At 40.3% G+C, this 138,593-nt stretch overlaps 11 protein-coding genes across 15 annotated transcripts in view; 9 read left to right on the forward strand and 2 right to left on the reverse strand.

The window, feature by feature from the left end:
- Nucleotides 1-292: 292 nt before the first annotated feature.
- sparcl2 (SPARC-like 2) lies at nt 293-8,394 on the forward strand. The gene is made up of 9 exons (XM_056396109.1): nt 293-573; nt 1,058-1,165; nt 3,771-3,843; nt 4,473-4,584; nt 4,863-4,981; nt 5,070-5,224; nt 6,219-6,331; nt 7,299-7,393; nt 8,205-8,394. Exons 2-9 carry the CDS (start codon nt 1,103-1,105, stop codon nt 8,258-8,260), a joined length of 786 nt encoding a protein of 261 aa, XP_056252084.1. The 5' UTR covers nt 293-573; nt 1,058-1,102; the 3' UTR covers nt 8,261-8,394.
- Nucleotides 8,395-13,024: 4,630 nt separating this feature from the next.
- ndnfl (neuron-derived neurotrophic factor, like) lies at nt 13,025-22,686 on the forward strand. Its single transcript, XM_056394641.1, has 4 exons — nt 13,025-13,668; nt 16,353-16,605; nt 18,431-18,555; nt 20,571-22,686. The coding sequence occupies exons 2-4, from the start codon at nt 16,427-16,429 to the stop codon at nt 22,019-22,021; spliced, it is 1,755 nt and encodes a 584-aa protein (XP_056250616.1). The 5' UTR covers nt 13,025-13,668; nt 16,353-16,426; the 3' UTR covers nt 22,022-22,686.
- A 1,117-nt stretch (nt 22,687-23,803) lies between these two features.
- On the forward strand, nt 23,804-26,893 carry LOC130181630 (dnaJ homolog subfamily C member 9-like). The gene is made up of 5 exons (XM_056395988.1): nt 23,804-24,139; nt 25,336-25,476; nt 25,834-26,088; nt 26,354-26,440; nt 26,529-26,893. The coding sequence occupies exons 1-5, from the start codon at nt 23,966-23,968 to the stop codon at nt 26,628-26,630; spliced, it is 759 nt and encodes a 252-aa protein (XP_056251963.1). The 5' UTR covers nt 23,804-23,965; the 3' UTR covers nt 26,631-26,893.
- Nucleotides 26,894-27,293: 400 nt separating this feature from the next.
- fam149b1 (family with sequence similarity 149 member B1) lies at nt 27,294-37,821 on the reverse strand. 3 transcript variants are annotated; one of them, XM_056395986.1, is made up of 16 exons: nt 37,306-37,819; nt 36,006-36,122; nt 35,282-35,426; nt 34,406-34,554; nt 34,089-34,232; nt 33,127-33,288; nt 32,823-33,004; nt 32,573-32,715; nt 31,657-31,725; nt 30,966-31,078; nt 30,413-30,637; nt 29,596-29,719; nt 29,236-29,361; nt 28,995-29,076; nt 28,185-28,322; nt 27,294-28,007 (listed from the first exon to the last, which is right to left on the reverse strand). In XM_056395986.1, exons 1-16 carry the CDS (start codon nt 37,350-37,352, stop codon nt 27,925-27,927), a joined length of 2,049 nt encoding a protein of 682 aa, XP_056251961.1. In that variant the 5' UTR covers nt 37,353-37,819; the 3' UTR covers nt 27,294-27,924. The 3 variants fall into 3 exon arrangements, 2 of the variants coding, with proteins under 2 accessions (XP_056251961.1, XP_056251962.1); XR_008829613.1 differs by lacking the exon at nt 28,995-29,076 and having other exon boundaries at nt 37,306-37,821; XM_056395987.1 differs by lacking the exon at nt 31,657-31,725.
- Nucleotides 37,822-38,172: 351 nt separating this feature from the next.
- ecd (ecdysoneless homolog (Drosophila)) lies at nt 38,173-43,375 on the forward strand. Its single transcript, XM_056396315.1, has 13 exons — nt 38,173-38,542; nt 38,647-38,764; nt 38,909-38,996; nt 39,323-39,501; nt 39,858-40,050; nt 40,171-40,299; nt 40,430-40,555; nt 40,664-40,749; nt 40,832-40,935; nt 41,322-41,580; nt 41,742-41,809; nt 41,913-42,127; nt 42,309-43,375. Exons 1-13 carry the CDS (start codon nt 38,338-38,340, stop codon nt 42,543-42,545), a joined length of 2,007 nt encoding a protein of 668 aa, XP_056252290.1. The 5' UTR covers nt 38,173-38,337; the 3' UTR covers nt 42,546-43,375.
- si:ch211-248a14.8 (uncharacterized) lies at nt 43,373-48,168 on the reverse strand. 2 transcript variants are annotated; one of them, XM_056396316.1, is made up of 5 exons: nt 47,904-48,168; nt 47,384-47,442; nt 46,916-47,117; nt 45,014-45,314; nt 43,373-44,921 (listed from the first exon to the last, which is right to left on the reverse strand). In XM_056396316.1, the coding sequence occupies exons 2-5, from the start codon at nt 47,428-47,430 to the stop codon at nt 44,515-44,517; spliced, it is 957 nt and encodes a 318-aa protein (XP_056252291.1). In that variant the 5' UTR covers nt 47,431-47,442; nt 47,904-48,168; the 3' UTR covers nt 43,373-44,514. The 2 variants fall into 2 exon arrangements, with proteins under 2 accessions (XP_056252291.1, XP_056252292.1); XM_056396317.1 differs by lacking the exon at nt 47,384-47,442 and having other exon boundaries at nt 47,904-48,161.
- A 1,065-nt stretch (nt 48,169-49,233) lies between these two features.
- LOC130181539 (serine/threonine/tyrosine-interacting-like protein 1) lies at nt 49,234-53,569 on the forward strand. The gene is made up of 6 exons (XM_056395805.1): nt 49,234-49,865; nt 50,664-50,727; nt 50,889-51,019; nt 51,138-51,306; nt 51,994-52,130; nt 52,541-53,569. Exons 2-6 carry the CDS (start codon nt 50,681-50,683, stop codon nt 53,191-53,193), a joined length of 1,137 nt encoding a protein of 378 aa, XP_056251780.1. The 5' UTR covers nt 49,234-49,865; nt 50,664-50,680; the 3' UTR covers nt 53,194-53,569.
- Nucleotides 53,570-54,248: 679 nt separating this feature from the next.
- On the forward strand, nt 54,249-68,420 carry p4ha1b (prolyl 4-hydroxylase, alpha polypeptide I b). 2 transcript variants are annotated; one of them, XM_056395873.1, is made up of 15 exons: nt 54,249-54,482; nt 58,488-58,570; nt 58,779-58,875; nt 59,014-59,165; nt 59,786-59,923; nt 60,173-60,412; nt 61,392-61,609; nt 61,711-61,887; nt 62,998-63,068; nt 64,784-64,883; nt 65,024-65,077; nt 65,176-65,241; nt 65,991-66,059; nt 66,601-66,697; nt 66,954-68,420. In XM_056395873.1, the coding sequence occupies exons 1-15, from the start codon at nt 54,469-54,471 to the stop codon at nt 67,022-67,024; spliced, it is 1,647 nt and encodes a 548-aa protein (XP_056251848.1). In that variant the 5' UTR covers nt 54,249-54,468; the 3' UTR covers nt 67,025-68,420. The 2 variants fall into 2 exon arrangements, with proteins under 2 accessions (XP_056251848.1, XP_056251847.1); XM_056395872.1 differs by lacking the exon at nt 62,998-63,068 and adding an exon at nt 62,150-62,220 and having other exon boundaries at nt 54,250-54,482.
- Nucleotides 68,421-68,550: 130 nt separating this feature from the next.
- actn2b (actinin, alpha 2b) lies at nt 68,551-87,717 on the forward strand. The gene is made up of 21 exons (XM_056396157.1): nt 68,551-68,851; nt 72,358-72,472; nt 72,674-72,793; nt 72,919-73,005; nt 73,237-73,324; nt 73,761-73,839; nt 76,769-76,850; nt 77,216-77,301; nt 77,545-77,637; nt 77,945-78,175; nt 78,508-78,655; nt 79,055-79,205; nt 81,499-81,607; nt 82,465-82,605; nt 82,849-83,031; nt 83,365-83,499; nt 83,859-84,038; nt 84,302-84,448; nt 85,419-85,484; nt 85,603-85,761; nt 85,983-87,717. Exons 1-21 carry the CDS (start codon nt 68,723-68,725, stop codon nt 86,139-86,141), a joined length of 2,688 nt encoding a protein of 895 aa, XP_056252132.1. The 5' UTR covers nt 68,551-68,722; the 3' UTR covers nt 86,142-87,717.
- On the forward strand, nt 79,713-80,914 carry LOC130181755 (uncharacterized). Its single transcript, XM_056396158.1, has 3 exons — nt 79,713-79,745; nt 79,841-79,899; nt 80,021-80,914. The coding sequence occupies exons 1-3, from the start codon at nt 79,723-79,725 to the stop codon at nt 80,785-80,787; spliced, it is 849 nt and encodes a 282-aa protein (XP_056252133.1). The 5' UTR covers nt 79,713-79,722; the 3' UTR covers nt 80,788-80,914.
- Nucleotides 87,718-90,813: 3,096 nt separating the features above from the next.
- ryr2b (ryanodine receptor 2b (cardiac)) overlaps nt 90,814-138,593 on the forward strand; it is a 63,120-nt gene continuing 15,340 nt past the window's right edge. Inside the window, exons 1-85 of the mRNA XM_056396050.1 lie at nt 90,814-90,861; nt 93,431-93,550; nt 94,209-94,344; nt 94,981-95,057; nt 95,189-95,267; nt 95,443-95,555; nt 95,928-96,051; nt 96,399-96,495; nt 96,585-96,659; nt 97,055-97,211; nt 97,384-97,548; nt 97,701-97,822; nt 98,698-98,881; nt 98,969-99,104; nt 99,348-99,443; nt 99,714-99,832; nt 100,166-100,299; nt 102,468-102,709; nt 103,653-103,845; nt 104,048-104,267; nt 104,427-104,531; nt 104,704-104,807; nt 104,979-105,062; nt 105,191-105,350; nt 105,440-105,587; nt 106,204-106,412; nt 107,188-107,362; nt 107,561-107,769; nt 107,928-108,114; nt 108,426-108,558; nt 108,811-108,925; nt 109,239-109,399; nt 109,603-109,762; nt 109,973-110,059; nt 110,298-110,524; nt 110,830-111,043; nt 111,143-111,772; nt 111,860-112,060; nt 112,199-112,310; nt 112,431-112,571; nt 112,910-113,186; nt 113,333-113,447; nt 113,670-113,802; nt 114,263-114,366; nt 114,781-114,916; nt 115,649-115,835; nt 116,741-116,849; nt 117,803-117,923; nt 118,116-118,285; nt 118,866-119,086; nt 119,714-119,804; nt 119,912-120,052; nt 121,067-121,230; nt 121,485-121,563; nt 121,810-121,899; nt 122,252-122,395; nt 122,545-122,622; nt 123,089-123,164; nt 123,250-123,373; nt 123,723-123,838; nt 124,246-124,322; nt 125,119-125,240; nt 125,484-125,533; nt 125,675-125,735; nt 126,229-126,476; nt 126,924-127,005; nt 127,390-127,520; nt 127,656-127,976; nt 128,098-128,335; nt 128,639-128,726; nt 128,839-128,938; nt 129,069-129,259; nt 129,400-129,462; nt 130,509-130,637; nt 131,551-131,663; nt 133,177-133,273; nt 134,282-134,394; nt 135,306-135,357; nt 135,853-135,906; nt 136,136-136,235; nt 136,547-136,626; nt 137,252-137,328; nt 137,559-137,632; nt 137,926-138,006; nt 138,322-138,410. Of these exons, the coding sequence (XP_056252025.1) occupies nt 90,814-90,861; nt 93,431-93,550; nt 94,209-94,344; nt 94,981-95,057; nt 95,189-95,267; nt 95,443-95,555; nt 95,928-96,051; nt 96,399-96,495; nt 96,585-96,659; nt 97,055-97,211; nt 97,384-97,548; nt 97,701-97,822; nt 98,698-98,881; nt 98,969-99,104; nt 99,348-99,443; nt 99,714-99,832; nt 100,166-100,299; nt 102,468-102,709; nt 103,653-103,845; nt 104,048-104,267; nt 104,427-104,531; nt 104,704-104,807; nt 104,979-105,062; nt 105,191-105,350; nt 105,440-105,587; nt 106,204-106,412; nt 107,188-107,362; nt 107,561-107,769; nt 107,928-108,114; nt 108,426-108,558; nt 108,811-108,925; nt 109,239-109,399; nt 109,603-109,762; nt 109,973-110,059; nt 110,298-110,524; nt 110,830-111,043; nt 111,143-111,772; nt 111,860-112,060; nt 112,199-112,310; nt 112,431-112,571; nt 112,910-113,186; nt 113,333-113,447; nt 113,670-113,802; nt 114,263-114,366; nt 114,781-114,916; nt 115,649-115,835; nt 116,741-116,849; nt 117,803-117,923; nt 118,116-118,285; nt 118,866-119,086; nt 119,714-119,804; nt 119,912-120,052; nt 121,067-121,230; nt 121,485-121,563; nt 121,810-121,899; nt 122,252-122,395; nt 122,545-122,622; nt 123,089-123,164; nt 123,250-123,373; nt 123,723-123,838; nt 124,246-124,322; nt 125,119-125,240; nt 125,484-125,533; nt 125,675-125,735; nt 126,229-126,476; nt 126,924-127,005; nt 127,390-127,520; nt 127,656-127,976; nt 128,098-128,335; nt 128,639-128,726; nt 128,839-128,938; nt 129,069-129,259; nt 129,400-129,462; nt 130,509-130,637; nt 131,551-131,663; nt 133,177-133,273; nt 134,282-134,394; nt 135,306-135,357; nt 135,853-135,906; nt 136,136-136,235; nt 136,547-136,626; nt 137,252-137,328; nt 137,559-137,632; nt 137,926-138,006; nt 138,322-138,410 (11,706 nt within the window). The remainder of the gene's footprint in view (nt 90,862-93,430; nt 93,551-94,208; nt 94,345-94,980; nt 95,058-95,188; nt 95,268-95,442; nt 95,556-95,927; nt 96,052-96,398; nt 96,496-96,584; nt 96,660-97,054; nt 97,212-97,383; nt 97,549-97,700; nt 97,823-98,697; nt 98,882-98,968; nt 99,105-99,347; nt 99,444-99,713; nt 99,833-100,165; nt 100,300-102,467; nt 102,710-103,652; nt 103,846-104,047; nt 104,268-104,426; nt 104,532-104,703; nt 104,808-104,978; nt 105,063-105,190; nt 105,351-105,439; nt 105,588-106,203; nt 106,413-107,187; nt 107,363-107,560; nt 107,770-107,927; nt 108,115-108,425; nt 108,559-108,810; nt 108,926-109,238; nt 109,400-109,602; nt 109,763-109,972; nt 110,060-110,297; nt 110,525-110,829; nt 111,044-111,142; nt 111,773-111,859; nt 112,061-112,198; nt 112,311-112,430; nt 112,572-112,909; nt 113,187-113,332; nt 113,448-113,669; nt 113,803-114,262; nt 114,367-114,780; nt 114,917-115,648; nt 115,836-116,740; nt 116,850-117,802; nt 117,924-118,115; nt 118,286-118,865; nt 119,087-119,713; nt 119,805-119,911; nt 120,053-121,066; nt 121,231-121,484; nt 121,564-121,809; nt 121,900-122,251; nt 122,396-122,544; nt 122,623-123,088; nt 123,165-123,249; nt 123,374-123,722; nt 123,839-124,245; nt 124,323-125,118; nt 125,241-125,483; nt 125,534-125,674; nt 125,736-126,228; nt 126,477-126,923; nt 127,006-127,389; nt 127,521-127,655; nt 127,977-128,097; nt 128,336-128,638; nt 128,727-128,838; nt 128,939-129,068; nt 129,260-129,399; nt 129,463-130,508; nt 130,638-131,550; nt 131,664-133,176; nt 133,274-134,281; nt 134,395-135,305; nt 135,358-135,852; nt 135,907-136,135; nt 136,236-136,546; nt 136,627-137,251; nt 137,329-137,558; nt 137,633-137,925; nt 138,007-138,321; nt 138,411-138,593) is intronic.

Below are 138,593 nucleotides of genomic sequence, written 5' to 3' on the forward strand. Positions count from 1 at the left end.
CCATTGCAGTTAATGTTTGCTGTTGCTTGCTCTCCTATGTCTGAAATACAAAGGGAGTTAGAGAGAAAGCGAGAGAGAGAGAAAAGGAGGGAGAGGGAGAGGGAGATAGAGAGATGTGAGTGTAAGAGGAAGAAGTGTGACCATATGTTCTCTCTGGCTTGTAAATCTGTCTCTGCCAACTTCAATGAAAGCCACCGCACTTGCCCCCGAAAAACATCCTTTCTCTCTCTCTCTCTCACCCTCTATCACTTTCTCAGTAGGCACAGCTTTGAACTGCACAATGTCTTAAACTAACACTGAGTTCAGGTACCTGTGCACTTACCTGCAATCAACAAGGAACTAACGTGAGAGGGAGAAAGTCTGACAGACAGGGAAAATCAGAGAGGAGGGGTTAGATAAGGCAAGAATGTAAAAATAGATGGATCAAATGAAAAGAGAAAGTACAGACAGCTGAAGAGGGCCGTAAAAAGAATACAGCCTCACGGTGAGAGTGAGACAGAAAGAAAAGGGTGTCTGGAAACAAGGAAAGAAGGATACAAGGGAATAACAACAGAAGAAAGGACAGAGGCCCCGGTAAGATGGTTTTTCTTTTCAAGCAGTCAGGGGGATAGAAAATTACTTGTTAGACTGTAACAACTTCCTCAACTGAAAGCTGAATGTCCTCTCCGTGTAATCCAACCCTCTGTTTCCTCTGTGATGGAAAATGATTGTTTTCTTGAGACTCAATGAGGTGCATTGTTTCCTGCTGCATTATGAAAATGACTGGAAATAGAGTAATAGTCAGTAAATGACACCACAGAAGAAAGTACAGGGAGAAAATGAAGAAAGAGTGCTTCTATTAACAGAGCTTGATCTCAGCAAATTGATAGTTCTCCAGCGCTAATTATTTTTCTGAGTTAACCTCAAATGTAATTTATATCAAGAAATGCAAATGTAGAGTGATGATGCTGCTAGAAATAAATACAAAATGGCAATGATTTTTCATACTGTATACTCTAGATAGCAACCATGTGATATGAAGATCAGAGTGATATAGTGAAGTATTTTTCTCCTGCAGGAAAATCTGTCAATTTCCTCGTGTATCCTACTGGAAGTCTCAACTATGAACCTGAGCTTGACCTTCGCCTTGTTTCTGCTCCTCAGTCTTCACTCTTGTACAACCATGGTGAGTCTATAACTTCTGTCTAAACTTGCTGTCAAATTTTGATGCGGCTATAAGAACAATAATGCTACAAACCTTAATAAAGGATAATCATATTATTGTTTTATGATCTGAGAAAACGGGCAACTTTAAAGAACTGGATCACACGGCTATTTGGTAGAATATTTAGTGCACACAATCTCTCCTCACCTGTTGTTTTGCTAGTTATCGGGGGGGCTGCTTTGTAATATGTTAAATGGTAATTCATGTATCAAGAAAGTGTTGCTCCAGTTTTTTGGGTCAGCAGTGCACCTGTTTCCCATCTGATCTTGGAGGACTTTGGGGGCAGATGTGGACCTGGCACAGACTACAAAGTTTTTGGAAATAGAAGTTTTCACTGTGGTTCCATTCTTTATTGTTTTTTTTAATTGTACAGTATAATTCATTTATAGTACACTGACTTCAAAATAATTTTTTGATGATTTATATTAGAGGTAGATAAAAAGCTTCTTCACCTGTGAAGAATCTTCATCAGAGCTGATGATGAACAAAGTTGATGTAAACATGGTTTTGATCAGTATGAACCATGAACATACAAAATTCAACACAGAAAAGTCTACGATGAAAGAGAAGTTTATACCTGAGTTTAGTGCGTGCCTCTGAAATTACATGGTAACATTGGAACCTTTCATCCTCTCCCTAGAACATGACAGGGAGCTTCAGAAAACTATGTCCATGTGTGGCTACATGGGCAGTGGCAGTGTGGAGACACAATGCAGGGTGCACTATATACAGTAAAGTTACACATATATACAGCCACCTCTATGTTGCAGCAAAATATTAGCCGGTCATAGCTTTCCATGACATAAGTCCCTGCTTCTTTATCTCTGGAGATCAGGAGATCTGCACGAGATTGGTTTTTGATGCTCCCGGTACAGAGAACAGGCAGGATACAAACCTTCACACTGGGAGCTTCTCTCTGAGAATTTTTCAGTCTCCTCTTTGGGTGTTGAACCTCAAAATTCACTGAGCCTCAGAAGGATCTAACTCACATCCTCAAATCATCCAATAAATCCTCTGACACCGTGAGCTACTTGGTCATATCATTAGCCTCTAATTTCCTTGAGCCTTTGAGTGCTGAAGTGTTGAACTTCAAAATTCACTGCAAAGCCTAAGGATCAAACCCAAGACCTCAAATCTCCAGAGTAGTCCTCTGTTTCCCTCTGCTATCTGAACAGAGACACTTGAGCTTTATTTCTTGGAGATGTTGACTTTTTCTATTGAACATTGGACTTAAAAATTCAATGCATCTCATAGGCATCAAAACCACAACCCAAAAGCTACCAAACAGTCTTCTAACTCCCTGAGCTATCTCACCAGAAGAGCTTGCTCTATTTCTTAAAGTATTCAAGTCTTTCCTCTGGGTGCGGGCGTTGAAAGTACAACAAGTTGCCAGAGGATCAAACCCACAACCTAAAAACTGACCTAAAAACCTCTGAATAGTCCTGTTGCTCCAATGCCTTTCAACTTGTCTACCGTGAGCTGCCAAAGGTGGTCCCAAGTTTTCCTTTGGACAGCACTCAAAGGAAAGAGTCAAAAGCTCTAAGAAAAAGTCAGTCCGTAACTAAATAGCTCAATATGTTACAGGACTGCTTTGAAGTTCTGAGGTTCAATATTTATGAGACTCAGTGAATTTTATAATCCAACACCCAAATGAAGACGCAAAGACTCTAAGTAATAAGTAGTGTCTGCTCATATGGCTCAGGGTCTTAGAGGGCTGTTGCGGACCTTTGAGCTTGTGGGTTCAAGCCTCAGTTAACCAAGTGAATTTTGAAGCCTGACTTCCAAAGGATAGACACAAAAGGTCTGACAAACACTGCTCAAATGGTCATGACAAGAGACCAAAGATTGTTGAGAAGTCCAAAGTCAGAGGCTCAAGGAAATGTTCAACAGTGCCCAGTCAAATGGTTCAGGAGGGCCATGTGTAAGTTTTGAAATCTTGGGTTTGAAATCTAAGGTTCAATCCCCTGCTCTGCTGCACATTTTGAAGTCCAACTGGAAATGTTTTCCAATTATGATAAAACATTAGACGCTAATGATCACTGCATCCATTATAAGTTTTTACGAAATGCATAGCCTACATTAATGGTTTAGATAGTCGTGCCTTTTGACCACTCTGCTAAAAGAGTTCAGCAATACATTAGCAATTCTAGTCTTACATACAATAGTTAGTGGTAATGGAGTGCAACAAGTGTCTATTTTCAAGATATTTGTCAAAGCAAAATGTTTAAATGTTAAAAAATAATATAATCAAAAGATTAAGTTTTGAAAGACAGCAAGTCTTTATATGTCTTCATGTCCCAGTCTGTGTTCACCACTGACAGCCCCGCCTCAGGCTATGGAGGTCCCCTCTTTGTTATGTAGACATTGGCCAGAGTTGCAAGCCCGCTTTGACGACTTTTAAAAGAAAATTACAAAATCAATTTTGCGCTTATATTATGATGAGGAAAGACCATAGCATTGCATTTTTGTTTTTTTCAAAATTACTAGAAATAATGGTCCACTTTTGGTCGAGCCAAATAATTCACTGTTGATAAGGTAGAAATGCATGTGTGTTTGTGTGTGTCAGGGAGGCAGAGCCCAGCGCAGACAGAGACAAGCCGAGGAGAGGCTGAGACCATATATTGGCAGAGTAGAGCCAGGTAAGACTGTAATGTACAATGAGACAAGTGCAAGACACGTCTGCATTGTTTGTTCGAACAACAGTAACTTATAATCCATATAAATATGACCATTATTTTATATTTAAATGTTTAATGAAAAGAATAAACAGAGCAGAAGTGATCTATACAGATATTATATTTGTATGAATCTGCAATTTTGGCTGTAAAGAAAATGGGACATTTGGTGACAAACACAGTCCCATTCCAAGGAAAGAGAATTTGACCAAAACACTTGTTTGAACCAGTTGATAAGATCAGTAAATCTATAATAAACAATTTCAAAGATATGTCTCCTACTGCATGTCTTTCTATTTTGGTGATGCATGTGTACAGCATGGTATTTTGGCCCAAGAATTTAATGCATAGCAATGATTAAAAGTCAGGCAATCAAATCATTAATTTCCCTGCCCTCATTCCTGTACTTTACTTTCTCTTGCTCCAACTTACTAAATTTTCCGCCCATCACTCAATGACATTTTTATCCTTCAAACAGACCCTCATATTATATGATTCTCTCATTCTAAACACCTTTAATCAGTACTTAAAGCTGAACTGGTGGAAACAGAACAGAAATTATGCATTCACAAGGTTGTCTCTTCATGTTTCAGAAAAGCTTTGTGAGTTGCTGAAATGCCATAGTCCAGTGGGATCTTGGTGCCAGGTGGTTCAGGAAAATGGAGTCCTGATCCCCAAGTGTGTTTGTCCTCAGTCCTGTCCACGGTAATTGCCTCATGGCATTTAAAACCTATCAACATTTGTGCTTTTGATCATTTTTTTGTTTTTTACCAGTAAATGTATTCAAATGTTTGCACACATGTGTGAAGTTAATCATTCACTGCCTTTGGATTTGTAAATGATACTCGTATAAAACCAAAAAAGGGTGTAGAATTTGGGATGAAATCATAAAATACAGGTGTTTATTTAATCCAGCTGTGCACAAAGAATGAGATCCATCCTCACATAAGGTTTTGCATGTGTGCACTGGCTCATGTAATCAGGCAGAGGGCACCAGTGTGCAGTGTTCTGGGAAAAACCTATGGGAATGAATGTTTGCTGCATAAAGAAGCCTGCAGAAAGAGACGCCGCACTGGACTGGCTCACATAGGACCCTGTCTGGGTAAACACACACAGCATTAGATATTACACACAAATCTCCACTGTGCACTGCAGTCTTCAAAACTAACTCTGTTATTTTTCTCGATCAGTCCCCAAGGCTAAATGCACTGAGGAGGAGTTAGGCCAGTTTCCATATCGCCTCATGGACTGGTTTCTGCTCCTGAGTCGTATGGGGGAGTCGTACACACCTGGTGCCCCGCCCCAGAGCTGCCTCAGCCACACCCAGAGGACACAACTAGCGCAGGTATCTGAAATGTCAGGCTTCAAGTGGGGGTACACAGAAGACTGACAGACACCACAAGTCTGTGTCCAAGGGGAGATGATGATTGGAGAGTAGTAAACATGATTTATGATCTGTGATCTCAGCTAATGATGATGCAAAAAGAGAAACTATAGACAGAAGAAAAACAAAAACATCACTGTCACTCCCCCGTGCAACTTAACACTGAACATAAAGTTGTTTTTGACACCAGACACCATCATCGCGCTAATAGACAAACTGTGCTTCATGAATTATCTGGAGAGAAATCGATGTTAACAACTTACTGTAAGTGGCAAGCTCTTGTGTTGCTCGTGATGTGGTCATCCAAAGAATGAGACAGCGGCTCTCAAGAAAACCATGTATAAATAGGATTTGGTCAATAGTCACTAAATTATTCAATAAGATGGCGAATGGAGGGATAACTTAATATCCTCCCGCCAGCCACCTTGACCTCCTGGCCTCAAATGAATTAAAAGAAAAAGCTGTGCATTATTTTGATGATAGGAAAAATGATACACTGTATTTTGGAATAAAACTCTTTGTAGTACTTCTTTTGTCCACCAATTGTAAAACACCAAATGAAGAATGTACAACCATGTTAACATGCTCACAATGGCAATACTAATACTATGGTGATGTTTAGCAGATGTAATGTTTACTATGTTCACTATCTTAGTTTAGCTTAGTTAGTTCTGACATTTGCTAATTAGCATGAAACCCAACAACAACGTACAGTTGAGGCTAATCTGGCGCTGGAAGGATCACCAAAGTTATTTGCTGCAGGGGACACAAATGTCTACATCAAATTTCATGTCAATCCTTCCAGTAATTGTCCAGACGTTAGAGAAGTGCCGCTAGCATGGCTAACAATGCATGTTTATGTATGTTTACATTTATTGCAATAGAAATGAAAGAAATGTTGTAAAGCTGAACAGTTTGCACCATTACTTTCATGTCTCTTCCTCTGTCTCTATAGCAAAGATTTACCTTGTTGGACAAGAACAAAGATGGCAAGTTGAGCCACAGGGACCTGAGGAAGCTGCGTTACAAGAGGATGCCGCTGGAGCACTGCGCTACACCCTTCTTTCAGTCAGTTCCACCTGCAGGAAATTATATGATGACTAATTTAGTTGAAAAACTTACTACGCGGTTACTATGAGGTGACTAAGTGGTCAGTAAGATAGGGACTATGTCCGTAACAGCATCATCATCATGTCACACAAAGTTTCATGATGTGAACCTTTTTGTCTCTTGCAACATGTTATATCTCAGCTAATTACTGAAACACCAAGGGTTAAAAATGTCACACTGAGATGCTTTTCGCCCCCGCTCTGTGACCACGTTGCACCTCCCACCATGCTGTTCTCTCTGCATGCCATCTATTCATTCATTCACCATGCCAATCCCCACTTCCTGTGTCCTCCTCCCCTCCCATTTCATGACCACACCATCTCTCCATCACCATACTCCTCCTCCATGTTGAAGCATTTCTTCTCCCCTTCTGTGCTTCCTACTTTCCTTTCATCTCTCCCATAAATTGACTTATCCTCAGCCTCCTCCCTCTCTGTCAATCCCTCTTTCGTTTTCACTCTTCTCTCATTCTTGCACTCTTCCATCTCTTATCCTCTCTCTACCATCCCTACTCCCACCCAACCTCCCATTTCTCTGTCAATCTGCAGTGACAGGTTTTGTGGGAGTTGGGCAAGCTGTGTCAATGTCAAGCCATTCCCAGCAATGATAATGTTTATTACCCACTGTGTCTCCCGCTGCCCATGGATTAACACAAATTGAAGGAGTACCCTTCAGAGATAATACTGCAGGGTGAAATGAAAGACAACGGCTGTTGAGGAACCCCAGTGCAGCTGTTTCTATACCTATGGATATGTCTGTATACCATCTCTGTGCATCTATACAAATCTATCATGTTGTGTTCACCTGCAATGAGTGCATGGGTTCATAAAAGTATGAGTGAACGCATCTGTTTTTGCAGTTGCTCTGTCGTCTGTCGGTGCCACGTTGTGAGGTCATCGTGTGTTGCACTGTGCTGTGTTTGCAGGTCATGTGACCGTAACAGGAACAGGAAGGTGACCCTGCGAGAGTGGACGAGCTGTCTGGTGGATCGCTCTGAGGCCTGGTTCTACCATTTCATGTGTTAGTTGCATCGTTTGCCCGATCTTGCAGTAAATCCACATGGTCACATATAGGAGTTGATAAAGGTTATAGACCACACAAAGCCCCTTTTACTGTAATTGAAAGCCAAGATTAAAAGTAGTCCTTGTAAAAGTAGTAGATTGTATTTTATGCAGTTGAAGAAGAGCAAAGATTCCCAACCAGCTTGAAAAGATTTGATGACGGGTTTTTTCTGTAATCATTCCATACATTTTGCTTCAAGTTTTACCCCAAATTTAGATCTAAAACGTGACCATTCTCCTTACAAATTTTCAATAAAGGGACAATTTAGTAATTTTATAAAATTGTTGGACTTATGAGAGCTAGATAATTAAATAAGAATAATGATCAAAATAGATGCAGTAGAGGCCCAGATATTCTGATATTCTGACTTGTATTGACGTCAGGGAAATGAACCCTGATGACATTATCATTTATATCATGATCAGATATGAATTGCTTATCTTAAATTTTAGTGTCTGATTGGTCAAACTGGGCAATCTTGGCTTGAATTTTTTGAGCCCAATTTGGCTTACTGAATTTGAACAACTTAAATTTGAGAAGATTTAATATAGCTTCTGAATACTGAGGACATTTGCACTTTGAATTTTTGAATCCTAATAAAACTGCATGAATTCAGATAGATGTTTTTCAATGTTAAATATTTCAGTGCTTTAATTTCAATTTTTCATTTGTTTTCATGATGTAATTAAAAAAAATTAAGTCAAATGTATCTGATTTATATCACAGACTATTCCAAACCAAAATGTTTTTTGTTTGTTTTTATCCACAGCAATGAGTATGGGTTCCCGCAAGCTGTGTCCTAGAATCAAAGAGAAAAACTTTTGACATTAGAAAAATGGCCATGAACTCCTGCTGTAAAGAACTTGCTGAAGACAACATCATCACACTTACCTGATTTAAAAGCTGCAGGATGGCATCGCTGCACACTGGTCACTCCGCTGTTTCACTCTGTATGGCAACTTGTAATATAGGGATTTATTGTGTCATTAAATTTCAAAGTCTGCTGGTTGTCTGTGCGTTCATGTGCGGATGAAATAAATGTCTGGACAGACTGACCGCTAGTATTGTTAATTACATCAGCTGACATTTGTACATTGGTGTTGTAAAAGAGCGGAGACAATAGGCAGTATTAAATCCCAATTACATGGCATGCTTTGAATAACCAATTAAAGGGGAGGATGACAGTAATGCAGACAGACGCCGTGATGTACAGAGAATGACAAACTAGGGGGAAATAAAGATAAGGGGGAAAGAAGCGCTTAGTATGAGATGACGTGACCGGAGAAGAGACAAAGAGATAATAAAGCGGGTGAAGGGGAGAAGTGGAGGAAAGTGTCATAATGCACTGGAGGAGAGCGAGGGAGGGAAGGAGCAAAGCAAAGTGACTGAAGGAAACAGAGAGAAGTACAAAGTGTGTTTGTGAAAGATGGGAGGAGGTAATGCACTGTAAATGGGAGTTGAGAGTAATGGAGTAATGCATAAAAAATGGATCAGAAATGAGGGAAAGACTGAGAATGGAGAGTGAGAGGGGGAAGGGATGGCTGAGGAAGCGGGAGTAACTGAGGAGAAGAGGAATTGCAAGAAAAAAGGTTTTGATGCTGCAAAACATTTCCTTTACACTCGGCTCTGTAAATAGCATCTTGGAGCATGATGCAGAATATCTGGCTCACTTGACCTCTGTCAAGGTAAAAAAAACTTGCATAAAGCAAGCTCGCTGATTTTTGTAGGTATGCACCATCTATCATACATAATGCTCTAAATACTCTTGTTGCTTCTTATTTGTTTGCTTCTGTTTTGTGTGTGAATTTGTGGGTGGTTGTGCTTGTTTTGGTGCTATAAGATCAATAGGAGGATGTGTGTGTGTGTGGCCTGGGGTGGGCTGTTTGGTATGACTGGTTTCTCTGGACTAATTAGCCTTCAAATTTACCATGCCTGAAGGATGGGGGGGAGAAAGACACTGGGAAGAAGATGACGAAAGGGGGAGAGATTTCAGTGCTCAACTTGAGATGCAGATTCAGTGCAGATGCGAGGCAAACAAGGACTGAGGACTGCTTCCTCTAAATGTGGTGCAAAAAGAAAGCGCATCATCATAGATGTCAAAACAAGATGTTTTCATTCCATTGAAACTTTTGGTGAAGTGGAGTGGACCGGTGGAGGGCTGCAGCTTTGGCATACACAGTGAAAAACAAGCGTAAACTTGGGGGGGGGGGGCAGACGTGAAGACAGAACAAAAGCGGAGAGATTAACTGTACTGAATTGAAATGAAAGTGTATTTGCTAATGATGAGTGACCTGCGGAACGGCTAGCTGTTGGTCCTGTCTATCTGAATACAAAGTCCACCCCCACCCCCACCCCAACTACCTCCACCAAAATACATCTCTCCTGAATTGCTCCCTTCTTCCCGAGGGACTATTGCCTTAATCCGGCGGGGGGAAAAAAAAAAGTTGTTGGGGCCACCCCTGGAGGTCCGGCATAGACTACACACCTCCTCCTCTTCTTCACCGCTGTTCTTTCTTTGTGTTTCCTCATATCCCCCCTGCCTCTGTGTTAATAGATTCCCTTTCATTACCTCCGGACCACCGTCTCCACCTCCTTCCATCCCCCCATCCAAACACAGAGAGGGCATCTGTAGATTGATCCACCTAATACTACTACACACACACACACACACACACACACCGTTCACCTCCACTCCTACTGTCCTCACCCTTCCTGTCACACCCCATTTGATATTAGAGGAGAGAGAGATCTGTGTGCCACCCACCTCTCTAACCTTGTCCTTTCCCCTCCTCCTTCTTTGAGTACTGATCAGTGATCTGATCTGTGATGGCTTGCTTGCATCTCCCTCTTTCTCCCTCTCCCTCACACATTTACACACACTCCCAAGGGACTCTGACAGCACAGGAGCAGATGGGCGGCTGGTGATGACATGTTGTTAAAAATAAAGATTCCTGTTAACCCGTTGTCAGCTAGCACACCTCCCTCCCTCCCTCCCTCATGTCCCCCCATTTCATCTCATCTCTCTCTGTCAATCTCCCTCTATCGCTTTCTCTCACTATCAAGCCCTCTCTCTCTCTTTGCTGTCCTTGCAGGCTATTACATGGTAAAAAAAAAAAAACCCAACTAACTGTGGCACTTAAAGCATGCAGCCCAAGACCCCCCGACCCCAGAACATGATATTTAATACATGGTTGTCATAAAGACGGCCCCCTGCATTATGCATGGCTTGTAAGCACAAATCAATAATAGATGAAAAGGCCGGTTTTGCAGCTTCTTTTCATGCAGTTATGCCAAATGAAATTTTTACTCTCACTTTCTGTCGCTTTCTCTGCGGATGGAGTTTGTCCAGTGACTGTATGACGGTAAATTATTAAAGGGCAACACAAGGAGTGGGTTGGGTGGGCGGGTGGGTGGGTGGGTGGGCTGTGGGATCAAAAGACATATTCAGGCCAGTCATGATGGCGGGGGAAACAGAGAGAGGATGTGTGTGTGTGTGTGTGTGTGTGTGTGTGTGTGTGTGTGTGTGACACCCAAGCCTGCGCATCAATTCCAGGTTGGACAGATGTCCAACAGATGTCCAGAGTGTTAGAAAAACAGACTACAATGTCATTTTCAAATCTAATCCCCCCTCCCTGAAAAAAACAGCATAAAAGTTGTCAGAACGCAGCTCATACACAAAGTTGTATGTGCGCAATAATCTCTCTAAGGTTAATCACCATCCAATCTTCAAAAGCAGCCGCCGTATCGTGCTCTGCCAGACTGCCGACTTTCAGAACTTCTTAGGGACTGTAAAGTGGGCCAGCGAATGGAGAGGGATACAGAGAGGAAGACTGGTGGCTTTGAAAGAGAGTCCAGCCGCAGCAAAGGGTCCTCGCTCGAAAAAAAAAAAAGACCAGTTGTGGCCACTGAAGTGATACATTTATTTATAGCGCTCATGTGCCACATCTTTTATTCTTCTTTGAAGTGATGTTGCAGGCCGAGACGGGCAGACAGAGACAGAGAGGAAGGAATAGAGGTGGGGTCTCTCAGGTTTTAGCCTGTGGTCAGACAATATTCCCTCTGGGTGGAGTGGGTCCCATTCAGAGCGACCTCAATAGCCCTACACTGAAGTACCTGGTGAATGAGTGAGAAAAGGCCCCATCACAGAATGGAAAAGTGGGAGTTAGCACACAATGTGGCGGGCCTCCTTCTCTTTTCCTGATGATATTGATTAAAGAGCTGAGGAGAGAGAGCACGGTACATGAGGCCCACCATTGTGTGGAGACGAGAGGGCTGGGTGGGGTTGGAGAGGCACTGATATGAATGCACCCCCAGTCCTCTGAGATCTACACTTGACCCATAGGTGGTGGACATAAAGCCTTCAATATGTCTGTCCTGTATACACGCTGTATAAATAGTCTCCGTCGGGTAGATTTTCAGTTCATTACACTGTGCACTGTAACACGCAAGGGTGCAGGTTTTTAATTTCAACTCCATGGGCCAGTGGATTCACTCTGGATCAAGTACTAGCTACTGAGGATAGCTGACAAAATGCAACAATTTCCCCTAACTTCAGCAAGACTGAAATCAATTATATAAAGATTCATCTCAAAAAGTTTGCAGAGACTTACAGATTAACAGGAATAGTTTGACCTTTTAGGAAATAAACTCATTTCCCTTTTTGCTGAGAGTTAGAGTCATGCCTGAACAATAAATATGAAGCTAGTGATGGTTAGCATAGCTTAGCACAAAAACCAGAAACAGGGGGAAACTGCCAGCCTAACTCTGTCACTTCCAAATATAGTCTGATGCAGAACCCCCCATAAAAACACAACTTGTCTTTTCTTCCTTTGAAGCTAGAAGACCTGAACCCCAAATCCAGGGAACCTCATATGTAAAGTAATGAAAAGTAAAGAAATTGAATCCAACCAACACCCTAAAATCCAATGAAATCCCATAGGGATCACCTGTCCACATTTGATAGTATCTAGTATCTAAAACCTGTAGCTAAAATCTATACCCTACATATGAGCTCTGTTTAAGGATACAATAAAGGATATGATATAGTAACACAAATGAGCAATGAAGAAACACAAGCTGTACTGTGGACCCTCCTTTTCATTGTTTTCAATTTTATATCTTTAGAAAAAGCTATTCTATTAATATAATTTAAAAAAATAAAGGTCAAATTAAAATGTTTTGTTGCACAAAAAAAATTTAAGTTTTAGAAACATGTCAATAGTCCAGTTTTCCTCTTTATATTTAACACGGTACTGTTATTTGTTTTAAAGCCAGCGAGCACATAAATCCATTAAGTGGCTGAAAGGCCATTCTTCCATTTAAACATGTTCATTTCGAGGCAGTCTATTCACCTGATTGAACAAGAGATAGGGGCACAAAGACAGCACAACCTCTAGCATGCTGTCTGAAGCCTTCTCCTAATACAGATGTTATCAGAGCAGCCAGAGAATGGTTAATGTATTTAACTATAACATCACCTCCCCTTTACACTCTCTCTCTCCCTCACTCTCTCTCTCTCTCTGTCCTCATCTCCACCCCCATTCAGCAACCTCCCCGTCAGCCCCCTCACACTCACCCACTTGCTCCCTCACTCTCAGATTGCACATACAGATACACAAACACACACAATCACACATGAGCCCATTTGAATTGCAAGTGAGATCTGTTCACTACCAGAGGAGGTAAACAGAGGGAACAAGTGAAAAGAGCAGGAGGCAGAAAAAGAGTGACAACAGAGGCCAAACAAGAAGAGAAGAGAAGAGAAGAGAAGAGAAGAGAAGAGAAGAGAAGAGAAGAGAAGAGAAGAGAAGAGAAGAGAAGAGAAGAGAAGAGAAGAGAAGAGAAGAGAAGAGAAGAGAAGATCCAGGCTTCACTGACCGAATGACATTCACACGGTGTTTAGCAGGACAAGCCTCCAGATGTGAAGGACTGAGAGACTGAGAGAAAGAGTGAGAGAGCCTGGGAAGCTTTGCACCACACCAGGGCACACAGCAGCTGGGACAGCCCTAAAGGGACACCTGAGCCCTGAAGAGACACCTCCTGAAGTCGGGAGTGAGCAGCACCCCATGGGAGAAGGAGTCAGTGGAACACCCGACAACAACCTGCTGTCGCTCCTCCTCTCTTCGCAACCGGCTCTCATCCCCCTCTCCTCCTCCTCCATCCTCACTCCCTCTCTCATTTGATCCCATCCCTCACTCCCTGCACCGGAGAGGGAGAGCGTGCACTGAGAGAAGGTAAGGATGCATGCATGCTTGTTGTTTTCCTTGCAGAGCATGTGTGTGTGTGTGTGTGTGTGTGTGTGTGTGAGTGCGTCAGCATCTCAAATTTCAACAGGATGTGTAAGTCAGCAACTTGTTTCTTTGGATCAGTTCTTTTTTGAGTGAGAGCGTGTGTTGGTCTCTGGAGGGTTTTTAAAAAGCCGAGACTGATGCACGGTACTTTTCATTTGTTGCAGGATGGTTTTCATCTTGACAGTGTCACATTTTTGCACGTTTGACGGCTGTGTTAATCTGTTACCTGTGTATTTTATCGCTCACTGTGTCTGTGTATTCTCTCTGACAACCACAAATTCCCTTCTCATTTGAAAAGAAAAGTATGACTGTGCAGTGGGGCAGTGATCACAGAGAGAGAGTAGACATAAAGTATGTATCAAGAAAGGGCAGGATACTGTATAAAAGTGTGTGAGGGAGAAACAGGAGAATGAGAGATGCAGGCACAAAGGGACACTGAAAGTAAGGAAGACAGGAGAAGGGTTAATATATTTGAATATACATGCAGCGTGGTGGAAAATCAGCCGTAAAATCCTATCAAGTGCCATGGTCATTGCATGTTACCCTGCCATCATCTCATCAACCCCCACCATGAACCACAGGCCAGTTCTTTGCCCACAGTAGTTTGGGGGGACAACGGATCCTGCAGGGACCACCCCATGCCATTTAATCTGTCCCTGCCCGCAGATAACAGAAGGCAGATGGTCCTGCCAGAGCACAGGGAGATAGAAGATAGCTAATACAATGTGCGGACAGATAACACACAGCACTCAACCTGTCCCTCTGAAACTGAGCCTGCATCAACTTCTAAATAAGGCGGCCAAAAGAAGTGAAAAGCAGACGGGAAAAGAAGGGCAGAGAAAGAAAGAGAAAGGAAAATAGAGCAGGGTTGAAGTATCTTTAATTAATACCCAAACAGTATCCAAAAAAATGCAGTCAGTTGACTGTCTGGGATAAACATAACAGACATAGAAAACTCATCTAAAAGAAAAAAAAAGCTGAGCAGATAGTGAGCGGGACCATCAAAGTCATGAGCTCCTGTGTTTAAAGGGGAGTGTGTATTTATTTATTGAGGGCGGTAGTTAAGTTCACTAAGCTCCCTCTCTCTGTAAGACCCAGTCTCTTTTGCCTTATGAAAATTCAATTGGCCGTAATTTGCTGAAGAGCTGTATGCATATTTTATCAGCAGTTGCATTTTGAAGAAACAAGCCCGCCAAGCTTTTTTGTTTCTTCATCTTTATCAAGTTTGAAATAGGGGGAGTTGGGGGGGGGGTGAAAGGGTCTGCGAGACTGTGCTGCTGCCTGGTAATATGTGGCACATTAGAACCCATTCGACACGGGGGCTAAAGTAAACACCAATCAGCTTCATGTGTCTGGCTAAAACAGAAACAAATTCATTGCAACCATTTTGCATAGCAATGTTTCTTTTTTTCTCTGATTCCAGCTCTCTTCTCTTCTTTCTCCTCTTTTTCACTCTCTGTCTCCTTCCCTCTAATTACTCTAGGATCCAACATCCTCCTCTTCTTGCTCTCCATTTCCACAGCCCTCCCTTCCTCAGCCTCCCCTTCCTCCCTCCCTCCCATTTCAATCTGCCTCTCTCCCACTGCATGTCTCTCAGTTAAAGCTTTATGGGTCGTTCACTCCCCTCTTTCTGTGCAAGGATAATGAGCAGGCGCCTCTGTGTGACTTTGTAGCTGTGCAACGGTTTGCGAGTTTGGATCTCAGAGCGTCCCGGGGCCCAAAAGACTCAGATGTACCTTCTGTAGACGCCTCCATGGTTCCACTGTGATTGTCATCTGATCTATAGGGCGCAGCGCTGACATAATACACCTTGTTAGAGGCAAGCGGGGAGTGTGTTTGTGAAGACTGTGACTTTGAACAAATGTGTTTTCTCTGGGGAGAAAGAAGAACACTGAGACCTGTAGTTATTCTGTTTACTATCATTAAATCACCACCACACACACAATCACACACCCATATACAAGTACATGCATGAAAAAAGACGGGAAACACTAATAGAGTGTGAAAGAAATAAAATAAAAGACAGGATGAAAGAGAGATACAGACAAAATCTGATACAAGTCCCTCTTGTTAGACTTTGCATTTATGTATGCTGATTGGATTTGACTGCATCAGAGCACCTCCAGGTGTTGTTTGTGTAACTCTCCCCACATCAGTATGGCGTCCCTTTCTCCTGATAAAGTAGCGTTAATACCCATGATGAAAGATATTTGGAGAACAGACCCATTTGAACTCCCCCAACTAAAAATAGAAATGTAGATGTAAAGGCATCGACTTCAGAGTGATATTAGCAACCCACTTCACACTTTGAAAAGTGGTGCGATGGGTGATTTTTTACAGTGAGTGTCAAGCTGTGCTACACACACATCCCAGAGTAATATAGCATGGCAATTTCTTTTCCCCTGCATGAATAATTCTGTCTGAATAGGATAGGATGTTTCTTCATATCAATGAATCATCAGCTGCTACAGCTCTTTAGTGTCTGTGTGAATGGTACTGTCGAAATTTAACTAAGTGTGTTTGAGTGCATTACAGTGTGTGTGTGTGTGTGTGTGTGTGTGTATGTGTGTGTGTGTTGCCGATGGGCTCTGATTGATGTTCTTGACCTTTCCACCATGCGTTTACAGAGCCTGGGAGACATCCAAGACGTGGTGACTGAGGAAAGTCAAAGAGTGAAAGAGACGGAAAGCAAGAACCCGCGATGGCACTAATGTCCCTGTCCTGGTGTCTCGGCACAGCCTTGGCGCTGCTTTGTGGCTCATCGTGGCCCCAGGTGCATTCATCTCTGGCACCTGAGAATGAGGTACCACTTCGCCCCACCACATGGTTACCAGAAGGAAAGATCACCTCTATAACCCTCCCCAAAGGACGAACTCGCAGGTAGGGTTACAGATGGGACAGGGGGATGAAGCAATAAGCATTTATGTGGGCTGCTTTTTGCCATTAGAGTTGCAACCACTGATTATTTTCAATATCGATTAATCTGTTGATTATTTTTTCATCTGGTTGATTAATTGTCTAGTTTAGTGACTTCCAATTAGGAAAAACACACACACACACACACACACACACACACACACACACACACACACACACAAAACAAAAAAAACACTAACCTCAGTCACCTGTAACACCTGACCATGATGTGCCATGATCAATGATGGAAAAAAGTACCCAGAGCTTGTATCACAGTGTAGAAATACTCTGTTACAAGTAAAAGTCATCAAGTCAAAATTTCACCGAAGCAGATGTACAAAAGTACAAGAGCTTCAAAATATACTTTATGAACTGTCAGTAAAAGGTAAAAAGGATGACAGGGTACTCATCTGACAGGCCTGTGAGTCTTATGGACAGAAAAGGTTGGGGACCACTCTTGACTATATAAAGTCGGATAATAATGAATAATACCTACCACAATTTACCTTAGCCCGAGGTCTTCAAATGGTTGGTTCTGTCTGACCAGCAGCCTCAAATCCAGAGATATGAAAACAAACAGAGAAAATCAGCGGAGCCGGCACAAAATCATCCCAACAGGAAATTCTCGAAACAGTTCGCTTTGCTGACTTCTGGTGCTAGATTAAATAATTTTGTAAAACTCAACATGGCACTACATGACTCCTTCACATAAAAGAAGTATAGATTTGTCCTCATTTGCAGTTCATTGAAGACCCGTGAATACATCTTGAGGCCTGCTCATCAATTCTGCCCTTGTTTGCACTTCAATAACAAGTCACCAGCCATCCCCCAACCACCTTTTTTTGGAGACAGGGGCTGATTCCAGCACCACTGTAGAGAGAGTGAGAGGAAGTGAAGCCCATTTGGCCTGAACCCGACACGACAGTGCCAGCGCTTCCTTTCTGAAACTGGGAGCTGAAAATTGCGAAATGCAATCTCCCTGTGTGCCGCAGTCTGTCCACCGGTGCAGTCATGCAGAACCGCACGGCAAATAATGGAGAGAAAACACTGATTCAGAAATTAATCACTCTATTAAATAAGCCGCAAAGCGCCCTTGAGAATGACAGTGTCGCACATCTGTTTGGAAACAACCACCATCTGCACAGAATCATGAATAATGGTGTTGGTATGGAAGGAGAACAAATATTTATTAACAAAAAACCACGCACTTACTTCATTTTCTTGAAGGGTAATTAACTGTGAAGAAATGACATTTTACAGTTTAGGTTAAAAGAGACAGACGTGTTCTATTCAGGCATCTTTGTGGTTGTAAACAGCTTAACATTGACTTAAAAGTTAAAGAACAGTGATTATTTGAATCTGATCACATCACAGTGAGGGACATAATAGTTTCTATGCTAAGCACGATCCCAGATAGTTACAGCAAACAGGCAGATATCCATCTGAAGCTGTCAATGCAGCCTTATCATCTGATGCTCAGGTCACCTCTCATGATCTGCTATCAAATGACTGATCAGCATGTAGGCAAACGGAAAGACAGCATTTGGCAAATGTTTGAAACAGCTGCAACGTTGAAATTGCCAGGCTTTAGGAAAGAAAATTATAACCAGCCCACCGTATCTGCGAATCATCCAGCAAAATGAAAGAATGTTGCACAGTATGCACCGGAAGATATCTTGTCTTCTCATCCATCACCTTGCAGCTGAATGGAAACAGGATGTTATCTTTTTGACTTTCCCTGTGAGGAATCAAACAGCTTCTTGCGGTTATCTCCGGTGTTTCTCCGCAGGCTATACTTCACACTGAGGAAGAAGGCCCCGGCGCTGTCGGTGACCGTCAGCCCCTGTGACCTGCCCATCGAATGGAGCTTGGCTGCCCGCACCCTGAAGGACAAACCCCTCAAGAGTCCGCAGTGTGAGTGGACCAAAAGACCACAACCTGCACCTTCAGACACCCTGATGATCACCACTGCATCTGACTAAGCCAACACAATTAATAAGATATTATCATCACTACATCACAGATAGGGAATTAGAGGAGGACAAACACTCTAATCTGACTAAACTTTGTATTTGTAGAAGAGAGTTTACTTTCTGGAACAGCTTTATAGCCAGAACTGGGAATACATATCATAGGTGAGGATTATCAAACTATTGCATGACTAAAAGGAAAACATTTTCTGATAGTTTTTGTATTGTTTGTTTGACTTTGGATATTTGCAGCCTGGAGGTCATAGCTTTAATTTACCACTACCATTTTATCACATTTATAGAACAATAAACTAACTCTATAATATCACTGCTGAGGCCCCTGTATTTTGAAAAGCACCTAGTGGTCACCAAATTTCTTTATCACAAATTCTCAGGCAGATTAAAACAGATATTATTTTTTACCCCACATCTTCTTATCAGCACGCTCTATCCATTTGCTCAAGTTCAAAGCATGGAAAGAAGCTATATATTTTTCTAAATACCACCTACTATCTCTGACAAGGACACGAACAGTGAATGTTATCATATCTGGCTGTCATATTGTCATAAATTTTCTATGAGGATTTGGATTTTAAAATCTCGTAAAACACGCACACACATAAAGATAAAAATGACCGCCAACTCTTGATTCAAACATTGAATAAACAATAAAATCCAACTGCGCTCTTAGTCTGCAGTATTTTGTGCTTAGCAAACCAAACTAATCAGATGAACTCAGAGGAACCACAGCACAGCAACATTACATAGTGGTTTTAAACTAAAGTCGGGGCAGTAAAGTAAAGCTCAAAGTGATCAAATTTCAGGCGCAGATTTCTGGATAACCAAATACGTCTTGGAGTTTTTCATGAGCTCTTTTTCCAGGTTAAACAAGCTCCCCTACATGGTAAAATAACATTATGAAGTTATAAAATGACACATGAATCATTCAGACCCTGAGCTCATGGGTCCCCATTGCCAGCCTGAATTATTCACTTTGATTCTGTAACATTTGGTCTCATTTGAGGAGCGATTTCTCATGTGGAGCAGAGATGAACAGTGGAGACGAGTGGTGACGGGTTTTTTTTTTCGTGTTTATTTGCCAGTTGCGTCATTCAAGTGAAGAGTGTGTACTTCAGAATGAAAACACTTTAGGTATGAATGAAAATACTGGCAACCATATTTTGAAGTGGCAGTTGACATTTTATTTATTTAACTGTTCATTCATTAGCTGCTCAGTATTTTTTTTATTACAGCCAGGTTTGGTGTGCTGGGTAGCTTTGTTTATTGTTTAAGTACTTTATGCAATGTGTCCTTCAACCCCCAAAATCTGAAAAATGAAATACCTTGTGTACTTCTACACAATTATGATGCTGCTCTACATTACAGAACTGTGTTCACATCTCACACATCCACACTATAATTAATAAACTGTTTTCCCAGTGACATTGTATATAAATGTAATTTCTAGGAGACAGGATTGGTGTCCACTGGTAGCCTGACAACCTCATGGTAACGACAAGAATCCAGCAAGTTTTTATGCTAATCTAAATTAATTCCCTCCAAGTGTGGTGTTGATCTTCTCATCTAATTCTTAGAAGACAGTTCATGCGTTTTTTCCATAATGTCAAATAGTTCCTTTAAGATGAGCAATTAAGAGCCTGGTGTGGGATGATTCATTCTTTTGTGATATCATTAAAGAGCCCCCCAGACATATTTTATAACATATGAAAGTTTTCTGCTTTTAATGATAATTTGTGTCTGGTTTGCCTGAAGTTTCCACAAAAAACTTCAATTCACTTGTTAAAATTTGTAAAATCAACATCTGGCCTAATCATTCTTCCTAATTTAAAAATCCAGAATCTATAGAGATGCAAATATGTTTCTATCAAAAGTATAACTGCTGGTTGCACTGAAAAGTCCATTCTCAGAGTTTTCTTCTCTTTTTTCCTTTCTTCACAGGGAGCACCAAAAAGAGCATGCCTGAGGTGTGGTGGCGAGGTCCTGGGACTGAGGAGAAAATACACAGCTTCACCGGCAATGTAGTAGACACCTACAGGGGTCCCTCCCATCCACATGCTTCCATCTACATCCTGAGGCTGCGCTCCAAACAGCAGAACACCAGAGCTACAGTGTACCTCCACGAAGGCCTGGGACCCTCAGGCACCTTCCCCCTGCTCCCAGCTGACCCTCGAGTTCACACATTAGGAGTAGGCATGACCAGTGTCACCCTCAGCTGGCCGCCCAGCGCCTCCATTACCGGCCTGCCACACGCAGAGAAAAGTTATGATTACTGCGTCCTCGTCAACTCTCAGAAAAACTACCCCAGCCTTTGTGCTGCCAGAGAGAGCATGAGGAAAGAGAAAGACCAGAGACAGGAAAAGAAAGAGAGGAGGAGGAGAGTGACAGTGTGGCCAATTTTGAAAGAGTGGTGGTGGCAGCAGTGGGACACTTATCCTGAACCCCAGAGTCCAACTTCATCCATCACTGATGAGTATGCTGATCTGCAGTGTGTGTGTCAGGGGACAGAGAGTGTTTGCACTGTCTCTGAGCTCCTGCCTGACACCCAGTATTACTTTGACGTCTTTGTGATGGACAGGCTGAACGGGACCAACATGGCGTACAAGGGGACATTTGCTCGGACACATGAGGAGGCTCGGCCGGCGATCATCACGCTAAGAGAAGGGGAGCTGAGGTGGGTGACTTTCCATGACAGAGGCTCTAACTCAGAGCAGTTCTTCACTTTCCGTCCTCGGGGCTGGCAGCAGAGTGGTCTCCTTACCTTGCAGAGCTGCGGTGGGGGTGAAAAGGTCAAGGTCACTGTGTCCAGCAAAGGTCAGGTGTTGACCTCGCAGGCTGTGGGGGGAGATTTAGTGCACATTTGGCTCCAGGGAAGTCCTTCCTATCTTATCCACTTAGAAAGAGAAGGAACTACCACAAGCCAGATCCCTGCTGCTACAGATCTAGCTCTGCCAGGAGGTCTGATGGCTTCAGTCAAAATGCAGACCTCCTCGGCTTACCACCGCAGAGGGGTCCCATCTCTGCCCTCCACCTTGCAGATAAAATCTTTCAACCGGTTGCGTGGTTGCAACAGTGTCACACTGGCCTGGATGGGCACAGAAGAAAGAAGTCTGTACTGTGTGTACCGCAGAAAGCTGGGAAACCGTGAAGCAGAGGCCGGGGGAGTATCAGCTCTAACTGCGCCCTGTCTGGGACCAGAGTCCCGCTCTGACACCGAAAGGGTTCTCTGCAAGTATTTCCAGGAGCTGAATCCTCGGCGGGCCGTCACTACGGCTGTGATTGGGGGCCTGGAGCCAGGGATGGCCTATGTGTTTGATGTCTATCTAATGAGACGCTGGGGGATCCCTATCAAGTACGCCAGCAAGATGGTGAAGACCAGAAAGGAATGCTGAGCTGCCGCCCCCTGCAGGAGGTTTTTAGACTGTCCCAGTTTAAGGGAAAATGCCATGGACATGCTGTAAAGACTGACCATGAGAACGAAGCCATTTGACTGTTGTGGAGAGACTGTTATCATAACAAAGAAATCTTCCCTGGAGGAGCAATGGTTATATTCAAACTCCACTTGCATTACACATGCAAGTGGATGGAAAGCATATGAGAAGGATCTGCACACCAGCAAAAGTTCATAACATTTACAATACAACTCTCGTGCTTTTGTCATTTTGTTTTTCATTGTTGATCATGATGATGATGTGCCAGTTGTCCAAGTGCTTATTTTGTGTCTGAGTACAAAGGACAGATGAGGTTTGTGATGACAGAAAGTCAATACAAAAACAACAACAGAGACTGTGCCAAATATGCAACAGAAACAGATGGGGCAATAATTGGATAACATCTGAGACAGGGGGGTTTTCAGTGTATATCTGCAGTGCTGCATATTGTACAGGCTTATAAACACAGATGGGTGCAATTTACAGATGCTTAGTTCAAAGTCAATGTGTATCGTTGTGTTCTGCTTTCGCATGAAGCAGTGAAAAATACTTAGTGACTTGCCTCATTGTCTTTGATGTATTCTTGTGCTGCTTCGAACGCACCAATAAATACTAGGGTATCTGTATGTTCTTGACTGAGTGATGCATGTATTTAAGCTGGACTGTCAAATTAGATTTTCTTGCTAAAAATTGTTTTCAGATAGCTACCACGTTTACTGTAATAGATGAGGCCTTGCACAGTTCAGTGCCATACTAATTTGTGACATTTCTGTCTAAATGGTGTTGAATTAGAAAGACTCAGGTTAAAATATTACTGCTAAAATATTCTTCCAAACTGAATGACTGTGGCTTGGAGTGGCCCTGCCTCATCAGTTCATTATCTGTACTTCAGCTGCCAAGTAATTACTTATTTATACTCACTAAGTAGTGAATAAAGCCCCATAAGACAGTGGTTAAAGTGCATCAGTATAAAGTCAAAGGAAATGCAGCTGATTATAATGACACTGTAAGGTGTTAAACTATATTCAGTTAAGTTCGGTTAAACATAGGTTTAGGATTAAGAGTGTGAGTTTAAAATGGAGTCAGGATCAGGTTTTTAAAAAACATAATAATTAATATTATCAATTAATAATTAGAAGTAGCATTATCAGAGTCAAGAGGAATGCTTATACCTATATATCTCAAAAAAGATTGGTAAATAAAAAATAGATGGAGAAGAGTTGCAAAACAATTTAGTAATTCGATTTTTCCAGAGACCAAATTCTATATCTGTTTTACAATAAAGTTTTGAAAGTTATTTTCCCCCAAAATCCTTTTTTTAATCAAGTAATAATAAAGAATTTTTTTTATTTTTTTTTAAGTGATAAACATTGTGAGAGAAATTACAATCAAGTCTTATGGAAAGGAAAAGCAAAATAGAAATGACAAGAACAACAAAAACTAAATTAAAGAAGAATAAAATAAAATACATTAAATTAATGAATACAATAAGCTATATTAAAGGCAGATTGATTTTTAAGTGTTTTCAAAGGTGTATAAATTATTGTGCATATAGCTACTCTCTTTGTCTTACATTACAATCATCGCATTTACAATAAAATCGATCTTAGGATCTTTAAATTCAAAATATATGAAAATAACATCCGTCGCAGGAAGTCCGCATTACATAGTCTGACGTATTCAATATTGGGAACCAATAAGAGGCCGTCTGTGTTTGTTACGTAAGCACGTCTCTCTACGTACGGATGTGCAGGAACAGACCAGCGCGCCAAATCAACACAGAGAAAGCAAAACACGAGAGTTCTGGATAATAAACCAATAAATTCGGCTGTTAAAACGTCTTCTAGACGCTTGAGAGAAAATACTTTACCGGATAAAAACTCTAATTAACGTACTTCGGTCGAAATGGGTTTCCTCGAGAAGTGCCAAGAGCTCTTCAAGACCTCAAACCTGTACGAGGTGCTGGGCATCAAGAAAGAGGCCACCGAGGCAGAGATCCGGAGGAGTTACTACAAAGTGTCGCTGAAAGTCCATCCTGACCGGGCTCCCGAAGACCCGCTGGCCACAGAGAAATTTCAGGTGAGCTGTCAAGCAGCGCACACACTTAAAAGTACCACTACACTAATGTAACATACTCCATTACAAGTAAAAGTCCTGCACTCAGATGCTACTGAAGTAAATGTACAGAAGTGGTATCAATGGTAAAAAAAAAAAAAAAAAAATGGCCGCTGTCAGTGATTATTATTGTTATTATTCTATGTGACATTTTAGATAACTGAGGCACAAATTAAGCATGCAGCATTTTACTGTTTATGTTGAACTGGTTTTAACTACCTTATAGTCACCTGACTGTATATAAAGGAGTTCAGGCTCCTACTAAATTATATTATCTAAGATTATTATATGTAACAATAAGTAATAAATAACGAGGAACTATATATCAGTATAAAGTACAATACTTACCGTTGAAATGAAACAGACTCAAAGTATAAAGTAAGAAATACTCAGTTTAAGTGCAAGTTCCTCAAAATTGTACTTAAGTACTTAAGTAAATGTACATATTTACTTTCCACTTCTGATTCTGCATTTGTGACATTTGTGTGGAGTGCAGAGAATGCAGAGATGTTTTTGAACATTGTTTTCCCACTAATAAATCAGCCAAAGCCCATGATTATGGGCATTTTGGATGAAAGCTGCAAGTATTTATTATTTTTCTGTTGACCAGCTTATCAGCTTATCGTTTCAGCTCTAAACCAAATAAAAATCAGAGAAAGGTCATATTGATAACATCTTTTGTAATTTTAATAGTAATTTCATATCACAATATTGATATATTATACTGTATATTGTGGTATGCCACATTTTCTTTAAAAACAACTGAGAAACTGTATAGATCTGTGACTTTTGGCGTATCCAATGAATTAAATACCCGAGAGATAGCACTGAGGCGGCAATCTCGTTTATCTGCTATTGCGAGGTAAAAATTGCTGATAGATGACAGCACTGCCCATAATGTGCTAACACAACCACGGATGTGGATCAATGTTTTTTTTTCTTTTAAAAAATTTGTATAAAAAAGTTATGGCAAAATTTGGCCATTGACTAATTTCTAATGTACCACAGTATATATTGTCACCTAAACATAACATATATGCGGCTTTTAAAAGCTTATGATAACTAATGCCCTCAGTGCACCATTGGTGCAGCATCTCCACATCAGTGAGCGATGCAGATGTGTGAAAAATTGATTCTCACCTGACTCTTTCCCCCTCCAGGTGTTGGGGAAGCTGTATGCGGTGCTGAGCGATAAGGAGCAGAGGGCTGTTTATGATGAGCAGGGAGTGGTGGATGAAGAGTCTGACACCCTGAGCCAAGACCGCTGCTGGGAAGACTACTGGAGGCTGCTCTTCCCTAAGGTATCAGAGCACAACAGGGGTTTTCTTTTCTTTTTTTTTTAACTAATGTGACTCAATAATGAGCCAAACATATTTCTTTGTCTTCACTGTTTGTGTTTTTCTGGGGATTTTATGTTAGATGATATACAGTACTATAAATGGGGATCAAGGTTATTGAGTTATTGCATGATAAAACAAATGTGAAATGTACACAGGGTTAACGGTGGATTGACACAAACATAATATTTTTTTGCTAGTTTTATCTGTTGTAGTATCATAGAACTACACATTTACATGATTTTATAGCCTTGACCAGCAACTGTCACACACCTTTTATTTGTCTTGACAACCTGCTTTGCCTCTGCATCCATGTCCTAGATTACAGTGCAGGACATCCTTGAATTTGAGAAGAAATATAAGGGCTCTGATGAAGAGCAGCAGGATGTGATCCAGCTGTATGTGCAGCACCAGGGAGATATGGACGCCATCACAGCCTCGGCTCTGTGCTGCTCCCAGGAAGACGAGCCCAGGCTCTGCAGCATCATCCAGGCTGCCATCGAGAGCGGAGAGGTCACAGCGTTCCCAGCGTTTACTCAGGAGACTGAAAAGAAGAAGAGGTCTCGTAGGAAGAGGGTGTGAAGCCACAAAATTTATTTTTCACAATTTTCTCTCATGTGATTGTTGGATGGCCCAAAGATGCCACTAAAACCTTAACATCTTATATTGTTCAGTAACAAGATTACTCTATTGATTCAAATGTAAATATAGCATGAGGCAGTGAGAAGATGTATACCTGCACCAGTCAAGCGTACGCTCACACACAGTATCTACACACAAAGCACTTGGCTCTAATATCTTTCAGCTTTGTCCAGTAATGTGATTGCATTTGACCTTCCAGGCTGACAGAGAGCGACAAGAAGCAGAAGAAATGCAGAAAGAGATGGGGCTCGGCGATGAGGATGACAGTCTTGTGATGATGCTCAAGGTAACAAATGCATGTACACATGTATGTAATTGACAGCGGGTTGTTTGTTTTTCTTCTCAATAACTGTCCCTTGTTTCTTATATTCCAGCAAAGACAGCAGTCCAGAGAGAACAACTTTAACAGTTTCCTGTCTGACCTGGAAGCCAAATACTCAAAAAAAAGTGGGAAATCTAAAAGAGGCAAAAAGTGAACAGCGTAGCGTACAGGCTCTGGTTGTAGCAGATAAAATGTGTGTAAATTGCAGCAGATATCGTTCAAACAAACAAAAGAAAAACTTACGCCTGCGCTTACTGCTCACTTTTGTGTACCTCCTCATGAAACTGTCCTTTATTTGGCCTCAGTAGCTTTTTTTGCCACGTCTATTAAAATGTAATTGCATCTTTTATGTATTGTCATTTTGTCTTTTGTTGTCAATCTTCATAAACACAAATAAATTCATATTTATATACATAAGTTGTACACGGCTTTTTATTCTCTTGTATAAAATGGAATCAAAGAAAATGCATTGAAGAAAAACTTTGATTTTCAAGCTTTGTCACCTTTGTAGCATGGCTGTCGGATATATTATTTTAATAATAATGAATGAAGGGAAAACTACCCTTTGTGCAGTAACCCTGATGTTACGTGTCAAAGCATCCCCTCTTGGCTTTACTCAGGTCATAAAGATACATTTACATCAAACAGTATTCTGTACAGATGAGGAATGAATTCCCTCAGGTATTTACAAACTGTTTCATGTACCTGCCTCTTGTGTTCATACATTATCTTGAAGTGTAGTAGCAAAAACGTGGGCTGCAGAGATGTTCTGCCAGTGCTTCTATTCATCCACCACATTCCCTCTTCTGGTTTATGATTGGAGCTGAGCCTTCATGGAGAGAAAGGCAACCACAAACTTTCCAGGTGGCTCCTCTTGTTCTCTTCCCTGTGTGCAATGATATGCAATTTAAGAGGCTCTGGGTTAATCTGGGTCTTCTTTTTTTTTTTTTAAACAGGGTGGTTGAAAATTGTGTCCTTATAAAAGATACAGTACCAAACTCTCTGATGTAGCATCAGAGAGGAAAAAAGTGCTTTTTTTATCTTCTCTATCCCTGTTTGGATTGATGTGTTATTCCCTGCATAGTCATTTACCAGTACAACACACCGCAGAGGATAATATACAGTACATTCACATATAAATATATATACACAATCACATCGTACATTATCAGATCATACATTGTATAAATATCTACACGTACAGCTCATGCTGTACATGTAGATGGATATACTGTTGACAGTTATTTGTGTTTGGCAGCCACATAAGCTGATTTCTGAAATACAAAAATAGGCCTCTAACAAAAACTTCACAAAGCAGCATAATATGACAAAAATATGCTACTTGAGTTAGACAAAAAATGTTTAGTGGGCACAGATGCTGCAGAGCGTTGCACTTTGTCGTGCTGTATAAAGATGAATGGCTGGAAGATGTGGAGGTTGGGGGCAAACTACAAGCCGGGTCTGCTGGCTCTGGACGCGATGCCTCCCCGAGTGTAAGACCGAGGATGGACTGACACAGGCACCAGTGGAGCTGTAGGAAATAGGAAGGAATAAAAATTTAAAAAAAAAGTTGATGAACATCCTGACTTTAAAACATTTTACCAGTACGTAAATCGTACTTGAAGTCAGCTGCTGCAACCTCTCACATTCATAGTTTATCTGAGGCCTAAGTGTGGAAGAATTTCATCAGCCGCTTTAATCTACTGACCTGAGACAGGGGCCTGTGGGTCTGGCTCATCTTCGTCTTTGATAGGCGAGTGCCCCAAGGGGTGGTGGGAAAACGAGTCCAAGAAAGATGAGCTGCTGATGCCAAGACTGACGCCGGTCACACCGATTCCAAGAGAGTCTGGTGGAATGAACACATGAATAAATACATATGTGATCAAGTGATGCGCTAAAAAAATCCCTCTTACACAGACACTGGGTACATACAGTACAAGCACAGGCAAAAAATTAAGTAACACAACACTGACATAAAAAAACAGGGGTCTCGGTACACAGTATCATTCATTTGATCAAATAGAAATGACAAGTTAATTAAAAAATACATCCAAATAGTGAGTCAGCTATAATACCTAAATATACATATTGTGACTAAATGTGAGTGAAAACTGTTGTACTGTCTGAAATAGATAAACAGGTACATGAATGAATAAATTGATTGAAATAGCTATTAGCAATGGAAAAGCAGTTGAATACTTGGCTAAAAGTAAAGGATAAATGGTTGAAACATGCAGCCTCTGCCACTCAATTTAACTAAACGTAACTACACCAACCTAAACACTGGCAGTTCAAACAAATTTATAACATCCACTATTAAATTGAGTTTGAAATCGGCTTAAATGAACACATTTTGAATGTGAGAGGCGGCGTTGATGATGCAATGCTTTAGTTAATCTGACAGGGCTTTGGGCTGTGGGCGTATGTCTGATGAAAAAAGGTTGGGAACCATTACAGTATATCACATCCTTTTTAACAGCAACATTTTTTATTCGACTATTCAAGTTGAATTTCTGACCTGTGCCCACAGATGCTCTGCCTGGCCGCCCCTGACCAATGTTGTCCAATACTGTGAAAGAACGACGGTACGGAGTGTCCGACTAAAAAGAAAGCCAACGGTCAAACATCCTGTCATACTGATTGTACAATTCGTAACATCAACCACACCAGCTGATGACTTGGAATTATACAAGCCCTGTTGCTAAAGACCTTAACCTGATAATGGGAAAAATAAGTGTGACAATATGACAGTATCTTACCCTGTATGTGTGAGTGGTGTTGGGACGAGAGAAGACGTCCAGAAGGTGGTGACGATCCCTTGGTATTGAACTGCCAGCTTCGTCATTTATAGCACTGTGGGCGCGGTTGGATGGGCCTTTCTGACGCTGGACAGATGGACAATATGGACAAATACATAGGTTTTATGCAGTTGGTCACAGGAGTTTTACTACATTTAAAAAATTGACAATACATTTAATAAATGCTACTGTAAATGTTTTTTAGGCTGTACACATATACTTTCTATATTTTGGGATTACTGGTAGCTCTATTTAGAAAACTTTCATTTAACTGTAATGAGTCTTCATTGTCAATACAGTTGTGTTTCAGTGCTGTTATACCTGTGCAGGTTTGGACTGCTGCCCTGAGTGAGATGAATCTGGGTCCCCAGTGCTGATTGGGGGAAGGAGTGTGTTTCTGCTCAGAGGCAACAGCGGAGATGTTAGGCGGTCACTGGCCGTGGGTCTGTGGAAGAACAAACAAGTAAAGAAACTAAATAAATTCAAGTACAGATACTGTATGTCACTAACATATATTTATTTCTGAAAAGAAATAGACTGTGGGAGGTCTGTGAAAATGCACAGCTTGGATGTAAGGATAAAAAAAATCAAAGTTAGAATTCTGCTTGATAAGATACTTTTAGAAAATAAAGAACAGTTATATCTCGTTTGTTTGAACCGTATAAAAAGAAGTTTCCTCTGGTTGTCACAGTGGTGACAATCAAGTAAATGTTTGAAAATGTTTTTGTACTTCAGTCTTTGATTTTCTCATTTAACTATTTGCAAGAAAGTGAATAAGGGTATTTCCTAAAATTTCTAACTGTACCTTTAAAGAATCTTACCAGTAGATATTAAGATACAGTAGCTGCTGAATTTTACAGAAAACTTTACTTTACATGATTACTCTTTTACTAACCTAACAGATGAACTTGTCATGAACCGTAGTTCATGACAAGTTCATCTGTTAGGTTAGTATCACACATGAAACTTCTGTCACCTCCCACCCTCATTATTCCACCACACACAGCCATAAGGCACAAGTTGAAAGGGAGTATGTTTTCAAAGTAATCTCACTCTGTCTCTCCACAAGGAGCGAGGAGAGTGTAAAAAGTAAGATAGGAGTTGGGGTGGGGAAAGCTCCTGTGATGCTAAAACTCACAGACGTGTCCCGCGAATGACCTCATCCATGGATCCTGCTGTGCTGGACTGGCTCAGGCTGGGAACCAGTGGCAGGAGAGTCCGAGGAGGAGGGTTTCTGCGCCGAGCTGACTGCGCAGGGCGCAACAGCGAGGAAGAGCTCTGCTCCAGGGTTCGGCGAGGGCGAGGTTTGCTGGAGGGAACCACGCTGGAGCCTGGTCTGTGGGATGCCCGCTCCTCTGGCTCCCTGTGTAGGAGATAGTGAGAGGAACACAATTGATGAATGATGCATTTCCACCTGCTGCCAACTGGCTGTGTACTCTGCCAAACAAGGTGTTAAAATCAGGGACAAAAACATTACATCAGTCCATTTCGTTTTGCAAAATGCAATGTGTTTACCTGTAAATGGGAAACTAGAATTACCAGACATCATTGCCTTTTTTCCTTCCATTTCAAAGATTTAAATCACATATTAGGAATATGCAAATGTGTGGTGGATGTGTCATCTTTTTTGCTTTCATTTTTTCATTTTGGCACCAGTGTTCACTGGTTACAAGAATAAAATGTGTCCATACTGGTTTCTATCCAGCACAACCAGGTTCCTCTGCTGCAGGGAGATGCTGTGGATCACGATGAGGTCGTTCAGGTTGTGCTGAGTCGCCACTGCTCCAACTGGGACCCTTCCAGCCTAGGGAATGGTGTGAGATTAGGGGGAGAAAGTAATGAGACAGAAGGAAGGTGGGGGAGGGTAAGGGAGAGAGATGAAAGGTAACAGATACAAAAACACAGGAATGATTAAGGGGTCAAGGACAGAGAGAGGTAAGAGGAGACGAGACATAATATAGGAGTAAAGGCAGGTTACATAAAAAGAATTTATCTTATGAATTTGGTTAGTTATTTCCATATGTACAATACAGTATAATGTCCAAGAAACTGGTTATTTATCATGCAGTGATGTCAGGAGGGCCCCACATCTGCTATGCCACCAACCAAAACTAGTCACAACACTTAAAATGCAACAAAAGCAATAACTAGCAAAACAAAGCATTCCAACATTCTCATTGTAAAAGAAAAGGAAGATCTAAAGAAAATCAGAGTAGTTCATGTTGAAAACAAGTTGCAGTTAATTAAAAGGATAAAAGGTGGCGATGCTTTTGTGTTAATCAACAGGCACAAGCACATTTACTCTAGAGATAAAGAGAATGAGCCGCCGTGGACGGCATGCACACAACACGCCACCATTTTGGCTCTAAGTGAGTTACATACAGTGGAGGGTCTTTTCTGCTTTTTGGATTTCCGTCTGGACTTGTGCTTTGAGCCCCTTGACTTTGTATTCTTTAAGGGGAAAAAAGGCATGACCAAAGGAAGAGAGTGGATATAGAGGAAGGGAAGGAAAAATGTAAAGAACATAAAGGGAGATGAAGACAGAAATAAAAACAAAGAGAAAGAACAAAAACGAACGAACAAAAGGAAAGAAAGGAAAACAGACAAAAGAAACAAAAGGTTCACGGAACACATTGGCAAGGTGAAGGGCGAGAGAGTAAAGAGGGAAGGAAAGAAAACAGTAATACAAGTTAATGAACCAGAAGCACTGAAAGACTGAAAGAGAAACAGGCAGGAGTGAAAAACAGGTGACAATCAGGTGTGGACTGTGGAACACAAACGACTCTGAAGTCTTCAAAGACCTCACAGTTAGGATTGCTGAGCAAATGTTGTATACTCTTATCAGGCCTAAAATGATTCACCTTCAAGGTCAATTACAGTAAGATATCTCTTCTACTACAAACAGGTTTAAAATCAGGATTGCTTAAACCTGACGACAATCTATCTTTTTGTTTTGATCTACAGTGGTAATGTCTTTCACACTCTATGTGCCAGCTTGGTTTTATATTCAATTTTTTTTTTTTACAATTATCGTCATTTTCTTTTCATGTTACATATTGCAGCCATTATTAAAGTGAAGGTAAAATGTAAAGCTTTCCTTGAAATGTGCTGTCATATGTAAAAGTTCACTATAATCATCATTATTGAATGTTTTATCGCATCTGTTAAAAGCCCAAATAGGCTAATTTTTTAATTGACCTCCTGAACTGCTGACAGTGATGATAATGAAATGGGGCTCTCAGTCTACTCCCCCAGACATACCCTGGTGCCTCTCGGCCCCCCACCTCAAACCACTGACCTGGTACTGCAGGCCAGCTGTGAGCGGGGGCACCCTGCTCTGGCCAAGTTTGGGCAGCATCGTGGGCAGCGTAGCGAGCAGCATGAAGGGATTCTGGGTGTCTTGCTGCACAGGGCTCAAGTTCCCAGAAATCTTTTCATCATCTGCCAATCACACATGTATAGTCACATCCAAATACTGTGCATAAGAATGGACATTCTATAATGTATGTTAGGTCAAATGCATGTAAAATAATCAAATTCAGTTCTACTTGAGGTGCAGCATTCCCAGTGGCGTTGAACTAGCTCTTTCATCCAGCCAACCAGCTGGTGCCACACGTCATCAAACAGCAGGTCAAGAACAGCTTGGCGGCGACAGCGGTATGGCGAGATGGGGGGCATAGAGTGATGCCTCCGACCCGACTCTGAACAATCCTGCTCCCACTCGTCTTCCCTGACAGATTGACAGACAGTAAATCATTATAACCAAACAGAACAACACGTGGATGGAAGCTGAGGTTTAGATTTAGTATCTGGGAAAAGTACTGGGTAGCATGAAGAAAGTGAGTAACTCACAAGTCCCTGCTATCAAAAGCCAGGTATTCCTCCATCAGACCCTCCATTTCAATCACCTTCGGCTTGTAATGACTGCTTGAACCACTGGAGATGCCAGGAGGCCCATCCAACTCTGCTGAGGAGGACCTGATCAGTGCTGCTCTCCTTCCCTGTACATTCAACCTTTCCACCCAGACAAGAGAACACATAGTTAAGCACCTTAATAACAGAAACAAGCCCACACATTTTGTATATTCTAAATAAATAATAAATAAACTATAATCCATCTGACAACTACAAAAAGCACACAAGGAAAATCCTGGCTCAAACAAAGCTCACACTAATACACTGCATAGTGGGTGCTAACAAAATGGCCTACACATATGACTTTTCTTTTTACTCCAACTTTGTCATCTCATTTTTGAGTAGTGAGGCAGTGGCAATGCCTTCTTACAACCAGTCTACCATGGCAGCCCTAGAAGCTACTTATCTCAGCTCGCCAACACGACTTTGTCCCACAAATTTAATTAACAAGCCAGAGAATCTAGGTCACAAAACCACAGTTGGCCAGGACTCCTTTATAATTGATGCACCAACACCAGTCATCTAGACAGCCAGTCAATAGTCACTCAAATTTCTTTAAGTAATAAAAGCAACATACAGACCATAGTTTCAAACAGAAACGTCTCTCTGGGTGGAATTTTCTTAATATCAATAGGTTACAGGAGATAAACTTGACCTAAACTGTTTCTAAGCAATGACGTTCCAATGACCAATTGATGCTTATATGTTTAACATCACCATACAGAATGATATTACTATCATAAAATGCATTCTGCCTTTGTATCTCCTTAGACAGAGGTTTCACATCACAAACAAATTATCTTTAAGACCTAGCATTAATCAGGCAGTACTATAGGTTTAAAAAAAATTAAGGGAAATATACTTTGAATCTTATGTCAGCCAATGCAGTTAAGACTTACTCTGTGCCACCTCTGTCTTTCTCCTGGGACTTCACAATGCTCTCTTTGCCTGCTGATGGGCTGCTGGCAGAGCTGCCTTTCTCTGATGTACCGTACCACTGGAAGCCATCATCACTGGGATATACCAGCTGAGTTCCCAGGATCCTTAGTGACACATATACAATGAATAAATAAGTAAAATAATTATGTTTTTGTGCAAGAGTGGAATATTTTTTTTCAGGTTAGTCTCCACACTGAGCTTTAACCTTTGATCCCACCTTTGCCCTGTTAAACAAAAAGGTCAACTAAAGTTTGGTAGGAAACGGTGGATAAAATACCGAAGATGTGGGAAACGTGTGGCCCACTGCTGGCATTCATCCTGCAGCCCCTGGAGTATCCCGCCTCCGCTGCCTCTCCCCTCATACAGCTCTTTGTCAATCTCCTCAAACATTTGCTGCACCTGTCGTGACGCTGCCTTGTCGAACTCCTGTGGGACAGAAAAACAGAGAGAAAGAAACGCAGGAAGGAAAGCTAGTCATTCCTCTGTTCTCATACACCAGCTCTGTGATTGAAAGCTGCTGCTGTTACTGGCAACACGCCACCATTCTTTTTTTTTTTTTTTTTTTTTTAAATCTCACAGCAAGCTTCAACATGCATAATAATTAGCTCCCACAGCCCCATGGGATGTGTGCAGCTGTTTGCGGTCAAGCTGGATTGTTCATATGCTATAACCAAAATAACTAAAGAGAGAGACGGCGAGAAAGAGGGGAGTTGGGAGTGAGTTAGTTTGTGTAACAGAATTCTTTTTTTCTAAGAAGCAGCTTGAGGACAACAAACTAAATAAATCATTGAGTCCTGGAAAAGTTTTGTAGGACCAGCTGAGGCTAGAAAGCACAGCATAATAACAAACCAATACCCAGTGGAATCAGGCTTCGCATATACAAAGAAATAGCAGACAATCACGGAATCAACCATATGATACAGTGACTGGCTGTATGTTGTTCTATGGTTTACCACTGGCTTGTCAAAAGGTGACAACTGTTGGTAAGTAAATCAAAATCTGCCATTCAACCAAACATTAAGTATGTTTGTGGAGACTTTGCAACAGAATAACAAAGAGGATGGAAAAATTCTCGAGAACAAAACAATGTCAGACAGAGCAAGGCTAGCATCATTACTTCACATTAAGATTGTTTTCTCAGGAGTGGACTTACATCGTAGCCCCAGGAGAAAACAGAGCTCCTCTCTGTGGATATACCAGTGCCTGTGGAGCTGTGGATACCTGACCAGGACTGGTTGGAGTCTACTGAGATGACGGTGGGACAGTCAGAGTGGCCTGAGGCAGCAGACGTCTCTGAGCTACACCAACAGAATGAGAAAGTTGTGAGGTTCATGTACAGTTTGAAAAGTAATGTGTCAACATATTTCATGTTGGGGATACAGTTTCCAATCCCCCCACTTCCCACAACAAACTATCACACATACCCAGTGAATTTAACAAGTATATTCAAACAACTTTACTCTCTATGTCATAATATAAACCAGGTTTCTGTTATGAGGCTGAGGAAATCTTACTGGTGGTGGTTGCTGACATAATCGTGGGCAAGGTTTCAAAGTGGAAAATAAAGAGCAAATGTCAAAGTAATTGAATATTCTAACAGCCCGCCTCATTATTTATTCTTTTAATTGCACATCTGAAGGAGGCAATGTGATATCAATTAATCTACTGCTTCTGGGTGTCTTGTTTCACATAGTGAGATCCTTGAGAATCAGTTGTCCACTCAAGATGGTGTAACATTACAAAACACACAGGAAAGACTATGTGTATATACCAGTTGCAAGAAGTTTCATGCTGGCCTTACTCTGGTTTGCAAAGGTTTGTGTCTCTGCAGAACAACCCAGGCCTGTCTGGCTGTAGAAAGACCAGGATTCAGTTACCTGTTGTGAGTTGAAATAGCTTCCTGGAGGTCATGGAGGTAGCGCTGTGGGGTTTGGTTATCGTCTGCTTCCTCTGGGAGAGGGTGGTGGTCAAGGCTGCTTCGAGATAACCCACGACTGCACAAGAGACAGATAAAAAAAAAAAAAACATTAATAAGAAATGTGAACGTGTAATCACAGTTTGGTGGAGGACACGAGTGATGTATTTAACATCAGTGATGGCCTTACTGTTGCAATAACAACACACTATCATATAAATATCAAGCATGATGCTTAGTTTCTTCTGACTGAAACAGCAGACTGTGAAAACAGAGTGAATGTCCAAATGATATTAAAGATATGATGATGATGATGATGTTCTATATACCTCTGGTCTTTTTTCATCTTTATTATAATCCTTGTTGATGTATCAGTTCAATAGACCATATTGGTGGTTTTGCATGTCATAGCCTTTTTAATACAAATAATGTATACCTCACTTTACTGCTCACCATTTTCGAAAGCATGATATCATGAAAACAAGGAAAGGCTGTTCCTTCAAATAACAAAGAGAGTTGGTAATTTAAAAAACTAAAGTTGAATTGCTGAGATCATCATGCAGCCGGACTAATAAAAATATTATTTTACTCTGACATTCAATAGTCTGGGTTTCTGCAGGGTTCACCAAGTTAAATTGAATATTTTTAAAGAGGTGTTTAATAGCAGATTTGCAATTTAATACCAGTCACAGTGGCCAGTCATACTGGTCATGGTATGAAAGATATTAAGGAAAACCAGCAGGGTCAAAATGGCAACCAAGCGCAAGAATGTATTAACATTTTTGTCAGTATTCCCAAGCAGTATATAACAACAGTGTCTTATAATATCATTCATTAACCATTAAACACCACCTTGACCTGGATAAGCAGCAGAAACTGGATGGATGAATGGATAGATTCATTGACCAATTATAATATAAAATAACTAATTAGTCAACAACAAACTAATTAAAATCTACACATAAATGTTATATAGGAGGTCATGTCAGAGGTCTGGGACAGTAGTGCTGGGAATTTTCCAGCCTTTTTTCTTTTTTCATGTTATAACTAAGATTACTCACTATAATTCACTGGAAAAATGATTTAATTGATATTTGTAAATAAAAGACTATTGGAGGCCTTTGGGGGAAAACTGACTCACTTTCCCCAGTGTAGAATAACAGTATTCAGGCTGACAGCTACAAGAAAAGCTCGATGCTCAGCTGGTAGAGTAGGAAATCCAGTTCACTGGAGAGCCTTAATCTTTCATATTTGGTACTCACATCTCAAGTTTGTGCGATACAGGTCTTCTGTTGTATCGTGAAATCATCCTCCTTTGTCCTGGTTTTATAGGCTCAAGCCCTCGTCTGTCCTTCTTGCCTCCGCTTCCAGGACTCGCTGCGAACAGTTTGGAAGGAGGGCTGACATTTCCTCTAGTCGGCAGATAAATACACTTAGTGCAAGAAAGCTGGACAGGGCTCTGGCTACAGATGCTAACGTCGTTTATTAAACTATTTAAGTTAATGTTAGGAGGAGACTACGTCCAAAAACACGCTAGCTAACGTTAAATAGGCTGACAGATAAAACATCAAAAAGGCACGAAAAGCAATGTATAATTCCTCAAAACACATTTCCACGTAGATAAATCTTGCTACACTAAAAATGGCATCTTATGTTATGGTGCAGCAGTGTCCTATCGAGGTTCTTCTCTTAAAATAAATGAGTGTGTAACGTTAGTACAGCTAGCTACCGTCACCTCAGAGGATTTTCTTTGCTAATGTTAGCACCGCCAACAACAATAACACGGCTGTCATGGATACGCAGCTTCGTTCTCCCGTGGTCTCACGGGAAATAGATTTCGGACTAGCCTGGACAACCCCAAAATAACCGCTACACCATAAACTGTCTCACAACAACTCCCAGAACTCTTTGCGACAACGTGATTGCGTTTCTGAAATGTTTCCGCTTGTCATTTGTGGACTAAAATCAAAGTAAGCATTATGATATAAATGATTGGATTTTTATTAAATTCATAAGCGATTCATGCGAATTTTCTATTATGTTGGTTGTTTTATCTGAACAGTGAAAATTGGTTAATATGAAGAGTAGGAACTCTTATTTGTTGTACGATGTGGTAGTCGAATGGAATTTGCAGTAGGACCTAAACAGTGACAGATGGCGTGGTAGCAACGTACGTAGAAATGAGAAAAGTTTTATTCATCTCACATTGATATAAGATAAAATTTAATAACAGGACAAGGTAAGGTTCACTGACACTACCATCAGGATATCTCGGAGTAAGCCCTCTTACTAAAATGGACGCCCTGCAGAGGAGAGTGATTCAGGAGGACATGGTCCAATACAAACTCTTCTTGATCCAGCCAGACGGTTCATCTTCACAGCAAACTGAGGAACATCTCTCTCAACTTGTAGAGGAGATTTTGGCAAAGGTCGCCCCACTCTTGATCCAATACATCTGGCAGCATCAGCCGTTCAACCTCAAGTATCATCCTGAGAAAGGTATAGTCTTGTCAACACCCCAGAGATGAATTGACTGAAGTTGATGCAGTTATTGGTAATGTTACCCACACTAAAGACTGATGTGGGGGTTTTTTTATAAACAGGAAGTGTCCCTGCTCACATTGGAGGTAGCACTCAGTTTGGTGACAATGTGGAGGATGAGTGGTTTATCGTTTACCTCCTGCAGCAAATCACAGAGGCCTTCCCAGATCTCGCAGCCAGGTGAGATAGAAAGTGCTCTGAGTTGATGTTTTTAAACAAAAAGATGAATGATTTGATTACCATATTACAATGCTTAAACTCGGATCCCTTTCAGTAATTTGTCATTCATGTGCATCTCTCTTTCTTTCATGTTTGTGTGTGCAGAGTTGAGGACAATGATGGGGAGTTTCTTCTGATTGAAGCAGCAGATTATCTTCCCAAGTGGCTGAATCCAGACACCAGTGAACTGAGGGTGAGTTGTCCAGATGAGATGGCAAATATGATGGTATTCCATGGATTTATTAATATTTTAACACAATTCTTTGATTGATGTGTCTGTTTAAAGGACCATAATGGGGGGTTTGAATGCGTTAGCCTTTTAAAGTCAAATCACATAATACTTTTACTACTACTTTGAGAAAAATACATGTCAATACATGTTCTCTTTATTAACATATGTGGCTAATTAAGCAAAGCATACAAAACTGGTATGACCCTTTTGAATATCTTACTCTTGACTATCATCTGTGATTTCTATAAGTAAATAGCCTTCATTGTTCCACTCAATTTCTTTTGCAGATCTTCCTCTATAGGGGAGAACTGCATATCCTGCCCTGCCCCTCCAAATCCAGTCCAGTAGGCATAGCAAAGGATGTCGTACCCAGTGTGGCACAAGCTCTTGCACTGCTCTCCACCCACCCAGACGCCTGTCGGGCAAGTCCCAAGATCTGTTCAGTCCTAAGGAAACGACTTGAGGGGTGAGAGGACGTCTTTTCATGAAAAACAGTCAAATTCAGTGTCGTTGACAAATTTATTTGCTTTCCACTAGGGATGTTATTGAATAGATCATATCAACTAGAAAATTGAGATTCAGACAGCGTCTGTGCAGCCTGCTGTAAAGAGAAGTGACAACATCACCTGCCTGTTGTCATATAAGCTCAATTTAAAAAAAAAAAAAAAAAAAATTAAATGTCCGAATGCAACGTTTGAAGGTGCAGAATTAATGTTGGATACTAAGATTTACTACAAACTGTATAAAACTCGCAGATGCATAAGAATGTCTTATTAACGGCCAAAAATGAAAAAATCGCATCAATCTCTACTTTCCCCTTAGGTATCCAAAGAAGATTGAAACAGGTCTCCACCGTGCCCACTGCTTCATACCTGCAGGTATTGCCAAGTTGTTGGCACAGCGACCAGACCTAATCGCCCCTGCAGTGTCAGCTTTCTACCTGCGGGATCCAGTAGATCTGCAGGCGTGCCGAAGCTTCAAGACCTTTCCTCCTGATACAAGAGTTCTCACCTCGGTAAACACACTTAAAAATTCATTATTGTAGTGGTTTAGACAAAGAGAAGAGGTTGACCTTGTTTTAAAGGAGGTATTTTTATTTTAAAACATTGCTTCTGTTTTATTTTTATATTTCCAGGTGACATTCACCCGTTGCCTGTATGCCCAGCTGCAGCAGCAACAGTTCACCCCAGACCGGAGGAGCGGCTTCACGTTGCCTCCTCTCTCTCATCCCCAGTACAAAGCTCATGAGCTTGGCATGAAACTGGTGAGCCAATATTAGTGTTTACTCTTCCTTCTGATTTGTCTTTTGGCTGAATAAAATGATCCTATATTATGTATTTAATTTCGTTATTGGTTTAATATCTGAATCTGTCTATGTGTGACCCTGCCCCCAGGCACATGGCTTTGAGATCCTGTGCTCTAAGTGCAGGCTGCCGTCATCAGAGCCTGATGCCCCCATCAGTTGTAACCCTCAGTGGAAAGGCTTCATGGACAGTCTGAAAAGGAACGGCTACTTCCGGGTTAGTTATTTAGCGACACAAGGGATACTAGGTTAAATGTAAAATCAATATACTAGAATTTCTCAACTGTATAAAGTTAGTTTTTAATTTTATTGCTGTCAAACGCAGGGAGAGCTGGAGGGTTCGGCTCGTTTCAGCGAACTGACAAGATCTGCAGAAAACTTCTTCAAGCAGTCTGTGACCTCAAAATCGAGGTGAGGACTGCACTGTGTGATTATGCATGCCTGTAACATCCAATTGTGTGTGTCTGAATATAGATGTTGTGTGTGTTGTCAGTGCTTTGTCCCCAGGTGAGGAGGTTCTCCAGCTGCTGCACAGCTGCAGTTCCTTCAACATAGAGGAGCTGAAGAAACAAGAGTCACAGCTCCCCCAAGAGGACAGTGAGTTGACATGCATCTTTTCTTTTTTTTTTACTATGAAACACTCATTTGTAAAAAGGTTTTTAGGTTCATCCTTTAAGAGCACCTTGAATTTGTCTCAGTTACAGTACAACTGGGTCAGATTATGACAAATGACCTTGACCTTCACCCATGTCCTAATGCTGAGTAGTGTCTTTTTGTGAATATGTGCGTTTTGCTTACTCTAAATTATGTTTTTGAAGGTTTATATGACTTTGAATTGCCTTTGTCTGTCTCTGCCACCTGGGATTTTCTACTTCCTGCCAGTTCCTTTCAGTTTCTCTCCATTTGGTATACATCCTCCATTCTCTACCCTTCTCTCTTTCAACCATTTCCCATAATTGATTTTTCTTTGTGTCTGTCTCCAGGTGACAGTTGGCTGGATATCACAGCTCAGGATTTGGAGCGTATGTTGCAGGAAAGGAGTGGGGGGAGGGCTGATGTTGGAAGCCAAAACTCCAGTTCCACCAAACAGACGCAGCGTGTCACGGGTGCAGAGGAGAGGAGAAGGGAGACGGAGGATGACAAGGAGGAAGAGGAGGCCGGTTACAGCCTGGTAGCAGTCAGTCAGGGGATGAAGAACTTCCTCAGCGCCATGTCGTCGCATGAGGGTGCTGAACTGCCCTGGTGAGACAGAGTGACTGTACAATATTTATTCAAGATCATCAAAGACACATTTGAGTCAATGAATAAAATGGTTTTACATCCAGATCTAGCTAATTCATTTAGATGTCTTGCCTCACCAACAGCTTTTCAGTTCAGGTTTCATATTTTTCTTCATATTCCAGGAGCAGCTCATCTCAGCCTTTTAGTTTCGAGCCTGTGTCCATGGCCAACGCACTGGACAGACTGCTGGGTAAGTGGAAGTTATGAAAGATGTGCAACAGTAAAAATAACTTGCGGACACCTGACACAACTCCTTCTCTTCACTGAATGTGTCTGTCTTTTCATTTTTATAGGAAGTAAAGACGAAGAGCTAGATTCAGACGATCTAGGTGATGATGATGATGATGAGGATGAGGATGAGGATGAAGAGGAAGAAGAGAAAGAAGAGGTGTCTTCTGGCCATGTAGAGATGAACGGGTCGGAAACCTTGGACAGTCTGAGACAATACATGGACCAAATGGATCTGGAGCTGATGAGCACTAACATAGGAAAAAGCTTCAATCAAACTGTAAGATCATGATTGTGATTGCAGCCTCTGCATAGCACATGCGTCCATCTGCACAGACTCAAGCTCAAGATATTATTTACTGTCAAGAAATATGCACTAAAAATAAGTGAAATAATGCAAATATATCATCCTGAATGTAGTTAGGAAAACGTTTGTTTTACTTTATTTGTCCTTTCTGCAGAATTACAGCAAAGCAGACTTGGACAGTGGCTCTACTCATCCCTCTGCCACGGGCAGTCCCCCAAGGGAGGGAGGGGTGGAGGACACAGAGGAGGAGATCCAGCCTCTTGACGTGGACTTCAACCTGGTCACAAACCTGCTGGAGTCCCTCAGCTGCCAGGACGGGTTGGCCGGACCGGCCTCCAACCTGCTGCAGAGCCTCGGCTTACACCTACCGCCCAACTCTGATTCCTCATGACAATTCCTCATCTCCCTTCAGAATGAAAGGTAATAAATAACACCCAACAAGGAGCAGCACCGACAGCTGTTAGCAGAGTGCCTTCATTACATTGACGGTACTTCTGTTGCCGAAGATCTCATCTGTGTTAAGTTTGTTCTGTGGAGTTTTCATTGTAACCAAATGTGGCTTTGTTTAGATTCACTCATTGTGTTCACTATAAAACTGTGTTCTTTAGGACTAACAGACACACTTGTAATACACATTTGTAAAAATCTTTTTAAATGTTTTGAAACCCGAATTGTTTGCTGTACAAAAGGACAAGGAAGCTCTTGTATGTCAATTAAATGTACACATAACACACCATAATAACAATAGAATTATTTATAGGATTTTACAAAATGTTTTGATAGCTCTGTTCGGTTTGTATAAGTGAGCAAATTTTGCTCAAAACATACATTTCCAATTGATGTCCACATCAATTATCTATGATGGGGTCATAATTATGGCAATGTAAAAAGTAAAGCATCTAATCTCAGTTTTGGTTGCAATGTACATATAGATATTCATGTCTGTGTTACCGTGACTTGTTTTTTCTCTTTTCATGTTACTTAATCGTGGAAACCAACTCTCCCTCACAGTCTAGTCTCTGAAATCCATGTTTGTTTGAAGGGACAATAAACTAGACAGAGAAATATTCTACAGCAAATTCTGATGTACTATTTTGATCAAGTTTACAGGGGATTTTAACACATGCTGCTAATGTTGGGATTGATGTCTCAGTGGTGGTTTTCAACAGCACTTGCATTCAGTTGCGAGAAACAGAATAAATATTTTTGCAAATAAACTTATTTCTGTCATTTCAGTTTATTCAGTGTATACAGATTCTCTCCGGTGCACCATCACCACAGCTCAACATTATTCATTATTATTTTTCTTTAAATGTAATACTTCAGTACACATTTTGAAAAAGCTGATAATTATTACCTTATTCTTAAATTAAGACATACTATGTCTTCTGATAATAACTTACAAGAGACTGAAAGAAAATGGTGTCGGCACCATTTAACTCTTTCCTCATCGTGACCCCTTTTCATTTGACATACATTAGCAGTCAAATTCATTCAAGGGCAACTTTCTCTGGTTAAAAATTAATTCAGTCAAGATCTGAGTTTAGGTATTTTTAACACAAAATGTAATAGGTGGGCTCAACTGTCTGTGTCCAGTACAAACAACCTCACTGTTGTCCCTTCTCATCTGAAAAAAGTGTCCAGAGTCATTCAAGGACAACTCCCACAAAGCTGTGGTTGCAAATTAATTGAGTGAAACATGAGAAGTTAAACCTCTTAAATACTGTTAAGTAAATTACATCACATGTACAATAGGCTCCAAAAGTCTGTTTTCACTATAAAAAAAATCTCAGTTTTTGTCTCGATATTATTCACAGTTCTCCTCAAATGTCTGCAGATTTTCATGGATATACATGTTGATATTTGCTTGATAAGGCAGAATCACCTTCAGCTCTAAATGAAAACTTGAATTGTTTGACCAATGCAGCTTAGTTGTACTTGTTCCACTGTCAAAGAGCTGGTTTTGAAACTGCTACTGTACTATTAAGGCCATGCTCTGTCTTAAACTAATGTAATGGGAGTCTTTGTTTAGGTGGTTTGGTACGCTGCATCCTGTCCTGTCCTGAGGCTGGTGCTCTGTTACAACACGCTGCTGGCATTAATACAATAACTGGTCTTAGTGTGTAAATAATTAGCTTGCTATGTGTTTGTAATATTCTGTCATGGTTTCAATCACTTAATGTAAGCTGCTTCTCTGCTGCATTTTATGTACGTGCCTCAGTAGTACAGGTCATGATGCTGTGAAAGGGAGAAAGTCGAAAGGTAACTTGTTATTCTACACAGAATAAAAAAAAAAAACACTGTTGTTAATGATTGAATGAATTGCATATGTCTCACTGCTACAGTCCTTTGAAGTGAAACTACAGAAGCTGGAAGAATGGCTGCACCGCCTGCCTTGCTGAATGGAGCAGTGCAGCAGAAAGCGGCGAGACACACAGAGCCGATATACCAACTAGGAAGTTCAACGCCACCCCCAGCAGGAGAATAGCAAGCAGGTATCCATGAAAGAGCAGGCTTTGCCAGCTGCCCTGACTCAACACCTGCCAGGGACTGTCCGGGTGCAGCAGCCACAGGAGGCCCAGCACCCAGCTCTGGTTGACCAGTTGGGTGTAGTAGATGTCAAAAATGGAGGCCTGGGCATCAGGGGAGTGGCGGCACTCAGCGTCAGACACTTTAGCCAGCCAGGTTAGAGAGAGACTGTGGAGGATTAAAGCCAGAGGTGCATAAATGTACTCCAGAGGTTCAATACCTGACGGACCCTTGGAGGCTGCAGAGAGACAGAGGAAATTCATTAGAGGTGAATTTGTTCTGAGGTGACAAACCATCGTTTTCACCACTACATGACATCCTAAGGTTTACCTGAGATGACAATAGATGTCCCACTCACGATGGAAATCAGAACAGAGATGTGGATAGGTGGCGGCGATGCCAGCTTCAGTGTGAAACTAAAGCCAACAGTTAACAGGGGCAGCAGAGGCAGGGTGAGGGCGAAGAGGCCGGCGTACGAGCTGCTGGCTTTGGCCCACATGGCCAGCACATCATGGATGCTGTTACAGATAGCAGGCACCAGCACCCTCTCACCCAGGGACCTGGAGTAATGCTTCAGAGGCACCAGATCCAGGACATGCAGGAGATTTAAGACTAACAAGGAGATCAGAACCTGGAAAAGATCAGTCAATGTTATTATAAAGTGTTACAGTATGTACAGTATATATAAAAAGTCTCAAGTTCTATATACTATACTTGTTTCTACAACCTAAGTGGACAGTGGGGAGTGAAGAGCATTAAGTATAGCAACATCTGCATCTCTCTATGAAACAGAGATTTCTCTGGAGCACCCATTGTACACAAAGCGTGTACAATTTATACAAAGAGTTTTTTTTTTGACATTGGTTTTGAATTAAATGATGCAAACCAATAATATGCTAACTCGTCTATTTTGCTGAAATGATTAGTTCATTAAATTGATCAGTCAAATCATAATTCACTGAATTTATCATTAATAATTCAATCATTTATATAATTTATCAAGCAAATATGCGAAACATTTGCAGGCTCTAGCTTCTCCTACTGTTGTAAAAAACAAGCAATTTGAAGACATCACTTTGAGAGCTGAGAAATTCTGATGTCAGATTAATCAGATTAATCAAATTCATCAGATTAATCAGATTAATCAGATTCATCAGATCCATCGATAATGAAAATAATTGTTGGTTGCAGCCCTAATCTGTGTCACTGCACCATTTTCTATAAATTTATCACGTTATATTATGTTGAGACTTGATTTTGTGACAATGACATTCTGCCACACTGCCACACATACCACACTCATTCATGTCCTATTGTTCTGAAGGATAATGTAGCTTTCATTACAGAAAATAAACACATACATAAATTGAGGACTAAAATACAGGATGCTGAATATGAAGAAGAACATACCAGTGCCACGCCTGTGATCCACCGATGTTATGAGCAATAGTTCACAGTCGATATGTTAAGAGTGTGTGTTGCCTTGTTGAGTGTGAAACCATTTGAATGTTTTGTTTACCATAGTGCAATGTACAAACTATGTTATGTCAGAAATCAGAAACATTTTCCATATACCATATACTACATTATACCCACTAAAGGTCACTCTGTACACAACTGTCACTCACAAATTTCAGTTATTAGCGACTTCCACGCTTTAGACAGGGGGTCACATTTATATGTCTGTCATTTGGTCAGCCATTTAGTTAAACATCTATTCTGCCCAAGTGTTTTATCAGCACTAAAGCCCTTCTGTGACTCCCCAGCACCACATACCTTGTCCTTCACACTGGCTCACACACACCAAATACTGTCAGAGTTAGTTAGTAGTCAGCAGTCTGCACTTCATTGAACAGGTGTGACGTTAACTGCAGTAACGATTAACAACAAACCACTAAAAAACAGTTTTTAGTAGCTGTTGCTTATTTAAAATCACTATTTTTCACATAAATGTGCTTTTTCAAAATAAATATGTGTAGTTCTTGAGCATCACTATGCTGCATGTGTATACTGCACATTTTCCCTATATGTTGGGTGATAAATGTAATTGCAGCATAAGCGAATGCCCTGCTGTCAGGACACACAGCAGTCTGTGTAAACAAAATAGCAGGTAGGCCATAGCGTTCACTGTTGTCACACTTGCTGGTGGAAAGCAATGCATTACATTTTGATTGCTTGATTTTGATCAAAGAGTAAACTATCCGTAGAGACGAGCGGGAAGCAGGCACCAACCTGTGCAAAGCAGAGAGCCACAGCATACGGGTAATGGTACTGAGGGATGAAGATGCCAGACACAAAGTTTCTGAGTTTATCAGCCAGGCCATATATCACCACGACCACCAGGCAGAGGGTGGGGACCAGGGGCTTTAGTGCATGATTAGATGAAAGACTGTTCACCGCTGAGGTGCACCATCCTCTCCTCCACCTCCCTGAACTGCACAAAGGAACAGACATGAATCATAACGAATGCATAACGTCTCACATTACATAGCTGTGAATGTAGTTTAGTAAGAGTAGAGTTTGTAGTTTAAATAAAAAGACTATTTTACCAGGCCAGGAAATTAAATTGAGAGAACTTATTTTTTTCCACAGAAAAATTCAAAACCAGCTAGCCCATTTTCGCTGTAATAAATCTAACATCAATATACTGTATACTGTACTCCAGCTATTAAATTGCACCAATTTTGACATGGAAATTACCTGTTTATTATTGTTTCCTGTTTTTGCAGAGCTGCCAAATGTCTCATGCGGAACTAAACCTAGTTGATTATGAATCAGAAAATGTAGGATTTTATTTTCAAAAAATCAGAAATCAAAATATTGGACATTTTTATTGAAATTTCATGAGGTGTAGGCTTATTATAATATCTATATTGGCAAATTGAAACTATCATTTTTTTTAAATTAAGACATTTTTAGAAATTGCACAAAAGTCACCGGCAAAAGGACAAACATTTAAACGCTGTATTGGTGGGTCGACTCGCTTATTGTACAATATGTTATTCTCATATAAATTCTCAGGATAATAACAACAGGAAAGCCATATGGCATGTCATTAAGTTAACTGCTGGTAAAACTAAATGCTGCTTAAAAAAGAAATATAGCTATTCACTGACTAAAACAACACACATTTAAATAGGCCTATATGCCAAAAACACAGTATGTGCCCCTTTATTTTGGACAGAGGCAAGAAAATATGAAAAGAGAAACATGAACTCACCATCTGGAATTCCTCATGAAGTCATATTTCATCATTTCAAAGTCCAATTATTCCATTTGAGTGACTGTAAACACCATTCATTACCACTGCTAATAATAGTATAGTACATTTAAAATAACATTAATAATTCACCTTCTTAGCAAACGTCTCTCTCCCTATAATTTTGCTGAACACGCCACTGTCCACCTGCTCTCTGTGCTGCGGGCAGTCACCTCATTTGTTTTCTCACTGTGTCCAGATGGACTTTGGTCTCGGTCTGTTTGTCTCACCATAATTAAAGAAGCAATCTAGGTGGACAGTTAGTAAAGTGATTTTCTCCAAAGATACACAGAAATAGAGCAGACATCTGTGGAATCCATTAAGATCCGTTTGCTGACACATTTTATTACACGATGTGTGATACTGAGAGACAGCGGCATCACTCAGCCTCATGGGAGGAATGTGTTTTATTTTGCGATCATGTTATATATCTAGAAATTGATTTTAGATTTTTAACTTTGATGATATGCCTTCTCCTGAGAGTTATGGTTAGGATGAGGAGAGACTAAACCCTGGCTGTTTGTTTCCAGCTTTGACACCTGTTTGTGACATTCCTGACACTCCTTCCCAAGCTTTACCTTCCCTACCCCCCACCCTCTGTCTGGATCCCTCTAGCTGTATAGGCCATCATGACATCATGGAGTCCATGAACCACATGGCTACATGAGTGAGGGTCTGTTTAAGTAAACAGACTCATCAGACTGAGCGGGTGAAGGTCTGTGCACTCTGGAGCTCAGACAAACACAGTAGCAGCATGAGCGCCCTGACTGATCCAGAGTACTATAGCAACAGGCCTGTGAGCTTCAGGGGGCTTTCAGTCATGGATCTGTGTGTCATTTAGGCTGGTTGAATATTGCAAAGCAGCAACAATAAAAAAGAGGATGGTGACTGATCGTGTGTGTAAATATTACATGTGTGCACGCTGGGACACTGATACAGTATGTGGAAACGTGTGCACAAACTTGTGTGTACACTGATATGAGTCATATACTGTACATGTATGTGTAAACTGACGTGTGTACAGATTCTTCACTGACCCTTCACAAAGTGTAGAGAAGGTCGTTTCAGTACACTCACTCAGGAGCACAACAGGGGGCAGTCACAGTCTGTTTGGATGTTAGCAGCTTCCAGCTTTCTTCTCTCACTCCCAAGCTTTGGACACATTTGTAGGAATAACAACTATCAGGTAAATAAAAATATGACAACAGGCATTTAGTAAACCACAACTTTCCAAAATAAGTCAGTTTGATATATATATTGATAGATATATATATTTCATCAATACAAACAGCTAAATACATTTACTGAGTTTAGGTATATTTTTGGATGACCTGTACTGTTTTTATTTTTTTTTTTTATTATTATTATTATTATTATTAAAATTTTACTAGTAAAATTATTTTTAGTGTGGTATTAGTGAAAAGATGCAAATACTTCCAACACTTCCATAAACATGCATTTATACTTATCTACCCCTTCTAGTGTCCTAACAATGTTTGTTGTTGTGATTTATGTGTAATCTACACTAGTGGTATTGGCAGTAGTAGCCGAGTACATTTATTGTCTTTAAAGGAAACTGGGTCGCAGTGTGCCACATCTGGAATGGAAAACTGAAATAGAAATAACTAAAACAAATGAGAGTACCAACAATGGACATGGTCATGGAAAAAGGCATTAGCAGGAGCGTTGACCAGCTGCGTTGAGTTTAATTAGGTGTGTTTGTTGACATATAACAATACAGATGAAGGACTGTTGACTCACAGGCTGGTGTCAAGGACCTATAACTGTGTGTGTGTGTGTGTGTGTGTGTGTGTGTGTGTGTGTGTGTGTGTGTGTGAAGGGTGCTGTGAGGAAGATGGGGTTAACAGGGAGGTGGCGTGAAGGTGCTGAGATTGTCAACTGAGGGGCACAGGAACACGTACAGTAAGATTCAAAATTTAAATAGTTCAATGAAGCAACCAAGATGAGGTTTGGAGGAGACATGTGACAGTGGATATTGGGCATACATAGTTCATTGTGTTTTATGTTTTTTAAGATAAATGAATGTGTCCTTGGTGGAGCCATATTTTACTGAGGGATCCCTTCACTCGGCGTATATTCTCTGCTAACATAAGGTTGTTTTGTCTTGATCTTTTCTAATTAACAGTTGGCTGCTATCAAGCAAGCTATATAAAGAATGTGATTTGTCTATTCAGTGTTTTCATGTGGCAACCTCAAACGTACTTTTGTTTGTGCAAAGATTTATTAACCATTGATATAAAAACAAATGTGTTTTATAGTAAGTAGTACCCTGAAATGTGGACTTTTATGTATCGTCTGTTATTTCTTCTTTCTGTGTCTCATCCAAATACTGCCTTGATCTCTGTATGGTTGTAAGATCAACTTGGAACCTCGTCCCTTATCATGTACACTGCAAGTATTGGGAGTTAATTTGGGTGAAGTAGGACTCCTATCCACGTCACCTGTCACAGCCAGCTACCATGTGGCCCTCTAGGGCACTTAACCGTTACTGTGTTTCCAAGACCACCAGCTAAATCAAGGGCAAGGTTGAAGCGGGGCTGAGTAAGAATCACAGCAACAACAAATAGTGCAGAGTGGATTTTTTTCAATCTTTTTACCTTGTTATTTACTGTTGGCATTCTGAGAGAATAAGAGAACAATTTTTCAATGTTTTTAACATTATATATTTGTTTCTTGGTGTATCATGTTCTTCTAATGAAGGGCTGTGGGAACAGCTGATGCATCTGCCAAATGACTTAAACGAGATGGGCGTAGTACTGTCCAGGTAAAGATGTCTGCTGTTTTTTTTTTCACTTTTAAAAGTCTAAAACGATGTATTTTTAAATAATCATAACTGACTTTGTGTTTAGTCTCCTATAATTGTAACATATAATCTGTTTTGATATTGTGCTTCTCTGTGTGTATGTGCCACTGTTTATGTGTCAGAGTGAATAACAGTTGTAGAGCGGCCTCCAGAGAGCCTGTCAACACATTCCAAACAGTGAGCAGCATCTCTGACAGAGAAGCTAATAGTACAGACAGTGACCATTCCTCCATCATACCTATCCAGAGCAAAGGTAAAGGCTGTAAATTACTTCCAACTCTCGCTGTTTTTACACACATAAAATGCATGCACACACAACTACACACATACAGACACAGTGTACTCTTTGTATTTCTTCTGCCTGCAAGCAGCGTGTGAGCCAGAAGAGGTGCTAGTTCCTGCTCTTCCAGAAACAGCTTGTGTAGAGCGAGGCTACATTACCCCACAGCAAGTGTACAACCTGCTGAATGCAGAAGAAGGCCAGCCCGCCTTGTATGATCCATACTATATGCTCATCCTGGACTGTCGCAGTGCAGCGAGGTGGGTGCTGCACGGATACACCAGGGCTCTTCACAAGCACAAGCTCAGCCTTGTATAAAGAAACCATACATGAGCAGAAAAATCACATCAAATTAACAATCTGGCCTCAAAAATTACCAGCTTTGAGTCAACACATCTACTTCAACAAAGAACTGGACATTACAAACTTCACAAAGACAGTATTAATGCAGGACTATGTGACTTTTTTCAAGATTGCATTACTTGCTATAACAGTTGCTTTGTTTGGCTAAACATGTACAAATATTACTATTTTAAAGGATAGGTTTGGTGATCTTCTGTACTTTTCTTATTGTCAATAAGTCCCATGAAAATATGAAAACCAACAATGAATTGATTTGACCAATAAATATTGTCTGTGTATCCAAACGTATGTGCCATATGGCTCCATTGTTGTCCAAAAACTATTAGAAACACATCAGTGAGCCACACTGTTACACTGGTTGACATACTCTTTCATTATAATAAACGTGGATGCTGTAATTAACCTGTCCTCCCGGCAGAGTTACTTGCTAGAGCACCAAATACATATTAATCAGCTGCTAGAAAACTAGACTTTTCATGGAGTTTGTTTACACTTAACAAAACTATATTTGCAGAATATCACCAGCCTCATCCTCACGTTATGTTAAATGTGCGTGCATATGATGAATGAATGTGTGTGTTAAGGTACAAGGATAGCCACGTGGTGACAGCGCGGGCCGCTGTGACGGTGATCCACCCCGAGCTGGGCTGTCTAATCAGCTGTATAGAGCTGCAGAAGTATTCTATAATACTGCTGTATGCAGAGGAAGGATGCAGCCCAGGTCAGCAAACCATAATCATGCACTCTCACAAACAGACATGCACACATGCAGAAGAGCATACTGGACAACATGAGTTGCCACTAACCCATCATAATCATGTTTTAATTATGCCAGCAGCATGGCTCTGTAGATGAGAATGTCAGTCTGCTGGTCCAGAGTCAAATATTTCAACTAAGATGGTGAACATGGTATCACTATATCTGCTTAGCATGAGCTTAGCATTGTTATAGCGGGCATGTTAGCATGTTGATATTAGCATCCTGCTCAAGGTAGCACTGTCCAAGGTACAGCTTCACAGTGCCGCTAACACGGCTCTAGGCTTGTCCTGTTGAAATTACCTGGCTGTCTGATTGTATTGTATTCATTTATTCTCTAGTCTGTCACTGTAATTGTATTTGTACAAATTTCAGTGGGCAGTGTGAAGGCCAGGGCAGACTCCCCAGGCCTGCAGCGCTGTTTCTTCCAGCTCAGTGCACTGGGAATGGACCCTGTCATCCTGTTGGGGGGATTCTCAGCCTTCCATTCCCTCTATCCTTTCCTGTGCACACCAAGTATGGTCCTGCTTGAACCTGAGCGGCACACCCTCACCATATACCCCTCAGAGATCCTGGAGGGAGCTCTCTACCAGGGCTCTGCCTCCCAGGCCTCTGACTACCGCATCATCAAGAATCTACACATCACACATGTGGTCAATGCCACTGCCAACTGTCCTGATGCTTTCCCCAACATGTTGTGCTACCTGCAGCTGCGTCTGAGCGATGATGCCCAGCAGGACCTGGTGGAGGCTCTGCCGCTGGCATCCAGGTTCATCAACACAGCGTTGAAGGCCGAGCCAGCTGGCCGTGTTCTGGTCCACTGTAGTATGGGCAGGAGTCGCAGCTCAGCACTCACACTGGCCTTCCTCATGGAACACCAGCGATGGTCACTGCTTCATGCCCTGCGATGGCTGAAGGAGAGGAGGGCATGCACAGCACCCAACGTGAACTTCCTGCGTCAGCTGCTGACTTACGAGGAGCAGCTGTTTGGGAGCAGACTCACCACCCTAGACGACATCCGCCGATGACTGGAATAAGAAGGGGAATGGAAAGAGGGATATGTGGGATGTTTTTTTTTTTTGCTACAGTTCAGATTGAGAGAAAGTGTATAATATTTTTTTCCCACACTTCACATTGAGAAAAGGTGTAAAATAAGATGAGACTGGGCAAACAGAGGTGGAATTTTTACTGCAAGAAAGACTCTCAAAGACTGGATAGGAGTATTTTTCCCATGAGTTTGAGAAGCCGCACGCAGTGCTATGCCTAAATAACAACAGTAATCATACAGATGTTTAATTTTGTGACCTCTGTATGACTCAGTATAATATAATCCCTGTTATGAGATATTGCTTGGTGATAGTTGATAGAAAAAGTACAATAATAAAGTGTATGTATTACATTTTACATTAGGATGTTTTTTTTTCTTCAGTTTTATCCCTTGAAGTGATGATATTCTATCGAAATCATCTAGATTTATCCATCTGGAAATATTGCAGTCAATTTGACAGCTTCTGCTACTCTTGCTGCTCTTTCTCTCTCTCTCTCCCTCTCTCTCTAACACACACACACACACACACACACACACACACACACACACACACACACACACACACACACACACACACACACACAGCTCCACCCTGCTGAACTCAACATGCAGCAGGAATTCCCTCCCTCCAAACACACTTTTAGGTTGGGAGGAAGGAATTTTCTGGAATGTGGGAGAAGTGAGAGGAGAAAAGACTGCAGTGATAAACTAAAGAATACACACACATAACCTCACAAACCATCACTTTGATTGGGGCTATTGAGATTAGGTCGTAAATACCATGTCAAATAGAGTTATGCAGTGATTTTTCATTCAGAGAATTAGAAGTAAACTCCCCTGACTTTGCATTACATTTTCAACACGTGGCGAAAGGGTGACCCCGAGTTTTATTTATTATGTGTTTATTTATTTCTTTTTAAATTAAAACGGTAAATACTGATCCGTGGCTGTTTTACTACGGCTCAAGACAACTATAGACACCTCCCCTAGCAATTTACAAACGACGGCCCCCCCAAATCTAGTAGTAGGAGGCTGTCTGCATGTGAGAATCTGCACGTAGCATTCAGACTCGGACTTGTAGAAATCCAGCCCTAACCACCAGATGGCCAACAGTGCACCGAAACATCACAAATAGGACGAACCAGCAGACTGACACCGTGTTCATCCTCTTACCGTTAACTGCACCGGGTCAGTTTGAGCTGATTCCTCAGAGGACGCAGCGACCGGGGGGGACACAGTTCTGCTAACTCACTGGATGCTCTCGCTTAGGTAAATATCGACTCCTCTCCTTGCAGCCATTTCAGGTAGTTTGACAACCGTACAGTTATGGACTGTCCATTTCACCGTATTTTCTGTTTACAACTTTTATTTATGTTTCCATCATTAGGTTAGCTAGCTAGCTGAAAACTAGCTAAACCTGGATGAAACTTTGGTATTTGTGATAGTTCTCGGCAGCAGCGACTAATATGATAAGCGTTAACTGATTGAGGCGGACTGAAATGAGCCAAGCTCAGTTAAAGCACGGCAAAAGTAGCGATTAAAGAAAACCAAGTCTGGGTTTTCACCATGAAACTAGCGTTAATGTTGAATTCCGATGCAATGCAGCGTGGGATGCTTCTGCCGTCACTCTGCTCTGTGTTGCATGCATTCATTTTTCATTTTAACGGCATACACCTGATTTTATCTGTTTTCTAGCCAACATTTTACACATTAACAGTCACGCAGGCTACTATATGACACACTGCAGTGAGGGGATAAAAGCTAATGTTCAATGGAAGCTTTTTTTGTTTGTAGGCTAATTACTTTAAGCCTACCTCCTAACTCGTTTGGGAGTAAACAAACAACCCTAGCTGCAGTCTAGGAGTTAAAAGCCTCTCTGTGGTGAGTCAGTTTGCAGGAGTTATTGACGGGTTATAACAGGTAAAATAATTCAGTCAGACTCCATTGGGCAGTGTGCAGTCCTCACATGAGTTTCCCCGGCGGGGAGGGGCGAAGACGTGGCAGTCCTCTTCCATCCACATCCTGTGTTATCTGACTCCACAGCTTCACTCCCAGTAAAACTTGGAGACGACAGTCGTGATGCTGGAAGTTTCTCAGTGAAGAAGATACTTTAAGATACTGTAATATACTGAGAAGAGAAGTCAAATATTTGTTCAAAAGTACAGCAACTACAGTGAGGCTTAAAAAATGTATTGGGAAATTCACGTCATGACAATACCTTGGAATACTTGAAAGGTGAATGGTACTCTAGGTATTAGCCCTATTTTATGATATAATTTGGTCATTTTGTCTTGGAGATAGTAAAAAAAAATGTATACAACACTGATGTAAAACCATAAAATCATTATAAACCATACATTAATACTTTTAAGGAAACAATATTGATTATTTTATTAATGGTTCTTTGCTGTGTGATTTTTACCCACTGGAGGAACAATTTCCCTGCAGATACTGTGGATGTGAAATTCCAAGAGCAAGGCTTCCTCAGGCATTCACCATTTTGCATTTTGAGTTTTTAAGATGATAAGTCGAGGAGAAAATCACTTGCAGAGGAGGTAGAAATACCAATATATGCACCAACAGCTTTTACTTAAGCTATTTCTCCCTCTTACATTTAAAATCCACAAGTGTGAGCACTAGGAGCAACTGCTTATGGCACTGTGATATATCCTCATTTCCTTTAATTAGCATGAAGCTTTGAGGCGAAAAAGAGTCTCCTAATGAGCATGTTCAAACACAATGCTGCTGCCCAGTTTACGCATAGTTTGAAAGGTCAGAAAAAAAAAACCTTTTAAGCCAAATTTATACAAATGAGTGTCCTGTGTTCTGTCTAAACAAGTGGCTCTGCAGTGGTCTGGCAGGTGTTGTTAAATGGTTTATGTGCTGTCAGGAATGTTTTGGTTTCTGTGTGCATACAAGCATGTATGCATAAAATCACTTGCAGAGGAGGTAGAAATACCAATTTATGCACCAACAGCTTTTACTTTAGCTATTTCTCCCTCTTACATTTAAAATCCACAAGTGTGAGCACTAGGAGCAACTGCTTATGGCACTGTGATATATCCTTATTTCAAGTAGCATGAAGCATACAAGCATGTATGCACACAGACACTTTCACTACCACTCACTCTCATGTGTGGCCTGACATATGGATCTAAATTATACCTGTTACACTTACAGCTTTAATCTTGATATTACACTTCTAAACTATTATAACAAGAGAGACACAGTAGCTGTCACCCTGTCATTACAATAATTACATTCTACTGAGTTTTTATCCTGGTGGAAATCTAAGTGGCAAAGGCACATTTATGCTATTCTGGACTGAGTGGCTCCACAGATTCTGGAAAAACAACAGTAACAGTTAAGGATAATTGCATTTTGCCACTTTTTCTACTTAAATATCCAGAGAATATTTGAATTTAATGAAGTTTAATTTTGATTTAATTGACTAAGTTGAGTTCTGACAGACCTCTATGCTGCCTGCTGCTGACCTAAATTGAAATCCCATGTGAAGTTATTCTTGTATTTTCACTGAAGGCTTGTTTTTGTGGCAAAGTCAGAACCTGCCTGAGCCTGTTGTCTGCTGTCAGTGAGAGGCACAGATACATGGCTCATGCATGACCTTTACTTTGCCCACCAGGCGTATGTGTGTACATGTGTGTGTGTAACAAGGATGAACATGAGTTTGCTTCACCATTTACAGTTAAATGAGCTTCACGTCATTGCAAACCAATGCCTTGGAGTGTGAGAATTTAATTGTTAATGACTTTATCATACGCCTTTTGCCTTTGTTATGTCTGACATAGAAATAGTTTTGCTTAAGTTCACAAACAACATGGTGCTGTCTCTAGTAGGGCAGAGTTTTCAAGAAGTAAGAGACGAGCTGCGCTCAGCTTATTATCTTACTTGTGTTGCATATAACTACATAATCCATGAAAACACCCAGAGGTCATAGTTTCACTGGTGATTTGGTAACAAACCCAGTGTCCGTACTTGTTTAACATGCCCCAAGAGAGAATAAATACCAAAGTCTGTATACACAGCTTCAGACTTGTGTTGTATAGTTTTGGGAAATCATGATTCTGTTGGAATCGTTTCTCTCTAACAAATTCCTTCAAGGCTAATTCGTTTTTTATCAGTTGCATTGGAAGCATTTTTGTCACAATGTGCTGCACAGAAGCACAACACGGTTTGGCCTTGGGTACATTACCAGTCCTATATGTTTGTTTGATATTATGATATCTCAAAAACATGTTAACACATCTAAGTTAAGTGTGGTGGAAGGGAAGAAGCCATGTGTTTTGGATTTAGAGCTAGATACTGGTTTGGATCCAAGAGGGATTTTTTTAAGATTCATGTCCACAGATACGAACCTTGCCATGTGCAAACGTGACTTCCTGCTAGTCTGTCTGTGTTCTCTTTTTGTCTGTATGGGTAGAGAGATCACAGTGCCACTCCTAACAGACCAAAAACCCAGTGGTAGTTATGGCTGTGCCAATGGCAAAGCCAAACCAGACACAGTGACAGCAACCACAGACTTATATTTGGCTTTGTGTGGTGGGTAGGAGGCTGCACTGTGTGTGCACAGCTCTGTGTTTCCTAAATGGTCAGTTCAGCCTAATCACTGAAAACTTATGTTCCCACTTACCTAAAGTAATATTTATCTATGCAGATAGTTTTTGTTTTATCTTTTCCAGATAACTGCTTCTAAGACTTCTGCTCACTCAACAGCAACATCTCTTTCCAGAAACAATAACCAAGTTGCTCTGGACAATCCACAGACTTTGCTGCCAATAGTTTTCACTGGGAACAATTTTCTACTGAAGAATGAAATAAAGCTAAACTGCCCAAAGTAGGTTTGTGGATTATCCAGTTTTAAACTGAGTTAACGACCAGGTTTTGAAATCGGTAGGAGCAGCACTGTAGTTAGTAATGGAAGGCAACAATATGGGAAACAGTGGGGGAAGCAGTAAATTCTGGATTGGTTGTAAGGGCTGGAATGTTTGATGTGGCTCACTCGGAGTAAACTAAAGTAACCCAGTCAGTAGACGACTAAAACTTGAAAAAGGAGCTTCTAACATCTTTGTGATTTTAGGGATATTAGAGTGTGACAGCTTGCAGTAGTAAGTCGTGGCTATAATATGGGTCTGACATGACAGTCAGTTGTCAATTCTACCTTGATGACATTATTTTTGATGACATTATTTTTTAAAGTATGACTCAATTTTCAAGATAATTTGTTGAACAAGGTATCTCTCACTCTTTTGTCAGGATGGAGCTACCGTGCTGGTGCTTACTGTTGCTGAGCTGCCTGAAGTCGCTCTCAGCCCACAATGACTTCTTCACCTCCATAGGTAAAACCATCAAACAACATATGGTACTCATGTTGTAAAATGGTCCCTCTGCTGACCTCCCTGCATATGGTTTCTAATTTTTCATGTTTTACCACATATATGTAAGCAGAGTTTATAGTAAGATGCTGTAATGATCGTATTAATGATTCCCTGTGTATATTATCAGTACAGTATTGATGGTGAAGTGTTTCTGATTTGTGTTCCTCAGGCCATATGACAGATCTGTTATACACAGAAAAAGACCTTGTCACCTCTTTAAAGGACTACATCAGAGCAGAGGAGAACAAGCTTGAGCAGGTTAAACGGTAAGTTTGTGGACATAAAGTTACACACATGGATTGATACACAAACATACGTACGTGTACACAAGCATATAATATGATGCACATGTGGATTCAATTGTGTGCAATGCATCTAACTCTGTATTACCTTCTCTGTAATAGATGGGCTGATAAGTTGGACTCATTGACAGCCACAGCCACTCAAGACCCCGAGGGATTCCTGGGGCACCCTGTGAATGCCTTCAAACTGATGAAGAGGCTGAACACAGAGTGGGGGGACCTGGAGAGCCTTGTCCTCAGTGACACCACTGATGGTATGGATAAGGAAAACCTGGATCAAATCAGCAATAAATCAGTATGCTGATACTGTCTAGTGGGTTGGTGTTTGGCAGATGCTACGTTAAGTGCCAGAAGTTTAGAAAATCACGGGAAATTGCTTGAGTTTAATTAGTTTATATCACTGCAATGAGCTTACCTTTTGCACTGAATTTCAGAGAATGATCCCCAACACTATTTGACGCTGGTCTGTTCCAGACATAAACACTGACTGGACATGGAACCGACTAGTGCAACAGATTGTCTCCAGGGTGCAGGAATGTTTTTTGTTTGTTTACCATTACAGCCAAAAAAAAAAAAAAAAAGGACCTTTAGAAGACACATATTTATCCAGGGGAAAAAGCTGTGTATCTTTGCTTGTTTGTGTTGTCCCGCACAATCACACTTGATATATTTTAGTAGCAGTTACTGAGGTAAACGAGAACATTATTTAGCCAATTTCCCCACATCTGGCTTAATGTAACTATAATTCTCACTCAAGATCAGAGTCACATCAAGCAGCCTCCCTTACCATTAAGAGAGCATTCATTTTCCACTGTTATGGATCCCATACAGAATCATCTTACTATACCTTGTCTGTCCTTTCCTATCCTCTCAGGATTTATTTCCAACCTGACCATCCAGAGACAGCACTTCCCCACAGATGAGGACCAGACTGGGGCTGCTAAAGCTCTGCTCCGGTTACAAGACACATACAGACTGGATGCCAACACCATCTCTATCGGAGATCTACCTGGTACGGACCTTGAATCAGTGCATACCTCACCTACGTGGTACAAAGTTTGTGTACCCACAAATCACTTTTTCAGAGGAAGCAGTCAAATAACAGACATAGACAAGATTGAATGACATCAAAGACACAGTAAATAGCGGACCATGTGGGGATAGAAGGTTTTGCTTGGTTTCCGTGTGATTTGCAACATGAATGAGGTGATTCTGTTTTCCTCTATGTAAATGTTTCCTTCCTGTATCCTCTGTATACTAGGAGTGAAACACAAGAGCCTTATGACAGTGGAGGACTGTTACGAGCTTGGGAAAATCGCCTACTCTGATGTTGATTACTACCACACAGAGCTGTGGATGGCCCAGGCCCTGAAACAGCTTGATCAGGGAGAGGAGTCCACTTTAGATAAGGTGACAGTGCTCGACTACCTCAGCTATGCCATCTACCAGCAGGGGGAGATTGATCGAGCCCTGGAGTACACCAAGAAGTTGCTTGAACTGGGTGAGTCTCTCCACACTAGAAAGTATTTTTCCAATTTTGAAAAGTACATACAGGTGTGTTTTGCGATGTGAAGCGATATTTTCCCATTGAAGGTCAGATAGGCTAGAACTTTTCTCATCAGTTTTTGCCCAGACTTGCACAGTTACTATATTGTATCTTGTTTAATTAGATAAGACTATACACAACGACAGTACTAAGAAAGAAAAGCACTTAAGCAATAAACAAAACAAATGAGAACTTTACTTTGGTTTGAATTGAATGACATACTAAACAGAGGTGAACCAGAGGCCAACACTTTCAAGCTGTACTGACATAAATAGTACAGACCATTACCATGGTTGGGCCTAAACAACCATGCCATTACCATTCTGTTGAGTTTTGTCTGTAAACAATACTGTTTTTACCACCTATATTCCTCTATTGGTCTGATTCAAATCTAATTGAATGTTTTTTTTGGATGTTTGTAGATTTACCGTTTAACAAAACAGTCTTCTCTGCAGGACCATTCAGAGATGTGGATAGAGCTTCTTAGAGAAGACCTGCTCTTTACTGTTAACTATTTAAGGGTAATCACAGAATAGTTGGTTTATTTGTTATAATCATTTGACTGTGAATTATTGTAGAACTCCAACCTGCAGTCCACTACTTCCATTTGCTCTTGACTAATGCACTTGATAGTGAATGCCGTGATACATTTCACGACATTGTGTTGTTTTGGTATCATGAATTTGAAACAATATTCTGATGAAGCTTTGGTGGTGAGCTGGTTGTCGTATGTTTTCTTCCAAAAGAGCAGACGAATTGGTTGGTCCTGTTTTTAGCGCTTGTTTCTCAGAAATGGATAAAGCCAGACTGAACAAATTGCATATTGTTATGTCATGTTGGAAGCTCAGTTATTTTGATTGCAGGCAGTGTGATATTTTTAGATGACATTTCTGCAGTCATCACTATTTGTTGGTCTTGAATTTTTCTATTTCAGACCCGGAGCACCAGCGTGCCAATGGCAACCTGAAGTACTTTGAGTTCCAGTTGGAGAAGCAGAGAAAGGCTGCGGAGGCTGAAGGTGAAAAACAGAAGGAGCGAGGGAAAAGAGAAACAAGTGAAAAAAAGAAGAAGCCCAAAAAGAAGGCATCAATTCAGCTGATCCCAGAGAGGAAGAAGTATGAGATGCTTTGTCGTGGGGAGGGCATCAGAATGGTGAGGAAGACAAAGAGATACCCAAAAAGAATTTATAACTTAAAAATACAAAAACTCTGTTTTAACTCTTTTGTCTCCTGCTTTGCTTTCCTCTCAATCAGACCCCCCGAAGGGAGAGCCGACTGTTCTGTCGTTACTATGACAACAATCGCAATCCCATGTATGTACTGGCACCTGTCAGACAGCAAGATGAGTGGGACCGCCCCTACATTGTCCGTTTCCTTGACATCATCTCCGACAAAGAAATCGAGAGGGTCAAGCAGCTTGCAAAGCCAAGAGTAAGTGATTTCTCAGAAGTTTTCTGTGCTGCTATATGATGCACATATGAAGCGGTATTGGTCGCTACAGCTTATTGTGATCTAGTGAGAGATTTGTTAGGCTTTTTCAATTTCTGTTTTGAGGTTTAATATTGTTCAGGGGTGGGAGGTCAAAGCTGTGAGGCTGGATGATGTGATGCTACTAGTTTGACAAGCACACAGGCACACACATCTTTGTATGTGTGTGTCTGTGTGTGGGTAAATCGTGTCCCTGGCTTCACAGCTACGCAGGGCCACCATCTCCAACCCCATCACAGGAGTGCTGGAGACTGCTCCATACCGGATCAGCAAGAGGTAAGGCAGAGCCAGGATCCACCAAGAACAGAGGATATAAGAGAGAGTTGAGGGAGAAAGTGAGGTTCTCTCCCTCTTTTTCCCTCAAAAACTGATTCTATTTCTCTTCTGTATTCCCGTCCGTCCATAATAGCATTTCTCCGCCCTGCCAAAGCTTCAGGGCTCTTGAGCTGAAGCACACAATCCAGCTGAGAATGATCAGAGATTTTAAACAGCATAGAAATATTTATAGACAAATTTTTGTTGTATAAAGGATGTTTCAAAATATTCAAAAATATTATCTCATGATGCTTTCATTAATGACACAGAAATGAGAGAAAAAAAGGAAAAGAATGAAGATATTTTGTTCTATTTGGATTATGCTGCTGTTTTTTAAGGATCTGTTGTGGATATGATTCTGCTCAGGAGTCTGTTATAGAAAGGTAACACGAGAAAATAGAGGGAGGAAAAGTGTTACTTCTTCTATTAGATATTAACATAGTTGCTTTTTGTGAGCCAGGGGATGTATCAGAGGCATTAATTCCCTACTGATAAATTTTCTTATTTTGAAACAGAAATTTGGTCTCTAGTCTTGCCTCGTGGAACATTCTCTTGGCCCTACTGAAGAATAACATTGACAATTAGTGACCAGATCTGCCTTTCTTTTCTCTCTCTCTTTCCTCTTACTTTTCACTCATCTTCCCGTGTGAATCACATTCCATTGTCCTTTTTTTCCTTTTCCTTTGTTATTTTCTTTTCCTCGACCTCCGTGCCCTTGTGCTGTGGGAACTACTGTAGTTAAGGCGAGCCACGGTGCATGACCCTCAAACTGGGAAACTTACTACGGCCCAATACAGAGTCTCCAAGAGGTAAGGGGTCACAGGTCACCAGGAGGGCCACAACACCTTCCCCTCCTCCTAATCCAATTCATCTTTATGTCTGCGCCACTAATTCAGCCCTGCACCAAGCAAGCACCATGGAAAGAACAATGAAAATGTTTAGCTACACCTGGCAAACTAACACTAGAGGAGGTTTTTAATTTGGTTTAAGTGAAAAACTTTTCTGCCTAAAACATCATTTAAACCAATTAAACAGGCCTCTGTTGTTGTTGTTTTTTTGGTGTAGATGAAGTTTTCTTTGTCCTTTCATTTGACTGAATGATTCAGGCATGTTCATGGAACTGCATAGTTTTGACAAGCTGTTCTCTTTCCCCTAGAAGTCCTCCCGAGGTTATTTGAGATCCAGAAGACTGAATCTCTGTTCCCCATTGCATTTTCCAGGAATGAATCTGCATCACATTCTCATAAAAGCTCATTACAGTTGCTGTGGTTCTACTATGCTTCTTCCACTTCCATATCCATATCAGCAAGAAACAAGAAAAAGCCTGAGTCATGATGCACATACTCAAATACACAGAAGTACTGCAAACAAGTTTAAATGTAGTTTAATTTTTACAGATTGAATTGTTAGTCGAAGTTGCAACCCACCCTGAAAATACCATGTTTGGCAGCCCACCAAAACCCCCAAGTTTCTTTGGTTTTACTGTTCTTGGTAATTAATGTGTTTGTGTGAGTGTGTGGCATTCCTTTGGTGTTTTGTATGTGTACGTGCTAGTTGGCATGTATTTCCAAATTCAGTGCACATCTAGTGATGGAACAGTCGGGACAGATGGGTGAACTCAGAAGAGTCTGACCTGTGCTTGAACTGGCTGTAAGAGACATGAGGAAAGAATTTGTTGGCTCACATTTGGTCCCGCCTCCCAACAAAAATGTAATTTATTATCAACACAAACTCTGAATAAAAAATGATGACTCATCCCACTGTCTCTCATACACACACACATGCACACATTTCCAAGTAGATCTGCAGAAATTCCCCAAAACACCTCCAAGAGGCGCTGGGAGTTGTCTCATGGGCTTTGTGTCTTAAAAAGTCCTCTAAATTTGAGAGAGTGGTGGAAATTGGAATTCATTCTACCTTTATCTCATGGGATGATGACTTAATAGCAATTACATATTACAAAATACCCTGTGTGGTTGGACAGTTTTCTATCTGGATAACAGATAAACTGCCAATTTAAACTTTACAATGTGATCTGCAGAACTAGAGTTTTGTCAGGTTTTAATAGTTCACCAGACAGAGTCCACTGCCATGATTCATCACGAGCTTATTTTATTAGGGGCCTTCTCTTAGATTGGGGTGTGGGAGTGAGCATGAAAGGCAGTTAGTGTCAAGAGAGTGAAAACTTTTTACCATAATCCTCAACCAGGCTCTAATGCAAAAATGCTCACCAGACTCAAGTGCAGAGTCAGATCAGAACAACCCTGTACCCTGAGCTGATTGGAGATTCTGAATCCTGGGCAGTTTTCCAATTTTACATCTTCTCCACTTCCTTTCTATCATCTGATTGCACAACTTTTTTTGAGCTTTTCACGGCAATTTTTCTGCATGACGTCGCTTAGTCATTTCTATCTCAGAAGAAATCTTTACTGCCATCTAGTGGACAAATATGTGTCTTTCTGACTTATAGTGAAATAAGTTCCCCTTCTTTCTCAACTGGTCTGCTTTCCCTCCTGTATTCCAGTGCTTGGCTCACTGGCTATGAAGACCCCATGATTGAAAAGATCAACCAGAGAATTGAAGATCTCACGGGGCTGGAAATGGACACTGCAGAAGAGCTGCAGGTAAAAAGTTGGTTAATAATTTCAAAGTCTTGGACATTCAACCAAGACAAGGTAAAACCCAACTTTGTATATATCTTTCTGTTGGATAATCTGAATTGTACAGTTGTGAGACTTATATCTTATTTTGTTGATCTCTGTAGGTTGCAAATTATGGTGTTGGAGGTCAATATGAACCTCACTTTGACTTTGGAAGGGTAAGAACCTTTGTGATTCCCACAAATTAAATATTTCAGAATGTAAAGTAGTGTTAATATGGCAGGACATTAAACCTGATGTTGACTCCTCTCCACAGAAAGATGAGCCTGATGCCTTTAAAGAACTGGGCACTGGCAACCGCATAGCAACATGGCTTTTCTATGTGAGTAAACTCTCCTAAATACACTACACAAAGTTCCTATCCTAGCTCTGTATCAATATTATACAGTTAGCAGCCATTATTTACATGTATGTACATTTTAAATAGTGTGGGCAATGTAAAGCATATGCAAGAATACAAGAAAAAAGATGCAGCCATTATTAAGATGATATACAACATTATGGATGAAAAGCAGATAATTCCAAATTAGAACTGAACTAAAGGAATCTCATTAGGTTTAACTTAACAAAGTTGAGGGTAGATTTGATAAGAGGACCTCACTCCATATTGTCTTGAGTAAAATTTATTTCCTGTGATTAGAAAAGCTTGTATAAATGGAGCAGTCCCATATTTGTCGATGAAACAGCAAAGCTCACTATGAATTGAGGGTGACGCCCTGGTATTATACATCAAGGACTGTCTGATTATGAGCTGTGCTAGTGTGCTAAGTCTTTGCTGTTATCAAAGTAACATCTGAGTTAAAGTAGGTCCTACTCTGCTGATGCAATAAGGAGGAAGTTGTATTTTCTGGGACTCGGAAAGAGATGAGGAAAAACTGTTTTCAGAATTCATTTAGCGGGTCTAAAAATCAACTTTGAATACCATTAAATGTTCATTTTAAATATTAAAATACAGTACATGCAACTACTGAAGCCCTATGACCCCTGACCATGGTTTCATATATTAAGACCTGCAGAATTATTTGATTTGACTGATAAACCCTGACCTCTGCCTCTCTGTCACTGTTGTAGATGAGCGATGTGGCAGCAGGTGGAGCCACAGTATTTCCAGATGTTGGTGCAGCAGTTTGGCCCCAAAAGGTAACCAACCACTCATGCTACACCACTTACTAACATCCATTATTACTGACTCCATAGTCGTGTCTGAATCGGTCAACTAAATGCTAAATCAATGTAACTAATTGTACCACACACACAAATAAAAAATGTGCAAAATGCTGTGCCTGTTGTTTTTGCTATTCAGCGAGGAACAGTACCAATTAGTCGGCACATTCAGTACACTTATTCACACACTATCTCTGTCACACACACTCAACAAAATCCTCTAAAAGTCTAACAGTTCCATGCAAAATAGGATCATTTATTATAAGCAATTGCCTATTTGTTCATTCCTGTCACCGAGAGAAAGTTTTCTCAAGTCCCATACACTCTAACAATCACACAGTAGCAGATGCACACAAACATGTATTTAATTTTTTCTTTCTGATTGTTATTTCACCCATTACAAAATCTCTGGGAATTAATTTAAGAGACTGAGACTGACTCTGTGAGATTGCTGGCTATACCTGGAGGGTTCGCACTACTGCTAACCTCTGATGCCTGTCCTTTGTGTGTATTCCAGGGTACTGCAGTGTTCTGGTACAATTTGTTTCCCAGTGGGGAGGGAGACTACAGCACCAGACATGCAGCTTGCCCAGTGTTGGTGGGCAACAAGTGGGGTGAGCTCCTCTTTGTCCAGTTCCCAATAAAAACATTTATAAGACTGGAGTCAATATGTCTTATGAGACCACAGTCTTTGCTGAAGAGAATGTTTATTTTTAAAAGCAATTTAACCCAGTGTCATAACCAAGAGTCGGATGTGGTCTTGAGCTTATAGCACAAGAAGGGTAAACATTTGTACTGTGTCTAAATTAATCAAAAGCTTATGTTAAGGATATGATTATTCTATTTTTTATCCTTTCTTTCTGTATTTAGTATCAAACAAATGGATCCATGAACGAGGCCAGGAGTGGCGACGACCTTGTGCCCTTAATGAAACTGAATGATGAAAAAAGAAATCTCATCACGTCCCTGCCCCTCTCTCCCCTTCCTTGTTACCAAAGAACGCTGCTGCGGATCACAGATGATACACATGGAAACACAGAGTCCAAATGGCTCACTCTCTCTCTACAAACACTCCTGTTTTTCTCAGCTGTTATGCTCTGAGCCCAGAGATTGTTTGGGTTAATGTGGAGCCCCTGGACAGTATTAGCATTGCTGTGACTGATAACTTGTTCTTAAGATTGTTGTATGGTTCTGAGAAACACTCATGCCCTCTTTCACTCCCAGGTTCTTTCTTTGCACTCTGTATGAACTCTAGCTCTGTGGTGAGGTTATCCTTCATTAGTCAGTATAGGGACCAGCTTCCTACCTGTCATAAAGGGACAAAGGGATAACCTTAAAAGGACGGGTCACATTTTCACAGGCCTGTCTGATTCATTGAATTTCTTTCATTTAGTTAACAGAACACATGGACCTGTGATTTTTATGAAAATGAAAAGATTTTTTAAACAGTATAAATCAATAAAAATTCACAGTGATTGTAAACCATTTATTTGCAAAATTACATGCTCCACTTCAAAGCAGTGAAGTCATTTTTTCAAACTATTCTGAGGAACGTTTCCAAGCGTATAACTTTGTAATGAACTGGTGTACAATAGGTTCACAGATTTTCTGTCTTAATTTACATGGGGTATCAATCTCTGCTTCCAATAACTTAGTATTAAAAACCAACATATGGGCTATGTGGAGGGACTGAAAGGACTCACAGCACATAAGAAAATGGTAAAGAAAAAAAAAGAAAGAAAATCTGACCGAAGTCCAGAGTAGTAATTTTGGTGAAAAAAAATGCTACATCTATGCAGCACATTATCACATATCATACACCTTGTTAGGCTGCCTCAAGGCCATACTGTTTTTTTAATCATTTGAATGATTACACTATGACATATTTACAGATTTGTTGTACTTGAACATACCATGTGTACAAATGCATGGGCACACTTACACCTGGATGTAGACACAGTTACATACATCCAATATGCTGCATAGAATTTAGTGTTATATTTCACAAACTTCAGTTGGTATTTGTTCATCCTGATTGTTGCAGTGTTGTGTAAGGACCTAAAACCAACAGAACATGAACATCAGGGAATGTAGACTTGATACACTACATCGTGCCATAATACCTTGTTTTTTATGGAGCGATTGATTCTGGCAGGTTTGTAACAGTGTCTGTTGTGAGCAGTGTTTTTCAGTGTGAGAATATATGGGTTTTTCAAGGAAGAAGCATTTTATTTATATGTCCCAAGCCTATTTTGTGTGTTTTTGTCTTTTATGAAAGTCTGAAATTGTTTTTTTTTCCTACAATAAAGACTGGTTTGTTGATCTCAAATGAATAAACTGTCCTGCTACAGTTTCTGTGTTGGTGGGTGGGTGTGGGTGATGTGAGTGATAGGGATTTGAGGGGGAAGGTATGAAGGCATCACGTGACTGTCCAGTACTAATGATAACGTCGCTTGTTCATCTGTGGCAACCAGGGCCAGACGTCTGTCAGGTCGGGAGGACAAGGGCAAGCGTGCAAGAGTGAGAAAAGGAAGCAGCAGCAGCTCGGAGAAGAGAAAGTCAGGAAACACCCCTCCTCAGTATTACAGTTAAAGGATAACACGCGTTTGTATTTCGGGGGAACAGAAAGGAACGGCAAAATGATGATGACCCAGGTGGAGACCACGGTGCACTATGATAACGGCTACGAGGAGGAATACATGATACAGGAAGATGAGTGGGACCGGGACATGCTGTTGGACCCTGCCTGGGAGCAACAGCAGAGGAAAGTAAGTCAAAGAAAAAACACATGGATCAAAAAAATTAAACTGAATTATATTCAAGCTACATTGATGGTTACAGAGGAAAAAACAATGGCAGAGTTGTGACGCGGAATTACATTAGAAGTTAATTATCAAAGTTGGAAAAAGTTTGTTTTTATTATATTTCATATTTCCATATAAATATGGGCCAGTCATTTTCTTATACAGTATCGCATAACAGTAACTCTGTTGGGCCTAACGTCAAGCCAGCCATAGCGAAGAGGCAGACTTCCGGTTAATATTGTCATAATAAAAACGTTTTCAGGCGCGTTGAACGGATTAAACATAGCAAATTGATCAAATGTGAGTCCTCCCATAGAGGTCATTTTAATAAAACATTTATATTCTATATTCATATACTATAATTGCATCTGTGTGTCGTCAAAAGGGACAAGAAACACTTTGGCTGACCGTTAATAACCGTTAATAACCAACCGTTCTGAGCGTTACTTCCGATGTTGCCAACTCCTCTCGTCAAATCACATGTATTGTTAAAGTAGAAAAACATTCTTCCTGGCACTGACATAGCTTAGACGAGATTGATATGGATACTGGACTGAATTTATTTCATTTTATAGCTATAGTTAGCTGTGTAGCACTCTGACATTTCAACAGGACGAAGCCAGAGTAGTTCAACGACTACACTGTCTCGGGGAATTAATGGGTCCAAGTTTCTGGTGTAGTTTTATTTTGAAGGACAGTATTACTTAACTTCCGATGTGGGTCTAGTTACTTGCCGCAGACTTGACGCACCCGGGGTCCAACCAGGGAGGCTTGACGGACGGATGCGGTGGGTACCAGCTAACAATAGCTCTGCCTTCCAGCGGCTCTACAGACTGATACGCGCGGAATGCGAGCTGTCAACAGATGCTTCTAACACATGATGACGCTCTTGGGATTAGAATGGACGCTACATCTAATTTTAACTTCGGGACCAAAAGGCATTATAGTAGGGTTAATCCAGTGTCCTTGGTGCGGAATTCTTTTGTTTATAGAAACCACGCAGAAATATTGTACCGAGACCAGCTCAACTCAATATAGCATCACCCTCCGACACTGTCAGTTGGTTTTAGGGCTTTAAAAGTTGGCGTGGGCCTTGCACTGCATCTTTTTGCACGACTGGTGGCCATCAGCTCAACGCCTATAACCTCCTGTGGCCCCTGCAGGGATGACAAAACTGTGTATTTTTGGCATCACAAGCCAGCAACACGATAGTCAGCTCCCTGGTCCATATGCACAGCTACTTTTCCAGTGTTTATCTTTTTACTGATTATAATTTGCAGTTGACAAGTGCTCATTGGAGAGTAGTTTGCTTATTCAAGCAGCTGTTCAAAATTATCAGAACTGATAAAGCATCATTGATGGCTGCACACACACATTGGTATAGTGTTTCTTTTTGGCACTGTGGCAGGTGATGAAGTTGCTCTGGGCCCAACCAGCTTATTATGTACCCCCGCTAGACATTAACATTGAGCAGAAGTGTTGCCATGATATTGTTTGCGTCATTAGGGGACACTTTTAGTCACTTTTTTGAAATAATTTCTCTCCAGTAGCTGTAAATATATTATCCAGCTCAAGCCATGGTACAAAGGGCTTATTTCAAATCCTACCAGCAGCTGGGGTAGCTTTCCTTCAGTGGATATTAATGTGACTGTGGTTATGTGGACCTTTTTGAATCTATTACCGACTCAGACAGGTTTATCAAGGAGATTGACCAAGCTTTTAGTGCCTGTTTAGTGCACTTCCAGAGGGCTGTGTTACATTAAGTGAAAGTACACAGTGTTCTGGATAAGTAGTGAATATGCTCATGGAAGTTAAATACGAGTCAACATGAACGAAGAGCAAGAAAAACATTACGATCCATTCACAAGGCTCTGTCTTTTCAACATGTTAAACATTCAGTTCTCATGTTTTTCCATCCTCTTGGACACAGCCTGCCAGCCTATGACCTAGTGAGGCCCCACAGGCAGCGATAGGGTTGGTCCTCGCTGGATGTGATTCATAAATATTTTTAGCTTTAATCGTCACTGGTTAGCACTGCTGGAGAGGGAGGTGGGGGGGCTTGGAAAGTGGGCAGCAGGGTTCTGTCATTGTGGCTGAGTCAAATTTGGAGGACCAGCAGGCCACATTTTTTTAACAAGGAGGGCAGCAGTTCAATGTCACATACACCCCGGGGAAGGCCATTGTGTTCAATGTGATTTTCACTAAAGCCGGTAATATTCTGTTTTTGAACCAGAACCCAGAGGAGAAGCCTGAGTGGCTGGCTGGGCAACCGTGTGCAGCCCTACAGGGTGCAAGGATGTGTAAGAATCAGGGTTGGTAAAAGTAAAAGTGCTAAAATATCTTCCTCTAGTAATGTCACTTTGCTGAATTTATATATCAGCCAATAAAACTACATATAAAATTCACTCATGTGAAAGGACCTATTTGTTTTTGTGACGGTGGAAAGTAAAAGAGCAAAATGGCATCATCAAGTCTAGCATCCACTCAGCTTACATTACAGAACATTTTTTTTTTTGTTTTTTTTTCTTTAAAGTTTAGGGGCTGATTTATGAAAGTAGCTGATTTAAATATTTTTTATTGTGTCAGAACATTTTTGACACTGCGGTAGAACAATTTATTGATCCTTGTGGCATATCCTTAACAAGATTTTAAATGTAAACTTTTTAACTATGCTCCCATCCTGCCTGTCTTCACGCATAGTAAAGGGTGTGACCAGGAATATCAGCATACATGTACTGTGATAAAGCTGTCTCCCTGCAGCTGTAACCAATCACGTTAGAAGTGGCAAAATAGTGACAGAGAGTGACGTGAGGGGAAAACTTGCTCTGCATCCACGTGACATTTTCACTCATGTTGTTGACATGGCGAGACGTTTTGACGTTTTTCCTCCCAGTCTCTTATCGTGAGGCACAGCAGAGCAGTCTAAATTTAACACCTTATATCGTTCGGAATGTGCTCTGTGGTCGGCTCCCTGCTTTCATCCGCAAAGCGCTGAGCGCCCGTGAACTCTGCTGCTGGCTATTGAGAGACTTTATAAAAATAGGAGGCGAAAGACAATGAGCCTGTCTTAACTTGATTTACAGTATTTCAGTGCTGCGCATAAAGCACACATTTGTTCTGGTGCTTGTTAGCTGGGAAACTACAGCAGGAAAAACTGGAAACTTGATACTAAAGGGTCACTGAAGGTTAATCTGAAAATGTAGCACTGGTCCGAGGTTAACAACGATTTGGTATATAGTCCTGAAGTGAAGACCTGCTAAGCTGTTAGCTGCCTCAGTTTGTTTAGGTCTATTGCGGACGGGGATATCATGCTTATAGTTTAATCTATATAATGTAAAGGAGAATTTAAGTGGAGTAAAATTAAAAATTACTTTTAGGACTTCAAACTATGAATTGTGGTGCACCAGTAGAGCTTCATAGAAAATGCAGAAAGAACTGCTGTTGTCATGCATTTGTCCCTTTCCTGTTAGACCTTCACAGCCTGGTGCAACTCCCACCTGAGGAAAGCTGGTACTCAAATCGAAAACATTGAGGAAGACTTCAGGAACGGACTAAAGCTCATGCTGCTTCTGGAAGTTATCTCAGGTTAGATTACTAAAGGAAAATGTTTTCAAGGTTTTCTGTCAATGATTTATTCTTCGTGCTACTACACCAGCAGGATGATGTGCACATTTTATCCACTGTTCACTGTAGTTAATTTTGTGGTTTATTTTGCTTTTAATGTGATATAATTGTATCAGTTAAACCATTTTTTGATAATTGTTTCGCACATATTTATGTTTGCAGGAGAGAGGTTACCCAAGCCAGACAGAGGGAAGATGCGGTTTCATAAGATTGCTAACGTCAACAAAGCACTGGACTTCATCACAAGCAAGGGAGTGAAACTGGTCTCCATTGGAGCTGAAGGTACCAAAAGCCCTCCTGAACCTATGAATATAGTGCACTCCATTAGATGTGGAGTGGAGTGATAATCTGATTTTCTTTTATTCACTCTTGTGCAAACTAATTAGAACGGTTTGTTTGCCTTTCAGAGATTGTGGACGGTAATGTAAAGATGACTCTTGGAATGATCTGGACTATCATCCTCCGCTTCGCCATTCAGGACATTTCTGTGGAAGGTGAGATAATAAGATCCAAAGAATCCAGATCTAGTTCATTTTCTACAGACATTGTGTCAACTGAGTATAGACATGGACAACTGCAAAAGGTAAAGGACAGTATGTAATGGCGTAAAATGCAAATTTGAGAGTGTTAGAGGAAAAAAAACAATCTGTGACTTGTGCAGAATTGCAGCGTGCAATGTAACCACTTCTATGTAACCAATCCCTGTGAGTTCACTCTCTCCACAGAAACATCTGCCAAGGAAGGTCTTCTCCTGTGGTGTCAGAGAAAGACCGCCCCCTACAGGAATGTCAATGTCCAAAACTTCCATGTCAGGTCAGCGATTCACACAATATTAAATGCAGTTTACATGCTGTTTGGTTATAGTGATAGTTTATGTGATTGTAAGTTAAGTTAACATTCTCTACCATCTTGTCATATTCCAAGCCAAGGGATGATAAATCTCAGCACATGTTCCAAAATATTCTTTCCATTTCATTTGGGCAAAATCAATTATTATAACATATTGCAGTAATGTGGAGTTTGTATAGTGAATAAGTTCATCTGATAGTATAATGTTAGAATTAAGTTAGTCCTGTAGTTGATTTGACCAGTTCAAAATATCAAGACTTAAGTTTGGCATCAGCAAAGTGCTGTTGAACCTCAAATGGTAAATGCTGGACCTGGACCCCAGCAACTTAATCTCTGAGTCAAGTTAATAAGCTTCCTCTGAACTGACATGTTGGTTCTCTCTGCTCATCGGCTGGTGAAGCTGGAAGGATGGCCTGGCCTTCTGTGCCCTGATTCATAGACACAGACCCGACCTCCTCGACTACTCTAAGCTCAACAAGGTGTCGTGTGGTTTCACTTGTAACCAGGTTGCTGTGTTTCAGCCCCAAACACTAACACACTGATTTCCATAAAAAAATAACTTCACTTCTGTCACAGTGTGAACTGATGGAAACAAACACACACTGAAATCACAATAATGGCACTTTGTGGTACTTTTTATAACGTTATGTCGTGTTGGGAATCACTGAGGAAAATTAGTCTATATATATTGCTGGAGGTGTATGCCATCTATTTGAATATGATACATTTAGAAATATGTGTCATTTTATAGGACCAGCTCCATATTGTTTACTGTAAATAAACATACAAAATTACTGGAAGCTGTGAAGGAGGCTGTCTATGGGAAGTCCACTTGGTTGTCATAGGCACAAGCTCTGTGCAGTAATGTTTTCTGTGGATAAACAGTGTTTCATTTGGCTAATGGATATAATGCTACTTTAATTTATGGATGTGTTTCTACTTCACAGCAGCGTGCATTCATTTACTCTCACCTCATGCTTCATTACTCTTAACTAAAGCAGTTTACTTGATACACAATTTTCAGCATAATTAGCATGAAAAAGACTGTTGCCTCAGTCCATTTTGTCGTGCACCCCGCTGCTCCCGTCACAACAGTGGGTTTAATGGTGGTGACATGTGACCTCTTGTTTATGACACAGAGTGATAAATATGCAAACCAAGGCTTGACTAGCTTCAGAATATGACAAAAGAATGCGGTTTGACTTTTCTCATCCATTTCAAAGCCAACACAACATGTATTGCATATGGGTGTGTGTGTGTGTGTGTGTATAGTCAGCATTACCTGATCTTTAAGTGTTTCTCAGAGCAAACAAATCCACTGCTCATTTAAATGTTCTGGGTTTAATGGATTTCCAGGACTCTTCAATGTTTGTGTGTGAACAGGTGAGGGCCTCGTTGAGCTGTGCTTCGTATTCACAGAGTTAGAGAGTGCGGCTGACAGCCCTCCCATGTCTGTCAAGAGACAATAATGTACAAGTAACGCAGCCTTTCCCTCCTGGAAGAAGGTGCTGTCTTTGCTAGACAGGAAGGCTGCTCTGTGAATATGTGAGGCTTCACTCTTCCATTGCAAAGTCTGTTTTGGATATAAGACTGCAAGTCATTTTTTTTTTTTTAAGTAAAAAACTGGCGATAGAGATCTTGCCCATAAGGTTTCATAGTGATTTTATCTACTGAGAGCCTAAAGCACATATTGGAGATAAATTGTTTGTGGTCTAAAAACCAGCCAAATGTATTCATGAGAACCTAATGTTCAAATAGGAAAATTTACTTTTACTTTACCTTGGCCCAGTACTGTAAATGTGTAGTAGGGGAACACCATGGCTGGTTTGGGAGAGTGACATTTTCGTTTGTTTTGGAAACAGAAGCGCTCGCTTTTCAGCACACAACTCACTGGCCTGACTTGGAGTTGACCCTGAATAGTCACAGAAACATGAGCCTAGTCCCTGCAGAGCTCAGGCTTAGCTTTTCCTCTGCTATTGTCCACATTATCACATAGTGTTCCCCAGTTAAAGGCTGCCGGCCCTCATAAAAGTCTATGAGATGGTTACTGTGGTATTTCTTAGTCAAATTTCAAGTATCACTATAAGGATGGTGTATATTTCCATCATTAGGAAAGGCTATTCAAGCTAAATATGGGTGATGAGGCACACACACAGGGTACCATATCTATTTCTCTCTGCTGCTTTTCTCTCATTTTTTTCTCCTCATCTTTTTGACGTACATATTCACCCAGTCAGTCACACCTCAGCTTCTCAGTTCTACTCACACTGCCAGGAGACAGTTTCATTGTGTGCCAGGCAGCTGTTGTGTCTGGCTCCAGGTGAGTGTGTTCGTTAAGCTTGCAGTGGTACCGCCTGCTGAACCAGCTCTGGTCAGGGGCACATAAACACACACACACACACACACACACATACACAAAGGCCTTGGGGTATCCTTCTATCCATCCATCCCTCCATCCCTTCATCCATCCCACCACCAATTTACTACCCTATCCATCCATCTGTCTGTCTGTCTGTCTGTCTTGCACTGGATCTGTGAGCAGCTGGCCCTGTCATGTAGTGTGTCACCCCCTTCCTTCATGGAACAGTGTTACAGAGATAGGGACAATAGCAGCAGCATGATAGCATGATCCCTTTACCCCATTGCACTCTCACTGACTGTTCCATCAGCAGGGGAGGGTTCACTGTCAGCTGTTAGCTTAATGCACCACTCCCACACTTGGTTTGTCCTGTCAGAGTCACTTGTGAGAGAAAAGAAAATAACGCTGTATACTCTAGTGAATAATATATTAGTTGATTTTATTTCCTTGCTGAGTAATGTATGATAGTTTATCTTAATAGTTTAGTGGTTCAAGTCATTTATAAAATATGGTGGCAGATTCATGAATTTGAAGATTCACTTGCTTTTGTCGTCATTAGGAAGACCTCACTTTGACATGTCACAGACCCATGGATCAGTTACTTAATTGAATAAAAGAATCAGTAATAGTAATATTCATGAGGTGCAGTCTGTAGTTGATCCTTCAGTTACAGACTAAAAGATCAACTACAACCATAGTTGTCAGATAAAAGCAAAACATGAACAAAAATTGATAAGTGAAAATTATAACAAGTGACTTTCTCATGGAGAGTTGATGATTTCATGCAAATGATCAAACTGCAATAATTATCACATGAAAGGCCTAATGAGCATCCAGCTCAGGAGAGAAATAAAAAAAAGTCTATTCTAAGTTTTGTGTAGAAGCTATATCAAATATAAATTTAAAAACAAGTGCTATTAAATTAATGTGCATGTACAGTCGATGATGAGCGAGTTATAATGTGTCCACCATAGCATGGAGGTCAGCGCGGTGGCATTTTAAGTCCGGCATTGCTGTACAGTGATGTAGAATTGTGTTTCTTTATTTAGGATGATCCTCTGGGGAACCTGAACCTGGCTTTTGACATAGCTGAGAAACACCTGGACATTCCCAAAATGCTGGACGCTGAAGGTAATATTTTATGGAACAAATGACAAATCCGAGTTTTTGAATTAAAATGTTTAACTTTCTCAAATACTTTTCTTTCAAATATGTATTCACAGTATAATTGTTTCTGTATGTGTTAAAATGTTTTGTCTGTTGGAGGTTTACTTTTGCACAGGTCTCCTTCACAGAGATGTAACCAGGGAGCTATATATAGATATATTTCTATACATTAATTATATATCAGAAACCATAATAAATTAAAATTACCCTCAAAGTAGACAGTGGATGTATTTTATCTTCTTATATTCTCCAGAGTAATTTTACACCTATTTTTCACTTTTTTTCCCCCTTTCTGCCACTTTGACCTTTTCTCCCTCTCAATGCCATAGATATCATCAACACCCCCAAGCCTGATGAAAGAGCTATCATGACCTATGTGTCCTGCTTTTACCATGCTTTTGCTGGAGCTGAGCAGGTATAGTCCCCGTACCAATTAGTATTTTCAGATGAGTCAGCAGAGTCCAGTCCATTTGTATTTTGAGAAGAGAGTCAGGTGCAGAACTCTATTGCCAGTTTGATTTTGATGTGTCTTTCTGATCGAAAAAAATGTATTGAGAGAATAATATTATTTAGGTATATTGGAAGGATGAATGGGAACGTAGCCTGCCGTGCTACTTTGCTGATGTAATTACATTATTCTCGTGCCCTGTGCTCTCAGGCAGAGACGGCTGCCAACAGGATCTGTAAGGTGCTCGGTGTAAACCAGGAGAATGAGAAACTTATGGAGGAGTATGAGAGACTGGCCAGTGAGGTAAAGTAAGATTTGCAATTTCATTAAAAAAAATATCCTCTTGTATGATGATGACACTTCGTGAAATGAAACCATTGACTTTTCAAAGCGAAACTAAACTTTATCTGGCCTATACGGAACAAGGACAGACTTAAGTTTAGATTAGAAAATCTTTCTTTCCCACACTAATGAATCCCATTTCTGTGATAAGCTGAGACCCATCTGTTGAAAAACTGAATAATTCATCAGTCTTCCTGACATACTACTATCTTAACATGGAGCTCTCGTTCCTCTCAGCTTATTCCCATGTTGTCCTTGTGTTTCCCAGTTGCTGGAGTGGATCCGCCGCACTACTCCCTGGCTGGAGAACCGGACCCCAGAGAAGACCATGGCAGAGATGCAGCGGAAGCTGGAGGATTTCAGAGACTACAGACGCCAGCACAAGCCCCCCAAGGTGCAGGAGAAGTGCCAGCTGGAAATTAACTTCAACACCCTGCAGACCAAGTTACGCATCAGCAATCGCCCTGCCTATATGCCCTCTGAGGGGAAGATGGTATCTGTAAGTTACGACTCCAGTACTTCCTCCGTTTATAATTCAACAGTTGAAGAAGTGTTTGTGATTGTGTGCACCACTATTAATGTGTCTTATATCACATTCTGCCACATTAGTCTCATGGCAAATGCTTTAGAAGTTCAATCTTACACAGGACTAAGGAGTAACAGGCACTGACATAGTACCAATAGTTGATAGGTGATTTGTTTTGCACTTTTTTTGCAACTTCAACTAATATTTATCGATCAGTTTTTCAAATTTGCCGGGGTGAAATCAATTCTAAACTTCTTAACTAAGTTAATTTAAACTGTGATTTTTCGATTTAATTTTGTTTACAGGACATTGCCAGTGCGTGGCAGGGCCTGGAGCAGGCAGAGAAAGGGTACGAGGAGTGGCTCCTCACAGAGATCCGTCGGCTCGAGAGGCTGGACCACCTGGCAGAAAAGTTTCGCCAAAAAGCCACCAATCATGAGAACTGGGCCAGCGGTCAGTTGTAGTTGTGCAATTAGCTTTTTAACGGTCTGGATGTTTGTTTTCATATCTGTCACTCACTGCTATGTCAGTAGATCTGCATGTTTATCTGTTTATCTTGACATATTAGCTCCTTGTTTATCTAAAGGCATCTGTATTCCTGCCTCTCGGACTGCTTTTCAGTCTTCAAGTGTTTCATTTAACCTTGGGTTTTGTTTAGACTTGTTCCTAATGAGATTTGATTGAGGGTTTTAGTCTGTCCAATACAATCAGCCTATAGTGGACTGTAAAAGGTCATTTTCTCCATCTGCAATGGCCAAATAAGGCCTTTGTTTAGACCTAACCTATTAGTTATCTTGTTGTTCGTTTCTCTTACCTCATCCTTTCGTCTGTTTGCTTATTTGTGACATTCAGGTAAGGAACTGATCCTTTCCCAGAAGGACTATGAAACAGCCACCCTGACAGAAATCAGAGCATTGCTTCGAAAACACGAGGCTTTTGAGAGTGACTTGGCAGCCCACCAGGACAGAGTGGAGCAGATTGCCGCCATTGCACAGGAACTAAAGTACGTACTCCCTATAGCAGATGTTTGCAGTCATGTGTCATGGAGGCCCAGGAGTATGTTTTCACTCCTGCCAAACAAAGCATTTGGGGGTGGTGGTGGTCTTGTTTTCTGTTTCTCTCCTGTAAATATTATTCTAAAAGCCTATTATTCTCATAGCAATAGCACTGCACTCACGTGGGATATGCAGTAGTTCAGTGATCCCATAAACATTCACTCTCTTTATTGAAGAAGAAGAAAGTTGGAACAATATGACCTCACTATCTCTAAACTGTCTTTTACATGCCAGATGATCTTCTTCTTAGCTTGCTCTTGCCTGTCACTAAAGTGTGTCTCAATGCAATGAAACAAGGGTGAAGGGTGTGGTTCACCGGCATGCTCACAATTTCAATCAGCAGTCAACGATGACGCACCTGCCCATCGTTACCTTCTCGGCCTGGGATTGGCCACAGAGTATTTCCTGTTTCATATTTAACCAGTGCTCTGAGGGAGGAAGATATCATTTCAGCTGACAAGCAAAATGGCTGTGTGGTTTCCTACAAGGTATGTGGCAGTTAAAACTATGTTTGTGTGTTCATTTTCTATTTGTGGGTTGTTTGTTTTACTCAAGTTTTTGACCATGCTGTTTTCTTTTACAGTCAGTTGCTCCTCATTGCACTGTTAAGTTGGAATGTCCATTGCTTCCCTGCTAAAAAAGGTAAAGACTCCAATTTCACTATAAATGTGCTAAGATGCTTACAAACTTGAGTGACTTTTAAATGTTATTGCACTTTGTTGGGTCATTAAATTTAACCAAAACATTTTTATTTTTCTGCTAGGCTGGAGCCAGCCTAATCTCTATGAGGGCAGTTTCTCTAACCAGGATATTCCTGCTGGCCTCCATTATCGCTCATCCCAAGCTGCTCCTATTCAGCCTTCCTATGTGAATCAGCCTGCTCTCTCATTCCGCCATGAACCAGTAGATGAGAAAATGTACTCTAGCCCTCAAACCTACCCAGCAAGCTCTGGTCCTACTACACTCTCGTCCAGTGAGGCTTCATGGAACGTGGCTCCTGCTTGGGACCCTGTGGAAGAGTCCACAACTGCTCGTGGTGTGTCTCAGCCCAGACCTGACATTGGCCTTCCTCCTCCTCCACCTTTTTATCAGGCAGGTGAGCTTGAGCGCTATGAAGAGAACTTTGAGCATGGTAATACGGAAAGGGAAACGGAGGAGCTAAACTTTGTGCCCCCACCACCTCCATATGCTGCCCCTGACTATAAATCCATCTCTAACCATGGAACTGGAGAGGGGAAACCAGGACTTGGTTTGATGGGTCTCCCTCCCTTTGAGCTAAAGAGTCTTCCCAACTCTGACAGCCATTTGCAACCAGTACCAGTTGGACCAAGCCAGTACTACCTCTTCTTGACGGGTCAACTTCCTCCTGGCACATATACGAACTACCAGGCAGACTATGAAACTGGAAGAAACTACTGGGATGAAGACCATTATGAGAGATACCACTTCCCTGATGCTCAAAGTCCAGTCATCTCAACTCAGACCCAGGAGGTTCCCAGTTATAGAAGCCGCAAGACTCTCAAGTCTTAAACAAGCCTGAAGGTCTTCAAACAACAAAGCTGAGGAAAATGGCAGCTCTAGTAGCTCCTTCAGTTAACTCATGTGTATTTTGACATCTGTGTTCAAGTTTGAAATAAAATGCAACATGCTAAATTAACCTTTTTGTTCTCTTCTCTGTGGGTTGGTTAGTCTTGGCTTAAGTTTGCCCATGGCTTCAAAATATTCAACTGCAGGGGAAGCTTCAGGTTAAGGATTTGACAAGCTCAAATCCAGTCTGCATCACAGGCTCTGAATTAGTCTTAGCTGTTCAAGAGACTAAATGTAATTGAACTTCCAATGGTCATGGAAGGAAATGCAGCACATGCCCCTGGTAAACTGTTTAGCAGCAACCATGAGCTGGTTGCTTGTCTAAAGGTGTATTGGGGGGGGGGGGGTCTCTTCTCCCCCAAATTCAACTTAAGCCAACTTGCCTATGTACCTGCATTTGCACATTAACTTCTCAGTGTTGACTGCAGAGTTCTCTTAATTTGAGCGGTTTCTTTTCAATATTGCATAGTCAGGCTTTTAACATTGACTCACATTTATCAAAATGGCTGTCTAACTTTATTCTGTTGCTGGATTTCATTCTCTATCCAGTTTGTTTGTTTGGGGAGGAAAAACTCAAATACCTGGGCAGGAAATTGGGCTGTAAAGCTTTTCCACAACTGAAACAAACACCAGGACATGCTTTTGTTTTTTCAGTGAGCTGGACTACCATGATGTGGCTGCTGTGAACCAGCGTTGCCAGAGCATCTGTGACTTGTGGGACAAGCTGGGAACCCTGACTCAGAAGAGGAGAGAGGCACTGGAGGTATGGGCAACATTCAAGGTTGTCTGTGGTTATATATTGGAATGTTTGACTGAAAGCAGATGAATGACATTCATATCCATTTGACCAGCTTAGTGGGTTTTTTTTTTTTTTCATATTGGCTGTTAAAATCCTAAAACTTGAAGGATTCATTTTTCATGTTAGGATAGATTGGTAAGTGCCCACAAGAGTGCGCTAATGTTCCACATTGACCACAATAGAGGCAGAATTAAAGCTGCATCTGCAACCACTTTAAGCAAAATGTCAGTGTAAGCATGTTTAGGTGTCTGTCATTGACATCTGAAGAGTGAAATGACACAACTGATTGATGAGGAGAGATAATTGGATCCCCTCTAAAATCCCTGACCCACATAGGAGGGTAAAATTGGAGTGTGGAGGGGGGATAAAGGAGAAATAGATGTAAGAGTCCTGTCCAGGGAAAGGACTGGCTTAAAGCCCACAGGCCACTTCTTCTGATCCATGCTGGCCATTTCAGACCTGCAAATGTGTGAGGGCCTGGGAAAAGGGCCAAGGATTAAGTCTGAATGACAGGGACAGGGGTCTGTTTTCTGTCTGTCTCCTGCTCCCCACCATCCTCTGCTGAGGGGTGGGAGTCTGTCAGCGACAACCAAGCTGAAGTTGGGGGTTAACAAGGCCATATCAATGTTATTCACCCTGGGATTACTCATCAAAACAGTGAGGGAAGTTTTGTTTTGGGATTTGTATGTGAGATATGAAGATGATGACTCCTCCTCAGTTCAGGTATGTGTCTAATGCTGAGCTATAGGTTGGATATTGGTCAGTTCTTCAGGATTTGAAAACCTACAGAAAATGCATGTCATGTCTTGTAATCCTTTCAGCGGACTGAGAAGCTGCTGGAGACTATTGATCAGCTGTTCCTGGAGTTTGCCAAGAGGTCGGCTCCTTTTAACAACTGGATGGAAGGAGCCATGGAGGATCTGCAGGACATGTTCATTGTGCATACCATTGAAGAAGTCCAGGTAGGCATACAGTTCTCTCAGCACAGTAGACTCAGACTCAGTGTGTGAGATTGTAGTTGCATTTTACAGTATTTGTGTGTTTACTGTTAAGACTGCAGACTGTTGTCTTCATTATAAATATGAGGTGTTTAATGTCGTATAATGCATAATGTTGGTAGATCTGGCCAACCTGCAAAAAACATAATATTATTAACGCTCTTATTAACACTCTAAAATGTCATGGCTTCCTTTTTCCCCTGCCAGAGTCTAATCGCAGCTCATGAGCAGTTCAAAGCTACTCTACCTGAGGCAGATGCAGAGAGACAGGCCATCTTGGGAATCCACAACGAGGTGCAGAAAATTTCCCAGAGCTACGGGATCAAGGCCAACATTATCAACCCTTACAGCACCATTACAACTGAGGAGCTTCTCAACAAGTGGGAAAAGGTAGCTACAGCTTTAAAACTCACATCATACAGACTCTTGTATCAAGGAATAGAGTCATTATGCTGATAGTGGCTGTCTGGCCATATAAAAGCAGTCATTATGAAATATTAGCAAGGAGAGCAGTGTCTATACTCTACTGATAAAGTAAAGGAGAAGTACTGCTCTAATGTTTTATCAGTGAGTTGAAGGACTCGGCACCCAGTAAGGACCTGAAGCATATAATACAAATATATCAGCATAATTCTGTTTAATGTTAACGGCTCCTTTCAGGAGGAGCCAGCTTCCCACAATACCATGTAAGGCCTCTGTTGAGTACATGTGTGTGTTTTCTAGGTGAAGAAGCTGGTCCCTCAGAGGGATGGTGCCCTCCAGGAGGAGATGGCACGCCAGCATGCCCACGAAAGGCTGAGACGGCAGTTTGCTGCCCAGGCTAATCTCATTGGTCCCTGGATACAGGCCAGGATGGAGGTTAGACATACAGGCTTCATAAGCAATTTGACAGTTATCTCCGTCTAATCAAATAAAGACCTAAAATGGAAAATAATTCTATTCAAATGCACTGTGCATAAGGGAAGTACAATGATGGTGACTTTCCTGATAATGATGTTGATAATGAAATAATGCCAAGTAATATGACCGAATATTATTATACACATACAATTTTTCTTTATCAAATGATATAAGTCCTGACAGAATTTACTCTTAGCCACAGGTAAATGACTTCCTGCAGTATCTGTAACAAAACCATTAGATCTTTAGACCAGCGTCTTATGATCTAAATTGGTCCAAAAATTAAGTTGACCTTGTTGCATGTCTTACCCTAACAGGAAATTGGGCGCTGCTCCATGGACATAGGAGGCACCCTGGAGGACCAGATGACCCAGCTGAAGCAATGTGAGCACGTCATTGTCGCTTACAAGCCCAACGTCGACAAGTTGGAGGGAGACCACCAGCTAATCCAAGAGTCCCTGGTGTTTGATAACAAACACACCAACTACACTATGGAGGTACTGGGCAGTGGCAAACAGTGTTACAAATATATGCATACATGGGGACATGAACAGTAGGTGCATGTACAGTTAGTATTTTCAAACACTCACTCAACACATACACACTCACTCACTGCAGCTCTGCATGGATACTGAAATTCACGAATATGTAAATACATATACAAATATACATTTACCATAGATATCCAGTCATTATTCATTAAACTGGTCAACGTGTGTCTTCTCTGTTTGAACATGTCTGCTCTGTACCATATCAACAGCACATCCGTGTCGGGTGGGAGCTGCTCCTCACAACCATCGCCCGAACCATCAATGAGATCGAGACCCAGATCCTGACCCGGGATGCCAAGGGCATCAGCCAGCAACAGATGAATGAGTTCAGATCCTCTTTCACCCACTTTGACCGGGTACGGCTCTCTACCATTTCACATTGTGACATTGTCCATTTGAGTGACTGACCTAAAGCAATCTGAGCGATTCAGAGACAGAGCAGGGGGTAGACACGTATTTATAGATAGTCCTATAACTCTGAGCACAGTGACCCAAACGTCCTCCATGGTGTTTGTTTGCATGCAAGAGGCTGAATTCTTGCCAGGCCCAGGAGCAGCGTTCAGCATCTGACCCTATATTTGACCTAAAGTGATGCCCGGGGGAGAGGGTAGATGACAGAACATTTCTCCCTTGGCTATTACAAATTGCCATGAATAATCCATTATACACAGTCATCACTATTGTACTGTGGAATGTTAAGTCATATTTAGGTGTTTTTTATGCATTTTTGAGCAAGATCCTTGCAGTTTTGATGGAAGTGTAACAACTGATGGCTTATCTAAGTATGCTGTTTCATTTATTCAGGCGACATCTGTAGGAATTTCACAGACTGTCTCACCTTGCCAGTGTAACAGCGTGGATAATACACCAAACAAATAGAAATTGCAGCACAAAATTGGCAAACTATTGCTGAGTAGCGATGTCCCAGATAAGAAACATTTTGTCTGTGTATACAGCCTCCATGTGTACAGATGTGCTGTCTTCATCCAAGCATATGAGCAATGTTACAATTGCTTCTTCCCTGAGTTTTTAAGTTCTCATTTATCATGGAATTTTCCCAATCTTCAGTGCCTTATCACAAAAGCCAAGAGCTTATGTGCTTAAAGTTGAAAGCATTCCTCCTCTGTGATATTTATTATTATGCAGAACATCTATCTGTCAGTGTCAAATTTGGAAAAAGTTAAAGACTGTGCATGTTGAATACAACTTTTTCATTTAGTTTTACAATATTGCTCTGTTTTGCTTCATTTTCTGTGATCTCCCCTTGACTCTACTTTCCTCTTTGTTTCCTGTGTTGTGAACCTGACATTTGGCCTCCAACTGTAGAAAAAGAACGGAGCGATGGACACTGATGACTTCAGAGCTTGCCTCATCTCTATGGGATACGACTTGGTAAGGTGTTTCAACTGTGGGTGGGTGGATGGGGCTATGTTATCAGTTGCTTCTGTTTGCTGTATTCTACACATATACTGTTCATCCTCTTCACATTCTCCATCCATGCCTTTCTCAGGGAGAGGTGGAGTTCGCCCGTATAATGATGCTGGTGGACCCCAATACTACTGGAGTTGTCTCCTTCCAGTCTTTCATTGACTTTATGACCAGAGAGACAGCTGATACAGACACTGCCGAGCAGGTTGTGGCATCCTTCCGGATCCTGGCAGCTGATAAGGTATGTGTGTGTGTTTGTGTTAGCGTGGCTTACCGGCACATGGGCAGATATTCTTAGCCAACACTAATCTATTCTATTCCAGTCATTATTTCCAAGAATTTGCCATGCTAAGATGATTTATGATCTACCATTTTGTTCATGAGCTAAAAATAGAAAGTTGGTATTAGCGTGAATCTTCCTGTAAAACATGCCTGAAACACATCCTCTTTCCACCACCACAGCCCTACATACTAGTGGAGGAGCTAAGGAGAGAGCTTCCTCCAGAACAAGCAGAGTATTGCATCATGAGGATGCCGCCTTACGCCGGCCAAGGAGCACCACCAGGGGCACTGGACTACACCGCCTTCTCCACCGCGCTCTATGGAGAGAGCGACCTTTAACTAACTAGAAAACTAGAAAACCTTTAAACTACTGACCGTTTACCTAACCACCCCCTCCATGCCTCCCCTCCATCTCTTGATGAATTTAAGGAATCTATAAAAAAGTTGGATCAAATATGTTGAATGAAATGTGTTTGTGACCATACCGAGTTTTTGCTGATTAGTTTTCTGATGCATTCGATTGTCTACAAGCTTGCCGAGCATTGTCATGTGTCTCAGTGCTCTTCTTATGTCCTCTTGGATAAAACACGCCCCCTAAACCAATAGAAACTGCCAAGTTCAAATTATATTTTGAGAAACAATGCATTGTACATTTTACCGTGTGTGTTTTGGTATTTGTGCAGAAAGTAGAGTTCTGTGATTATGGTGAAACTAAATTCGCACAACCAAAAATGCAGATCACTTGGTAATGCTCCTACAGCAACAGGATCATGGCTTTTCAGTAGTTTATCATTTGAAGAAATGAGACATAAAAATCCTGTTTCATCTAGCCCCGTCATGTATTGTTTTCATATTTCCGCACAGTGCCTTTGTTTTGGGAATGCAATCTCCTGATAAGGCATTTTGAGATACTTAAAGTGAATTACAGTTTGTAAAAGCAATTTCAAACCAACTGCCATCCAACAATAAACACAGTGGGAAATGGGTTCCCAAAGGGCTAAAAATACATAGCACTAACAGAGGAAAAGTGGGAAACCACATGAATACAAAAGTAAATGTTTACAATTGTTCAGTGCAGAAAACACAGGAGACTAAATGTGCGGTTTTCATGAGTAACATGTTTTAAGTTAAAACATTTTTCTGGCAGCAGCAAACATGTTAACGGTTACATGTGCCTAGAAAATACTACAATAAATACACAAAAATAAATACACAAATAAGCATCAAGTGATTTCCCAATTTTCCTTTGACACATTTTAAGGCCTATTGTTAGTAGAAATATACATCAATTTATCCACTTTTGTCCATATTAAAAGCTGTTTGGCGACATGTTACCTTTCACTGTACTCATGTTGTATGCTGTAAAAATTAAGAAATTGTAGTTAAATACTACTACTACTATAAATGTCATTCATACAGCAAATAGACCTGACTTGATACTAACTCTATGCTAATAACATTCTGCTACAACAATCTTTATGTAATGCTCTGAATGAATTAAAATGATAGCATTCTGTGTTTGTGATTTCACACTCATGTAAGTGAGCTGAAGTATTGTGGAAGTGATCAAAATAATGAAATTTACCATTTCACACAAACTGAACCCAAGGCTCTATATTATATTTAGATGCAAGCAATGCCCTTTAAAAGAAAAGTTTATTTTGTTCTCTAACTGATGAACATTGCTTCAGAAACTACTGAGCTCTGTAGGTCCAAGAGGTGTTCTCATTTTTGGTGAAGAATATGTTATATTTTGGCAGGAAAATAAAGATACTCAGGCTGTACTGACACCTTAAAGAAAATTACTTTCTCTGTTATGAACAAATTCAGTCAATTGAACTTTGTACCTGAGGGAAATGGATTAATTAAATAAACTGTTTGTGCTTAATTCAAACATTTATTTCAACTTGATAAATCAATGCTTGTACTATGTCTTTCATTTGCAATTTCCCACCACATTGCAAAATGTTTTACAGCCATAATTTACATTTAAACAAAAGCCTTGTCGCCCAAATTCACAAGACTGGACCCTGCAGTCTAAATCAAAGACTTGTTTATATTAGTGGTTGCAAAAATAACATGAGGCCTGTATTTTCATTTATGATCATGCATCTATATGCCAAATTCCTATCTGTATGACATTATAATTAACATCCACATGGTAAAAAGATTACAGTTGTGGGCTTGAACAGGTGCCAGTTCAATAGACAGTAGAAACTATGACTTGGAGAAGATACCAATGAAATGGATTGAGTAGGATGTATTTATATAGTGCCAGGGGAGTTGCATTTTAAGTATAGTTTTACAATAAGAAGTACTTCAATATGCTGGACCATGAGAGCAAAGCTAACCTAATCAAAAATATAGATTTAAATTTTTTGTTTCGTCAAAGTAGAAAAGCGATATCTGCAATGTCATCATTAGAGGATGAAACTATTCGTTTGCCTTATCATATGAAATTGTTGGATGGAAAGAACAATGCGATGTAATGTAGCTTTTCATAAAGCATTGCCTCTCAGGCTTAAACATATAGAATTTAATCCTAGGATGGCATTGCAGAACAGAGCAATGAATCAGAAAAACCCAAAAAGCTTCTCTCTTTGAGGGGAATGAACATGGTCAACAAATGTTGAGGCAATCAATCTATTACATTGTCTTTTGTGGGAGTGGATTTCTGGTGCTGGATTTTTTGTGGTGTTATAGAAGAAAGGTCATGGACCCAAAGTGGGCAGGGTTTCTCTGGTGAGAATCAAGGTACTTTATTCTAGAAAATGTAAGAGGGTCAGACAGGGGGTCATCAATTACTTGCATTCATCTCCTATCTAAAGCAAGTTTCATGGAAATCCATCTGTTAGTTTACCAGATACAGAAAGGACTAAAGCATTAGTCAAATGAAAATCGACCTGAATGTGTCTCTGGAGGCAGGATTGCTGGAGTCATTAATATAAGATATTCAAGATATTTCCTGTAATTTGGTTGTGATTATGGGGGAAATTGAGACAGTTGGTACATGTCAGTGAGCTCTCTCTACCAATAAACATACATCTCAAAACATGAAGACTAAGGTCAATTAATAAAGTTTGAATGGAGAAGTTTTTTTTTTTTTTTTTAAGGACTTTCCAATTTTGCAGTATAATCACAATTACAAACCCATAAAATATAACATTTAAATTTGTATTTTTTTAACCTGTCACTTTTGTGAAAAGGTGTTACATTTTAGTTAAACCCTTAACACTGTTTAGAACCCACTTTCAAATTTGTAAAATTTATCTTATCCATTAAAACAAGAAAGGGTGATTTCATTGCCTTTTTCTGGATCAGGTCCAGACATAAACCACTACAGTAAAACTGGACTACAAGCTAAAGAACCTTTAAAACAACCCAAAAAAGGAGAGTTCACTTTTTGTTTTAAATCCACTTTTTTTTGTAGATTTACATTGTAAATCCGCAAGAACTGGCTTGGAATTGTGGATCTCAATTCTACACTAGATCCACAATTGCTTTTTTGCTTCACAAATTGAAAATTGATTCACAAATGCCCGTTTAAAAGTTGTAAATGTTAGGAAGATATTCACAAATGCTTTTCATTTATTTGTACATTAATTGACCGTATTCACTATGTTTTAATTTGTGTAATTTGTTTGTGTATCTGCAGATCTGTTTTATATTTGCGAGTCATTTTTGTTAGTTTACAAATTTATACTTTTTACGTATGTGGAAGGTGTTTTGTATCTAAAAGTGATACATTTACACGCTGATTGTCAATCAATATGGAGACAAATCCATCGTCAAAGGGTTGACAATTGGGTACAAAATATATATATTTTTTATATGTCAAGAAGAGTATTTGGGGACCGGATATTGTCAGAACAGCACTAGGTGCTCTAACTGACGAGATGCTCAGGGAGTTTCTAACATCGCCAATTAATAACCTAGAAAAGAGAAGTTGGTGTAACAGATACATGTACCGGTGAGGGCCACTGCTCAGTGTAATCGCGCCCAAAAATACTGGATCCAAACTCAACCCTTACCCCCTCGAGTCGCCCCTGCTGGCCATTAGAAAGGAAGCAAATATAAGGCACTTCCGCATTGGCTTCACTTTTCAAACCCGGCGACAACCTCCATTTTTATGTTCAGCAGTCTATGCCCCAATCCCAATGTCCAGCCTCACGGACTTGGAGGCACGTTCCCGGTAAATCCGTGAGGGTTTAGGACCGTCCGGCTGTGAAACCATCGAGGGCATGAAGGCTCTCAAGCAGACATGTTGAGCCCTTAATGCACACTTTCCGTACATCCGCATTTCTGCAGACTTTGCCTGAGGGAATTAGCCAAATTTCCTAGCGTTGAGACATTAAGCACGGTACCATGTTTATCAGAGACGCACGGAAGCGTAAAAAACTGCAAACACCGGCCATAAAACGCAAGAAATAATAAGAGAAGAAAACGGTTAACAAACAAGCACGAAAGCAACGAGGCCTAACTCTATAAACAGAGCTCACTGGTGATTCAGAGCCACAACTGTGAAGTTATTTGTCCTATGACGACGTGATGATGAATTCAGATCTGATCCAACATTATTATTTTGTTTACACGCAGGGAGCGAAGGGAGGGAATAAAAATGTAGAATCAAAAGTCCCAAACCCGCAAGTGAATGCAAATGTTTGGCGTCATCAAGGTGTCGTCATTCCTCTTTATACCATTTTGACCCCTTGCAGCCTCTCGCACTCAATCACTCACCAGGTGACGTCAATTAAGTCTGAGGGTTCAGAGCTCAGGGTTTAGGGGAGACATTGGGATTGGGCCTCAGGCTGCTACACATTCATTTCAACAGTAGATGTCGCTAGTTAGTCGTGTTAAATGAAGCTTCGAGGATTAAAGCTTCTGGCGAACCAATGGCCTGGAAAGTGTCACTGCTCCGGGAAGCGTCATTTGGCCTAAACCAGGGACAGTTGAGTATATTTGCCTAAACTACCACCAACGTCTGTTTAATGTAGCTAGTTTGGTCCAAATAATGACTGACACTGGAGAGGGCGACGACGAATTCCAGTTCCTACGAACGGTGAGTAGGACACTTTTTCAAACTAGCAATAAATATTAAGATAAAAGATGTGCGTATATATATATAGGTCAACCCAGAAAAAAAAGTTTTTCTAGCTAAGGTGACTTAATTAGTTCCAGAGGTGTCAACAGCTAACTTAGTTCTAGGTCTTTGGAAAGGAGCCAGTGAGTCAATATTGGTGGTGGAACTCAGACTCAAAAGTACTAACACCACCATGTAAAAATAGTCCATCTCATACAAAGGTTCTGTATTAAAAATGTAAGTGAAAATATGCAAAATGGACGGTAAAAGTAGCCCATTGTGATTATTGTACATTATATCATTAGATTAATGCGATCATGCATTCATTTGTGAGTAGTTTGTATTTGTATTTGTATTTTAGTGTAGTTGGTGGGGGTGCAGCTCATTTTACAACCCTGTTTATATAAGATTACAACTAATGATTATCTTTTTTATGGATTTATCTCCTGACTCTTTAGCTGATTGATGATTTGGTTTGTAAAAATTCAGAAAATAGTGAGAAATGCCCATCACAATTAGCGCCCAAAGTGAAACATTCACAATGCTTATTTTGCCCAGTACAAGTATCTCAGAAGTGCACTGAAGTACTTTAGTTAGTTAAATGTAGTTCGTTCCTTCCCACCACTGATAGTGTGTCAGGATACAAAATGTGTCAAACTCCATGTTTGCTACATCTTTACTTATTGAAATCTAACTCTGACTACGTTTTTTCCACAATATTTTTTTCCATAATTTTTTCAGCTCAGTTTTGATATTGCCTGCAAGCATGGGTCTATGAAAATCAAGTGTGACCATTTGATGCACAACCAAGGCTGTCAATTGAAAGTTGTTAATTCATTTACTACAGTAACATTTCATTTATGTGTGCTTTACTTTTTTAGCGCACATCTCCCAGCAGAATTTTCGCCGTCTTCATCACGCAGTTTTTTTTTGGTTCACTGACAGTTAAGGAAAACCACAAATGTTTTTTTTTAATCTTCACTGCGAGATGATATCATTGTTCCCCAGTTGTAAGTTATCCTCTCACAGCTTGTTATCTTTGCCCTCTGATAAGGGCATGTCACAGGGAGAGTGTCTGGTGTGGATACAAGACACATACACATACTTCCGCAGGCAGATGGTGTCTCTAAACCCAGTACCTAGGGTGATGTCATTTTGCAAGATCGATCCACAATACAAAATTACACTGTAGAAATCTGTGTCACACATTATTACATTAAATGCAGGATTTCCCCCAGGAAATTGTTCATCTGAGGCGAGAAGCCACCCGATCATGACAAATCTTGTCTCATGATCAATTCAGTTAGTAGATGACAAGAGAAACATAATGGCCGCGCAGATTAAATATATACAGCATTTGTGAAAGAGCAGTGAAGGTTAATGTTTTATATCATAAAAGTGTATTCCCTTTTTATGATAGTAGCAAAAAGTAGTCTTTGTTTGAGGCAAGGTGGTCCACCTCCACTATAAAACACTATGGGAAACCTTGAAATGTACAGATGGGAATATATACGAGTGTCAGTTTAAAATCCAAAACCCGTCTGTTGAAAGTCTGTTGCAGCTGAATGAACATGCATTTCCACTTGCCAGGGCTTTTGACATTTGGATTAAGTCTTGTGGCATTGAGAATTTTCACTTGCCAAATGTACCTTGAAGAAGAGCTGAGTCCTCTAGCCATCTGAATGTTCCACCATGCCTGAGCATTGAGCAGTGTGTTTGACTGACTGCAGACTACTGCTGATATGAAGAGTGGAAAGAAAGGTGAATCAGGGGTCAGACTGTGCCCTATCTTTCCAATATGGAGGTATGCAGTCAGGGTAGAGAGAGGTGTTGGTAGTCCTGACTGGACCAGGCATCTTGTCCCTCTCTACAGCTCCTTAAATAGACGTGAAAGCCCAATTCCTTTGACGTGGGTGACTTGCCATTTCATTGAAGATAAGATAAATTTTAGGTGACAGAGATTTACTGTACATGCTTTTACAGTAGAGATAGACCATATTGTGCTGATATGTAAGTCATGCCAGTATGACTGAGGGTCTTTCCTGAATACACTTAAATTAAAACATAAAACCTTTCTGTGTATAGTTTACTGTATATTTTGATGTAATTTGTTTAGTGTTTCTCTAATTTATTTCTTAAATATTTGTGGGTTGGTTAACAGGTCTTCTGTCTATATATGCTAGCACTGGGTATGTTGTGTCACCATGCCCAAAGATTCAGATTCAATATTTTATTATACGTTGGCCTCAATGCTGACAAGAATACATTTCAGATGGAGTACCAAGTGCTTGATTTTTTTTTTTCTTTCCTTTTTGGCATGATGAAGGTCTGTAATTGATCCATATCAGCTTAGGCCTTCACAGACAAATTAAATGAATCTCACTCAGTGAATGTGCTCCAGTTACCCATTAATCACCTAGACAGTGGCGGCCCACCACAGTCTAATTTGACCCCCCACAGCTTCATAATTTTGATATATGAGAATCTGTAACTCTTCTGCACATGAAAGTTTGAGCCTACTGTTGTCATCTCTCTGTGTGTTTTTCAGGGAGATGAGGTGGTTTTGAAAAGTACCTTCACCTCCCAGGAGGAACATGTGAAGCTCTGTCTTGCTGCAGAGGGATTCGGCAGCAGACTTTGCAGGCTTGAGTCCACCTCTAACTGCAAGGTAAAGGGCTCCACCTCAGTGATTTTGCAGTTTTTCCTCATTGCCAGAGCAGCTCATTAGTCATTTTCTGTCACCCTTCATCACTTTTGACATTTGGGATAATAATAGAGAGATGTGTAAAATGATGCAAATAATTCACTAAAAATGTTTTACAATATTTGACCTACAGAAGTACTTTATCTTCTGTATGTTTAACACCAAGATACACTGTATAGTAACCAAACATTTAGGCTGTTTCATCAGGAACTTACACAGAAACTTGTAACACAAGTTGACCTCTGTCTGTCTTTCAACATAAAGCTTTAATGAATGTCTGTTAATTGTGCCTGGATAGTTTGTAATTCATAAGTATATAAAAGTTTATTTTCCTAAAGTGCCTTACTACTAATTCACCTCTAAATTAATAATTTATGACTTTTAATATTTCATATTTCATCTAGTATTAATATGTTTCTCACTTATGTATTCAGAATAATTTTATAATTTATGTATTTCTCTTTTTTGTGAGCCAGATTTTCCCACTTTCCTCCCAAATTTGAATTGCCAACTTGCCAATTGGCCGTGATCCTGCTAATTGCGCTGTTGGCCTGTGGAATGAGTCGACAGATAAGAAGCTACTTCAAACACTTATGCTCTACTGTCCTTTTATTTCCCCCAGAATGTTCCACCAGATTTGTCTGTATGTGGCTTCGTGCTGGCCCAGTGTCTCTCTGTCCGAGCTCTGCAGGAGATGCTGGCTCACAGTAAGCACCTGGCTGCAGAGGTGAGAGTCTCTTCCCCTCTTTTCTCTTCTAATGCATCTTCATATTCCTTAAATATGAAGATGCATTAATTATTTATTGCTATGTTAGCAGAATCATTATAGTGTTCAGATTGCCATGTGGGGTAAGTAACTTACTGGAATTTCAAGATACTACAGCCAGAATATGTTGCCAGGTTAAACTGACCTCATATCAGCTTAAATGAAATTGTAAGTAAATACATGTTCTTGAACTTAAGTATTCTGTACACGGTTGAAAAAGAGTCTGTGCCATCATCTATCTTCAAAATCTCCTACACCTTTCAGAGCCTGCGGTAGAGATGAAAGTAATGGGACTACCTGCCCTCTGATTGGACTTTACTTTGTGACTGAACTGTCATTGTCCAATCAAAGTCATGTGTAAAAACAGGGTGAAAATTCATACTCTTAACTTGAGGGTCACACACAGTGTGCGAACTTTGATCACCATGTTTCATACGCAGTTTTTTGCTTTGTTAGCACCGTCTTTTAGCACTGACAAATAGGTTATCATCATAAAACTGGAACAGCTGGTGTTTACACGAAGTAACAAGCACACATTTTATAATGATCTTTTTGAGGTTATTCACTTTTCACACTACTGTCTTTTCTCATACTGTGAGTCATAGTATGCTACGTGGTTGTGTTTTACAGGTGGGAGCAGGAGGAAGCCATCGCACGCTTCTTTATGGCCAGGCAGTGTTGTTCCTACACTCATACAGTGGCATGGTGAGTCATCTTGATATAATGCAGACATAAATTAGAATGTTTCAGTCTTATTTTTCCAAGGGATTTATTAACATTTTCCAAATATTTGTTCATATATGCACTGAAATATATATCTGTTGTTTTACTCCCAGTATCTTAGCTGCTTGTCTTCATCTCAGTCTTCAACTGACAAGTTGGCTTTTGATGTTGGTCTGCAAGAGGATAAAGCAGGTATTTGGTGGTGGGCCTTTTCAAACAGATGAGATATTTGCATTTTTAAATCACACTAAATTGTCTTTATATAATTATATTTTGTTTTTTGTGATCTTTAACTGTAACTGAGTAACTTGTTGCAAAAACTTTCCTTTGTATATATATATTTTCTGTGTGTGTGTGTGTGGATCAGGTGAGGCATGTTGGTGGACTGTCCACCCAGCATCTAGACAGAGGTCAGAGGGTGAGAAAGTGCGTGTTGGAGATGACCTCATACTGGTCAATATATCCTCAGAGAGATATCTGGTGAGTCTGTTAAGTAGTGAAATGTTTTATTCTTACATAACAATGAATCTACTTTAGATATTTCAGACAATAACAAATGTCAAACACATTAATCTGTTGAAAGAAATTACAGAAGATACTAATCAAACATTTGTAGTTTTTAAATTGAATGCGTGCTCACTGCGTTTCTTCTCCATCTTTCGTCTGAGCTTTACAGAATCAAACACTATAATTTATATGTCATTGGTTTCATATCCTTTGATTTCACTCAGTAGTTAGCAGTCTGTGTTCTCTCTGCTTCTGATGAGTTGTTTAGCATAATTGTATATGATAACACCTATTGTAGTAGAACTTATATTTAATGCTGATGAGCCCATTTTTGTTTCTTTCCAGCACCTGTCCTTTGGCACTGTATTTGACAACAGAAGCTTAAGTGATAGTCTGATTGTTAATGCAGCTTTCCAGCAGACTCTCTGGAGTGTTTCTCCTATCTGCTCTGGAGGTGGAGTTGCTCAAGGCAAGTTTCTTTTTTCTTCTTTTCTTTTGTTCTCTAAGCATATTGAAAAACACCATCAATCCCTAAAATGAAATAATCCACCTGATTGTTGTGTCCAAGAAATGTGATTGTTCAAAGAGATTCCAGCTTGTTTTTGCACACTGATGTTGGCAATGAGTCAAAATCAGGTGGCAAATATTATAGTGTGGACTGTGTCTACAACTGAAATGAAGAATAGCTTCTGTGCTATCATTATTCTTAGAATAATTATAGCCTTGTTTAGATACTAGTTATTGCCTGTTTCAAAGATCCAACAAAATGTCTCTTTCAGTAGAGAATATTTCTGGTGTTTGTTGTGCTAATTCTAGGATACCTGAAGGGGGGCGACACGTTGCGGCTACTCCACAGCCATAGTGATGCATGTCTGACAATTCCCTCCACACAGCAGGGAGAGGAGCTGCAAAGGTCAGTCAGCTGAAAAGGCTAATCACTTCTAGTGTCAGCTATTGAAAATGTCCTTTTGTTCCTTGGTCATGTCTGTTTTGTCACTGTAGGATAATGCATTATGAGATTGGCTCGGTCTCCAGCTACGCCCGCTCTCTCTGGAGGTTGGAGATTCTGCATGTTGTGTAAGTAATATTAAGACTCACTTAAAAGCTTTTGATGGTATAAAATGGGCATCACATTTTCAAAATATTTAATAGTGTCACTTGCAGGAACATTTGCATACAAAGAGAATAATGCACACATGCACACAGTAGTTGATTGTTAAGATCATAGAGGGACTCAACAGAGTCCAGAATTTCTGTTTCTGTTGTTGTTGCTCATGAATGCTGTACAGAGTTGCCACAACCATGTTTGATATAACTGTCCCAGAACGGAATTAGGATTTTGTTTCTCTTACTCCCTTACTCCCTGCCGTTTCAACAATAAAGAGGAAAAACAAAATGTAATAGATTGTTCAGTTTCCTTCAAAGGAGTACAAAAGAACAACAAAAAACACTATTGTGTTGATATTCCTCAGTTGGAGTGGTAGACATACATGCTGGGGGCAGCCGTTCAGACTGTGCCATGTGACCACTGGGAGGTACCTGGGTCTTACAGAAGAGAAAGGCCTACATCTGGTTGATCGGGACAAGGCTGACATCAACTCAACCTCCTTCTGTTTCCGATCCTCGAAGGTCAGGAGTCCCATGAAAAATGCATTGGACTTTGAGTGTTTTGAACAATTCATAATCTGAAAATGTCTGTAGACTGGAGACTTTAAGGTCATTAATGTAGTACAATTGTCCAACTTATGTCAGAGAGACACATCTGTTTGGGATACATGTAATAATAGATTTTTGCCTATAGGAGAAGCTTGACACAGGCATAAAGACTATTGTCGATGGCATGGGCATCCCAGAGATCAAGTATGGAGATTCCATTTGCTATGTCCAGCATGTAGACTCTGGGCTCTGGCTCACCTACCAAGCCACCGATGCCAAGTCTTCTCGCATGGGAACAACCCAGAGAAAGGTAAACCTTTTTAGATTCAAAATGATTAGAATTATTATTGATTAACCGAATTGACCGTCTTTTCAGAATGCTGAATGTGAAAATGCACTGATTCACACTTTTAACACAGTGAAAGAATGGATAGGGAATAATTGCAAACGATGTGTTCCCAGGCCATTTTGCATACTGAGGGTCATATGGACGATGGGCTGACGCTGTCTCGCTCACAAAGGGAAGAATCTCAAACTGCCAGACTCATCCGGAGTGCTGTTCTCTTTCTCACTGGGTTTATCAGGTACTGGATGCCATATCTAGACCCTCTTATTTGTGGATATCAGGTTGATAGAGACATGGTTACACTGACACAGGTTGTTGTTTCCAGCTGCAGTGTTCTCTTGAGGTTTAATGTTGTGCTAAATGATTATCTGAGTGTGAGTTTATAGCACAAGCTTTGTGTATGCCCTTGTCAGAGCTAGACTGATAAATCAGCCAGGCCAATATCGGCTTATTGCAGATATATTGGTGTATTATTGGCTGATGTGTAATAAGATATTGCTTTAGTGACAGACTTTAGTCTTTGTAGTATACGAGTGGTACTTGATTTAGGTATCGCAGAACATCCAAATTCTACACTACACTTTTCACTTCACTTCCACACTTCCACAGACTTTAGCTGTCTTGGAATACTCAAAGAAATTCCTTGTGGTATATACAGTACTACAGCAATACCCAAAGGAGATTTCAAAAAATACCATGGGAACGCTGCCATTCTTTTTATAAGTTGCAATTGCATTATTAGGTCTCCTACTTCTGCACTGTGAGAAAACTCTGAGATATGGAATCACTTGTGACTCTGATACTCTCTCAAACTTTCTGTTTTCCCATTGTAAAAAAACATATAGATATTTAATTTAATTTAATTTTATTTACTTATCCCGGAATCATACATTTTACAGTCTGTACAACACACAACACTCTCTATCCTTGATTCAGATAAGGAGCCCAGTATTACAAAAAATTGCAAGGGCTGGTAATACTAGTAAGTTTAATACTAGTAAATCCAGGCTTGTTTTCCCACAAGAAGATGGAGGTCTGTTAGTTTGAGTCCAGGTCAGAAACAAATCACCTCTATGATTATATTGTTGTATTCTTTATACATCTTTTCTGTAGGAAACTGGATGGTTTTAGTCAACAAGGAACCCTACCCTCTGTCAGCCTGCCGACAGAGAAAGTGACGTGCAGTCTGCAGGATCTGATAAAGTATTTCCAGCCTCCACTAGAGGGGCTAGGCCATGAAGCTAAACAGAACAGCATGACAGCTGTAAAGAATCGGCAGAACATGTTTCAAGAAGAGGTAAATCTATATGTGCAAATGAAAAAATTGGTCCTCCATCTGATATGTTTGTCACTATTTCATAAGAATACCAACTTTTCCTCTCAGGGTGTAATAGATTTGGTCCTAGATTGTGTTGACCGTCTACACCAGTATAGTAGTGCTTCTCGTTTTGCTGAAGCTGCGCACAATGAGATGGGAGAAGAGTGGGAGACAACCCTCAATCGTTTCTACGAGCTACTGGGTGAGAATTATCACACATACAGTATAGATTGCTTTTTCATTTTCAATACTGACCCCACAACGGTGATTATCTACTGACACAGACACCAAACCAAGAACCCATTCAGATGCATTTTGCTTAAAATACCTAACTTAAATTATTCATACATTGCCAAAAAACGTGGTTTGAATTCTGCCATTTTGCATGAATAACATTGATTGTATAAATATTACTCCTAATGTTTCCTTCTTTTTTCCCCTTCAGCTGCTCTGATCCGGGGAAACCGTGTAAACTGTGCACATTTCTCAGGATCTCTGGACTGGCTGATTAGCAGGCTAGACCGGCTGGAGGCATCCTCTGGTTGGTTGAATTTGTATGCATTTTAATATTAATCCTACTTTTTAGGGGCAAAATACTAAAAAGAAATCTCATATTTAGGGTGTGACTGTTTGGGTTGTTTCAGATTGGTGATTATGTAGTAAAATATTCCAGGTGCACATGCTGTACATTACATCTGATATTAATTATCATACATTATCTCAGCATCATAGCAAAATTTGATGATAATATACAGAGTAATACAGGGTAGCTTCCATATAGTAATGAGCAGTTGCATGCTGTCATGTACAGGAGTCTTGGAGGTTCTTCACTGTATCCTACTGGAAAGTCCTGAGGCACTCAATGTCATCAAAGAAGGACACATTCATTCCCTCATCTCCTTTCTAGACAAGCATGGATGCAACAACAAGGTAGTGTATGCAGGGTCTTATTTGTGTATAACAATTGTATAGCAATTGTGAGAAGTAATGTGCAATCTTTATCAATAGTGGAAGCAAAATGACCAATACTGTCATTATGGTCATGTTAGTGCTGTATTAACTGACTGAAGTGCTGTAGTTCATCTAATTGTAGCTTTTATGGAGAAAATGACATGCACTATTATGCAGTTGTTGATCTGTTAGATAGATAGATAGATAGATACTTTATTTATCCCCTAGGGAAAATTCATTCGCTAATGTGGGATCATTTCCATGTGTTTGTCAAACTATTGCTGGGTGAAGTGTTGACAGGCTGTGTTCCAGGTGCTGGAGGTGCTGTGCTCCCTATGTGTGTGCAACGGTGTGGCAGTGCGGTCCAATCAGAACCACATCTGTGACAACCTGCTGCCAGACAGAGACTTGCTGCTCCAAACACGGCTGGTTAATCAGGTCACCAGGTAAAATTTAGACTGTTTTCTCTCAATAGGACCACCGTGTTTTGTCTCCAAGTCATTCTTCTTTGTTTTGTACTGCGTTATTCTTTTCTTTTTCAGTTTTTTTCTGAATTCCTCAGCATTTAGATTTGTCTAAATAATAAATCAGACACAAAAAGGTTACAGAATCGCTAAAAATCTTAAATATAATTATTAATAATATAATGTTATATCAGAGGAGCACATTTAAAAAACGTGCGTTGAATGGAGTGCATCTTCAGGACTTTTTCTCTAGCCCTTCTCATGCTTGCTTCAGCATGTATTTAGTGCTGTTTGTCAACTGTAGAGATCTCACTGCTGCAGGCCCATCCTTTTCTCTGCTTGACTTGAGTTAATTTAAGAGTTACTTGTCTCCGTCAGTGTCATCTCTTAATTTGCTGCACTAATTCCTTTTGTCTGAAAAGATCAGACCAATAATGTTGATGTCAGAGTACAGATGTCTTTATCTCAGCCTCTTCCAATGAGACTGGGGAAAGTTACCTGCTGCCTGAGGTGGTATGGCTCAATCGTTCTAATCTTTAGACGTTTTTTAATCAGTTTCATCATATTTCATCTTCTTCTTCTGTCTCTCAATATTTTGGCCCGCTGTGCCAGTTTGATCTTGTATGCAGTTTCCATTTTCCTTTTCCTTTGAGCTTGTTTTTTCTTTTGACTCCATCTTCCCTTTCTTCCACAGCAGCTGGATTCTTTTATCAGGCCGTTCTCGATCGGCAGCCTATTTTGTTCCTCAGGCCTTATTTTGTTTCATATCCTTCACACCTGCTCAGTCCATTCCCCAGCTCTCTCTTCCTCCTCAAGCCATTTCTCATTCTATCACTTTTACTTATTGTTCAACTAAATGTCTCATTAGTACATCTGCTTTCATTCTCATTTCCTTCATCTCATCAGTTTTCTTTCTCTTTTCCATCTTCTCCTCCTTACCCACCACAATTTGCCAGTTCTTCCAGATGCTGTCTTTCCCATTATTTGTATGCCTCTATGCTGTCGACAGCCGTGGCTGGAGGCATTTATGTTTTTGGGTTGTCCGTACGTCCGTATGTTCCACTCTCGTGAGCGAAATATCTCAGGAATGCCTTGAGGGAAGTTCTTCAAATTTGGTATAAACATTCATTTGGGCTCAAAGATGAAATGATTAGATTTTTCTGGTCGAAGGTCAAGGCCACTGTGACCACACAAAACACATTTTTGGCCATAACTCAAGAATTCACATGCTTATTAACTGCAAATTGACTGGTTGAGGCAGAGGCATGCAACTGCAAGGCTTTAATTCTAGTTTCTTTATCCATTCTTCTTATCCACTATTATGTCTTACATTATCTTAACCAGGTCATACTTTTTTCTCTGTGTCCTTTTCCCATTCTTGTAATGCCCTCCTTCTGTCCTCATGTGTTCACTGCCATGAGAGCTCTGTCAAGGACAAGGTCGCTACATGAACTAAAATTTATTCTCCAAACAAGGTGTCGGTGAGACTTGATTCGAACAGATTGGTGATTTTCCCGTCCACATACCTTTCCATGTTACTGTTTCTCATTCTCTGATTCCAAATTATCTCTGGTAATTTAGCCTCAGCACTGTTATTGGAAGGTTCAAAAGGAGAAGCTACAAGAGTCTGGTTCTGTGTTTGTTCATTCATTTATATATTTTTTAACACACTGTGCTGTGCCCATGAAAGTTAAGGTATGCTCTGTGTTGGCTACACAGAGTATCAAATGGAAATGTGTAGTCCTGCACAGAGCAGCATGGTCAAAATCAAACGAGCATCCACCAGAGACGGTGTACACATGAATTAGATATTCAGTTCAGTGATTGTTTTTGGTACAAGAAAAAAGTCAGTGTTTTTGAGCTCACTCCATTTGTCTGTGCCCCCCATCCGAAGTTTCCAGTTGAGCACCTGAATTTTTCACACACAGTGATACATTTATTTATATTTATAAATAAATATTTAATTTTAAATTTAATTTCCTGCTCTTTTTAGTTGTTCATTCATTGCTATACAATTTTGTAACATGTTTTCAAGTTCCAAATATATTTTTATGTCTTTAAGATGAATATTATATGTTCATCTCACCAAATAAAGGCACCACTATCTTCTCTCTTTTTGTCTGTCTCCTGTGTGCACCTCACCTCCACAGCATGAGACCAAACATCTTCCTGGCAATGGGGGAAGATTCAGCCCAGCATCGGAGGTGGTACTATGAGCTTGTTGTGGATCATGTCGACCCCTTCCTCACATCTGAGCCCACCCACCTGCGTGTTGGCTGGGCTCGCACTGAGGGCTACCATCCCAGGCTGACAGGAGGAGAAGGCTGGGGGGGCAACGGGGTGGGAGACGACATCTGCTCATATGGCTTTGATGGGCTTCACCTCTGGTCAGGTGAGGATGAGATCAAACGAGAGATATGGGATTCAGTGTACAATACAAGTGCTAGTGGGGAACTCGCTCACTCGAATATGAATCACAGTGAGCTGTCACTGGGTTTTTACTGATCCTTAACTTGAATAGAATAAAAGATGGAATATACAGTGGGACATCAACAGAAAATGATACATGACCTAGCGTACAGTTTTGATTTGCATTCTGTAATCCTAAATCTTTTGACAAACAGAAAACCAAAACGATAGATTTACAGACGAGTTGAAAAAATACCCACTTGAATATATTGCTCTACATATTCCAGGGTACTTTTTGAGACAAACAAAAGTATCTATAGATGTAAAAAAAAAAAAAAAAAAAAGATAAAAATTCAGATTTAAAATCCATCTTACTGCATATAATTGAGTGACATAAAAGTCATATATAGGATATTTACCATGTCTAATTAAACAGAATAAAGAAATTCAGCAAAATGGATGCCTGTATAGGAAAACTTTGCCATTGAAATAGCACCATTGTTAAGCAACACTTACTTATTCAGAGAGCGCTAACTGCCTTTTAGTTTTTCCAGTGTGGCAAAGTAACACTGAATACAAAGCAGAGTGATTCCATATTGGTCATTTAGCATTAATCTGATAGCATTTGATCATGTCCTCTCATTGTTTACTGTAAATGCCAGATGGAAATACAGTCACAAAATCATAGCCCTGCAGCTGGCCCAAAAGCCAAAAATGTATGTCGCCTCAACTGTTACAACATATGGATGCACGCATGTGTTATATACTGTACATACACATGCATTTTGTTTTAATTTAGTTGTTGGGGGGTTTGTTTAATTAAACAAGCTAAACCTTATTATGCTGTCTCATTTTGATTTGAGGAGAAATAAAAGAGAAATGTGTACATGGATGACTTAAGAGGTTGTGTGCCTTCTGAATCTTAGGCTGCATGGGCCGCAGAGTCAGCTCCCCCTTCCCTCACCTGCTGAAAAATGACGATGTGGTTAGCTGCTGTATTGACCTCAGTGCGCCATGCATCTCTTTCCGGGTCAACGGTCTACCTGTGCAGGGCATGTTGGAGAACTTCAGTGCTGATGGACTTCTTTATCCTGTGGTCAGCTTCTCTGCTGGAGTCAGGTCGGTAGTGGAGATATGCTTGTGTTTAACTGTTGGGCATGGCTGGCTTTTGGTTCCTCCAAGTTAATGTTGACTTAACATGCAGTATTCATTACTATTTGTAATTTGTTGCAGGAAGCTGTATGTATTTTTGTCTGAGTTTATGTTTTTGTCTCTATTAGGACCTCAGTACATGTAGTAAATGCCTATTTTTTTACACCAGGGTTCGTTTTCTGTTTGGGGGAAGACACGGAGAGTTTCGCTTCTTACCGCCGCCAGGTTTTGCTCCATGCTCTGAGGCGCTGCTCCCACGAGTCGAGCTAAAGGTAGAGCCATGTCAGAAATATATCTTGGATCACGGAGAAGGGAAACAAGACCTCATCGGCCCCTTAGTACCTGCCACTCCGGTTATCTTCACTCCCATGCCAGTAGACATCAGCAAGGTAAAAATCAGCTGTTATGTCAGGTTTCATTTTATTCTACAAAAAACTAATTGCTAAATCATTTTACATTTAGAGATTGCAGATTAAAAAAATCCACATTTATGTTCAGTTTGATCCTTTGTGCTGAAATATACCAATTTACTCATATTACCTTCATAGGTGGTGTTGCCAACACAACTTGAGGACATCAGAGAGAAAATGGCTGAGAATATCCATGAACTCTGGGCAATGGACAAGATTGATCTCGGATGGACACATGGACCTGTAAGAAAAGAGAAGCACATCATTTAACTACCAGCTTTATTTAATCATTGCATATCAAATGATGAATTATTACATAACAACTTTAGTATTTAGGAATTATAAAGAAACTTGACTGATCCAGCTCACTTCAGAGCTCCTTGCAGTTTGAAAATTATTAGCTCTTGTCAAACAGGTGAGAGATGAAAGTAAGAGGCATGACCCCTGTCTGGTGGAGTTCTCCAAGCTGCCAGAGCAGGAGAGGAACCAGAACCTTCACGTGGCTCAGGATACTTTGAGGTGAGGTCTATTACCTGAATCATACAATAGCCAAAACCTTTTGTCTACTTGATTATTTTCATTCATTTTGTCTAATAAAATTTTCACTTAAAACTGATGAGTAACCAGTGTCTGTTGTAATTGCATGTTTTTGTGATTAGTGAATGTTTTCTGTTTATTTCTGCACTGGAGGACTCTGCTTGCTCTCGGTTTCCACATTGGTTTGACTGATGACCGTGCTGCGGAGAGAGTCAAATACATGAGCCTAGTCACAAAGTATGTAAATTTGTTATGCCTTATTAAACTGTGTCTGCAAAAGAATAACTACACCATAGCCACTCATTTGACGATAATGTTTTGGAATGTCATTTCTATGCGTCCATTTTTTAAATTCTCTCCCTCAGGTATAAGCAGCCCAGTGGCTATAGACCTGCCCCAGTGGACTTGAGCCAGGTTTTTCTGAGCCCAGCCCATGAGGAAGTGGTTAACTTGCTGGCAGAAAATGATCACAGTGTATGGGCCAGAGAGAGAATCAAGCAGGGATGGACCTATGCAGCCCAGCAGGTTTATGTTCCGTATTGTATTACTGCATTCAGTAATTTTAATGTCATTGTATTGTATGCCGATTTTTTTTTTTGCATTTGTATTATTAGGACGTGAAAGCGAAGCGGAGCCCATACCTCGTGCCATGCAGCCTCCTTGATGAAAGGAGTAGGAGAGCGGGCAGGGAGAGTGTCAGAGACGCTGTCTGTACCCTGCTCGCCTACGGTTACAGCCTGGAGCCCCTGAACCAGGAGCGGAGTATGTCTCAAAGCCTTCTTATCAGTCTTATCAGTTATAGCTCAGTTCACTTCACTTTACTTATTGCACTGGTTCCCAAACTTTCTCTGGCAAGGCCCCTTCAGAAGCTGAATAAACATAATTCATTAGCCCCTCCCCCACACAATTTTTATCAATCATTAACAATGATAGAGGAAGCAAGTAATATAAAAACGGATCCATGTTCAAATGTAGTGAAATATAGTTCAGCATGATAGCATCAGCAAACTCCTCTTTGTTTATTTTCCCACATAAATCATATTCATTCAACTTAGTGTCACTCTATATTTTCCCCTGATTATGCACACGCCCCTGCAGTGGCTCTATGCCCACCCCAGCAGGGCCTGCCTGCCAGTTTATTGTAACCAGCATGAGATAATAAATGTAAGTTTAAGTGAGACACATCTCTCTCTGTTATCAAGTTAAACAAAACTAAACTGCCGAGTATTAATTGCACCATTTTGCAAGACTATTGACAATCCTGCAACATTTGTCAACATTGTATTGCAAAGATACACTCTGTTTAACAGGACTTAAATGCACGTCAGTTATTATTTTGGCACATAAACATATTTTCTCTGTTTCTTGGGTTTTCCAGCCGCATTATCATACCCATGTCTCTTCTCTGCTGAGAAATGCAGAGTGTTCAGACCAGATAAATCATATGCTGTGACCTGGGGGAAGTGGTATTTTGAATTTGAAATACTGACAGCAGGGAATATGAGAGTGGGCTGGGCTCGACCAGGCTGTACCCTCGATAAAGAGCTCGGCTCAGATGACCAGGCTTATGTCTTTGATGGATTTGAGGTGAGATATTAAAAGTTTACAGCTCTGAACATGACTGCATGTTCAGTCTTGTTGTTAAAAGAGCAATAAGCCCAAATCACTGTGAGAGTTTGTTACAGCCTCAAATATGGATTATTTTCTTTTTTGCATGATAAAACTAAAGTGTTGTTGTTGCTTCATGTTCCCACAGTTCTTAAATATTTCTTCATTTACTCTCGCAGTTTACAGAATAACTTTATGACTGGATCTAATAAAAAATCAAAATCTGTTTGTAAACTCGAGTGTTCTGGCTGTGTGATCAATGGTGATGCCAGAGGATGTTTTGGAGAGCAGAAAAACACAATACTGTGGCCCTATGCTGGTCTCTAAAGTAACAGTGTAATGAAACGAATTGAAATGAAGAAATAAAAGTCCAACAGAATAGTTAACTTCAGCTTGTAAATTGCTTGTCCGTGGCATATCATCTGGATCGAACTTGATGCTTGAATAGTAACACAGCTGGTCACAATTACTGTAATTAAGATGTGTAACCCTGATTAAACCTGCGTGAGTTTTTGCTAAACCAGTACACAAAAAATCTGTTATATTTGCCATTAAGTAAATTGAGGGATATAGTACTGAAATAACCAAAGTGAAGTATCACCGCAATCTGCTGAGCTGAGTGTGATGATCCTGCTAGCATCTCATCTTATCTCGTTCTGAACAGTGATGGTTCTTTTACCTCTTTTCCTCTTCCTATGTGAGATTTTTGCACTTGTCTCTTTTTCTGTCTAAATTGTCTTCCTGCTGCTTTCAGGCTCAGTGGTACCATCAGGGCGGTGAACCCCTGGGACGTCCGTGGCAGAGAGGTGATGTGGTGGGTTGCTTGGTGGACATGGCTGAACGCACCATGGTGGTCACGCTCAATGGAGAGGTGCTGTTTAATGACAGAGGATCAGAGCTGGCTGCCAAGGACTTTGATACCAGAGACGGTCTGGAAGAGTTTTTGACTTTATATAGTGTATTGTACAGACTTTATACTGTCCATTTAACTGAAAGATAATAAATCAAACTTTAAAAAAAAAAATTTCTTGAGAAAGTCCAATTTATATTAAAGTTTTAATAAATATATTTTATACATTTATCAGATTGAATTTTTTTTCCATATTTTCTCTCCCCATATTTCCCAGGCCTGTTGCCTGTGGTCAGTGTTGGGGTGAACCAGGTGGGGAGGCTGAACCTGGGTCGCCATGTGGGCTCCCTGCAGTACTTTACTGTGTGTGGCCTGCAGGAGGGTTATGAGCCATTTGCTGTCAACATGGCCAGAGATCCAGCCCTGTGGATGAGTTGGAAACAGCCTCAGTTTACCTCCATACCACCCAATGATCACAATTTACAAGTTAGTTTTTACAGTTTATAGGCTTTCTTTCCTCTAGCGGTTTAGTCGATATGTGTATGCTAATAAGTATTTTGTACCTTTACGGGGCCCTTGGTTGCTTATAGCACTGGTTAACTGACAACACTGATGCTGAAAATGTTGTTTAAATCTTATCCAAGGTCACTAAAACCAGTGGCTCCGCGGATTCCTTATCCAGCCTGAGGGTCTCTCAGCGGTTGTTTGCACACCACGGTGGAGGCAGTGAAATGGGATTTTATCGGCTCAGCATGTCTGTTGAATGTGCTGCTGTTCTCACTAGCCCTGCAGGGGGCGTGCTTCCAGTGGCCTCCAACACACTCTCTCCAGGTTCAGATGATATTACATCTTATCATATACAGTATGCTCAAGTTAGCCACAGAGAACTCGACAATACTTCACAAAGGACTCGCTTGGCTTGTCATAACACTCAACAAATTACATTATCAATGATGCAGCCTGTTTAAATTAGAAAGCTATTACAAGATGAACATTCAGTGAAATAATTAGTTTGTGAGATCTTGATAGCTGTTGTTTGCAGTTATCCAGATAACTGATATTCACCCATAATGACCTTGATGAGTTGTTCTGCTAAAGCTCCCCAGTGCCTTGCTGTAATTAATTCCCATTGTCCTTTTTAGGAAGGAAAGAACAGGAGGAGGTGGACTCTGACTTTGAAGTGCTGATGAAGTCAGCCCACAGCTTTGCTGGCTCAAGAGATGAGCTCAACTATAAGGATCATAGCCAGGACAAAACATCAAGACTGAAACAACGGTAGGTTGTAGTAAGCATAAAGGCACAATTCTTTTGTTCAGTAGTGATACTTTATTTGGGATAATAATGTACTAGTTACTTAGAAATATTATGTATGTTGCTTTTCCATATTTTTCTGTTAGGTGATCAAAATGACAAGTATGGTTGTAAAAGACGTTTCTCCAAATGAAATGAGACAAAAAACAGAAAAAATGAAGATTGTGAAAATAAACAAGATAAAAAACAGACTCTCATTAATGTGTGTTCTATCAGGTTCATGCTGAAGAGGACTAAGCCAGGCCTAGTCAGCAGTAACTCGTCCGCACGGCTTCTCGAAGATGTCGTAGTTGACAAAGATAACTACGATCACCTCATCCAGAGCTCTAGAGTAAGGCTTTGATTTTCTCATTATTTCATCCCATCATAACCACATAACCACAGTACAAAAACAATTCAGTGCTAGTAAAATGTTTTGTGATGTTTTTTCTAAATTACTTTTAAATACCTAGAAAAAATGACAGAGAAGACAAAATGTATTTGGGCACTGCTGCCTCAGGATAAAGTAAAATGAAACAAATTGTGCTGCAGGGCTTATTCACATACACTGTTCTTCAGCTCTTTGCTGGTAGATCTACAGTAATTACCAGCCACAATAAAAATGCAAAATGCAAATACCAAACAATGACACCTCTCTGTTTCAGTATTACTACTCAGTGAGGGTTCTTCCAGGCCAGGAGCCGTTTAATGTGTGGGTAGGCTGGGTGACCTCTGACTATCATCACTATGACATGACTTTTGACCCTGACTATGTCCACACCGTGACTGTCACCCTCGGAGATGACAGTGGCAAAGTCCAAGAAAGGTCAGTGTGCACCAGGAAAATGATATTAGTGTGACTGACCAAGAATTGAAATACTGAACTTTGTTCAGAGATTTTGTTGGTTTGGCATGATTATTATAATATTACAACACAGTGTATTCCTGAAGAACTTTAATATTGTATTACATTGTGCTATAAATTAGCAACAAACTATTAATTGAACATATCCCTATCCTTTTGTGAAGTGTGAAGCGGTGTAACTGTTACATGGTGTGTGCTGGAGAAGCAACAGGTCTGTCTCAGAGTCGTAGAAGTGCAGGGTTGGAAATTGGCTGTTTGATTGACACAGCCACTGGGCTCCTCACCTTTACCTCCAGTGGCGTGGAGATGGCCACCTTCTACCAAGTAGGTCACACAGGAAACTATCCGAGTGGTTCAGATTGAGTGATTGAGTTTTTTTCTTAATGTAATACATTAATCTAAATATACATCAACCTCATATTGAGTTGTGTATGCCACAGTTGGCAGAATAACATTAAGTAATTATGGTAAATAATATTAAACATGCTGCGTTGCATTATTAAACTGAGGTACTATTGTTTCACCACTAATTAGGTGGAAGCCAGTACAAAGCTGTTTCCTGCTGTTTTTGTGAAGCCCACCACCAGCAACATGTTTCAGTTTGAACTGGGACGCGTTAAGGTAAAGGAAGTAATCATTCTCAAATCACGTCAAAGACGTTAGAAGAACGTTGTGTTTTTGACCTTGTCTGCTTGTCAGCATGATATATAAAAAAGCAGCATATTCAAGAAATTTGGGCAAAATGTTGTGGACAGATTGGATCTGTAATTAATTAGGTTGCAGTCTGGCGATTTAGTGAACAGCTGTTTGGTGATCTGTTTCTCCATTACTACTTGGATACGTCTTTCTCTTCATCCAGAATGTGATGCCACTGTCAGCAGGCTTGCTTCGCAGCCAAAGAAGAAATGCCACTCCTCAATGTCCTCCAAGGTTTCAGATCCAGCATCTCAGCCCGGTTTCCTGGACCAAAGTGCCAGCCCATCCATTAAAGGTGTTGGTGGATCGGCCAGACGAGCGCAATGGCTGGAGAGTCCAATGCTCTGAGCCCCTGCAAGTCATGAGCCTTCAGATCCCTGATGAAAACAGGTGAAAGAGCAGGAATAAATATGTGTTTTTGGAATTGGGCTTGGAGATTGGAGTCCACAGGAAGTAATGCACCTGTTGTTAATAATGTTGCGATTATCCAACATGTCTTGTCTTTCACTGTGATGTTCAAGAATCAAGCTGTACACACTTGTTTGATGTGTAACATCATCAAAAATGCAACAGACTGTAGCTGCAAATTCTGACCTTCTTTCCATGTACCACTGTTGTGCCAAGTTATCAAGTGGATTTTGTCATTTGTTCTTGATTAAGCAACAACACTGAAATTGACCGTACTATACATCTAGGTGTGTTGACATTTTGGAGCTGTCCGAACTTGATGACCTCTTGACCTTTCACCGCCACACCCTCCTCCTCTACTGCTCTTTATGCACCCTTGGAAACACCAGAGTTTGCCATGCCCTCTGCAGTCACGTGGACCAGTCCCAGGTCCTTCATGCTATTCAGAATCCCCACCTACCCGGCCCACTCCGCTCTGCATTTTACCAGCTACTTATTCAGGTGATTGCTTGTTGGGGTTTGTGTCTTTCTTTGTTTTGACAACAGGATAAGAAAACCTCTTAGAGTAATTAAATTAATATTCTTCTTGTTATTCTTTAGGTTCACCTCAGCAGCTACACCACAGCATGTCTCATGATGAACCATGAATACATCGTGCCCATGACAGACCAGACCAGAGAAATCACCCTTTGTCCCAGGCCTGTTAAAGGTGTTAATGGGGGGAGTGGTCAACCTCCAGAAGGCATTCCCAGCACTAGTCTTAGCACATCCCTGAAACCACAGATGCACTTCTCATCTCCTTGTTTTGTCAGGAGTGATGGGATAGAGGGAGATGGTGCAGTTGAAATAGCCTGCACAGACAGCCCAGAAATCCCTCTGGACATATTGAAGAATCTGACAGTGGAAATGCTGACTGCAGGGGCATGGGCTGTGGGTCAGAATGTAAGGGATCCTGTAGGAGGCAGCGTTGAGCTTCTGCTGGTTCCCCTAATTAGACTGTTCTATACCCTGCTGGTAATGAGGGTGTTTGGGGATGAGGATCTGGGCAAAGTTCTGACACTGATAGAGCCGGGAGTCTTCTCCATAGATGGTGAAACTCCTGAGGAGGAAGAGGAAGAAGAGATGAGTGGTGATGATGAAAAGGAGTGGAAAGTGGGCGCCAAAAAGGAACAGGACTCTCCTAAACAAGGACTTCTTCAAATGAAGCTTCCAGAGGCTGTCAAACTTGAGGTGATCAAATAAGCAGATTGAGATGAGCTGCTTATACGCAGTTTAAAATGAATTATTAAAGAAGATTTAATACATTTCCCTCTCCAGCTCTGCCATCTGCTGTCCTACCTGTGTGACAGCCAGGTGCGCCACAGGGTAGAAGCTGTGGTCGCCTTCTCCGACAACTTCGCAGGTCAGCTGCAGGAGAACCAACGCTTTCGCTACAACCAGGTCATGCAGGCACTCAACATGTCTGCCGCTCTCACTGCCCGCAAGACCAAGGAGTTCCGCTCACCTCCACAGGAGCAGGTTGAATGCACTGAAATCAAATTAGAAATGTTAGGAGAGGATTAAGGTGTTAAAAAAAATGCTAAGTTGTGGTTTGTCCTATGTTCTAGGAGCTGTACAATGTCTATACTGTCTGTGTCATTTATCATCTGTCTTTAGATCAACATACTGCTGAGCTTCAGAGAGGATGAGCAGCAGGAGAACTGTCCATGTCCAGAGGAAATCCAACAGCTCCTGCAAGACTTCCATAACCTCCTTAACACACACTGTGGTTGGAACACTGTTTTGTCTTTGAGTGATTCATTATTAATCTTCATTGAGCCAGGGACCTATGGCACTTACCACAATTGCCACTGAGGTGGTCTCATCTTATCCTGCTTTTATTGTGCAGGCATTGAATTGGACAGTGAATCAGAAGATGAAGAGGATGCTGAGATGTCTGTAAAAGATCGACTTCTCAGTCTAGTGGCGAGAGTCTCTGGGTTGAAGAAGACACCCATAGAATCAGAGGAGTGTAGACCGCAGAGCGCTAGTAAGTATATCTGTGCTTTGAAAGCCCATCACTTCACCATTCCCAATAATTCACCTGTACATGTGGTCATGCATGCAACACTTTATTTGGTTCAGGAACAATAGTATATACAATCATAGCTGGGTTGTAATGACAGAAGAGTTTGGTGAAAATGGATATGTAAATGAGGATGTTAAGTATTGACCTCCAGTCAGAGTTGTTACCAAAAAATTTAACATAAAAAAACATTTTTTTTTGCCATACAGCACAGCTGACCCTGTTTTTTTTTTTTTTTTTAAAGCACAAGGATAGTAGGATTCCACTCCTTAATCACTTTTCACCTGCTGTTACTTCCTCAGAGTCCCTCAAAAAGCTGATCTCTGAGATGATGGTGCGCTGGGCCCAGGAGAGTGAGATAGAGGACCCTGAACTGGTTAGAGCCGTCTTCTCACTGCTGCACCGCCAGTATCAGGGCCTTGGGGGCCAAATGGCAGGACCACTCTGCAAAGCCTATACGATCAGCCAAGCATCAGTGGAGGACACCATGACTCTCCTGTCCTCCCTGGGTCAAATCCGCTCTCTCCTCAGTGTCCGCATGGGGAAAGAGGAAGAGAGGCTGATGATCAGAAGATTAGGGTAGGGGGAGATTGGCAATGCGAATTGGAGTCTGCTTCTTTTGACAGCTTTTGATCTGTGATGATTGGTATTGATTAATTTCTAACACATTTCATCATCATTTCCTGTGCTGGTTTTAGTCACATTTTTTGTATTTTCATGTACAGAGACATCATGAATAATAAAGTTTTCTACCAACACCCCAACCTCATGAGGACACTGGGGATGCATGAGACTGTGATGGAGGTGATGGTCAATGTTCTTGGAGAAGGGGAATCAAAGGTGAGAGATAAATACAATTTATGGTGATATATGGAAATAAATGTGTGTAACGAAAGAAGCAGGTCATCAACTGTTGTTTAAATCTTTTCATTTTAACAGTATTGGTATTCCAAAGGTAAAAACAGCCAAAGCTAATATAATGGTTTCTGGCTTATGTTCATCATTAAATGGGCAATACTCCATGCAGCATGGCCATACAGAACATTAATTCTCTTTTATTAGGAGATTACCTTTCCCAAGATGGTTGCCAGCTGCTGTCGATTCCTGTGTTATTTTTGCCGGATCAGCCGTCACAATCAGGGAGCACTATTTGACCATCTGAGCTACCTGCTGGAAAACAGCAGTGTTGGACTTGGTAATTCACATTTTCACACTTGTCTGTGTCTATGTATAAATGATGTGCAAAGTAACAGAAAGCCTTGTAGAATCTACTGTAATGTATTGTAATACAATAACCTTTCATTGCAAACTGGATTTGTTTAACCTATATATAAATATAACTGTCAGTTTTTGCAGAGAGGTGTTGATTCAGCTCTCGCAGTCTTGAGCTTTTAGTTTGTAGAGTTGTTGTAAGGGTGTCATAAAATTTTCAATGTCTAACTTATGAAAGTTTCACAGAGGCAGATTGCTAAGTAAAAATGTATAGCAGGACTGCTGCACTGAATTACATGGATATACAGTAAGTGTTAAATCTTTGGGTTGTAATAACCTTGTGAAGCTGTTTGGCTCTTGTCTCCACGATAAGAAACCCCAACATCCTGACCTATGTAGTTCATGAGTTGGTGCTCTGATTGTTTTATGCCTTTGTCCCTTAGCTTCACCGTCCATGCGAGGAGCCACTCCTCTAGATGTGGCAGCAGCCTCTGTAATGGATAATAATGAACTGGCCTTAGCACTGAAGGAACCCGACCTAGAGAAGGTGAATTCATATTCTGTGCCTTCCTCTACAGCACTGCTCTTAACCGTCTCCTTTATGTCATAATACAGGGATAAATGATTTTCTCTACATTGAACATGGACTGCCTTTGCTTACTGTTTTTCATTGACCGTGAAATCTCAGTTTTCTCTGTATTTAATGTTGCCCACTGCCTTTCTGCTGTACATAGTGTCTAATGATGGCAACAGTAATATTGAACAACACATTATTTTATAAGTATCACCACCAACATTAATATGTTACTTGGAATCAAATGAGGGAAAAAATGAAATCTTACTTTCTAGTTTAGATTCCTAGAAAGGCATAATATTAAAACAACACAGATTACTTTCTCTTTGTTGTACCCCATTATTTGTTGCTACAATATCCCAGTGTCTAATCTAATCTAATCTGAAGGTGGTGCAGTACCTCGCGGGATGTGGTCTCCAGAGCTGTCCAATGCTAGTGGCAAAAGGCTATCCTGATGTTGGATGGAACCCTGTAGAGGGAGAACGTTACCTGGATTTTCTACGTTTTGCTGTTTTCTGCAACGGTAATCTGTTAGTTCTATCCATAAAGTTTATCCCGTTCAGAGGACATTCTGTGATTTTAAATGACACAATATCCACATTGCAATTATTGGAGACAGTCATGTTGTTCTGATAACTCCAGTCATTTTATATAATTGAAAATGTACTTTTTTTATGTAAACTTTTTCGTCCTAGCACAAAAATGTGCTTAACTTGGTTACTTTACTCTGCCATTTGTCTTCAAGCATATCTTTACTTTTTGGCAGCAAGAATAGTAAAAGCAAAATGCTGAAAAGCTATACGCAGCTGCATTTTTCATGCTGCTAATTAATTAAGCTATTTGCAATAGAGGTAATTAATATTCTGGTATTCTACTATTGATTTTCATTACTTTGAAGCGATGCCCAGAAGGCATCGGTTCAAATTGTCCTTGAAGGAATTGACGGTTCAGCCAAAGGGCATTGGCTTTCCGTACCACATACCTATAATTGATTTTATCTTTACCTTTTTTCTATTCAGTCTATAAGCTGTACATATATTGACCTGGGTATCATTATTCTTTTGATCCTCTTGGTGCATTTTTGATTTATCAACTTCTAGTCCAAAAAACTCAGTGAGAGACTTTGTCATTTAATTTCAATAGTAAAATTGGGAGAAATATATTAAAAAGACAAAAATGTGACTGCTATCCCACACACAATCCATAAGTTCCGCCAGTGGTTAGTACTAATGTTCCATGTGTTCTTTGTCCACAGGTGAGAGTGTAGAGGAAAACGCTTATGTGGTATTGAAGTTGCTGATTCGTCGGCCTGAGTGTTTTGGGCCTGCCCTGCGGGGTGATGGGGGAAATGGTCTGCTTGCAGCGATGGAGGAAGCCATCAGGATCTCTGAGGACCCTTCTATAGACGGACCTTGCACCACGTACCAGTCCAACAGAACACTGTCAGTATTAGAAGTGTGTGAACAAATCACTATTTTGATACTGCTGTGTACAAAATAACTTTGGATATGTATTTCAAAAAGTTGCTTTAATATTGTAGACACACATACACATACACACACAAATTTCTATGCATAAAAATCAGCCTAATGGTGTACTGGTGTTCAGCTCTGCAGTAAACAGACGGCAGATTGCAAGATTGCAAACAACCAAATAGATTCAGTGCATTCCTTTTTTTTTATTTTGTGCTGTAGAGTAATATTCATAAAATCAGTTTCAATAATTTTGTATTTCTTCTCCATTTCTGCTGGTTCACCGGCTCACTGGTTGTGCAGTGAAAGTTCATTGGCAAATGGGATCAAAGTTCAACATGATTAATCTTAATCAGAGTCGAGAGGTTTTGTGTGTGGTGAAGGATTTGCTATAAATGCTATGCTTTCTGTAACCAGCATTGACAAATGTCAAATATGCAATCAAAAATATTAGTTTTAAAAATGGACATGGGAAAGTCATCTAAATGCAATTAAACACTACATTAGGCGTAAGCCTTATCAAAATAAGTCTCTGGAGTAATTTTCTCCCTAACTTTTTGGAGCATTTCAAGCACAACGTCTGTTCAGCCAACCTGCCCCTGGTAAATAGAAGTTTAATGAAATCAAAACTGCAAAAGTTTAATGACACAGATTATTTTTAAGAACTGACACCTGCTCTCTCTGCATCTCTTGTAATCATTGTAACTGTCGGAATTTTAAATAGAATTTGAGGTAATCAGTAAAGCTCTTATCCTGCCTGGCTAACCTGCTGCTTTATTTAGGGATAATCAATTGTTCGATTCTCTTAACAATCCTTATTGATTCATTTGAGTTCATGACAAGCTTTTGACCATTATGATTATCTTCTGTAACAGAGATGTTGCCCAGGACCATGATGATGACCTCATTCACATGGGACACGCCATCATGACCTTCTATTCAGCCCTTATTGACTTGCTGGGGCGCTGCGCTCCAGAGATGCATGTGAGTGTTTTCTCTGCCTTCAGCAGCCATTCTCCATCAGTATCCACTGAAAACTCTAAAACAATGAAGCCGAATGGAAAAAGGCTGCAAACTGCTTTTTAGAGACTGAGTCACATAATGGCTTGGTCCTCACACAGAATGATCAAACATAAACTGAAAAATTAGATATTTAGTAATAACCGTGGGCATTTGCTCAACAATGAAATTAAATGTCAGAATCACTACTACAATACCAGTGATTACAGTATTAATCTAATTAAACTCCACAACAGTGAAACTTCTGTATGTTGTATTAATATACAGTGGGTATATGGAATATTTGAAACACTATGTTCATAGTATACATTTTGTCATATACTAAGTTGTTATCCAATTTTACTCATTGGTGATATTAACTAGATTCTGAGTTATTGTCTTAACTCTGTCTGAATATGGCCGACATGCAACAGTAAGCACCGTGTTAGGTTCTCTGCAGCACCAACCTCACACTAGGGCAGCTTGGGGAGTGAGCATGTGCACCTGACTGTCAGTATAGGCGCCTGAAAAATTTATTTTCCCTGTAAAAGTGAGATTGAAGTGCATTTTTTGTCTTTGGATCATTCAAACACAAAGGCAGTTCAAAATGCTTTACAGAAGTCATAAAAATGCATTAAAACCTTTAAAAATTAATGAAAAAACTAATGAAATTGTAATTTGAGTTAATACACAATGATGTTTCAGAAAACAAATCAGGCTCAACTCAGTTTTTCAACTTTGAGACAAATTGGATTTGGACTGCAAAATGAGCTGCAATTCAACATTAGGAAGATGTCTGTAATATTTAATAGAATCAGTATACATCCTAACAGTTAACATACAATGTAATGCAATATACAATATATACAATCAAAAATTTTATCTGCAATCCCGTGTAATGACTGACCTATGACAGTGTGTTCTGAATTCTTGTCCAGTTAATTCAAGGAGGTAAAGGAGAAGCCATTCGCATCCGGGCCATTCTGAGGTCGCTCATCCCCATTCCGGACCTTGAGGGAGTCATCAGCATCTCCTTTCAAATCCCTTCAGTGTCTAAAGGTTAAAAGAGTCAATCAGTCAATCTTACATCACTACAGTACATTCAACTTATATTAAGACATTGCACAGAAACCTGACCTGTCTGTTACGGCAGCTTATTAAATTATGATTTTCTTTAGAATCTAATTAAAGCCCCACCCAATCAGATTTTTACACATTATGTCAATATGACCTTTCTCTCTGTTTCTCCAGATGGTCTGGTGGTTGAGCCTGACCTGTCTACAGTGTTCTGCCCCGACCACAAGGCCGCTATGGTTCTGTTCCTGGACCGGGTTTATGGCATCGAGAACCAGAGTTTTTTTCTCCACCTCCTAGAAGTTGGTTTTCTGCCTGACCTTCAGGCAGCTGTCTCTCTTGACACTGTGAGCAGAGAAAATTTTAGTTTGTTCCACTGTTCACCTGCTTGACAGATTCAGTGTACCATTGTAGGAGTGACCTGTGACTTTGTATTGATCCAAGCTGCATCATGTCACCAATGAAAAATATCCACCTCCTTGCCCTCATGTCACTCGCATCATTACTGCAATTGTTGAGAAATCCTTGTAAACATGACCTCATGCACTGCTCCTACTTACAGAAGACCCTGTTGTCTCAATTTGATCAATTTACCCACACTAATTAATACTGATAATACTAATAATTTGTGTTTTGTTTTTCCATGAAACATTATAGTATGCTTCCTTCCAAATAAGGTTTAATATATGTTCAGGTTTAATGTGTTTGTAATAGACTTGTTGTGGTATGAAAATGTTTTCCATTTCCTCAGTTTTCTTTATATATACGTATACAGTAATTTTTTTGGTCTTTATGTTCAGTCTGAGGAAACATTGTTTGCATTCCTGATCATGGTTCCCATTTCTTCTTGCTGCCTCCTCACTCCTTGTTTAGTTCCACTTAGGTAATTGGAGTCTGTGTAAGTGTAACCTCTCTTTTGTACTGCAGGCTGATTTAGGATCCACTGATATGGCTCTGGCCCTCAACAGATACTTGTGTACAGCTGTGCTTCCCCTGCTCACCAAATGTTCAGCCCTCTTCTGTGGATTAGAGGACCACACCTTGCTGGTCGACTCTCTCATACAGGCGGTCTACAGCCTCTCCAGGGCTCTTAGCTTGACTAAAGCTCAGAGAGACACCATAGAAGATTGCTTGTTGGCCGTGTGCAGGTATAGTTTTTTAGTTGGTGTGACAAAGCAACCCACAGATTTAGGGTTCAGTCTCGTCAATTTTATTATTGCACAGAGTTGTTGCTGTCTGTACGTAGGGTATTGATTTTTCAGCAAGTTTCTGATAGATTATATTATATTTTTTTATTAGATTCTATCCGATAGATTATGTTGAGGTGCAGTATTATTTTAGTGTCTACATCTTTGTCTTTGGTCAGTTATTTTTATTTTTTTTAATGATTGCATTATTGCACCATTAGCTTCCTATATCCATTGATCTCACTGTCTTTTTGTTATTTGACCAAATCATATGTTGAGAAGAAACGGCAATAAAATATTGTTAGCTGAAGCAGACAGATCAGCACTCTCTTATTCCCACTCATTATATTTAATGAATCACTATAAATTCTGTTTTTTGGCCTATTCTGATATAATTTACCCGATTCAGTCTAAATGTTAACAATTCAGTTAACATCTTTCCTATGGCATCTTTTTAATTATGTATCAATCTTATGAGACATGATAATCAGTCATAACGTCATTCATCATTCATCATATGTGCGTGCGTGTGTGTGTGTGATGTTCATCTTCTCATGTGACTAATTCTGCACTCATTGGTGTCCTCAGTAAACTCCAACCATCTATGATGCAGCCTCTTCTGCGTCGTCTTGTCTTAGATGTCCCCCAACTCACAGACCACAGCAAGATGCCACTAAAGGTGAATTCACAAGTTGCAGTTTTCTACAGCATGTGTGAACTAGCACACCAAGTTAAAATGATCTGTTTTATTAACTTCAACAAAATGTCAATACTTTCATCTGCTAGCTGTTGACCAGTCACTATGAGCAGAGGTGGAAGTACTACTTGCTAACTTGTGGGCAGATGGACCAGGGTTTGGCCTCTGAAGAAGAGCTCCACCTGTCTAGAAAATTGTTCTGGGGAGTGTTTAAGGCCTTGGCAAAGAAGGTAAATTGTATTGAATACCTGTATCAATCTCAAGATCTTATTATAATGATTTAAAATTACAATATTTTCCCGTTGAGTCAAAATGTTGCAGAAAATGAATAAATGTTTCATTTTTTGACCGTGTAATCCTACCATTGATTCACCGCTTCTTTTCTTTTTCCATCCTCCCGTATTTCAGGAGAAACAGTAAAATGAGTTCACACTTGAGATTAAGAGTCAGTTTTTCATACCCTGGTATGTAGCCTCTCACCCTTAAGCAGGCCTGTTGGAAATGTGAGAGATGTAATCAATAACTGAATCGTCTCTCAGTTCACTGTCAGCATGCACCAGAATATTTCTGCCACTTACCTGACTTATTCCGAACATGAAAACATCAAAGAAATGCTCATGAGGTCATTCCAGGCCCACATGTGGCCCGCACCAAAAAATCTCAGAGACTGAGCTCCAGTCAGCATTACAAAGAGTTCCCTAACCCCAAGAGTAACTTACTATATATATATACTGTATTAGTATGCGTATTGCAGATTGGTTGCAATTGAATTTAAGATGGAAACATATTCGAAGGAAACTGTATAGTAAGGAAAAGAGAAACTTAGGTAGGGGATTTAGATTTAGAGTCAAATTTCCATTGGAGAAATGAAATTTCTTGGCCACATAACCGGGTTTCTAACAGGGTGTTTACATGGCTGCATGTGTGCATGAGATAGACTTAACTGAAGGGAAGTATTTCTGCAACAGTGGTATGTCTTTGTATCCAAAATAATTAAATCCAATGTGTTTTTAAAACTGAATTAAATAAGCTGGTTTCCTCAGCTGTTTTGTGGTCTGTTTTGTGGTCTAAAATCCAGACACACGCTCACAGTAAAAAAAACAAAAAAACAAGGACACACATCGTTACTTTGGCAAAGCACCAAAACCCAGGCTTTACCAATATCTGTCTTACCCCATACTATGCTCTCTCTTTCTCTTCCCCACTCTGTTTCCTTTGCCCCCTTTCTGTCTCCAACACTACAGCCCTATGAGCCTCAGCTATTTAGGCTGTGTGTTCAGTGCCTGGCTGCAGTGGCCAAGGCCCTGCCTCCTGACCACATGGACTCAAGCTGTGTGTCTCAGATGGAGAAAAAAACCTCCATGGACACAGATGGACACTTTGACCCCCAGCCTGTAGATGCCTCCAGGTAAGATACTGACCAGCAATATTTACTAATTATGGACAAAATAATTGCTGATTCTGGATATCGTGAAGATGAGCTGTTCTGTTCCAGGGGAAGTGTAAACTTTAATGTGTTAGACAGAATTAACTTAATAAAGTACCATATTCAAAGAGGTGTGAATATAAACATTTATTTTCATGCTCTTAATAAATCTTGTAATCCAAATATGTTCCTGTGTGATAGAGCTAAATGATGTATTATTTCTTTCCCTGCACTAGCATGTCAGTGCCAGAGAGACTGGAGTTTGTAGTGAACAAGTATGCAGAGCATACTCATGACAGGTGGTCACTGGACAAGGTAATCACAATAATTATTCTTCTGATCTGAACGACCTGTTGAAGTTGACAAAGCAGAGTTGATGTATGATATCCTGCACAGGACTGAACCGCCTATGAATATATGTCTAACATAATTTTTCTGCTTGACCATGTGAAAACATCTCACTGTGCTGTGTGGTTGAGCTAGTATGTCGATGTCTGCATATTTTCTAATGTGCATTTTTTTTTTCTTTTTTTAACTAAATCTGTGTGTTATCTCTGTCAGTTTGCCAATGGCTGGGTTCATGGGGAGCAGCTATGTGAGAACACCAAGGTCCACCCTCTCCTCAAGCCATACAGGACTCTGGCTGAGAAGGTAGACTGAGAAATTTGTTGTGTGTGTGTGTGATAGTGCGTGAAAGCATAGTAAAGAAGCAATGAACTGACAAATCCCAGAGGCATTTGCATACCAAATGTGGTGTATGTAATGTAAAAGATTAGAATACCTCGTTTGTGGTCTTTTAATTATTACACCACTGCCTTCCTTATGTGACTTGGCGTGTAGAGTGGGCAACACATTTCAAGCCACAAGCCTTTGAAATATCACGATAGATTAAGCATGTTTTGCTCTTCTGCTGTTCTTTGATCGCCGGCTAAGTTTCACTTTTACATGAGGTTTATTCATATATATATGTGTGTATATATATCTATATAACTGTGTTTTCCAGGAGAAGGAGGCGTACCGCTGGGCCATTAAAGAGACAATAAAGACTATGTTGGCCTTTGGCTGGACCATAGAGAGGACTAAAGAAGGAGATGCATTTGGCAAGCATACCTGTACACGCAGAGTCTCTCAGTCTGGGTCTGGACAGGTATTTGTACTCCACAGGCCACATTCATTTAGCCACTGGGCACCAAATGTGTCTGATGTAGTAAAAGTAATCTCATTAACTACTAAACTTCTTCCAAAATGGGTTTTACTAATTGAATTGTGTAATCAGCCATTTGTTGTTTTTTCTAGTTGTCTTTTGAGGGTGCATCAACCTTCAGCCCCAAGCCAATGGACATGAGCAGCATCACCTTAACATGGGAGCAATGTGTAAGTAATTACATTTCTTTTGCTTTATACACCATTGTAGTAGGTATAACTTTAGTTCTACTTCAATCCTTGCACAAGTTCGGCAGAGGTGGTAACGATGGCCTAGTGCCAGTTTTGTTGTGTATAAGAAAAAGAGTTACTCATCTTGTGTAGCACAACTGGATAATCCAAAAATAACATTTCCTTTCATGGAAACAGGATTATTACTCGGAGTTGTAAGATTATGCAGTCATGTAAATGTCTTCTGCTAATACATTTGCATCTTAACTGCAGAGACATAACTGTCTTCTAAAAGAACAAAAAACTCAGCGTCTCCTGAAATGCGAAGTCGCAATAATCCGCCCTTGGTAACATGGAGTTCTGTGTAATCATATCTGGGGGACAGGACTAATTTTCCATGCCAAATTCATGTGCCAGACAGTTGAAAATAGATTTGACTCTTTTCTTTTCTTTTTCTTTTCTAAAGGCTATGGCTGAACAATTAGCTGAAAACTATCACAATACCTGGGCTAAAAGGAAGAAATCAGAACTTGAGAGTAAAGGTACTAAACCATGTAATCAACAACTATCTGTAATATTTTCTTGAAGTCCTCTCCTCTCCTCTCACAGTTGCATTTCTTTTCTCAGGAGGAGGTGGCCATTCAATGCTTGTACCCTATGATACCCTTACTGCCAAAGAGAAGACCAAATTCCGAGAAAGAGCCCAGGATGTCCTTAAGTTCCTTCAGCTCAATGGCTACACTGTGTGGAGGTGAGTACTGAAAGAGCTAGTGATTGTAATAAGGCAATGTGACACAGTATGTATGAGGTGGGGAGCAATGAGGTGTTCTGTTTTCATGTCTCACTGTTATTGCAGTCCTAATGTTGGCATTGTAGCAATCAGACCTCTAACAACAATACAGGTCACAGCCTGAAATACAGCACTGTCAGTGAATAACATAATTGCATTGTCTAATTGTCTTCCCACTGTACAGCACTACATTGTCTTGAAAATCCAATAAAATACGTAGTTCAAATGATACAGTATAAAGGTTAAAGCTCATTGTCTGTCAGCAGTAGTTTTTTTGATTAGCCCTGTGTGATTTGACTCCCATCTTCAGGGATCGGAAGACAGTGGAGATGGACTTTCCAGCCACAGACAGCTGCTTTAGCTACACTCTCCTTCAGCGGCTCCTGTCTCACACTGAGGAGGCCCAAGAGCACATGTTGGAGCTGGGTAACATTATACTCTTTATAAATGGATAGACCAGAAAAAAGATCATAAATATAAAATAAAAGTCTTAAAAGAAGTTTCACATTATACATCCCAAAGGGATGTGCACCATCTATCTGACACTGTAAAGGTTTGAACATATCACTGGGCCTTGAATCTTCACAGTTCATTTTATGAATTTAATGAGCAACAGTCTCTTGAGTCCACATTCAGGAAGCCTGCCTCAGGTTAGATTTGATTTCAACCACCACAAAATAGTTCACACCAGGCCGGGGCATGTCAACCTGTCTTATGTTGAATTTCGTAGAAAACATTTATCATTTATATCTTTTGATTTTGTCCATAGTTTTATGGAAGTTACAGTCTTTGATTGTATAGGATTCATTATTTCATTGTGTTTTTCTTTCCAGACGTGATGCAAGCCAGAGGACAGATATCTAAAGGAGAGAGAATTCCACAGCAGCAACCAATAATTTTTTTTCCCAAGGTTTGTCTCAGATCAAATGCTTATTTAAACACAGCTGAAATCTAATGTCTGATAAGGAGACTCCCCCCCCCACCCCAGTTTTTCCAGTGACATTTTCTTTTTTCTCCTTAGCCTTTTTTTCCTTTCATTTACATCATCTAATTAGTTTTGTTAGATGGTTGCCAGGGGCAACCCCTCTAAGTGAAACCCTTTGTGGCTGTGTAATTTATTTAACCATTTTGGAAATCCATGTGGGTGTGTCGATTGCCATCAGGACATTGATTAAAGCTTCCCACACAGTTCTGCCTCTGAGGATTCAGCAAATGAAAAGGGTTTATTTTTCATTGATGGGACCCCCTGAGTCAGACCCAGTCAACCAAGACCTTGAACAGTCATGCCTCAGATTTCTACACCCTACACCTCCTACTTAACCACACAGTCATACAACCACACACACGTCTCTCTGAGTATGTGTATCTGTCTGTCTGTCTTTGAATTACCAGTGCTTCATAAGAAGAGCTAATAGAGTGCAAAACCTTGTCCTTGTTGGGTCCATCATTAAGAACTCATGTTATACTGGCAGGCATCGCTCAGTTCCCAAGAACTTCATGAAATTCTAATCATGGTCTCAAGACATTTGAAATTTTTCAGGGTGAATTTCAAGGACATGTGTTTAACTAGCAAGTGATAAAGTTATCTATTTAGTGCAATGCTTTAGCCATTAAAAAATCAAATAAAATTTTAGAAGCTAGTCAGAGGAAATTTAAGGGAAATGTTGATTTATTAAGTGACCATTGGCCATTACTCCATTTGACAGGTCATCCTTCCTCTTTTGGAACAATATGTGAAAAGCCACCATCTGTACTTCCTGTCCACTTCTCTCTGCTCAAGTGGGAACAGGACTCATGCCTCAAAAAAAGAAAAGGAGATGATTGCATGGTACGTGTTACCCCCAACGGGACATACAGTATGTTGATTACAGTAGTAGTAATTTAAAATGTTCTCATGCTCTTGCCCATCATATTGTTATATGAGAATTCCTCACAAGTTTTATTTAATTTAAGTTTGTGTCACAGAAGTTTCATTCTTCTATGCTGTCATTCTTTTCATTTTTGTGTCCTTTAATTACTTTTCCACTCCTCTCTCCTCATTACTTCACTTGTCTTTTCTCCTCACATCCAGCCTCTTTTGTAAGCTTGCAACCCTAGTAAGACACAGAATCTCATTCCTTGGTAAGGACGGTGTGAAAATGATGCTTATTCAGACACCAATTTGTTCCACTTGTTCTCTTGCTTGATGCTTTCTGGGTTTGCTCTTTAGATGTCCACAAATGTATCTACTTTATGTTCAAGTGTGTGTGTGTGTTTTCTCAGGAAGCGAAACCTCATCAGTTGCAAGCTGCCTCCATGTTTTGGCTCAGGCTCTGGATGCCAGGTAGCTAGATGGCACTACTGTCACACTCTGCCTAAATCGATCTCCTCACTCTGCCTGTGGTCAAATCAGTGTCACTCCATCACGTCTGAGGATGATATGACTGGTGTAATTGAGCCACTGATACACTGATGCTATCTAATTGTGGTTGATATCACTTTTACTCCCCGAGGACAATACCTCTGAAGCATGACGCTAGAAGTGGAATCTCGGCTCAGCAGAGATTGGTGTCATTTAGACTTGTCTGGTAGATCGATTAGCAACTGATTTAGTCCACTTAACTGGTTTTATTATAGTCATCCAAAAGAGTCACTGCATGAAATATTTTAATTTTCTACACTTTAATTTACTATTGTTCATTTTACAGTATTTATTTTTGTAGAAAACAAATCATTTCTTTATCTATTTATTTATTGGTTACACAAATGGTATAACCAGAAATTATTGAACACAAGTCATAAAAAAATCTTTTTTTTTTTTCACCCTTTCACCCTAGGACATTGATGAAGTTAGCCCCAGAGTCTATCCAAGCATCTCTGCACTCATTCTTTGAGGCAGCTGCAGCTGATCTTGAGATGACCGTGGAAAACCTTTCTGTGAACTTGGTCTCTTTGCCTCAGAGTAGGAGTCAACAAGCTAGAGGAGTGGCCAAGGTTCTCAGCTATACAACCTCCGTTCTTCTCCCCACTCTCACCTCTCTCTTCCAGCATCTTGGCAACCAGAACTATGGAGTGGACCTCCTGGGTAAGCACTGCCTTGTTGTATCTGCAAATATACCCTAAAATACAAAGTTACAAATGTAGCATGTTGAATCATTTCACAATAGTAAAACAACCACCACCACCAGTCGTGAGTAGTTACATTGGATTCTTGCCAAATGCTAAGGAGCTGCATGAACAGCTGGCTTCCACACACTGAAATCACTCAGGGCTGCCCTCCCCACAACTTCCTACCTTCCACATCTTTGAAACCAGCTCTCATTAAATAATCTCAACCATGGCCACAGAGCAGCAGGAGCATATTGTCCCTCTCACTAATATCCTGGCCTGGTCATTCATTACCCAAATCAGCAGCTGTCCAGCTAGACCATCTCTTTGTGACTGTATGCTGTCAGCTCTCTTACTGTTCATTGCTGTTTCTGAAAGAAAATTTGCAGGGATCTCAGCTTTAAGCATCCCCTTGTCTTTCCAGTGGGCGGTATCCAGGTGTCCTGTTACAGGATCCTCAACAGCCTCTACTCTCTTGGCAACAGTAGCAGCATCTACATGGAGGGGTACTGCATATTTTGTATTGTGATGATGAAAATGTCCACTTTTAAACCTTTTTTTCCCTGTTTTTAACATCTAAACTGTAATCTGCTGCTGTTTACTTAAATATGATTCCATTGACTTTGTCTTCATGTACAATATTGTAAATAACGAAAAGCATGATTTGTCTATGTTGATTGATTTTACATTATCATTGTCCACAAGTAATTGGTAGGCTAAAAAGGTTTGATAGAGAGAAACGGTTTAACATGAGGGAAGCAAATGTACTACTGACAAGGGAAGGGAAGTGACAGGTGATCATAAATTAGCAGTCATGCTCTGAAGAGCTTGATAAAATGTGGACCTTGGGGCATAAACTTGGGGCTGATTAACATTGCATATCTATTCAGGCAAAGGCCAGCAGCAGGCGCTTGTCTGGCAGCCCTGACTGGAGCTTTCCCTGTATGTTTCCTGGAGCCAGCCCTCAACCAAAACAACCCTCACTCCATTTTCAACACCCAGAGTGCTACTGAGAAAGAAGGTAATAAATAAACACACTGCATTAAAAACACTGCATACACACTGATATTTCTATTAGTTTTGAATAGCTCTCACCCACCCCCACATCTTAAACCCCTGCTTTCTCAGCCTTATTTTCCATATCTGTTTCTGTTAGACCTGGGGCTGCCAGATCAGGTGGAGGACATATGTCCCCTCCTGCCTTCTCTGGAACAGGCTCTGGGGGAAGTGGAGGAGTTGGCAGGCGCTGGTGCTGGAGCTCGTCAGGCCCACTACATCCATGTCACCGAGGTCACCTTGCCCATGCTGTGCAGCTACATGTCCCGTTGGTGGTACTGGGGCCCTGAGGGCCAGTCAGCTAGCCTGATCTGCACCTCTGTCATTCCTCAGCATGCTAGTGACCTACTTGGCCACATCCTCCGTATCATCCACAACCATGTGGGCGCCAGCCAGGGTGACTGGATGAAACAGCTGGCAGGTATTTGCGGTCATATACAACACAGTACTTGTTTAATGGATATATTTCTCTATTCCATGTCAGTTATGCCTTTCATTCTCCCTTTTTCCCCTTATTAACAGTTATCAGTCATGTCTTTCAGTTTTTTCTCAGCCAATTATATTTAAAGCCCACTCTGAGCTGCTAAAGAGCCACTTCCTGCCATTGATGGAGAAGTTAAAGAAGAGGGCAGAATGTGTGCTGCTGGAGGAGGAGCAGATGAAAGCAGAGGGCTGTTGTACCTCTGAAGCAGAGTTGCAGATTCAGGAGAAGTTCACTGTGCTGGTGCGAGACCTCTATGCCTTCTATCCCCTCCTCATCCCGTTTGTGGATTCTAATCGGTAAGGCATGCTACTATGGAGCTTAGATGTGGGAAAGCAAGCTTATTTTCTGAGGCCAAAAGCTCCGGGAGTAACTTGAAGTATTCATAGACTGAATGAAAATGACACTTTTACTTTATTTTAAATTTACATCATCCCACCAGTAACTATCATTTGGCCTCTGAAGTCCTTCAGAAACCTGTTTAATGCCAAGTTTTCCATTAATGTTTGTATTTTAGTTATTATTTTGAGCATATTTATATTAAGCTGAACAGGAATAAATTCTGGTGATAAGATTATGTTTTTTCTTATGTTTTGTCTCAGAGCCAGCTGGTTGAAAGAGTCCAACCCTGAGGCTGAGCAGCTGTTCAGCATGGTGGCAGAGGTCTTTATATTCTGGGCCAAATCTCATGTGAGGATGACACATAATCCTGTTTTTTATTTTTTGTTATGTCAATACTATCCTAGTGGATATTGTAACCTATAAATCATGTAAATTTTCCCCACCTGTATTTACACAACAGAATTTCAAATGGGAGGAACAGAACTACGTGGTCCAAAATGAAATTAACAACTTGGCTTTCTTGGTCAACACTGACAAAATGTCTAAGGTAAACCTTATTCGTAATTGACATTATGACATCATGCATACACAGATGTGCAAAAGCTGCATCTCTTTACATGGTAGATATTACTAGTAGTAGTATGGTAATTACAAAAAAACATGCAACTGTGAATCAAGTCTCAAAAAAAGTTTTATCTTCATGGCTTTTAAATACTCAGTTCAACCATGAGAAGAGGAAGATGAAGAGGAAGGGCGATCGGTATTCCATGCACACCTCTCTCATTGTGGCTTCCATGAAGAGACTGCTCCCTGTGGGACTGAGGGTTTGTTTTCCAAATGACCATAGCCTTATCACGTTGGCTAAGACCAGCTTCACTCAGGTTGGTTGGAAATGTGAACAGTACAAGCATTAATGTTGTCTCTGTGACAACAAAACCTTCACTGAATCACAGTGTAATGAGTGTATTTCTTTTTTTATCAGCAAATACATTTAATGCTGGCCATTGTTTGCTTTTCATAGAAGAACACGGAAGATGAGATTCGAGAGCATGTTTTCCATGGCGTTATGCATCTTCAGGGTCAGGTAAAGGCTGTCCCTTATTTTTGTGTTGTAAACATTTGTACAGCATTTGACAGCATTGAGTATTTTCATTTAAAATACAGTATCAGTTGTGTTTCAACACATTTTGGTAGGTTTTATTCTATATGTTTGCACAAAAGATTCTTATAGTTCAAAAGCCACAAAAAAATCCTACAAGATAAATAAATTGAATGATGTGGTTAGTGACATTCTTTTATCAGTGTATCCTTAGTTGGAGCATAAACTGAACGAAGATGTCAAGAAGAGGCTGATATATATATCCGGTGAATGAAATCCTGTTAATCCACTATTCTCAGAGTATAATTGAAGTGCCTATCTTTTCGACATTCTGCTGACAATCTGCATATTCATTGACATGCCTGAGTACATGTAACTTTTAATTTGTGGAAGGCAGCAAGTGTGTGGCAAATTAAATTGAATGATGCTCTTGTAGCATCCAAAGCTGTTTTTTAATGATCTTGGTCAATGACTCATTGTTCACCAGAGATCAATATGACATACGCACCATACGGTACAAAATATGCATGCAGTATTTGTTTATTCATGTGTCAGTGATGAATATGTTTATTCATAAGACAGTGATAATAAAAGCATAAATTCTGCTTTGTCATTATCATAAACAAACTTTATCAATAAACAGAACTTTGATCATATTTTCGCGCAGCCCTTTATTCATCCTTTCTTAGTTGTTAAAAAATTAAAGTCAGCACTGAGTCTTTGTTGTTATTGATCATAACAGAATTCAAGCAAAATGGGGAAAAGCTAAATTCAGGACTTGATTCCCTCATGATGACTGCTAGCACTCATATTTCCAGCCAAGCTCCTTCATTCTTTTTCATTCTTTCACTCTTTCTTTGTCGTATGAAAGGTGCTGGCTCTGAACTGCTGATTCTCTTTTCTCAATGCCATAAACCTTATGCTGTTTTGAGGACCTCTCCGATAGCTTTTCTGAAATTGTTTTTAATTGAATGGTTGAAATACAAGCACCTTGGGAAAAAAAGGAAATAAATGTGTTGTTCTTCTCATAGGCGTCAAGTTGCTGGAAGCAGGAGACCCGTTATGCTGAACACATGAGCGAGCTAGGGGCCATCACGGATGCCCCAAGGACTGTAGACAGGATTGTGGGAATAGCTCAAGTCCTTTATTATCTAGACCAGGTGAGCTTTTAAAGCAGTGTCGAAACTACCAGAAAATCATTCAGATTTCTATTTCAAATCTGTCAAAAGTGTGTACTGATACTACCAATGATACTTTCCTGTCACCAAATGACAAGTGACAACAAGACAAACATTTGGCATTCAGCCTTTTTACAGACTTTTCTTTTTGACATGTCACAGCAGGAAGAGCACAGGTGTAAATAATGAAATTAAAGATGGCTAAATTCCATTGAGCTGCTTCGGTTTCAGGGTCCTGGTATTATGCTTGCTGGCTCAGTGTCATGGCTTACTGGAACAGAAGGGACCCATTGTTAATGTTTTTAGTAACACCTGTTCTCGTCCTATAATGACAAGTTAAAATAGCTGCTGTAAAAAAAAGAAAAAGGCCTGTTGGTCTGTGACAGGGAGAGAGTGATAATAAATTCTTAAGGAAAGTGAAAGAAGCGGATTTATAATCTTAGAAGCTTGAATCCAGTAAGCACGAACAAGAATTTGACAGAATGAATTTTTTATTATTTACTTAAGATGCTTTCCTTATTTCTGTAGGTTGTATTTACTGTTTATTTAACATTCCTTGGTGTACTGTAATGCTGTACTTTGGATTAATTTCCAAGAACTGTTGTTAATGCAAGCTAGGATCTCCTTTTCAGATGTTTATTACATGGCCTGGGAGCTAATGAGACAAAAACATGGTTGTGTTCTTATTCCAAACACACATTTTTTTAGAATGCATTGCATTCAAGAAAGTAAAGTCTGCTGTTAAAGAAAATCCCTCAAGTCCTTAAGTCAAAGTTTGCTGTAGTGGTGCGAGTTCATTTATATTCCAAAATAGTGTGAACTTGCTGACACAGAACTTATTGTAGGTTCATATTCATCGATTTGTTACATTATTTATGTTTGGTTTGGGGCTCAGGTGGAACACCCGCAGAGAAGTAGAAAACCAGCGTGGCACAAGGTGTTATCTAAACAGAGGAAACGAGCAGTGGTGGCCTGCCTAAGGATGGCTCCCCTCTACAACCTCCCCAGGTACAAACACATCATGTATAGATGCATGGTTTGCTCACATCATCGTCATAATAATAATTATAATTTTTAATATTACTTATACAGCACTTTTTGAAACACACACTTCAGGGTGTATGATAATCAACATGCATTAAATACCTTAATAAATTAAGGTATGTACTAGAAGTTCCATGTTTTTGACTGATAGTATAGGTTTGATTCTCGCAATATTTCTCAACTGAAAGAAACAAGACTGAATGAACTTAGTGGGAGGTTCAAAATTCAAATGTTGGTCAAAGAGAACACCAAGATTCTTGGAGGTGGATTTGATGTTTCTGGAAAGAGGGCCAATATAGAGAGTGACTTCCTTAATAAAACAATCAGGAAACATTTTGAGACATCCAGTCTGTAACTGAAGCTAGACAGTTGTGAAAGGTGGTGAGGTTATTGATGTTGTTAGGTTTAACTGAGAAGTAAAGCTGTGTGTCATCAGCATAGCAATGGTAGGAGCTACCACTGGAGGATTTAAGCAGATGACCCAGAGATAGCATATAAAGTGAAAACAGACAGGGTCCAAGGATCGACCCTTGAGGGACCCCTCATAAGAGAGGAGTGCAGTAACAGAGAAACCAACCCACTTCAATAGTCTGTCACGATCAGTGGTGTCAAAGGTGGCGGATAAATCAAGAAAAATTAAAACTACGTATACATTCATCTGCATGCATACGAAGGTCACGCAAAAGTGCTGTTGGTGAACAGATTAAGAACTTATTCAATTTTGGTGAACATGCACTAGATAAGTCTTGCTTGAGGAAAGACATCCATTTTAATAGTTTCAAAATGAAGATTGAAAAGAGGTCAGAATAATAATTAAATTAAGGGTAATCAAATCAAAGTTAGCCTTTATGTGTTTGTAATCAGATATTTTGTTGCTTGAGCCATTCAATGAGCGCTTTATTTTGACCTGCTTATATACACAAAATGAGTCAGGGAAAACCATTATTTCATCACACATTATTTCAATAACTTTTTTTCTGTTGTTCGGACCAAGAAATGGTGAGGATGCTGCATTAAATTGTACAGTAGCACTGTAGGACGTCAAACCTATTCAGGTGTGTAAATGGCAGCTCTGCTTTGTACAGGAGACATACTGTGAGGGAGAGGTAATGTAAAACCTAACTAGGCTATCAGTCACAGCCATATCAGGTCCAAAGGGAGCAAATCAATTAGCATATTAAAACCCTGTGGCTGTGTGTTGTTTGTAGGTGATTTATGAATATTATTTTGGTGTTTGTGTGTGTGTGAGTGAGAATTATAGCTGTAGTGTAGCACGCTGTGCTCTCTGGTGGATTTAACAGTCATCACCTTGTATAGGTATAGGAGTCCTTGATGAATGAGTAATAATGAGTCTAATCAGAGCTTTTTTTATAGTGTATTACTTTCTGTCTGTGCTACCTGTTTTTCATTATCTTATTTGCATTTGTATAACGCAAATAGGACAAATGCAAATCTCTTGTTTTCTTCCCCCCCACAGGCATAGAGCTGTCAACCTGTTCCTCCAAGGTTATAATAAATCTTGGATATCAGCTGAGGACCACAGCTTTGAGGAGAAGCTCATGGAGGATTTAGCTGTGAGTGGAAAAGGAGGCCATATTGACATCAGTCTATATAAAAGAGTAAAATAAACATATTTAGAGTTTTCCATTAATAACCCAGAATTTCTAATTGTGAAATGTAACTCAAATGTGGCCCGAAATTGATTTGGATTCACTGTTGATTGTGCCTTTCTGTGATCCTGCAAGCAGTTAATTTTATGCAGTCATTTTCTTGCCCTTAGTTAAGCTTTTTAGGCAGCATATCCTCTAGGCTGAATACCAATCCCTTAGACTTTGCTGCACCAAATTCACACTATACATTAACTATAGTACAGTATAGGCATTGATACAAGATTCCCTCTGACAGGCATAAATCAAACCAAATTTGAGAATTGCCACTACAAGAAAGAAAACGTCTTTTCCAAATATTTAATACCTTTTTTCCTTTGTTGTGTTTGCCAGTATTAGAGCCATCTCACTACTCTGCATAATTTGTTAAACATCACACCCAAGCAAATTAAAAATGCATACTAACATCCTTGAGTATACTTAATGGAAAGACTGCATTCTTGGCTACATTCATGACTATTTAGTATAGTAGTAGTATAGCAGTAATGTAGTATAGAATTTGGAAAGGATTGGCAGAATGTCGGTGGCATTACAGCATAGAGTCGTTACCTGCAGGACACACTTCCTAGTGTGAACTGTGTTCAAATTGACCATATGAAACAATTAAAACATTTGAAATGTATTTCAAAAGTTAAAACATCCAGACCTTTAGTGTTTTTGTACATATATAATGTATAATGTATAATGTATGTATGTATGTATATATAGAAAAAGTTCCACATCAGTTTGTTTAAGTTAAGTACAGTATGTGTGTGCAGTGTGTGCAGTGTGTGTTTACAAGAGAGAAAACCTGCAGTGTGTAAACTTTAGTCAGCCACCAGGGGATGTGGATGGTCAGTGTGTGGCATTATTTAAGAGCACACATTAGCAGCTTTACTCTCTTTTTCTGGGCTGCAGAGGGGAGGAGTGATGGAGCTGTGTGGAGGCGACAGAGGAGAGGAAAAGGATGTGGGAGAAGGTGCCAAACCAATCGATCCCCTCCTGCAACTCATTACACTCTTCAGTCGAAGCGCTCTGACAGAAAGGAGGTGTGTGTGTGTGTGTGTGTTCATTATAAAAGATCACATGCCGTAAAAACCCAATTCTACTTTTATTACTGGTCATCACCCATCACCAAGAAAAATAAATATTAAACTGGTCAGATGTGTGATTTTCTTTTGTCTAACATCTGTGGCCATTGTTTTTGGAAAGCCTGAAATCTGTAATATGTTTATTTATCCTGCAGAAATGATTATTATATTTTATCTTAGATACTTTTTAAATAGAAGTTATGGTAACACTATGGTATTCCAATAGTGTTATCTGTTTTTCATAGGTAGGTTCATATGTTTTGTATTACCGTTATGACACCTTCAGTAGTGTTATACTTTCTTCTAATGCTCCTTGACAAACAAACACGTAACTAAGTATTCTCCTAGTATTCCTGTAGTGCTCTTAACACATACATGATTTAGTCCACCAATCCAATTGAGGCATTTCTGTGATACTCCCATGATATTCCTACAGAGACTCACATACCATAAATACCAGATATGCTCACATATCTGAGACCATAACATTTAACAGTTTTGCTCCACATCACTGTAAATGCATTAGTGGTGGGGGAGCACTCCCACTTGTGCCCTAGCTGCAGAGATGTGATCAAATCAGCCAGGTTCCAGGTGTACTGGTGTGTTCAATAAAAATGTTCAATGCCACTGTGCAGACTTGTGAGTAAAATGGTCACAGTCTAGATCCACACATGGCTTCGAGGTGTTCTGAGATGGTGGTACATTCAATAATGCAGTCAAGGGGCTCAGTTTAAGCACTGAAAGGATCCATTGAGGATCAGATACAGATTGGCTTGCACCCTGTCACTGACCAGCCATTTCTAGAATGCTGCATCTGTCCATACATTGACATACACTGATATTTTGTTATCTGTCTTCCCTGTCCACAGTAAGCTTGGAAATGACAGTCTCTATATGTCCTACGCTGCTATTATGGCCAAGGTAATGCAACATGGACAATGACCTAATTGGTGGTATCTAAATGTCTGTTGATGTGTTCAAAAGCATGTACTAAATAATGCAAATCAAACATTATTTGATTGGGTTGACTGCTTGTAAGTATATACTGTTACACTGTCAGGACATACTGTGCTAATATTGTATTTAAGAAGTGTCCTCCTTTTCTGGGGGCCAGAGGATTGCTCAGTGCCAGAGGGGAAACAAGATGCATAATAAAAAAGAACTGAAATTTTACAGACAGTGTTGCGAAGGTTGCAATACACTGAAGAGACACAAACCATATAGTGGGTTTTATTAACATATTGTTTTTATTTTTTTATTTATTTGCTTCGATGTTTTGGTGCATGTATATTGCAAAAAGTGCATGTCAAAAACACAGGCAGTTAATTTGTAAATTTCTCTTCTGTTTTTATTCATTATATTTTCTTTCTTTTTTATCACATTTCTTGATAAAGAAACATTTCTTTTCTGCCACAGAGTTGCCACAGAGAGGATGATGACGATGAAGAAGAGGAGGTGGAAAGCTTTGAGGTGAATTAATGGGCTCTCACTTTTGAAATACACGTTTGATGTTTCTTCTTTACCTTAATTATTCATTTTTCCAGAGGACTAATAATAATAATAATAAATAAATAAATAAATAAAATATTGAATTAATAGTATTTGACACTTAGCGTTATAATCGCTTAACAAAAATGTATTAAAATTGTATGAGATAAATACATGTCCTAAAACATGACCTGGCCTTTCTGTGGCTCAGGAGAAGGAGATGGAGAAACAGAAGTTGCTGTACCAGCAGGCCAGGCTGCATCTTCGTGGAGCTTCTGAGATGGTCCTGCAAACGATCAGTGCCAGCAAAGGTAGGAAAAGTTGTTGTATCTTTAGATGGGCCACTTGTAAGCAAGAGACTTTAAGTTTGTTGAATACTGAATCAATATGAGCTGACTCCCAGACTCAAAAGCTGAAATTAGAGTGAAACTTTCCTCTGGGATTCAGTTAATGTTTAGTTCCCTGAGATAGAAGATGGATAAAGAACATCAGGGTGGATTAGCCATTTAGTGTGCTTCACCCCTTCCTTCAAATGTGCACCGTGATCTTCAGCAGTCATACAGCATTATGCTTTTGAGTCAGTACTGTACCGAATATTATGATTAATTTCTAATCCCATTAGGGGCCATGGGCTCCATGATTGCCCCTACACTGAAGCTGGGCATTGCTGTTCTCAACGGAGGGAATGCTACTGTTCAACAGGTACAATACTGCTTTGGTGTCTCCCTAAAACTGTAATAGATTTTTTTCTTAGGATCTCCAAAATAGGTTTGCATATTTATTGTCACTGACACTGGCCACTTCCCTATCTCAGGCAGGGACTTCATGTTTTAATATCATGAAACAAAAGATACTTATTATTAACACAGATAAGATAAGTAAGAGATAAGATTAGAAATAAGGTGATATGCAGCAGATGGATTCGATTTCTAGATTTATTGCATTTTGGAGGAAAAATAAATCATCAGTATATTAAAACTTATATTAATGAGTTAAAACAGTGGTTGACTGTGGAAGATGTAGGCTACTGCCGTGGCAGCTTCATAACAAAAATTATTATATATTAGATGAATAGAAATAAATGATTTCAAGTCGTGGTGACTCATTACAGAGCCCACCACGAACTCAGGAATTTTGTTTAAAGTTAGGGCTCTTTTTGCAGCATGTTCAGTTCTTCCCTATTCAGAACGCATCACTTTCATATTCTGTGTCTTCTCATGAACACTGTGCCTTGAGGAAAAAAGGAAATCATTTTAAGATAATCATACCTTCAGATGACATCCTCCTCCATTTGTCAGACCTTGTCTTTGATGCTTTTGTTTGATAGAAAATGCTGGATTATCTGAGAGAGAAGCGAGATGTTGGCTTCTTTCAGAGCATGGCTGGACTCATGCGGTCATGTAGGTGAGTAAAAGGAAGAAAAATCCTCTGTCGAAATCTGTCAAATATCACAAAGGTTGGCAGGCTTCAGATACTGATTGATAAAAATGGTAAGAGTGCAGAAGCTTTGCTTATCCTTTTGTCTGTGTGTGTGTGTGTGTGTGTGTGTGTGTGTGTGTGTGTGTGTGTGTGTGTGTGTGTGTGTGTGTGTGTGTGTGTGTGTGTGTGTGTGTGTGTGGTTTTCTGCTACCCAGTGTTCTGGATCTGAATGCATTTGAGAGGCAGAACAAAGCAGAGGGATTAGGCATGGCCATGGACGAGAGCTCAGGTACTGTATTCATATGGAAATAAAAAATCCATTTCTCTGCAGCCATGTCATAGCAGAAGAGCCAGCTGTGAGATCCCTGGCCTTGAACATACTCTAAATTCACACTCCAAATTCCTATTTTTTTCTCTGCCTTTTTCAGTCTTGAATATTATTAACAGCTGTCTCCCTTCACTCCACTGTGACCTGATTTCTCTCTCACTCATTCACTCTCTCATACCTTTCCCACATTATTACTCCACTCCTTGCACTTCATACTTTCATATCTTGCCCTTTTCTGCAAATCTTTTTCCCAGGAGAGAAGGTAATGCCTAACAAAGACCTCACCTGTGACCTATTCCGGTTTCTACAGCTGCTCTGTGAAGGACACAACTCAGGTTATTTGCTCTGTGTGGTTTCCACATATACACTGTTCACATTAAGTATACTGATGTCTATGGAATAAAGGACAAATGTTGTAACAAATACTTAAAGAAACGAGAAAAAACCCCAGCTCTGTTGTTTTTCACCTCAATGGCACTTAGAAATTATGGTAATAAGAGCTTAGCACTGATTCATAATTACTGCGCCACACATTGGCTTTGCTCTAGTGGATGTCCATTGTCTAAATACATTTGCCACACAGGGTGAAATACATTGTAATGTTCTTTTCACATTGTATTCAATATGCTCCTACTTTCTTTATGTGTTAGATTTCCAGAATTACTTGAGGACACAATCAGGCAACAACACAACTGTCAACATCATTATATCCACTGTGGACTATTTACTAAGAGTACAGGTAAAAGTGCGGTGACAGTGAGCCTGGACTAACTCATCATGCAGAACTAGTAAATGGCTTTTCCAGTTATTGATCATACGTGTTTCTAAAACCCAAATGGTTTGATGATCATTGAAAGCCTTTACTTGGCTACTGTGTGAATACAAGTTCATCTGTTTTCAATGAACCACAAGGAAAGCTAAT

The sequence above is a fragment of the Seriola aureovittata genome, chromosome 14, assembly GCF_021018895.1.
Source record: "Seriola aureovittata isolate HTS-2021-v1 ecotype China chromosome 14, ASM2101889v1, whole genome shotgun sequence".
In the NCBI taxonomy this organism is placed as follows: domain Eukaryota; kingdom Metazoa; phylum Chordata; class Actinopteri; order Carangiformes; family Carangidae; genus Seriola; species Seriola aureovittata.

Excerpts from the sequence above, each read along its gene's own strand:
- sparcl2 (XM_056396109.1), top strand. The coding sequence starts at position 1,103 with ATGAACCTGAGCTTGACCTTCGCCTTGTTTCTGCTCCTCAGTCTTCAC. Across the intron at positions 4,585-4,862 it reads TGTCCTCAGTCCTGTCCACG|GCAGAGGGCACCAGTGTGCA; the intron begins GTAATTGCCTCA and ends TCATGTAATCAG. Across the intron at positions 4,982-5,069 it reads TCACATAGGACCCTGTCTGG|TCCCCAAGGCTAAATGCACT; the intron begins GTAAACACACAC and ends TTTCTCGATCAG.
- ndnfl (XM_056394641.1), top strand. The coding sequence starts at position 16,427 with ATGGCACTAATGTCCCTGTCCTGGTGTCTCGGCACAGCCTTGGCGCTG. Across the intron at positions 16,606-18,430 it reads CCCAAAGGACGAACTCGCAG|GCTATACTTCACACTGAGGA; the intron begins GTAGGGTTACAG and ends GTTTCTCCGCAG. Across the intron at positions 18,556-20,570 it reads ACCCCTCAAGAGTCCGCAGT|GGAGCACCAAAAAGAGCATG; the intron begins GTGAGTGGACCA and ends CTTTCTTCACAG.
- LOC130181630 (XM_056395988.1), top strand. The coding sequence starts at position 23,966 with ATGGGTTTCCTCGAGAAGTGCCAAGAGCTCTTCAAGACCTCAAACCTG. Across the intron at positions 24,140-25,335 it reads TGGCCACAGAGAAATTTCAG|GTGTTGGGGAAGCTGTATGC; the intron begins GTGAGCTGTCAA and ends TTCCCCCTCCAG. Across the intron at positions 26,089-26,353 it reads AGAGGTCTCGTAGGAAGAGG|GCTGACAGAGAGCGACAAGA; the intron begins GTGTGAAGCCAC and ends TTGACCTTCCAG.
- fam149b1 (XM_056395986.1), bottom strand. The coding sequence starts at position 37,352 with ATGATTTCACGATACAACAGAAGACCTGTATCGCACAAACTTGAGAT. Across the intron at positions 31,726-32,572 it reads CAGCTGGCCTGCAGTACCAG|AATACAAAGTCAAGGGGCTC; the intron begins GTCAGTGGTTTG and ends TTCCCCTTAAAG. Across the intron at positions 28,323-28,994 it reads CAGAGCATCTGTGGGCACAG|ACTCTCTTGGAATCGGTGTG; the intron begins GTCAGAAATTCA and ends TCATTCCACCAG.
- ecd (XM_056396315.1), top strand. The coding sequence starts at position 38,338 with ATGGACGCCCTGCAGAGGAGAGTGATTCAGGAGGACATGGTCCAATAC. Across the intron at positions 38,997-39,322 it reads CAGACACCAGTGAACTGAGG|ATCTTCCTCTATAGGGGAGA; the intron begins GTGAGTTGTCCA and ends TTTCTTTTGCAG. Across the intron at positions 41,581-41,741 it reads GAGGGTGCTGAACTGCCCTG|GAGCAGCTCATCTCAGCCTT; the intron begins GTGAGACAGAGT and ends TTCATATTCCAG.
- si:ch211-248a14.8 (XM_056396316.1), bottom strand. The coding sequence starts at position 47,430 with ATGAGACATTTGGCAGCTCTGCAAAAACAGGAAACAATAATAAACAG. Across the intron at positions 47,118-47,383 it reads CAGGAAACAATAATAAACAG|TTCAGGGAGGTGGAGGAGAG; the intron begins GTAATTTCCATG and ends TCCTTTGTGCAG. Across the intron at positions 45,315-46,915 it reads TGGCTCTCTGCTTTGCACAG|GTTCTGATCTCCTTGTTAGT; the intron begins GTTGGTGCCTGC and ends GATCTTTTCCAG.
- LOC130181539 (XM_056395805.1), top strand. The coding sequence starts at position 50,681 with ATGCATCTGCCAAATGACTTAAACGAGATGGGCGTAGTACTGTCCAG. Across the intron at positions 50,728-50,888 it reads ATGGGCGTAGTACTGTCCAG|AGTGAATAACAGTTGTAGAG; the intron begins GTAAAGATGTCT and ends TTTATGTGTCAG. Across the intron at positions 51,020-51,137 it reads CATACCTATCCAGAGCAAAG|CGTGTGAGCCAGAAGAGGTG; the intron begins GTAAAGGCTGTA and ends GCCTGCAAGCAG.
- p4ha1b (XM_056395873.1), top strand. Across the intron at positions 59,166-59,785 it reads CCTCAGTGACACCACTGATG|GATTTATTTCCAACCTGACC; the intron begins GTATGGATAAGG and ends CTATCCTCTCAG. Across the intron at positions 61,888-62,997 it reads AGCAGCTTGCAAAGCCAAGA|TTAAGGCGAGCCACGGTGCA; the intron begins GTAAGTGATTTC and ends GAACTACTGTAG.
- actn2b (XM_056396157.1), top strand. The coding sequence starts at position 68,723 with ATGATGATGACCCAGGTGGAGACCACGGTGCACTATGATAACGGCTAC. Across the intron at positions 73,840-76,768 it reads ACTACTCTAAGCTCAACAAG|GATGATCCTCTGGGGAACCT; the intron begins GTGTCGTGTGGT and ends TTCTTTATTTAG. Across the intron at positions 78,176-78,507 it reads CTGAGGGGAAGATGGTATCT|GACATTGCCAGTGCGTGGCA; the intron begins GTAAGTTACGAC and ends TTTTGTTTACAG.
- LOC130181755 (XM_056396158.1), top strand. The coding sequence starts at position 79,723 with ATGGCTGTGTGGTTTCCTACAAG. Across the intron at positions 79,746-79,840 it reads GCTGTGTGGTTTCCTACAAG|TCAGTTGCTCCTCATTGCAC; the intron begins GTATGTGGCAGT and ends TTTCTTTTACAG. Across the intron at positions 79,900-80,020 it reads TTGCTTCCCTGCTAAAAAAG|GCTGGAGCCAGCCTAATCTC; the intron begins GTAAAGACTCCA and ends TTTTTCTGCTAG.